Source organism: Aphelocoma coerulescens, unplaced genomic scaffold (genome assembly GCF_041296385.1).
Source record: "Aphelocoma coerulescens isolate FSJ_1873_10779 unplaced genomic scaffold, UR_Acoe_1.0 HiC_scaffold_59, whole genome shotgun sequence".
NCBI classification, from domain to species: Eukaryota; Metazoa; Chordata; class Aves; order Passeriformes; family Corvidae; genus Aphelocoma; species Aphelocoma coerulescens.
The window spans coordinates 730,711-873,442 of NW_027183938.1; positions in this window are offsets into that span (position 1 = coordinate 730,711).

Below are 142,732 nucleotides of genomic sequence, written 5' to 3' on the forward strand. Positions count from 1 at the left end.
CCAAACAGGAAAACTTCTCCTGGGGCTGTGTGCAGGCAGAGCCCTGAGGAGAGCAGGTGGCACATGGTGCGCTGGGCTGGGACAGCCAGCTGCAGAGCTCAAGGGAAGAAGCCCAAAGTGGCACAATGGCTCCTTGCCTTCCCATGCAACACCTGGGTCACAATGGTCTCCTTGATTCCATGAGGCCCCACTGTGTCACAATGGCTCCTTGGTTCCATCAGGTTCCGCAGTGTCACCGTGGTCTCCTTTGATCCGCACTGTCATCATGGACAATTGGTTCCATGAGGCCCCGCAGTGTCACAATGGTCCCTTGCTTCCATAGGTTTGATGTTGTAACAAAGGACTCCTTGCTTCTATGAGCTAGCCTGCTTTTTGCAGAGGTGTCTTTGGTTCCAACAAGGCCCCGCTGTGTCTCAGTGCACCCTGGCTTCCATGCGGATCTGGAGTATCACAAAGGCTCCTTGGTTCCACCAGGTCCTGCTGTGTCACAATGGGTCCTGTGGTCCCTGAGGCCCTCCAAAGTCATTGTGGAGGCTTGCTTCCATGAGGTTCCATTATGTGCCAGTGGTCATCTTGGTTCCAGGAGTTTCCTTAGTGTCACAATGCTCTCCATGCTTCCATTAGGCCCTGCTTTGCCACAATGGTCCCCTTGTTTCCATGAGGCCCCGCTGTGTCACAATGGACCTATGGTTCCATGATGTTGCGTGGTGTCACCGTGCTCTTCTTGAATCCGCAGTGTAACCATGGACCATTGGTTCCATGCAGCCGTGTCACAATGGGCTCCTTGATTCCATGATTCCCCACGGTGTCACAATGGAGCCTTGTTTCTAGGAGGTTCTGTACTGTCACAATTGCCTCCTTGATGCCATCAGCCCCTGCAGTGTCACAATGGCTCCTTGGTTCCATGAGGAACACAATAGCTTGGCATAAGCATTGAGCAACAGCTGCTGAACACACCTGGCAACATCTGCTTGCATCAAAAGAGGGCTTCAAGCTGACAATGGCACCAGCAGCTTCCATCTGCAACAGAGACCCAGGAAAGGACAGGCTGTGCCGGTTTGGACAAATTTGGAGGAAAATATCCTCTGATAGAAGGCAGGTTACACCCAGCCCTCCCCCACCAGGTTTTTGGAAAAAAGAACTTTCCTGGGAAGAAAGTGAAAGAGATAAAAACTATTTTTTTAACAAACACACAGGAAAAGGATAGCAATGCTAAATATTAAAAGCTCTCGCTGTGCAGAGAAAGCTGGGATAATTTGAGAGTCCTTCCGTGTTTCGCTGGGGTCTCCTGAAACATCCATAGACAGCGAGGCCCGTGCAAAGAAACAGGGAGCGATTCTTGAGAGAAGTTTCAGAGCTCTTTCTTCTCCAGCCACATGGGCGGGGCACTGCCAAAGAACTGAGCAATCACAGCACAACCAGGGCCCTCCTCGCACAAGGCAACACAAAATAAGCAGTGCTGAACAGGGTTAGGGCACATGTGAGCAGGGAGCAGGGAGACCCCCGTGCCCAGGCCATGCCTCTACCCCAGGGTCCCCTCTCCCATGACCTCATGGCAGGGGGGAGGAACCCCAACACTTCCGTAGGTGTAGTCTCTCTCCTCCTCCTTGCAGCTGGCTCATGGGCCCACATTCAGGGCCCCCACCTCGGGAGAAAATTCTCCCAATGTGGTCTGATGTTGAAAGAGTCAAGAAGAGAAGAAGGGAAAAAAACCCCCCGAAGTCCCAGGAAAACAAAGTTCAACTCTCCATCTCCCCCCAGAGAAAAGGAGCTGAAAACTGGCTAAAAAGAAACCAAGTTGCTTCCTCTGCTCTTGCTGCAAGCAGGATGCAGAGGAGTGTGTATGTGTGTCCTTGAACAAACGCTCTGAGAAGTTTGTCCGGTTTTTTTTCCTCTCCCCCCTCTCAGGCTCAGTTGAAAGGCACAGAAATGCACAAAGTTCACTTCTGGGCATAGAGCAGCAATAGGGGATACACACAATAAAGTCACCCCAAGACACAGGGACAGAGAATTCAGTGGAAAGACTCCGAGAATTCTGCTCCCAGAGATCATTCATTCCTGCTCACACTGACCCTTGTAGAAAGGGGACATCGTTCCAGGCAGCCTGTACTGAGCATGTGGCTCCTGAGTGGGGTTTGTTGTTTAGGAAACCTGCTCCGGCTTTTCCATTCTTTCCTTGCAAACAGGAAAACTTCTCCTGGGGCTGTGTGCAGGCAGAGCCCTGAGGAGAGCAGGTGGCACATGGTGCGCTGGGCTGGGACAGCCAGCTGCAGAGCTCAAGGGAAGAAGCCCAAAGTGTCACAATGGCTCCTTGCCTTCCCATGCAACACCTGGGTCACAATGGTCTCCTTGATTCCATGAGGCCCCACTGTGTCACAATGGCTCCTTGTTTCCATCAGGTTCCGCAGTGTCACCATGGTCTCCTTTGATCCGCACTGTCATCATGGACAATTGGTTCCATGAGGCCCCGCAGTGTCACAATGGTCCCTTGCTTCCATAGCTTTGATGTTGTAAGAAAGGACTCCTTGCTTCTATGAGCTAGCCTGCTTTTTGCAGAGGTGTCTTTGGTTCCAACAAGGCCCCGCTGTGTCTCAGTGCACCCTGGCTTCCATGTGGATGTGGAGTATCACAAAGGCTCCTTGGTTCCACCAGGTCCTGCTGTGTCACAATGGGTCCTGTGGTCCCTGAGGCCCTCCAAAGTCATTGTGGAGGCTTGCTTCCATGAGGTTCCATTATGTGCCAGTGGTCATCTTGGTTCCAGGAGTTTCCTTAGTGTCACAATGCTCTCCATGCTTCCATTAGGCCCTGCTTTGCCACAATGGTCCCCTTGTTTCCATGAGGCCCCGCTGTGTCACAATGGACCTATGGTTCCATGATGTTGCGTGGTGTCACCGTGCTCTTCTTGAATCCGCAGTGTAACCATGGACCATTGGTTCCATGCAGCCGTGTCACAATGGGCTCCTTGATTCCATGATTCCCCACGGTGTCACAATGGAGCCTTGTTTCTAGGAGGTTCTGTACTGTCACAATTGCCTCCTTGATGCCATCAGCCCCTGCAGTGTCACAATGGCTCCTTGGTTCCATGAGGAACACAATAGCTTGGCATAAGCATTGAGCAACAGCTGCTGAACACACCTGGCAACATCTGCTTGCATCAAAAGAGGGCTTCAAGCTGACAATGGCACCAGCAGCTTCCATCTGCAACAGAGACCCAGGAAAGGACAGGCTGTGCCGGTTTGGACAAATTTGGAGGAAAATATCCTCTGATAGAAGGCAGGTTACACCCAGCCCTCCCCCACCAGGTTTTTGGAAAAAAGAACTTTCCTGGGAAGAAAGTGAAAGAGATAAAAACTATTTTTTTAACAAACACACAGGAAAAGGATAGCAATGCTAAATATTAAAAGCTCTCGCTGTGCAGAGAAAGCTGGGATAATTTGAGAGTCCTTCCGTGTTTCGGTGGGGTCTCCTGAAACATCCATAGACAGCGAGGCCCGTGCAAAGAAACAGGGAGCCATTCTTGAGAGAAGTTTCAGAGCTCTTTCTTCTCCAGCCACATGGGCGGGGCACTGCCAAAGAACTGAGCAATCACAGCACAACCAGGGCCCTCCTCGCACAGGGCAACACAAAATAAGCAGTGCTGAACAGGGTTAGGGCACATTTGGGCAGGGAGCAGGGAGACCCCCGTGCCCAGGCCATGCCTCTACCCCAGGGTCCCCTCTCCCATGACCTCATGGCAGGGGGGAGGAACCCCAACACTTCCGTAGGTGTAGTCTCTCTCCTCCTCCTTGCAGCTGGCTCATGGGCCCACATTCAGGGCCCCCACCTCGGGAGAAAATTCTCCCAATGTGCTCTGATGTTGAAAGAGTCAAGAAGAGAAGAAGGGAAAAAAACCCCCCGAAGTCCCAGGAAAACAAAGTTCAACTCTCCATCTCCCCCCAGAGAAAAGGAGCTGAAAACTGGCTAAAAAGAAACCAAGTTGCTTCCTCTGCTCTTGCTGCAAGCAGGATGCAGAGGAGTGTGTATGTGTGTCCTTGAACAAACGCTCTGAGAAGTTTGTCCGGTTTTTTTTCCTCTCCCCCCTCTCAGGCTCAGTTGAAAGGCACAGAAATGCACAAAGTTCACTTCTGGGCATAGAGCAGCAATAGGGGATACACACAATAAAGTCACCCCAAGACACAGGGACAGAGAATTCAGTGGAAAGACTCCGAGAATTCTGCTCCCAGAGATCATTCCTGCTCACACTGACCCTTGTAGAAAGGGGACATCGTTCCAGGCAGCCTGTACTGAGCATGTGGCTCCTGAGTGGGGTTTGTTGTTTAGGAAACCTGCTCCGGCTTTTCCATTCTTTCCTTGCAAACAGGAAAACTTCTCCTGGGGCTGTGTGCAGGCAGAGCCCTGAGGAGAGCAGGTGGCACATGGTGCGCTGGGCTGGGACAGCCAGCTGCAGAGCTCAAGGGAAGAAGCCCAAAGTGTCACAATGGCTCCTTGCCTTCCCATGCAACACCTGGGTCACAATGGTCTCCTTGATTCCATGAGGCCCCACTGTGTCACAATGGCTCCTTGGTTCCATCAGGTTCCGCAGTGTCACCGTGGTCTCCTTTGATCCGCACTGTCATCATGGACAATTGGTTCCATGAGGCCCCGCAGTGTCACAATGGTCCCTTGCTTCCATAGGTTTGATGTTGTAACAAAGGACTCCTTGCTTCTATGAGCTAGCCTGCTTTTTGCAGAGGTGTCTTTGGTTCCAACAAGGCCCCGCTGTGTCTCAGTGCACCCTGGCTTCCATGCGGATCTGGAGTATCACAAAGGCTCCTTGGTTCCACCAGGTCCTGCTGTGTCACAATGGGTCCTGTGGTCCCTGAGGCCCTCCAAAGTCATTGTGGAGGCTTGCTTCCATGAGGTTCCATTATGTGCCAGTGGTCATCTTGGTTCCAGGAGTTTCCTTAGTGTCACAATGCTCTCCATGCTTCCATTAGGCCCTGCTTTGCCACAATGGTCCCCTTGTTTCCATGAGGCCCCGCTGTGTCACAATGGACCTATGGTTCCATGATGTTGCGTGGTGTCACCGTGCTCTTCTTGAATCCGCAGTGTAACCATGGACCATTGGTTCCATGCAGCCGTGTCACAATGGGCTCCTTGATTCCATGATTCCCCACGGTGTCACAATGGAGCCTTGTTTCTAGGAGGTTCTGTACTGTCACAATTGCCTCCTTGATGCCATCAGCCCCTGCAGTGTCACAATGGCTCCTTGGTTCCATGAGGAACACAATAGCTTGGCATAAGCATTGAGCAACAGCTGCTGAACACACCTGGCAACATCTGCTTGCATCAAAAGAGGGCTTCAAGCTGACAATGGCACCAGCAGCTTCCATCTGCAACAGAGACCCAGGAAAGGACAGGCTGTGCCGGTTTGGACAAATTTGGAGGAAAATATCCTCTGATAGAAGGCAGGTTACACCCAGCCCTCCCCCACCAGGTTTTTGGAAAAAAGAACTTTCCTGGGAAGAAAGTGAAAGAGATAAAAACTATTTTTTTAACAAACACACAGGAAAAGGATAGCAATGCTAAATATTAAAAGCTCTCGCTGTGCAGAGAAAGCTGGGATAATTTGAGAGTCCTTCCGTGTTTCGGTGGGGTCTCCTGAAACATCCATAGACAGCGAGGCCCGTGCAAAGAAACAGGGAGCGATTCTTGAGAGAAGTTTCAGAGCTCTTTCTTCTCCAGCCACATGGGCGGGGCACTGCCAAAGAACTGAGCAATCACAGCACAACCAGGGCCCTCCTCGCACAGGGCAACACAAAATAAGCAGTGCTGAACAGGGTTAGGGCACATTTGGGCAGGGAGCAGGGAGACCCCCGTGCCCAGGCCATGCCTCTACCCCAGGGTCCCCTCTCCCATGACCTCATGGCAGGGGGGAGGAACCCCAACACTTCCGTAGGTGTAGTCTCTCTCCTCCTCCTTGCAGCTGGCTCATGGGCCCACATTCAGGGCCCCCACCTCGGGAGAAAATTCTCCCAATGTGCTCTGATGTTGAAAGAGTCAAGAAGAGAAGAAGGGAAAAAAACCCCCCGAAGTCCCAGGAAAACAAAGTTCAACTCTCCATCTCCCCCCAGAGAAAAGGAGCTGAAAACTGGCTAAAAAGAAACCAAGTTGCTTCCTCTGCTCTTGCTGCAAGCAGGATGCAGAGGAGTGTGTATGTGTGTCCTTGAACAAACGCTCTGAGAAGTTTGTCCGGTTTTTTTTCCTCTCCCCCCTCTCAGGCTCAGTTGAAAGGCACAGAAATGCACAAAGTTCACTTCTGGGCATAGAGCAGCAATAGGGGATACACACAATAAAGTCACCCCAAGACACAGGGACAGAGAATTCAGTGGAAAGACTCCGAGAATTCTGCTCCCAGAGATCATTCCTGCTCACACTGACCCTTGTAGAAAGGGGACATCGTTCCAGGCAGCCTGTACTGAGCATGTGGCTCCTGAGTGGGGTTTGTTGTTTAGGAAACCTGCTCCGGCTTTTCCATTCTTTCCTTGCAAACAGGAAAACTTCTCCTGGGGCTGTGTGCAGGCAGAGCCCTGAGGAGAGCAGGTGGCACATGGTGCGCTGGGCTGGGACAGCCAGCTGCAGAGCTCAAGGGAAGAAGCCCAAAGTGTCACAATGGCTCCTTGCCTTCCCATGCAACACCTGGGTCACAATGGTCTCCTTGATTCCATGAGGCCCCACTGTGTCACAATGGCTCCTTGGTTCCATCAGGTTCCGCAGTGTCACCGTGGTCTCCTTTGATCCGCACTGTCATCATGGACAATTGGTTCCATGAGGCCCCGCAGTGTCACAATGGTCCCTTGCTTCCATAGGTTTGATGTTGTAACAAAGGACTCCTTGCTTCTATGAGCTAGCCTGCTTTTTGCAGAGGTGTCTTTGGTTCCAACAAGGCCCCGCTGTGTCTCAGTGCACCCTGGCTTCCATGCGGATCTGGAGTATCACAAAGGCTCCTTGGTTCCACCAGGTCCTGCTGTGTCACAATGGGTCCTGTGGTCCCTGAGGCCCTCCAAAGTCATTGTGGAGGCTTGCTTCCATGAGGTTCCATTATGTGCCAGTGGTCATCTTGGTTCCAGGAGTTTCCTTAGTGTCACAATGCTCTCCATGCTTCCATTAGGCCCTGCTTTGCCACAATGGTCCCCTTGTTTCCATGAGGCCCCGCTGTGTCACAATGGACCTATGGTTCCGTGATGTTGCGTGGTGTCACCGTGCTCTTCTTGAATCCGCCGTGTAACCATGGACCATTGGTTCCATGCAGCCGTGTCACAATGGGCTCCTTGATTCCATGATTCCCCACGGTGTCACAATGGAGCCTTGTTTCTAGGAGGTTCTGTACTGTCACAATTGCCTCCTTGATGCCATCAGCCCCTGCAGTGTCACAATGGCTCCTTGGTTCCATGAGGAACACAATAGCTTGGCATAAGCATTGAGCAACAGCTGCTGAACACACCTGGCAACATCTGCTTGCATCAAAAGAGGGCTTCAAGCTGACAATGGCACCAGCAGCTTCCATCTGCAACAGAGACCCAGGAAAGGACAGGCTGTGCCGGTTTGGACAAATGTGGAGGAAAATATCCTCTGATAGAAGGCAGGTTACACCCAGCCCTCCCCCACCAGGTTTTTGGAAAAAAGAACTTTCCTGGGAAGAAAGTGAAAGAGATAAAAACTATTTTTTTAACAAACACACAGGAAAAGGATAGCAATGCTAAATATTAAAAGCTCTCGCTGTGCAGAGAAAGCTGGGATAATTTGAGAGTCCTTCCGTGTTTCGGTGGGGTCTCCTGAAACATCCATAGACAGCGAGGCCCGTGCAAAGAAACAGGGAGCGATTCTTGAGAGAAGTTTCAGAGCTCTTTCTTCTCCAGCCACATGGGCGGGGCACTGCCAAAGAACTGAGCAATCACAGCACAACCAGGGCCCTCCTCGCACAGGGCAACACAAAATAAGCAGTGCTGAACAGGGTTAGGGCACATGTGAGCAGGGAGCAGGGAGACCCCCGTGCCCAGGCCATGCCTCTACCCCAGGGTCCCCTCTCCCATGACCTCATGGCAGGGGGGAGGAACCCCAACACTTCCGTAGGTGTAGTCTCTCTCCTCCTCCTTGCAGCTGGCTCATGGGCCCACATTCAGGGCCCCCACCTCGGGAGAAAATTCTCCCAATGTGCTCTGATGTTGAAAGAGTCAAGAAGAGAAGAAGGGAAAAAAACCCCCAAAGTCCCAGGAAAACAAAGTTCAACTCTCCATCTCCCCCCAGAGAAAAGGAGCTGAAAACTGGCTAAAAAGAAACCAAGTTGCTTCCTCTGCTCTTGCTGCAAGCAGGATGCAGAGGAGTGTGTATGTGTGTCCTTGAACAAACGCTCTGAGAAGTTTGTCCGGTTTTTTTTCCTCTCCCCCCTCTCAGGCTCAGTTGAAAGGCACAGAAATGCACAAAGTTCACTTCTGGGCATAGAGCAGCAATAGGGGATACACACAATAAAGTCACCCCAAGACACAGGGACAGAGAATTCAGTGGAAAGACTCCGAGAATTCTGCTCCCAGAGATCATTCATTCCTGCTCACACTGACCCTTGTAGAAAGGGGACATCGTTCCAGGCAGCCTGTACTGAGCATGTGGCTCCTGAGTGGGGTTTGTTGTTTAGGAAACCTGCCCAGGCTTTTCCATTCTTTCCTTGCAAACAGGAAAACTTCTCCTGGGGCTGTGTGCAGGCAGAGCCCTGAGGAGAGCAGGTGGCACATGGTGCGCTGGGCTGGGACAGCCAGCTGCAGAGCTCAAGGGAAGAAGCCCAAAGTGTCACAATGGCTCCTTGCCTTCCCATGCAACACCTGGGTCACAATGGTCTCCTTGATTCCATGAGGCCCCACTGTGTCACAATGGCTCCTTGGTTCCATCAGGTTCCGCAGTGTCACCATGGTCTCCTTTGATCCGCACTGTCATCATGGACAATTGGTTCCATGAGGCCCCGCAGTGTCACAATGGTCCCTTGCTTCCATAGGTTTGATGTTGTAACAAAGGACTCCTTGCTTCTATGAGCTAGCCTGCTTTTTGCAGAGGTGTCTTTGGTTCCAACAAGGCCCCGCTGTGTCTCAGTGCACCCTGGCTTCCATGCGGATCTGGAGTATCACAAAGGCTCCTTGGTTCCACCAGGTCCTGCTGTGTCACAATGGGTCCTGTGGTCCCTGAGGCCCTCCAAAGTCATTGTGGAGGCTTGCTTCCATGAGGTTCCATTATGTGCCAGTGGTCATCTTGGTTCCAGGAGTTTCCTTAGTGTCACAATGCTCTCCATGCTTCCATTAGGCCCTGCTTTGCCACAATGGTCCCCTTGTTTCCATGAGGCTCCGCTGTGTCACAATGGACCTATGGTTCCATGATGTTGCGTGGTGTCACCGTGCTCTTCTTGAATCCGCAGTGTAACCATGGACCATTGGTTCCATGCAGCCGTGTCACAATGGGCTCCTTGATTCCATGATTCCCCACAGTGTCACAATGGAGCCTTGTTTCTAGGAGGTTCTGTACTGTCACAATTGCCTCCTTGATGCCATCAGCCCCTGCAGTGTCACAATGGCTCCTTGGTTCCATGAGGAACACAATAGCTTGGCATAAGCATTGAGCAACAGCTGCTGAACACACCTGGCAACATCTGCTTGCATCAAAAGAGGGCTTCAAGCTGACAATGGCACCAGCAGCTTCCATCTGCAACAGAGACCCAGGAAAGGACAGGCTGTGCCGGTTTGGACAAATTTGGAGGAAAATATCCTCTGATAGAAGGCAGGTTACACCCAGCCCTCCCCCACCAGGTTTTTGGAAAAAAGAACTTTCCTGGGAAGAAAGTGAAAGAGATAAAAACTATTTTTTTAACAAACACACAGGAAAAGGATAGCAATGCTAAATATTAAAAGCTCTCGCTGTGCAGAGAAAGCTGGGATAATTTGAGAGTCCTTCCGTGTTTCGCTGGGGTCTCCTGAAACATCCATAGACAGCGAGGCCCGTGCAAAGAAACAGGGAGCGATTCTTGAGAGAAGTTTCAGAGCTCTTTCTTCTCCAGCCACATGGGCGGGGCACTGCCAAAGAACTGAGCAATCACAGCACAACCAGGGCCCTCCTCGCACAAGGCAACACAAAATAAGCAGTGCTGAACAGGGTTAGGGCACATTTGGGCAGGGAGCAGGGAGACACCCGTGCCCAGGCCATGCCTCTACCCCAGGGTCCCCTCTCCCATGACCTCATGGCAGGGGGGAGGAACCCCAACACTTCCGTAGGTGTAGTCTCTCTCCTCCTCCTTGCAGCTGGCTCATGGGCCCACATTCAGGGCCCCCACCTCGGGAGAAAATTCTCCCAATGTGCTCTGATGTTGAAAGAGTCAAGAAGAGAAGAAGGGAAAAAAACCCCCCGAAGTCCCAGGAAAACAAAGTTCAACTCTCCATCTCCCCCCAGAGAAAAGGAGCTGAAAACTGGCTAAAAAGAAACCAAGTTGCTTCCTCTGCTCTTGCTGCAAGCAGGATGCAGAGGAGTGTGTATGTGTGTCCTTGAACAAACGCTCTGAGAAGTTTGTCCGGTTTTTTTTCCTCTCCCCCCTCTCAGGCTCAGTTGAAAGGCACAGAAATGCACAAAGTTCACTTCTGGGCATAGAGCAGCAATAGGGGATACACACAATAAAGTCACCCCAAGACACAGGGACAGAGAATTCAGTGGAAAGACTCCGAGAATTCTGCTCCCAGAGATCATTCATTCCTGCTCACACTGACCCTTGTAGAAAGGGGACATCGTTCCAGGCAGCCTGTACTGAGCATGTGGCTCCTGAGTGGGGTTTGTTGTTTAGGAAACCTGCTCCGGCTTTTCCATTCTTTCCTTGCAAACAGGAAAACTTCTCCTGGGGCTGTGTGCAGGCAGAGCCCTGAGGAGAGCAGGTGGCACATGGTGCGCTGGGCTGGGACAGCCAGCTGCAGAGCTCAAGGGAAGAAGCCCAAAGTGTCACAATGGCTCCTTGCCTTCCCATGCAACACCTGGGTCACAATGGTCTCCTTGATTCCATGAGGCCCCACTGTGTCACAATGGCTCCTTGTTTCCATCAGGTTCCGCAGTGTCACCATGGTCTCCTTTGATCCGCACTGTCATCATGGACAATTGGTTCCATGAGGCCCCGCAGTGTCACAATGGTCCCTTGCTTCCATAGCTTTGATGTTGTAAGAAAGGACTCCTTGCTTCTATGAGCTAGCCTGCTTTTTGCAGAGGTGTCTTTGGTTCCAACAAGGCCCCGCTGTGTCTCAGTGCACCCTGGCTTCCATGTGGATGTGGAGTATCACAAAGGCTCCTTGGTTCCACCAGGTCCTGCTGTGTCACAATGGGTCCTGTGGTCCCTGAGGCCCTCCAAAGTCATTGTGGAGGCTTGCTTCCATGAGGTTCCATTATGTGCCAGTGGTCATCTTGGTTCCAGGAGTTTCCTTAGTGTCACAATGCTCTCCATGCTTCCATTAGGCCCTGCTTTGCCACAATGGTCCCCTTGTTTCCATGAGGCCCCGCTGTGTCACAATGGACCTATGGTTCCATGATGTTGCGTGGTGTCACCGTGCTCTTCTTGAATCCGCAGTGTAACCATGGACCATTGGTTCCATGCAGCCGTGTCACAATGGGCTCCTTGATTCCATGATTCCCCACGGTGTCACAATGGAGCCTTGTTTCTAGGAGGTTCTGTACTGTCACAATTGCCTCCTTGATGCCATCAGCCCCTGCAGTGTCACAATGGCTCCTTGGTTCCATGAGGAACACAATAGCTTGGCATAAGCATTGAGCAACAGCTGCTGAACACACCTGGCAACATCTGCTTGCATCAAAAGAGGGCTTCAAGCTGACAATGGCACCAGCAGCTTCCATCTGCAACAGAGACCCAGGAAAGGACAGGCTGTGCCGGTTTGGACAAATTTGGAGGAAAATATCCTCTGATAGAAGGCAGGTTACACCCAGCCCTCCCCCACCAGGTTTTTGGAAAAAAGAACTTTCCTGGGAAGAAAGTGAAAGAGATAAAAACTATTTTTTTAACAAACACACAGGAAAAGGATAGCAATGCTAAATATTAAAAGCTCTCGCTGTGCAGAGAAAGCTGGGATAATTTGAGAGTCCTTCCGTGTTTCGGTGGGGTCTCCTGAAACATCCATAGACAGCGAGGCCCGTGCAAAGAAACAGGGAGCCATTCTTGAGAGAAGTTTCAGAGCTCTTTCTTCTCCAGCCACATGGGCGGGGCACTGCCAAAGAACTGAGCAATCACAGCACAACCAGGGCCCTCCTCGCACAGGGCAACACAAAATAAGCAGTGCTGAACAGGGTTAGGGCACATTTGGGCAGGGAGCAGGGAGACCCCCGTGCCCAGGCCATGCCTCTACCCCAGGGTCCCCTCTCCCATGACCTCATGGCAGGGGGGAGGAACCCCAACACTTCCGTAGGTGTAGTCTCTCTCCTCCTCCTTGCAGCTGGCTCATGGGCCCACATTCAGGGCCCCCACCTCGGGAGAAAATTCTCCCAATGTGCTCTGATGTTGAAAGAGTCAAGAAGAGAAGAAGGGAAAAAAACCCCCCGAAGTCCCAGGAAAACAAAGTTCAACTCTCCATCTCCCCCCAGAGAAAAGGAGCTGAAAACTGGCTAAAAAGAAACCAAGTTGCTTCCTCTGCTCTTGCTGCAAGCAGGATGCAGAGGAGTGTGTATGTGTGTCCTTGAACAAACGCTCTGAGAAGTTTGTCCGGTTTTTTTTCCTCTCCCCCCTCTCAGGCTCAGTTGAAAGGCACAGAAATGCACAAAGTTCACTTCTGGGCATAGAGCAGCAATAGGGGATACACACAATAAAGTCACCCCAAGACACAGGGACAGAGAATTCAGTGGAAAGACTCCGAGAATTCTGCTCCCAGAGATCATTCCTGCTCACACTGACCCTTGTAGAAAGGGGACATCGTTCCAGGCAGCCTGTACTGAGCATGTGGCTCCTGAGTGGGGTTTGTTGTTTAGGAAACCTGCTCCGGCTTTTCCATTCTTTCCTTGCAAACAGGAAAACTTCTCCTGGGGCTGTGTGCAGGCAGAGCCCTGAGGAGAGCAGGTGGCACATGGTGCGCTGGGCTGGGACAGCCAGCTGCAGAGCTCAAGGGAAGAAGCCCAAAGTGTCACAATGGCTCCTTGCCTTCCCATGCAACACCTGGGTCACAATGGTCTCCTTGATTCCATGAGGCCCCACTGTGTCACAATGGCTCCTTGGTTCCATCAGGTTCCGCAGTGTCACCGTGGTCTCCTTTGATCCGCACTGTCATCATGGACAATTGGTTCCATGAGGCCCCGCAGTGTCACAATGGTCCCTTGCTTCCATAGGTTTGATGTTGTAACAAAGGACTCCTTGCTTCTATGAGCTAGCCTGCTTTTTGCAGAGGTGTCTTTGGTTCCAACAAGGCCCCGCTGTGTCTCAGTGCACCCTGGCTTCCATGCGGATCTGGAGTATCACAAAGGCTCCTTGGTTCCACCAGGTCCTGCTGTGTCACAATGGGTCCTGTGGTCCCTGAGGCCCTCCAAAGTCATTGTGGAGGCTTGCTTCCATGAGGTTCCATTATGTGCCAGTGGTCATCTTGGTTCCAGGAGTTTCCTTAGTGTCACAATGCTCTCCATGCTTCCATTAGGCCCTGCTTTGCCACAATGGTCCCCTTGTTTCCATGAGGCCCCGCTGTGTCACAATGGACCTATGGTTCCATGATGTTGCGTGGTGTCACCGTGCTCTTCTTGAATCCGCAGTGTAACCATGGACCATTGGTTCCATGCAGCCGTGTCACAATGGGCTCCTTGATTCCATGATTCCCCACGGTGTCACAATGGAGCCTTGTTTCTAGGAGGTTCTGTACTGTCACAATTGCCTCCTTGATGCCATCAGCCCCTGCAGTGTCACAATGGCTCCTTGGTTCCATGAGGAACACAATAGCTTGGCATAAGCATTGAGCAACAGCTGCTGAACACACCTGGCAACATCTGCTTGCATCAAAAGAGGGCTTCAAGCTGACAATGGCACCAGCAGCTTCCATCTGCAACAGAGACCCAGGAAAGGACAGGCTGTGCCGGTTTGGACAAATTTGGAGGAAAATATCCTCTGATAGAAGGCAGGTTACACCCAGCCCTCCCCCACCAGGTTTTTGGAAAAAAGAACTTTCCTGGGAAGAAAGTGAAAGAGATAAAAACTATTTTTTTAACAAACACACAGGAAAAGGATAGCAATGCTAAATATTAAAAGCTCTCGCTGTGCAGAGAAAGCTGGGATAATTTGAGAGTCCTTCCGTGTTTCGGTGGGGTCTCCTGAAACATCCATAGACAGCGAGGCCCGTGCAAAGAAACAGGGAGCGATTCTTGAGAGAAGTTTCAGAGCTCTTTCTTCTCCAGCCACATGGGCGGGGCACTGCCAAAGAACTGAGCAATCACAGCACAACCAGGGCCCTCCTCGCACAGGGCAACACAAAATAAGCAGTGCTGAACAGGGTTAGGGCACATTTGGGCAGGGAGCAGGGAGACCCCCGTGCCCAGGCCATGCCTCTACCCCAGGGTCCCCTCTCCCATGACCTCATGGCAGGGGGGAGGAACCCCAACACTTCCGTAGGTGTAGTCTCTCTCCTCCTCCTTGCAGCTGGCTCATGGGCCCACATTCAGGGCCCCCACCTCGGGAGAAAATTCTCCCAATGTGCTCTGATGTTGAAAGAGTCAAGAAGAGAAGAAGGGAAAAAAACCCCCCGAAGTCCCAGGAAAACAAAGTTCAACTCTCCATCTCCCCCCAGAGAAAAGGAGCTGAAAACTGGCTAAAAAGAAACCAAGTTGCTTCCTCTGCTCTTGCTGCAAGCAGGATGCAGAGGAGTGTGTATGTGTGTCCTTGAACAAACGCTCTGAGAAGTTTGTCCGGTTTTTTTTCCTCTCCCCCCTCTCAGGCTCAGTTGAAAGGCACAGAAATGCACAAAGTTCACTTCTGGGCATAGAGCAGCAATAGGGGATACACACAATAAAGTCACCCCAAGACACAGGGACAGAGAATTCAGTGGAAAGACTCCGAGAATTCTGCTCCCAGAGATCATTCCTGCTCACACTGACCCTTGTAGAAAGGGGACATCGTTCCAGGCAGCCTGTACTGAGCATGTGGCTCCTGAGTGGGGTTTGTTGTTTAGGAAACCTGCTCCGGCTTTTCCATTCTTTCCTTGCAAACAGGAAAACTTCTCCTGGGGCTGTGTGCAGGCAGAGCCCTGAGGAGAGCAGGTGGCACATGGTGCGCTGGGCTGGGACAGCCAGCTGCAGAGCTCAAGGGAAGAAGCCCAAAGTGTCACAATGGCTCCTTGCCTTCCCATGCAACACCTGGGTCACAATGGTCTCCTTGATTCCATGAGGCCCCACTGTGTCACAATGGCTCCTTGGTTCCATCAGGTTCCGCAGTGTCACCGTGGTCTCCTTTGATCCGCACTGTCATCATGGACAATTGGTTCCATGAGGCCCCGCAGTGTCACAATGGTCCCTTGCTTCCATAGGTTTGATGTTGTAACAAAGGACTCCTTGCTTCTATGAGCTAGCCTGCTTTTTGCAGAGGTGTCTTTGGTTCCAACAAGGCCCCGCTGTGTCTCAGTGCACCCTGGCTTCCATGCGGATCTGGAGTATCACAAAGGCTCCTTGGTTCCACCAGGTCCTGCTGTGTCACAATGGGTCCTGTGGTCCCTGAGGCCCTCCAAAGTCATTGTGGAGGCTTGCTTCCATGAGGTTCCATTATGTGCCAGTGGTCATCTTGGTTCCAGGAGTTTCCTTAGTGTCACAATGCTCTCCATGCTTCCATTAGGCCCTGCTTTGCCACAATGGTCCCCTTGTTTCCATGAGGCCCCGCTGTGTCACAATGGACCTATGGTTCCGTGATGTTGCGTGGTGTCACCGTGCTCTTCTTGAATCCGCCGTGTAACCATGGACCATTGGTTCCATGCAGCCGTGTCACAATGGGCTCCTTGATTCCATGATTCCCCACGGTGTCACAATGGAGCCTTGTTTCTAGGAGGTTCTGTACTGTCACAATTGCCTCCTTGATGCCATCAGCCCCTGCAGTGTCACAATGGCTCCTTGGTTCCATGAGGAACACAATAGCTTGGCATAAGCATTGAGCAACAGCTGCTGAACACACCTGGCAACATCTGCTTGCATCAAAAGAGGGCTTCAAGCTGACAATGGCACCAGCAGCTTCCATCTGCAACAGAGACCCAGGAAAGGACAGGCTGTGCCGGTTTGGACAAATGTGGAGGAAAATATCCTCTGATAGAAGGCAGGTTACACCCAGCCCTCCCCCACCAGGTTTTTGGAAAAAAGAACTTTCCTGGGAAGAAAGTGAAAGAGATAAAAACTATTTTTTTAACAAACACACAGGAAAAGGATAGCAATGCTAAATATTAAAAGCTCTCGCTGTGCAGAGAAAGCTGGGATAATTTGAGAGTCCTTCCGTGTTTCGGTGGGGTCTCCTGAAACATCCATAGACAGCGAGGCCCGTGCAAAGAAACAGGGAGCGATTCTTGAGAGAAGTTTCAGAGCTCTTTCTTCTCCAGCCACATGGGCGGGGCACTGCCAAAGAACTGAGCAATCACAGCACAACCAGGGCCCTCCTCGCACAGGGCAACACAAAATAAGCAGTGCTGAACAGGGTTAGGGCACATGTGAGCAGGGAGCAGGGAGACCCCCGTGCCCAGGCCATGCCTCTACCCCAGGGTCCCCTCTCCCATGACCTCATGGCAGGGGGGAGGAACCCCAACACTTCCGTAGGTGTAGTCTCTCTCCTCCTCCTTGCAGCTGGCTCATGGGCCCACATTCAGGGCCCCCACCTCGGGAGAAAATTCTCCCAATGTGCTCTGATGTTGAAAGAGTCAAGAAGAGAAGAAGGGAAAAAAACCCCCAAAGTCCCAGGAAAACAAAGTTCAACTCTCCATCTCCCCCCAGAGAAAAGGAGCTGAAAACTGGCTAAAAAGAAACCAAGTTGCTTCCTCTGCTCTTGCTGCAAGCAGGATGCAGAGGAGTGTGTATGTGTGTCCTTGAACAAACGCTCTGAGAAGTTTGTCCGGTTTTTTTTCCTCTCCCCCCTCTCAGGCTCAGTTGAAAGGCACAGAAATGCACAAAGTTCACTTCTGGGCATAGAGCAGCAATAGGGGATACACACAATAAAGTCACCCCAAGACACAGGGACAGAGAATTCAGTGGAAAGACTCCGAGAATTCTGCTCCCAGAGATCATTCATTCCTGCTCACACTGACCCTTGTAGAAAGGGGACATCGTTCCAGGCAGCCTGTACTGAGCATGTGGCTCCTGAGTGGGGTTTGTTGTTTAGGAAACCTGCCCAGGCTTTTCCATTCTTTCCTTGCAAACAGGAAAACTTCTCCTGGGGCTGTGTGCAGGCAGAGCCCTGAGGAGAGCAGGTGGCACATGGTGCGCTGGGCTGGGACAGCCAGCTGCAGAGCTCAAGGGAAGAAGCCCAAAGTGTCACAATGGCTCCTTGCCTTCCCATGCAACACCTGGGTCACAATGGTCTCCTTGATTCCATGAGGCCCCACTGTGTCACAATGGCTCCTTGGTTCCATCAGGTTCCGCAGTGTCACCATGGTCTCCTTTGATCCGCACTGTCATCATGGACAATTGGTTCCATGAGGCCCCGCAGTGTCACAATGGTCCCTTGCTTCCATAGGTTTGATGTTGTAACAAAGGACTCCTTGCTTCTATGAGCTAGCCTGCTTTTTGCAGAGGTGTCTTTGGTTCCAACAAGGCCCCGCTGTGTCTCAGTGCACCCTGGCTTCCATGCGGATCTGGAGTATCACAAAGGCTCCTTGGTTCCACCAGGTCCTGCTGTGTCACAATGGGTCCTGTGGTCCCTGAGGCCCTCCAAAGTCATTGTGGAGGCTTGCTTCCATGAGGTTCCATTATGTGCCAGTGGTCATCTTGGTTCCAGGAGTTTCCTTAGTGTCACAATGCTCTCCATGCTTCCATTAGGCCCTGCTTTGCCACAATGGTCCCCTTGTTTCCATGAGGCTCCGCTGTGTCACAATGGACCTATGGTTCCATGATGTTGCGTGGTGTCACCGTGCTCTTCTTGAATCCGCAGTGTAACCATGGACCATTGGTTCCATGCAGCCGTGTCACAATGGGCTCCTTGATTCCATGATTCCCCACAGTGTCACAATGGAGCCTTGTTTCTAGGAGGTTCTGTACTGTCACAATTGCCTCCTTGATGCCATCAGCCCCTGCAGTGTCACAATGGCTCCTTGGTTCCATGAGGAACACAATAGCTTGGCATAAGCATTGAGCAACAGCTGCTGAACACACCTGGCAACATCTGCTTGCATCAAAAGAGGGCTTCAAGCTGACAATGGCACCAGCAGCTTCCATCTGCAACAGAGACCCAGGAAAGGACAGGCTGTGCCGGTTTGGACAAATTTGGAGGAAAATATCCTCTGATAGAAGGCAGGTTACACCCAGCCCTCCCCCACCAGGTTTTTGGAAAAAAGAACTTTCCTGGGAAGAAAGTGAAAGAGATAAAAACTATTTTTTTAACAAACACACAGGAAAAGGATAGCAATGCTAAATATTAAAAGCTCTCGCTGTGCAGAGAAAGCTGGGATAATTTGAGAGTCCTTCCGTGTTTCGCTGGGGTCTCCTGAAACATCCATAGACAGCGAGGCCCGTGCAAAGAAACAGGGAGCGATTCTTGAGAGAAGTTTCAGAGCTCTTTCTTCTCCAGCCACATGGGCGGGGCACTGCCAAAGAACTGAGCAATCACAGCACAACCAGGGCCCTCCTCGCACAAGGCAACACAAAATAAGCAGTGCTGAACAGGGTTAGGGCACATTTGGGCAGGGAGCAGGGAGACACCCGTGCCCAGGCCATGCCTCTACCCCAGGGTCCCCTCTCCCATGACCTCATGGCAGGGGGGAGGAACCCCAACACTTCCGTAGGTGTAGTCTCTCTCCTCCTCCTTGCAGCTGGCTCATGGGCCCACATTCAGGGCCCCCACCTCGGGAGAAAATTCTCCCAATGTGCTCTGATGTTGAAAGAGTCAAGAAGAGAAGAAGGGAAAAAAACCCCCCGAAGTCCCAGGGAAACAAAGTTCAACTCTCCATCTCCCCCCAGAGAAAAGGAGCTGAAAACTGGCTAAAAAGAAACCAAGTTGCTTCCTCTGCTCTTGCTGCAAGCAGGATGCAGAGGAGTGTGTATGTGTGTCCTTGAACAAACGCTCTGAGAAGTTTGTCCGGTTTTTTTTCCTCTCCCCTCTCTCAGGCTCAGTTGAAAGGCACAGAAATGCACAAAGTTCACTTCTGGGCATAGAGCAGCAATAGGGGATACACACAATAAAGTCACCCCAAGACACAGGGACAGAGAATTCAGTGGAAAGACTCCGAGAATTCTGCTCCCAGAGATCATTCATTCCTGCTCACACTGACCCTTGTAGAAAGGGGACATCGTTCCAGGCAGCCTGTACTGAGCATGTGGCTCCTGAGTGGGGTTTGTTGTTTAGGAAACCTGCTCCGGCTTTTCCATTCTTTCCTTGCAAACAGGAAAACTTCTCCTGGGGCTGTGTGCAGGCAGAGCCCTGAGGAGAGCAGGTGGCACATGGTGCGCTGGGCTGGGACAGCCAGCTGCAGAGCTCAAGGGAAGAAGCCCAAAGTGTCACAATGGCTCCTTGCCTTCACATGCAACACCTGGGTCACAATGGTCTCCTTGATTCCATGAGGCCCCACTGTGTCACAATGGCTCCTTGGTTCCATCAGGTTCCGCAGTGTCACCATGGTCTCCTTTGATCCGCATTGTCATCATGGACAATTGGTTCCATGAGGCCCTGCAGTGTCACAATGGTCCCTTGGTTCCATAGGTTTTATGTTGGGGAAGATGAAACAGGAAAGCCTTATAAATATGATTGCCTAACAAAAGATTTTGGGAATATGAAAACTGTGAGCGACATCGAAATGAAGGCCATCTTTGAGATATAGAGTCTTAGTTACTGAACAACTAGAAAACAATGGTATAGCCGGCTGAAGGTAATCCCCTCTTGATTGAACAATACCCTCTGCTTGCAGACAGGTCCAAGGGTCAGAGCAGACCCTACTAGCTCAGCAGAAGGGGTCCAAGGAGTAGTTTTTAGAAGTTAAAATGTAACACTCTATGGTAATGTAAGAACTCTTATAGGCTGTATGTAAATGCTATAGGATTTGTACCTTGTATTAGATTGGCTAGTGAGAATTAGAATATTCACTACAGAAGATGATTTATTGTATTGTAACAAGGACCTCGCGGCTCCTCTTAATTCAGCTCTCCTCTTAATTCGTCTCTCTTACCTCTTAGTTCTCTCTCTCTCTCAGTTTACCTCTCTTAGTAACTCTCTTAGCTCTTAGCTCTCTCGCTCACTCTCTCTCCCTCTCTTACACCTTGGGCCTGCTTGGAGCTGCAGCTGGCAGCTCTAAGCAGTGCCTCTGTACCCACGCCCTCTGCAATAAACTGCATGCTCCAAAGACCTGCTTATAGAGATCTCTCGTCGCCGTCCATCTCCGGCCGGGCCCGACCGAACCCACACCCTCATCACGATCAGTTTCGACAAACTGGCGCCCAAACGTGAGTGAAGGCCCGATTCAGCTTCTTCCACCAGTGGGAGACTTCTCCATGGACGGTAGCTAAATGACCAGTTATAGCCACCTGGAACGTGTCGTGAGCACGGCATACCGTTGCTGCGCAGCGTAAAAGCCGGAGCTCTATAACTCTGCCGAGGCAGCCCTCGAGCACGGGGAGCCGTTACTTCGTAGCAATTACCTGGAGCTCTCGGAGGGAGGAAATTGCCTGGCAGTCCTCGAGCACAGACGGCCACTGCTGCGCAGCGGTTACCTGGAGCTCTTTGAGGAAGTTTGCCGCGGTACCCCTCGAGCACGGACACGCTGCTAAGCAGTGCAGACCGGAGCTCTACGGAGGGACCCAGCCGCGCGCCCGAGCACAGACGGGTATTGCTCAGCACCGCCCGCGCTGGAGCTCTGAGTGGAGACACCTGCGAGGTCCCGAGCACGGAAAGCCGTTGCCAAGCGACGCCTGAAACCGGAGCTCTGAGGAGGGACCCGACAGCAGCGTCCTGAGCGCCGTGTGGAGAGCCTGGCCAGCCCCCCACGACGGATCCCTCACTAAGGACCCTGCCCCCTGCGACATCTAGGTGAGTATCATACTGGTCAATAATGGGACAAACTCACTCTGCCCATGACAGACATCTCTATAAGCAACTTAAGTATTTACTAAGCTCCGGTCCAAGTCAATTACCTAAACAGGAGCTAAAAAACCTCTTAGAATGGACTCTGATTAATTTCCCAAATGCTGACCGTTCAGCCGTCTTTACAAGAGACTTCTGGGACACAGTTGGGGTTAAACTCTTTAATAATATCTCCCGCCGGGATATGGCTGCCGCGGAGCTGCTCCCGGCTTGCAGAGCGCTTGTGGAGCTGTTTGCTGCGAAGGCGCCGCCCGCAGCACTCACCTCGCCGGGTCCCGCTCCTGCTGCGAGCCCGCCCCTCACCGCCGCGAGCCTGCAACAGGGCACGGCCCCCGCCCCGCCGCCGGACCTCACGGCTCCGGTACCCGCGGTCCGGCTGTCTCGTGCCGCCCCGCCCCACCCCCCCGCGGTCCCTGCACCGGTCACCCCTGCTCCACCGGACCCCACCGCCCCCCCCACCGCCCCCGTCATCTCCACCCCCACGGTCCCGTTAGTCCCTGCTGTCCCGCCTCTCGCGGCTCCGGTAGCCGCGGTCCGACTGACTCGTGCCGCCCCGCCCCCCGCCCCCGCTGTCCCGGCAGCCGTCACCCCTGTCCCACCGGACCCTACGACCCCCTCCACCGCTCCCCCCATCCCCGCCCCCCCCATCCCGTTCCTCCCTGCTGCCCCGGCTCCCGCGGTCCCCGCCCTCGGCTCCAGCGTCTTCGCGGCCCCGTCCCTCGCTCCTCCCACCCCGTCCGCCAGCGCCTTCGCGGCCCCGCCCCCCGCCGATAGCCCCGCGGGGCCAGCGGCTGCTCCCCTGCCACCTACGGGTCCTACCGATCCCCCAGCCGCGCCTGTTATGGCTGTAGCCGCCATCATAGCCGGCCCCCCGCAAAGCCAGGCGGCGACCCTTCTTCCAGCCCCCCAGGTCCCCCTCGCCGCCACCGACACGGCGCCGGTGGTGGCCAACGTCCCGTCCGCGTCCGTGGGACACGGAGCGCCCCAGCCCCGCCAGCTACCTGGTGCCGGCGCTGCAGCGCCTACACAGATGGCTGCTGCCTCTCCCGTGCCTGCCGCTGCTCCAGCCCCGTCTCCCGGCACCGCCGCGCCGGCAGCCACACCAGCCCAGCCTGCAAACTCCCAGCGGCAGCACGCCGCGGTCCAGCCGCCGACTGGCCCACCGTTCGCCATGGCCCCACCGCAACATACTCCCGCCGCCTCCACGCCGGCCCTCCCGCCTCCCGCAGCCCCGGGATCATCTCCTGCCGACGGGACAGCCCTGCCACCTCCCGCTCTCCCCGACACACAGACAGCGGCCATCACAGTCCGCCACGTTGACCTGATGACGCAACCCAAGTATGCTCACACTTCTCCAACCACAGCACTGCTCACGGAACTAGCTCCGCCACCGCCCCCCACGGCTTTCACCTCGCCTTCAATAGATCCACCCGCACCCCCTCGCCCGCTGCCGCGGAGCCAGTTCCCCGCGGCTCCCCCGCCTCCTCGCCCGCCACCGCGGAGATCGGCAGTGCCATCGCCGCCCCCGCCGGGGCCCTCCGGCACCGTGCAGCTGTATCCCTCGGCTACCGCCGCCCAGCTGTATCCCTCCGCGCAGCTCAGCCTCGCCTCACAGGCCGCAAACAGGGGGGGAACGGAGGGCAATGGTCCAGCTCCGGTGGCAGGGAAGACGGAGAGCCGCTCTGCCGGAGCTGATGCTTTAAATCTAACACCAGGAAACCCTGAAAAGCAGCCAGATTTGTTTGCAATGAGCCCCAGAGTCCCGCCAGCGAGCGGCTGGGATCTTGCAACCCATAAGGAGAAAACGAGTTCTGAGAGTTTGTTAGCGCTACTTTCTGAATCAAAAAATCCTCCAAAGTGCTCAGATTATTCTCAATTAACAGATTGGCATGAAATAAGACGCCAAAGCTGTAAAGATGAAAGTCTATTAGCTAAGCCTGTGATAGCTAGCCAACAGCCTGACAGTCCTAAAACGTGGGTTCCCATCCCCACTCACGAAATTAAAGAACTAAGAAGGGCTGTAAGAGATAGTGGTATTTGCTCACCGTATCTTAAACAACTGCTAAAAAGTACCCTAAAAAGAACACATCAAACCCTAAAACGCATTTTAGATCAACAGAAAGGGGGAGAAGCCCAGGATACACCTCAAAGGAGGTTGAACAAGGCTTTGTATGTGTACAATTTTTTGAATAGCTCTGCAGAAGAGCCTGATCCTCCCATTTATAGACATTTTTTGAACAACAAAAAAGCAAAACTGAAAGAGCGCCCCCCAGTTTTGATTAAAAATCTAGACTCAGGAAAAATAGAAGGACCATACAATCTTATAATGTGGGGGAAGGGGTTTGCGTGTGTTTCCACAGGTGAAGGAATCAAGTGGGTTCCAGCAAAAAACGTGAAGCCATACCTTGCATCAAAGCCTGCCGACGCCTCCACACCAGCCAGTGACCCTGCAAGTGGAAGCCAGGAAGCAAGCACCCAGACCTGAACTGTGCAGAATCACCAGAAGAAAGTGATCTGCCAAAAACAGCTCAAGAAAAGAATGGAGTTTTCTCATTTGCGCGCGTGCATGTTGCTTTTATTCTTTTGTTTTAGTTTTTGTAGTGAAGCTTTACCTGTGAATCAACCAAAGACAAATGTCTGGGTTGCTTTGGCAAATCTGCAGGCTCCGATACCATCTGTCTATATGACACAAGCCCTGACAAACCTTTTTCAACCTGTTTAGTTGGAATACCTCTTCCAGAAGGTTTTGATAATATTACTCTTGATAAATATTGGCCATAAGACGATCATCATGTATCTCCAACTCCCAGCCATAGACACCAAACTTATATTGATAATTCTAAAATTGATAAATCTGACCTAGCTAACCAAATCACAACAGATGACCCGTCTTGGCTAGACAGTTTGTTTGATGATTGGAGCTTTGCACCTTGGCTAAGGGAACTCTGTAAAATAGGCTTGATTATTCTAGTAGTAATAATTATAGTATTAGTAGCAGTACCTTGTATACTTCAGTGTGTGCAAAAAATAACGAGTAGGACTGTATCTAATATCTTAGTTGTTCATCAGAACGGGGGAGATGTTGGGGAAGATGAAACAGGAAAGCCTTATAAATATGATTGCCTAACAAAAGATTTTGGGAATATGAAAACTGTGAGCGACATCAAAATGAAGGCCATCTTTGAGATATAGAGTCTTAGTTACTGAACAACTAGAAAACAATGGTATAGCCGGCTGAAGGTAATCCCCTCTTGATTGAACAATACCCTCTGCTTGCAGACAGGTCCAAGGGTCAGAGCAGACCCTACTAGCTCAGCAGAAGGGGTCCAAGGAGTAGTTTTTAGAAGTTAAAATGTAACACTCTATGGTAATATAAGAACTCTTATAGGCTGTATGTAAATGCTATAGGATTTGTACCTTGTATTAGATTGGCTAGTGAGAATTAGAATATTCACTACAGAAGATGATTTATTGTATTGTAACAAGGACCTCGCGGCTCTTCTTAATTCAGCTCTCCTCTTAATTCGTCTCTCTTACCTCTTAGTTCTCTCTCTCTCTCAGTTTACCTCTCTTAGTAACTCTCTTAGCTCTTAGCTCTCTCGCTCACTCTCTCTCCCTCTCTTACACCTTGGGCCTGCTTGGAGCTGCAGCTGGCAGCTCTAAGCAGTGCCTCTGTACCCACGCCCTCTGCAATAAACTGCATGCTCCAAAGACCTGCTTATAGAGATCTCTCGTCGCCGTCCATCTCCGGCCGGGCCCGACCGAACCCACACCCTCATCACGATCAGTTTCGACAGTTATATGTTGTAACAATGGACTCCTTGCTTCTATGAGCTAGCCTGCTTTTTGCAGAGGTGTCTTTGGTTCCAACAAGGCCCCGCTGTGTCCCAGTGCACCCTGGCTTCCATGTGGATCTGGAGTATCACAAAGGCTCCTTGGTTCCACCAGGTCCTGCTGTGTCACAATGGGTCCTGTGGTCCCTGAGGCCCTCCAAAACCATCGTGGAGGCTTGCTTCCATGAGGTTCCATTATGTGCCAGTGGTCATCTTGGTTCCAGGAGTTTCCTTAGTGTCACAATGCCCTCCATGCTTCCATTAGGCCCTGCTTTGCCACAATGGTCCCCTTGTTTCCATGAGGCCCCGCTGTGTCACAATGGACCTATGGTTCCGTGATGTTGCGTGGTGTCACCGTGCTCTTCTTGAATCCGCAGTGTAACCATGGACCATTGGTTCCATGCAGCCGTGTCACAATGGGCTCCTTGATTCCATGATTCCCCACGGTGTCACAATGGAGCCTTGTTTCTAGGAGGTTCTGTACTGTCACAATTGCCTCAGTGATGCCATCAGCCCCTGCAGTGTCACAATGGCTCCTTGGTTCCATGAGGAACACAATAGCTTGGCATAAGCATTGAGCAACAGCTGCTGAACACACCTGGCAACATCTGCTTGCATCAAAAGAGGGCTTCAAGCTGACAATGGCACCAGCAGCTTCCATCTGCAACAGAGACCCAGGAAAGGACAGGCTGTGCCGGTTTGGACAAATGTGGAGGAAAATATCCTCTGATAGAAGGCAGGTTACACCCAGCCCTCCCCCACCAGGTTTTTGGAAAAAAGAACTTTCCTGGGAAGAAAGTGAAAGAGATAAAAACTATTTTTTTAACAAACACACAGGAAAAGGATAACAATGCTAAATATTAAAAGCTCTCGCTGTGCAGAGAAAGCTGGGATAATTTGAGAGTCCTTCCGTGTTTCGGTGGGGTCTCCTGAAACATCCATAGACAGCGAGGCCCGTGCAAAGAAACAGGGAGCGATTCTTGAGAGAAGTTTCAGAGCTCTTTCTTCTCCAGCCACATGGGCGGGGCACTGCCAAAGAACTGAGCAATCACAGCACAACCAGGGCCCTCCTGGCACAGGGCAACACAAAATAAGCAGTGCTGAACAGGATTAGGGCACATGTGAGCAGGGAGCAGGGAGACCCCGTGCCCAGGCCATGCCTCTACCCCAGGGTCCCCTCTCCCATGACCTCATGGCAGGGGGGAGGAACCCCAACACTTCCGTAGGTGCAGTCTCTCTCCTCCTCCTTGCAGCTGGCTCATGGGCCCACATTCAGGGCCCCCACCTCGGGAGAAAATTCTCCCAATGTGGTCTGATGTTGAAAGAGTCAAGAAGAGAAGAAGGGGAAAAAACCCCCAAAGTCCCAGGAAAACAAAGTTCAACTCTCCATCTCCCTCCAGGGAAAAGGAGCTGAAAACTGGCTAAAAAGAAACAAGGTTGCTTCCTTCGCTCTTGCTGCCAGCAGGATGCAGAGGAGTGTGTATGTGTGTCCTTGAACAAACGCTCTGAGAAGTTTGTCCGGTTTTTTTTCCTCTCCCCCCTCTCAGGCTCAGTGGAAAGGCACAGAAATGCACAAAGTTCACTTCTGGGCATAGAGCAGCAATAGGGGATACACACAATAAAGTCACCCCAAGACACAGGGACAGAGAATTCAGTGGAAAGACTCCGAGAATTCTGCTCCCAGAGATCATTCCTGCTCACACTGACCCTTGTAGAAAGGGGACATCGTTCCAGGCAGCCCGTACTGAGCATGTGGCTCCTGAGTGGGGTTTGTTGTTTAGGAAACCTGCTCCGGCTTTTCCATTCTTTCCTTGCAAACAGGAAAACTTCTCCTGGGGCTGTGTGCAGGCAGAGCCCTGAGGAGAGCAGGTGGCACATGGTGCGCTGGGCTGGGACAGCCAGCTGCAGAGCTCAAGGGAAGAAGCCCAAAGTGTCACAATGGCTCCTTGCCTTCCCATGCAACACCTGGGTCACAATGGTCTCCTTGATTCCATGAGGCCCCACTGTGTCACAATGGCTCCTTGGTTCCATCAGGTTCCGCAGTGTCACCGTGGTCTCCTTTGATCCGCACTGTCATCATGGACAATTGGTTCCATGAGGCCCCGCAGTGTCACAATGGTCCCTTGCTTCCATAGGTTTGATGTTGTAACAAAGGACTCCTTGCTTCTATGAGCTAGCCTGCTTTTTGCAGAGGTGTCTTTGGTTCCAACAAGGCCCCGCTGTGTCTCAGTGCACCCTGGCTTCCATGCGGATCTGGAGTATCACAAAGGCTCCTTGGTTCCACCAGGTCCTGCTGTGTCACAATGGGTCCTGTGGTCCCTGAGGCCCTCCAAAGTCATTGTGGAGGCTTGCTTCCATGAGGTTCCATTATGTGCCAGTGGTCATCTTGGTTCCAGGAGTTTCCTTAGTGTCACAATGCTCTCCATGCTTCCATTAGGCCCTGCTTTGCCACAATGGTCCCCTTGTTTCCATGAGGCCCCGCTGTGTCACAATGGACCTATGGTTCCGTGATGTTGCGTGGTGTCACCGTGCTCTTCTTGAATCCGCCGTGTAACCATGGACCATTGGTTCCATGCAGCCGTGTCACAATGGGCTCCTTGATTCCATGATTCCCCACGGTGTCACAATGGAGCCTTGTTTCTAGGAGGTTCTGTACTGTCACAATTGCCTCCTTGATGCCATCAGCCCCTGCAGTGTCACAATGGCTCCTTGGTTCCATGAGGAACACAATAGCTTGGCATAAGCATTGAGCAACAGCTGCTGAACACACCTGGCAACATCTGCTTGCATCAAAAGAGGGCTTCAAGCTGACAATGGCACCAGCAGCTTCCATCTGCAACAGAGACCCAGGAAAGGACAGGCTGTGCCGGTTTGGACAAATGTGGAGGAAAATATCCTCTGATAGAAGGCAGGTTACACCCAGCCCTCCCCCACCAGGTTTTTGGAAAAAAGAACTTTCCTGGGAAGAAAGTGAAAGAGATAAAAACTATTTTTTTAACAAACACACAGGAAAAGGATAGCAATGCTAAATATTAAAAGCTCTCGCTGTGCAGAGAAAGCTGGGATAATTTGAGAGTCCTTCCGTGTTTCGGTGGGGTCTCCTGAAACATCCATAGACAGCGAGGCCCGTGCAAAGAAACAGGGAGCGATTCTTGAGAGAAGTTTCAGAGCTCTTTCTTCTCCAGCCACATGGGCGGGGCACTGCCAAAGAACTGAGCAATCACAGCACAACCAGGGCCCTCCTCGCACAGGGCAACACAAAATAAGCAGTGCTGAACAGGGTTAGGGCACATGTGAGCAGGGAGCAGGGAGACCCCCGTGCCCAGGCCATGCCTCTACCCCAGGGTCCCCTCTCCCATGACCTCATGGCAGGGGGGAGGAACCCCAACACTTCCGTAGGTGTAGTCTCTCTCCTCCTCCTTGCAGCTGGCTCATGGGCCCACATTCAGGGCCCCCACCTCGGGAGAAAATTCTCCCAATGTGCTCTGATGTTGAAAGAGTCAAGAAGAGAAGAAGGGAAAAAAACCCCCAAAGTCCCAGGAAAACAAAGTTCAACTCTCCATCTCCCCCCAGAGAAAAGGAGCTGAAAACTGGCTAAAAAGAAACCAAGTTGCTTCCTCTGCTCTTGCTGCAAGCAGGATGCAGAGGAGTGTGTATGTGTGTCCTTGAACAAACGCTCTGAGAAGTTTGTCCGGTTTTTTTTCCTCTCCCCCCTCTCAGGCTCAGTTGAAAGGCACAGAAATGCACAAAGTTCACTTCTGGGCATAGAGCAGCAATAGGGGATACACACAATAAAGTCACCCCAAGACACAGGGACAGAGAATTCAGTGGAAAGACTCCGAGAATTCTGCTCCCAGAGATCATTCATTCCTGCTCACACTGACCCTTGTAGAAAGGGGACATCGTTCCAGGCAGCCTGTACTGAGCATGTGGCTCCTGAGTGGGGTTTGTTGTTTAGGAAACCTGCCCAGGCTTTTCCATTCTTTCCTTGCAAACAGGAAAACTTCTCCTGGGGCTGTGTGCAGGCAGAGCCCTGAGGAGAGCAGGTGGCACATGGTGCGCTGGGCTGGGACAGCCAGCTGCAGAGCTCAAGGGAAGAAGCCCAAAGTGTCACAATGGCTCCTTGCCTTCCCATGCAACACCTGGGTCACAATGGTCTCCTTGATTCCATGAGGCCCCACTGTGTCACAATGGCTCCTTGGTTCCATCAGGTTCCGCAGTGTCACCATGGTCTCCTTTGATCCGCACTGTCATCATGGACAATTGGTTCCATGAGGCCCCGCAGTGTCACAATGGTCCCTTGCTTCCATAGGTTTGATGTTGTAACAAAGGACTCCTTGCTTCTATGAGCTAGCCTGCTTTTTGCAGAGGTGTCTTTGGTTCCAACAAGGCCCCGCTGTGTCTCAGTGCACCCTGGCTTCCATGCGGATCTGGAGTATCACAAAGGCTCCTTGGTTCCACCAGGTCCTGCTGTGTCACAATGGGTCCTGTGGTCCCTGAGGCCCTCCAAAGTCATTGTGGAGGCTTGCTTCCATGAGGTTCCATTATGTGCCAGTGGTCATCTTGGTTCCAGGAGTTTCCTTAGTGTCACAATGCTCTCCATGCTTCCATTAGGCCCTGCTTTGCCACAATGGTCCCCTTGTTTCCATGAGGCTCCGCTGTGTCACAATGGACCTATGGTTCCATGATGTTGCGTGGTGTCACCGTGCTCTTCTTGAATCCGCAGTGTAACCATGGACCATTGGTTCCATGCAGCCGTGTCACAATGGGCTCCTTGATTCCATGATTCCCCACAGTGTCACAATGGAGCCTTGTTTCTAGGAGGTTCTGTACTGTCACAATTGCCTCCTTGATGCCATCAGCCCCTGCAGTGTCACAATGGCTCCTTGGTTCCATGAGGAACACAATAGCTTGGCATAAGCATTGAGCAACAGCTGCTGAACACACCTGGCAACATCTGCTTGCATCAAAAGAGGGCTTCAAGCTGACAATGGCACCAGCAGCTTCCATCTGCAACAGAGACCCAGGAAAGGACAGGCTGTGCCGGTTTGGACAAATTTGGAGGAAAATATCCTCTGATAGAAGGCAGGTTACACCCAGCCCTCCCCCACCAGGTTTTTGGAAAAAAGAACTTTCCTGGGAAGAAAGTGAAAGAGATAAAAACTATTTTTTTAACAAACACACAGGAAAAGGATAGCAATGCTAAATATTAAAAGCTCTCGCTGTGCAGAGAAAGCTGGGATAATTTGAGAGTCCTTCCGTGTTTCGCTGGGGTCTCCTGAAACATCCATAGACAGCGAGGCCCGTGCAAAGAAACAGGGAGCGATTCTTGAGAGAAGTTTCAGAGCTCTTTCTTCTCCAGCCACATGGGCGGGGCACTGCCAAAGAACTGAGCAATCACAGCACAACCAGGGCCCTCCTCGCACAAGGCAACACAAAATAAGCAGTGCTGAACAGGGTTAGGGCACATTTGGGCAGGGAGCAGGGAGACACCCGTGCCCAGGCCATGCCTCTACCCCAGGGTCCCCTCTCCCATGACCTCATGGCAGGGGGGAGGAACCCCAACACTTCCGTAGGTGTAGTCTCTCTCCTCCTCCTTGCAGCTGGCTCATGGGCCCACATTCAGGGCCCCCACCTCGGGAGAAAATTCTCCCAATGTGCTCTGATGTTGAAAGAGTCAAGAAGAGAAGAAGGGAAAAAAACCCCCCGAAGTCCCAGGGAAACAAAGTTCAACTCTCCATCTCCCCCCAGAGAAAAGGAGCTGAAAACTGGCTAAAAAGAAACCAAGTTGCTTCCTCTGCTCTTGCTGCAAGCAGGATGCAGAGGAGTGTGTATGTGTGTCCTTGAACAAACGCTCTGAGAAGTTTGTCCGGTTTTTTTTCCTCTCCCCTCTCTCAGGCTCAGTTGAAAGGCACAGAAATGCACAAAGTTCACTTCTGGGCATAGAGCAGCAATAGGGGATACACACAATAAAGTCACCCCAAGACACAGGGACAGAGAATTCAGTGGAAAGACTCCGAGAATTCTGCTCCCAGAGATCATTCATTCCTGCTCACACTGACCCTTGTAGAAAGGGGACATCGTTCCAGGCAGCCTGTACTGAGCATGTGGCTCCTGAGTGGGGTTTGTTGTTTAGGAAACCTGCTCCGGCTTTTCCATTCTTTCCTTGCAAACAGGAAAACTTCTCCTGGGGCTGTGTGCAGGCAGAGCCCTGAGGAGAGCAGGTGGCACATGGTGCGCTGGGCTGGGACAGCCAGCTGCAGAGCTCAAGGGAAGAAGCCCAAAGTGTCACAATGGCTCCTTGCCTTCCCATGCAACACCTGGGTCACAATGGTCTCCTTGATTCCATGAGGCCCCACTGTGTCACAATGGCTCCTTGGTTCCATCAGGTTCCGCAGTGTCACCATGGTCTCCTTTGATCCGCATTGTCATCATGGACAATTGGTTCCATGAGGCCCTGCAGTGTCACAATGGTCCCTTGGTTCCATAGGTTTTATGTTGGGGAAGATGAAACAGGAAAGCCTTATAAATATGATTGCCTAACAAAAGATTTTGGGAATATGAAAACTGTGAGCGACATCGAAATGAAGGCCATCTTTGAGATATAGAGTCTTAGTTACTGAACAACTAGAAAACAATGGTATAGCCGGCTGAAGGTAATCCCCTCTTGATTGAACAATACCCTCTGCTTGCAGACAGGTCCAAGGGTCAGAGCAGACCCTACTAGCTCAGCAGAAGGGGTCCAAGGAGTAGTTTTTAGAAGTTAAAATGTAACACTCTATGGTAATGTAACAACTCTTATAGGCTGTATGTAAATGCTATAGGATTTGTACCTTGTATTAGATTGGCTAGTGAGAATTAGAATATTCACTACAGAAGATGATTTATTGTATTGTAACAAGGACCTCGCGGCTCCTCTTAATTCAGCTCTCCTCTTAATTCGTCTCTCTTACCTCTTAGTTCTCTCTCTCTCTCAGTTTACCTCTCTTAGTAACTCTCTTAGCTCTTAGCTCTCTCGCTCACTCTCTCTCCCTCTCTTACACCTTGGGCCTGCTTGGAGCTGCAGCTGGCAGCTCTAAGCAGTGCCTCTGTACCCACGCCCTCTGCAATAAACTGCATGCTCCAAAGACCTGCTTATAGAGATCTCTCGTCGCCGTCCATCTCCGGCCGGGCCCGACCGAACCCACACCCTCATCACGATCAGTTTCGACAAACTGGCGCCCAAACGTGAGTGAAGGCCCGATTCAGCTTCTTCCACCAGTGGGAGACTTCTCCATGGACGGTAGCTAAATGACCAGTTATAGCCACCTGGAACGTGTCGTGAGCACGGCATACCGTTGCTGCGCAGCGTAAAAGCCGGAGCTCTATAACTCTGCCGAGGCAGCCCTCGAGCACGGGGAGCCGTTACTTCGTAGCAATTACCTGGAGCTCTCGGAGGGAGGAAATTGCCTGGCAGTCCTCGAGCACAGACGGCCACTGCTGCGCAGCGGTTACCTGGAGCTCTTTGAGGAAGTTTGCCGCGGTACCCCTCGAGCACGGACACGCTGCTAAGCAGTGCAGACCGGAGCTCTACGGAGGGACCCAGCCGCGCGCCCGAGCACAGACGGGTATTGCTCAGCACCGCCCGCGCTGGAGCTCTGAGTGGAGACACCTGCGAGGTCCCGAGCACGGAAAGCCGTTGCCAAGCGACGCCTGAAACCGGAGCTCTGAGGAGGGACCCGACAGCAGCGTCCTGAGCGCCGTGTGGAGAGCCTGGCCAGCCCCCCACGACGGATCCCTCACTAAGGACCCTGCCCCCTGCGACATCTAGGTGAGTATCATACTGGTCAATAATGGGACAAACTCACTCTGCCCATGACAGACATCTCTATAAGCAACTTAAGTATTTACTAAGCTCCGGTCCAAGTCAATTACCTAAACAGGAGCTAAAAAACCTCTTAGAATGGACTCTGATTAATTTCCCAAATGCTGACCGTTCAGCCGTCTTTACAAGAGACTTCTGGGACACAGTTGGGGTTAAACTCTTTAATAATATCTCCCGCCGGGATATGGCTGCCGCGGAGCTGCTCCCGGCTTGCAGAGCGCTTGTGGAGCTGTTTGCTGCGAAGGCGCCGCCCGCAGCACTCACCTCGCCGGGTCCCGCTCCTGCTGCGAGCCCGCCCCTCACCGCCGCGAGCCTGCAACAGGGCACGGCCCCCGCCCCGCCGCCGGACCTCACGGCTCCGGTACCCGCGGTCCGGCTGTCTCGTGCCGCCCCGCCCCACCCCCCCGCGGTCCCTGCACCGGTCACCCCTGCTCCACCGGACCCCACCGCCCCCCCCACCGCCCCCGTCATCTCCACCCCCACGGTCCCGTTAGTCCCTGCTGTCCCGCCTCTCGCGGCTCCGGTAGCCGCGGTCCGACTGACTCGTGCCGCCCCGCCCCCCGCCCCCGCTGTCCCGGCAGCCGTCACCCCTGTCCCACCGGACCCTACGACCCCCTCCACCGCTCCCCCCATCCCCGCCCCCCCCATCCCGTTCCTCCCTGCTGCCCCGGCTCCCGCGGTCCCCGCCCTCGGCTCCAGCGTCTTCGCGGCCCCGTCCCTCGCTCCTCCCACCCCGTCCGCCAGCGCCTTCGCGGCCCCGCCCCCCGCCGATAGCCCCGCGGGGCCAGCGGCTGCTCCCCTGCCACCTACGGGTCCTACCGATCCCCCAGCCGCGCCTGTTATGGCTGTAGCCGCCATCATAGCCGGCCCCCCGCAAAGCCAGGCGGCGACCCTTCTTCCAGCCCCCCAGGTCCCCCTCGCCGCCACCGACACGGCGCCGGTGGTGGCCAACGTCCCGTCCGCGTCCGTGGGACACGGAGCGCCCCAGCCCCGCCAGCTACCTGGTGCCGGCGCTGCAGCGCCTACACAGATGGCTGCTGCCTCTCCCGTGCCTGCCGCTGCTCCAGCCCCGTCTCCCGGCACCGCCGCGCCGGCAGCCACACCAGCCCAGCCTGCAAACTCCCAGCGGCAGCACGCCGCGGTCCAGCCGCCGACTGGCCCACCGTTCGCCATGGCCCCACCGCAACATACTCCCGCCGCCTCCACGCCGGCCCTCCCGCCTCCCGCAGCCCCGGGATCATCTCCTGCCGACGGGACAGCCCTGCCACCTCCCGCTCTCCCCGACACACAGACAGCGGCCATCACAGTCCGCCACGTTGACCTGATGACGCAACCCAAGTATGCTCACACTTCTCCAACCACAGCACTGCTCACGGAACTAGCTCCGCCACCGCCCCCCACGGCTTTCACCTCGCCTTCAATAGATCCACCCGCACCCCCTCGCCCGCTGCCGCGGAGCCAGTTCCCCGCGGCTCCCCCGCCTCCTCGCCCGCCACCGCGGAGATCGGCAGTGCCATCGCCGCCCCCGCCGGGGCCCTCCGGCACCGTGCAGCTGTATCCCTCGGCTACCGCCGCCCAGCTGTATCCCTCCGCGCAGCTCAGCCTCGCCTCACAGGCCGCAAACAGGGGGGGAACGGAGGGCAATGGTCCAGCTCCGGTGGCAGGGAAGACGGAGAGCCGCTCTGCCGGAGCTGATGCTTTAAATCTAACACCAGGAAACCCTGAAAAGCAGCCAGATTTGTTTGCAATGAGCCCCAGAGTCCCGCCAGCGAGCGGCTGGGATCTTGCAACCCATAAGGAGAAAACGAGTTCTGAGAGTTTGTTAGCGCTACTTTCTGAATCAAAAAATCCTCCAAAGTGCTCAGATTATTCTCAATTAACAGATTGGCATGAAATAAGACGCCAAAGCTGTAAAGATGAAAGTCTATTAGCTAAGCCTGTGATAGCTAGCCAACAGCCTGACAGTCCTAAAACGTGGGTTCCCATCCCCACTCACGAAATTAAAGAACTAAGAAGGGCTGTAAGAGATAGTGGTATTTGCTCACCGTATCTTAAACAACTGCTAAAAAGTACCCTAAAAAGAACACATCAAACCCTAAAACGCATTTTAGATCAACAGAAAGGGGGAGAAGCCCAGGATACACCTCAAAGGAGGTTGAACAAGGCTTTGTATGTGTACAATTTTTTGAATAGCTCTGCAGAAGAGCCTGATCCTCCCATTTATAGACATTTTTTGAACAACAAAAAAGCAAAACTGAAAGAGCGCCCCCCAGTTTTGATTAAAAATCTAGACTCAGGAAAAATAGAAGGACCATACAATCTTATAATGTGGGGGAAGGGGTTTGCGTGTGTTTCCACAGGTGAAGGAATCAAGTGGGTTCCAGCAAAAAACGTGAAGCCATACCTTGCATCAAAGCCTGCCGACGCCTCCACACCAGCCAGTGACCCTGCAAGTGGAAGCCAGGAAGCAAGCACCCAGACCTGAACTGTGCAGAATCACCAGAAGAAAGTGATCTGCCAAAAACAGCTCAAGAAAAGAATGGAGTTTTCTCATTTGCGCGCGTGCATGTTGCTTTTATTCTTTTGTTTTAGTTTTTGTAGTGAAGCTTTACCTGTGAATCAACCAAAGACAAATGTCTGGGTTGCTTTGGCAAATCTGCAGGCTCCGATACCATCTGTCTATATGACACAAGCCCTGACAAACCTTTTTCAACCTGTTTAGTTGGAATACCTCTTCCAGAAGGTTTTGATAATATTACTCTTGATAAATATTGGCCATAAGACGATCATCATGTATCTCCAACTCCCAGCCATAGACACCAAACTTATATTGATAATTCTAAAATTGATAAATCTGACCTAGCTAACCAAATCACAACAGATGACCCGTCTTGGCTAGACAGTTTGTTTGATGATTGGAGCTTTGCACCTTGGCTAAGGGAACTCTGTAAAATAGGCTTGATTATTCTAGTAGTAATAATTATAGTATTAGTAGCAGTACCTTGTATACTTCAGTGTGTGCAAAAAATAACGAGTAGGACTGTATCTAATATCTTAGTTGTTCATCAGAACGGGGGAGATGTTGGGGAAGATGAAACAGGAAAGCCTTATAAATATGATTGCCTAACAAAAGATTTTGGGAATATGAAAACTGTGAGCGACATCAAAATGAAGGCCATCTTTGAGATATAGAGTCTTAGTTACTGAACAACTAGAAAACAATGGTATAGCCGGCTGAAGGTAATCCCCTCTTGATTGAACAATACCCTCTGCTTGCAGACAGGTCCAAGGGTCAGAGCAGACCCTACTAGCTCAGCAGAAGGGGTCCAAGGAGTAGTTTTTAGAAGTTAAAATGTAACACTCTATGGTAATATAAGAACTCTTATAGGCTGTATGTAAATGCTATAGGATTTGTACCTTGTATTAGATTGGCTAGTGAGAATTAGAATATTCACTACAGAAGATGATTTATTGTATTGTAACAAGGACCTCGCGGCTCTTCTTAATTCAGCTCTCCTCTTAATTCGTCTCTCTTACCTCTTAGTTCTCTCTCTCTCTCAGTTTACCTCTCTTAGTAACTCTCTTAGCTCTTAGCTCTCTCGCTCACTCTCTCTCCCTCTCTTACACCTTGGGCCTGCTTGGAGCTGCAGCTGGCAGCTCTAAGCAGTGCCTCTGTACCCACGCCCTCTGCAATAAACTGCATGCTCCAAAGACCTGCTTATAGAGATCTCTCGTCGCCGTCCATCTCCGGCCGGGCCCGACCGAACCCACACCCTCATCACGATCAGTTTCGACAGTTATATGTTGTAACAATGGACTCCTTGCTTCTATGAGCTAGCCTGCTTTTTGCAGAGGTGTCTTTGGTTCCAACAAGGCCCCGCTGTGTCCCAGTGCACCCTGGCTTCCATGTGGATCTGGAGTATCACAAAGGCTCCTTGGTTCCACCAGGTCCTGCTGTGTCACAATGGGTCCTGTGGTCCCTGAGGCCCTCCAAAACCATCGTGGAGGCTTGCTTCCATGAGGTTCCATTATGTGCCAGTGGTCATCTTGGTTCCAGGAGTTTCCTTAGTGTCACAATGCCCTCCATGCTTCCATTAGGCCCTGCTTTGCCACAATGGTCCCCTTGTTTCCATGAGGCCCCGCTGTGTCACAATGGACCTATGGTTCCGTGATGTTGCGTGGTGTCACCGTGCTCTTCTTGAATCCGCAGTGTAACCATGGACCATTGGTTCCATGCAGCCGTGTCACAATGGGCTCCTTGATTCCATGATTCCCCACGGTGTCACAATGGAGCCTTGTTTCTAGGAGGTTCTGTACTGTCACAATTGCCTCAGTGATGCCATCAGCCCCTGCAGTGTCACAATGGCTCCTTGGTTCCATGAGGAACACAATAGCTTGGCATAAGCATTGAGCAACAGCTGCTGAACACACCTGGCAACATCTGCTTGCATCAAAAGAGGGCTTCAAGCTGACAATGGCACCAGCAGCTTCCATCTGCAACAGAGACCCAGGAAAGGACAGGCTGTGCCGGTTTGGACAAATGTGGAGGAAAATATCCTCTGATAGAAGGCAGGTTACACCCAGCCCTCCCCCACCAGGTTTTTGGAAAAAAGAACTTTCCTGGGAAGAAAGTGAAAGAGATAAAAACTATTTTTTTAACAAACACACAGGAAAAGGATAACAATGCTAAATATTAAAAGCTCTCGCTGTGCAGAGAAAGCTGGGATAATTTGAGAGTCCTTCCGTGTTTCGGTGGGGTCTCCTGAAACATCCATAGACAGCGAGGCCCGTGCAAAGAAACAGGGAGCGATTCTTGAGAGAAGTTTCAGAGCTCTTTCTTCTCCAGCCACATGGGCGGGGCACTGCCAAAGAACTGAGCAATCACAGCACAACCAGGGCCCTCCTGGCACAGGGCAACACAAAATAAGCAGTGCTGAACAGGATTAGGGCACATGTGAGCAGGGAGCAGGGAGACCCCGTGCCCAGGCCATGCCTCTACCCCAGGGTCCCCTCTCCCATGACCTCATGGCAGGGGGGAGGAACCCCAACACTTCCGTAGGTGCAGTCTCTCTCCTCCTCCTTGCAGCTGGCTCATGGGCCCACATTCAGGGCCCCCACCTCGGGAGAAAATTCTCCCAATGTGGTCTGATGTTGAAAGAGTCAAGAAGAGAAGAAGGGGAAAAAACCCCCAAAGTCCCAGGAAAACAAAGTTCAACTCTCCATCTCCCTCCAGGGAAAAGGAGCTGAAAACTGGCTAAAAAGAAACAAGGTTGCTTCCTTCGCTCTTGCTGCCAGCAGGATGCAGAGGAGTGTGTATGTGTGTCCTTGAACAAACGCTCTGAGAAGTTTGTCCGGTTTTTTTTCCTCTCCCCCCTCTCAGGCTCAGTGGAAAGGCACAGAAATGCACAAAGTTCACTTCTGGGCATAGAGCAGCAATAGGGGATACACACAATAAAGTCACCCCAAGACACAGGGACAGAGAATTCAGTGGAAAGACTCCGAGAATTCTGCTCCCAGAGATCATTCCTGCTCACACTGACCCTTGTAGAAAGGGGACATCGTTCCAGGCAGCCCGTACTGAGCATGTGGCTCCTGAGTGGGGTTTGTTGTTTAGGAAACCTGCTCCGGCTTTTCCATTCTTTCCTTGCAAACAGGAAAACTTCTCCTGGGGCTGTGTGCAGGCAGAGCCCTGAGGAGAGCAGGTGGCACATGGTGCGCTGGGCTGGGACAGCCAGCTGCAGAGCTCAAGGGAAGAAGCCCAAAGTGTCACAATGGCTCCTTGCCTTCACATGCAACACCTGGGTCACAATGGTCTCCTTGATTCCATGAGGCCCCACTGTGTCACAATGGCTCCTTGGTTCCATCAGGTTCCGCAGTGTCACCATGGTCTCCTTTGATCCGCATTGTCATCATGGACAATTGGTTCCATGAGGCCCCGCAGTGTGACAATGGTCCCTTGCTTCCATAGGTTTGATGTTGTAACAATGGACTCCTTGCTTCTATGAGCTAGCCTGCTTTTTGCAGAGGTGTCTTTGGTTCCAACAAGGCCCCGCTGTGTCCCAGTGCACCCTGGCTTCCATGTGGATCTGGAGTATCACAAAGGCTCCTTGGTTCCACCAGGTCCTGCTGTCTCACAATGGGTCCTGTGGTCCCTGAGGCCCTCCAAAGTCATCATGGAGGCTTGCTTCCATGAGGTTCCATTATGTGCCAGTGGTCATCTTGGTTCCAGGAGTTTCCTTAGTGTCACAATGCTCTCCAGGCTTCCATTAGGCCCTGCTTTGCCACAATGGTCCCCTTGTTTCCATGAGGCCCCGCTGTGTCACAATGGACCTATGGTTCCATGATGTTGCGTGGTGTCACCGTGCTCTTCTTGAATCCGCAGTGTAACCATGGACCATTGGTTCCATGCAGCCGTGTCACAATGGGCTCCTTGATTCCATGATTCCCCACGGTGTCACAATGGAGCCTTGTTTCTAGGAGGTTCTGTACTGTCACAATTGCCTCCTTGATGCCATCAGCCCCTGCAGTGTCACAATGGCTCCTTGGTTCCATGAGGAACACAATAGCTTGGCATAAGCATTGAGCAACAGCTGCTGAACACACCTGGCAACATCTGCTTGCATCAAAAGAGGGCTTCAAGCTGACAATGGCACCAGCAGCTTCCATCTGCAACAGAGACCCAGGAAAGGACAGGCTGTGCCGGTTTGGACAAATTTGGAGGAAAATATCCTCTGATAGAAGGCAGGTTACACCCAGCCCTCCCCCACCAGGTTTTTGGAAAAAAAGAACTTTCCTGGGAAGAAAGTGAAAGAGATAAAAACTGTTTTTTTAACAAACACACAGGAAAAGGATAACAATGCTAAATATTAAAACCTCTCGCTGTGCAGAGAAAGCTGGGATAATTTGAGAGTCCTTCTGTGTTTCGGTGGGGTCTCCTGAAACATCCATAGACAGCGAGGCCCGTGCAAAGAAACAGGGAGCGATTCTTGAGAGAAGTTTCAGAGCTCTTTCTTCTCCAGCCGCACGGGCGGGGCACTGCCAAAGAACTGAGCAATCACAGCACAACCAGGGCCCTCCTGGCACAGGGCAACACAAAATAAGCAGTGCTGAACAGGATTAGGGCACATGTGAGCAGGGAGCAGGGAGACCCCGTGCCCAGGCCATGCCTCTACCCCAGGGTCCCCTCTCCCATGACCTCATGGCAGGGGGGAGGAACCCCAACACTTCCGGAGGTGTAGTCTCTCTCCTCCTCCTTGCAGCTGGCTCATGGGCCCACATTCAGGGCCCCCACCTCGGGAGAAAATTCTCCCAATGTGGTCTGATGTTGAAAGAGTCAAGAAGAGAAGAAGGGGAAAAAACCCCCAAAGTCCCAGGAAAACAAAGTTCAACTCTCCATCTCCCCCCAGAGAAAAGGAGCTGAAAACTGGCTAAAAAGAAACCAAGTTGCTTCCTCTGCTCTTGCTGCAAGCAGGATGCAGAGGAGTGTGTATGTGTGTCCTTGAACAAACGCTCTGAGAAGTTTGTCCGGTTTTTTTTCCTCTCCCCCCTCTCAGGCTCAGTTGAAAGGCACAGAAATGCACAAAGTTCACTTCTGGGCATAGAGCAGCAATAGGGGATACACACAATAAAGTCACCCCAAGACACAGGGACAGAGAATTCAGTGGAAAGACTCCGAGAATTCTGCTCCCAGAGATCATTCATTCCTGCTCACACTGACCCTTGTAGAAAGGGGACATCGTTCCAGGCAGCCTGTACTGAGCATGTGGCTCCTGAGTGGGGTTTGTTGTTTAGGAAACCTGCTCCGGCTTTTCCATTCTTTCCTTGCAAACAGGAAAACTTCTCCTGGGGCTGTGTGCAGGCAGAGCCCTGAGGAGAGCAGGTGGCACATGGTGCGCTGGGCTGGGACAGCCAGCTGCAGAGCTCAAGGGAAGAAGCCCAAAGTGTCACAATGGCTCCTTGCCTTCACATGCAACACCTGGGTCACAATGGTCTCCTTGATTCCATGAGGCCCCACTGTGTCACAATGGCTCCTTGGTTCCATCAGGTTCCGCAGTGTCACCATGGTCTCCTTTGATCCACACTGTCATCATGGACAATTGGTTCCATGAGGCCCCGCAGTGTCACAATGGTCCCTTGCTTCCATAGGTTTGATGTTGTAACAAAGGACTCCTTGCTTCTATGAGCTAGCCTGCTTTTTGCAGAGGTGTCTTTGGTTCCAACAAGGCCCCGCTGTGTCTCAGTGCACCCTGGCTTCCATGTGGATCTGGAGTATCACAAAGGCTCCTTGGTTCCACCAGGTCCTGCTGTGTCACAATGGGTCCTGTGGTCCCTGAGGCCCTCCAAAACCATCGTGGAGGCTTGCTTCCATGAGGTTCCATTATGTGCCAGTGGTCATCTTGGTTCCAGGAGTTTCCTTAGTGTCACAATGCTCTCCAGGCTTCCATTAGGCCCTGCTTTGCCACAATGGTCCCCTTGTTTCCATGAGGCCCCGCTGTGTCACAATGGACCTATGGTTCCGTGATGTTGCGTGGTGTCACCGTGCTCTTCTTGAATCCGCAGTGTAACCATGGACCATTGGTTCCATGCAGCCGTGTCACAATGGGCTCCTTGATTCCATGATTCCCCACGGTGTCACAATGGAGCCTTGTTTCTAGGAGGTTCTGTACTGTCACAATTGCCTCAGTGATGCCATCAGCCCCTGCAGTGTCACAATGGCTCCTTGGTTCCATGAGGAACACAATAGCTTGGCATAAGCATTGAGCAACAGCTGCTGAACACACCTGGCAACATCTGCTTGCATCAAAAGAGGGCTTCAAGCTGACAATGGCACCAGCAGCTTCCATCTGCAACAGAGACCCAGGAAAGGACAGGCTGTGCCGGTTTGAACAAATGTGGAGGAAAATATCCTCTGATAGAAGGCAGGTTACACCCAGCCCTCCCCCACCAGGTTTTTGGAAAAAAGAACTTTCCTGGGAAGAAAGTGAAAGAGATAAAAACTATTTTTTTAACAAACACACAGGAAAAGGATAACAATGCTAAATATTAAAAGCTCTCGCTGTGCAGAGAAAGCTGGGATAATTTGAGAGTCCTTCCGTGTTTCGGTGGGGTCTCCTGAAACATCCATAGACAGCGAGGCCCGTGCAAAGAAACAGGGAGCGATTCTTGAGAGAAGTTTCAGAGCTCTTTCTTCTCCAGCCACATGGGCGGGGCACTGCCAAAGAACTGAGCAATCACAGCACAACCAGGGCCCTCCTGGCACAGGGCAACACAAAATAAGCAGTGCTGAACAGGATTAGGGCACATGTGAGCAGGGAGCAGGGAGACCCCGTGCCCAGGCCATGCCTCTACCCCAGGGTCCCCTCTCCCATGACCTCATGGCAGGGGGGAGGAACCCCAACACTTCCGTAGGTGCAGTCTCTCTCCTCCTCCTTGCAGCTGGCTCATGGGCCCACATTCAGGGCCCCCACCTCGGGAGAAAATTCTCCCAATGTGGTCTGATGTTGAAAGAGTCAAGAAGAGAAGAAGGGGAAAAAACCCCCAAAGTCCCAGGAAAACAAAGTTCAACTCTCCATCTCCCTCCAGGGAAAAGGAGCTGAAAACTGGCTAAAAAGAAACAAGGTTGCTTCCTTCGCTCTTGCTGCCAGCAGGATGCAGAGGAGTGTGTATGTGTGTCCTTGAACAAACGCTCTGAGAAGTTTGTCCGGTTTTTTTTCCTCTCCCCCCTCTCAGGCTCAGTGGAAAGGCACAGAAATGCACAAAGTTCACTTCTGGGCATAGAGCAGCAATAGGGGATACACACAATAAAGTCACCCCAAGACACAGGGACAGAGAATTCAGTGGAAAGACTCCGAGAATTCTGCTCCCAGAGATCATTCATTCCTGCTCACACTGACCCTTGTAGAAAGGGGACATCGTTCCAGGCAGCCCGTACTGAGCATGTGGCTCCTGAGTGGGGTTTGTTGTTTAGGAAACCTGCTCCGGCTTTTCCATTCTTTCCTTGCAAACAGGAAAACTTCTCCTGGGGCTGTGTGCAGGCAGAGCCCTGAGGAGAGCAGGTGGCACATGGTGCGCTGGGCTGGGACAGCCAGCTGCAGAGCTCAAGGGAAGAAGCCCAAAGTGTCACAATGGCTCCTTGCCTTCCCATGCAACACCTGGGTCACAATGGTCTCCTTGATTCCATGAGGCCCCACTGTGTCACAATGGCTCCTTGGTTCCATCAGGTTCCGCAGTGTCACCATGGTCTCCTTTGATCCGCATTGTCATCATGGACAATTGGTTCCATGAGGCCCCGCAGTGTCACAATGGTCCCTTGCTTCCATAGGTTTGATGTTGTAACAATGGACTCCTTGCTTCTATGAGCTAGCCTGCTTTTTGCAGAGGTGTCTTTGGTTCCAACAAGGCCCCGCTGTGTCCCAGTGCACCCTGGCTTCCATGTGGATCTGGAGTATCACAAAGGCTCCTTGGTTCCACCAGGTCCTGCTGTGTCACAATGGGTCCTGTGGTCCCTGAGGCCCTCCAAAGTCATCATGGAGGCTTGCTTCCATGAGGTTCCATTATGTGCCAGTGGTCATCTTGGTTCCAGGAGTTTCCTTAGTGTCACAATGCTCTCCAGGCTTCCATTAGGCCCTGCTTTGCCACAATGGTCCCCTTGTTTCCATGAGGCCCCGCTGTGTCACAATGGACCTATGGTTCCATGATGTTGCGTGGTGTCACCGTGCTCTTCTTGAATCCGCAGTGTAACCATGGACCATTGGTTCCATGCAGCCGTGTCACAATGGGCTCCTTGATTCCATGATTCCCCACGGTGTCACAATGGAGCCTTGTTTCTAGGAGGTTCTGTACTGTCACAATTGCCTCCTTGGTGCCATCAGCCCCTGCAGTGTCACAATGGCTCCTTGGTTCCATGAGGAACACAATAGCTTGGCATAAGCATTGAGCAACAGCTGCTGAACACACCTGGCAACATCTGCTTGCATCAAAAGAGGGCTTCAAGCTGACAATGGCACCAGCAGCTTCCATCTGCAACAGAGACCCAGGAAAGGACAGGCTGTGCCGGTTTGGACAAATTTGGAGGAAAATATCCTCTGATAGAAGGCAGGTTACACCCAGCCCTCCCCCACCAGGTTTTTGGAAAAAAAGAACTTTCCTGGGAAGAAAGTGAAAGAGATAAAAACTGTTTTTTTAACAAACACACAGGAAAAGGATAACAATGCTAAATATTAAAACCTCTCGCTGTGCAGAGAAAGCTGGGATAATTTGAGAGTCCTTCTGTGTTTCGGTGGGGTCTCCTGAAACATCCATAGACAGCGAGGCCCGTGCAAAGAAACAGGGAGCGATTCTTGAGAGAAGTTTCAGAGCTCTTTCTTCTCCAGCCGCACGGGCGGGGCACTGCCAAAGAACTGAGCAATCACAGCACAACCAGGGCCCTCCTGGCACAGGGCAACACAAAATAAGCAGTGCTGAACAGGATTAGGGCACATGTGAGCAGGGAGCAGGGAGACCCCGTGCCCAGGCCATGCCTCTACCCCAGGGTCCCCTCTCCCATGACCTCATGGCAGGGGGGAGGAACCCCAACACTTCCGGAGGTGTAGTCTCTCTCCTCCTCCTTGCAGCTGGCTCATGGGCCCACATTCAGGGCCCCCACCTCGGGAGAAAATTCTCCCAATGTGGTCTGATGTTGAAAGAGTCAAGAAGAGAAGAAGGGGAAAAAACCCCCAAAGTCCCAGGAAAACAAAGTTCAACTCTCCATCTCCCCCCAGAGAAAAGGAGCTGAAAACTGGCTAAAAAGAAACCAAGTTGCTTCCTCTGCTCTTGCTGCAAGCAGGATGCAGAGGAGTGTGTATGTGTGTCCTTGAACAAACGCTCTGAGAAGTTTGTCCGGTTTTTTTTCCTCTCCCCCCTCTCAGGCTCAGTTGAAAGGCACAGAAATGCACAAAGTTCACTTCTGGGCATAGAGCAGCAATAGGGGATACACACAATAAAGTCACCCCAAGACACAGGGACAGAGAATTCAGTGGAAAGACTCCGAGAATTCTGCTCCCAGAGATCATTCATTCCTGCTCACACTGACCCTTGTAGAAAGGGGACATCGTTCCAGGCAGCCTGTACTGAGCATGTGGCTCCTGAGTGGGGTTTGTTGTTTAGGAAACCTGCTCCGGCTTTTCCATTCTTTCCTTGCAAACAGGAAAACTTCTCCTGGGGCTGTGTGCAGGCAGAGCCCTGAGGAGAGCAGGTGGCACATGGTGCGCTGGGCTGGGACAGCCAGCTGCAGAGCTCAAGGGAAGAAGCCCAAAGTGGCACAATGGCTCCTTGCCTTCCCATGCAACACCTGGGTCACAATGGTCTCCTTGATTCCATGAGGCCCCACTGTGTCACAATGGCTCCTTGGTTCCATCAGGTTCCGCAGTGTCACCGTGGTCTCCTTTGATCCGCACTGTCATCATGGACAATTGGTTCCATGAGGCCCCGCAGTGTCACAATGGTCCCTTGCTTCCATAGGTTTGATGTTGTAACAAAGGACTCCTTGCTTCTATGAGCTAGCCTGCTTTTTGCAGAGGTGTCTTTGGTTCCAACAAGGCCCCGCTGTGTCTCAGTGCACCCTGGCTTCCATGCGGATCTGGAGTATCACAAAGGCTCCTTGGTTCCACCAGGTCCTGCTGTGTCACAATGGGTCCTGTGGTCCCTGAGGCCCTCCAAAGTCATTGTGGAGGCTTGCTTCCATGAGGTTCCATTATGTGCCAGTGGTCATCTTGGTTCCAGGAGTTTCCTTAGTGTCACAATGCTCTCCATGCTTCCATTAGGCCCTGCTTTGCCACAATGGTCCCCTTGTTTCCATGAGGCCCCGCTGTGTCACAATGGACCTATGGTTCCATGATGTTGCGTGGTGTCACCGTGCTCTTCTTGAATCCGCAGTGTAACCATGGACCATTGGTTCCATGCAGCCGTGTCACAATGGGCTCCTTGATTCCATGATTCCCCACGGTGTCACAATGGAGCCTTGTTTCTAGGAGGTTCTGTACTGTCACAATTGCCTCCTTGATGCCATCAGCCCCTGCAGTGTCACAATGGCTCCTTGGTTCCATGAGGAACACAATAGCTTGGCATAAGCATTGAGCAACAGCTGCTGAACACACCTGGCAACATCTGCTTGCATCAAAAGAGGGCTTCAAGCTGACAATGGCACCAGCAGCTTCCATCTGCAACAGAGACCCAGGAAAGGACAGGCTGTGCCGGTTTGGACAAATTTGGAGGAAAATATCCTCTGATAGAAGGCAGGTTACACCCAGCCCTCCCCCACCAGGTTTTTGGAAAAAAAGAACTTTCCTGGGAAGAAAGTGAAAGAGATAAAAACTATTTTTTTAACAAACACACAGGAAAAGGATAGCAATGCTAAATATTAAAAGCTCTCGCTGTGCAGAGAAAGCTGGGATAATTTGAGAGTCCTTCCGTGTTTCGGTGGGGTCTCCTGAAACATCCATAGACAGCGAGGCCCGTGCAAAGAAACAGGGAGCGATTCTTGAGAGAAGTTTCAGAGCTCTTTCTTCTCCAGCCACATGGGCGGGGCACTGCCAAAGAACTGAGCAATCACAGCACAACCAGGGCCCTCCTCGCACAAGGCAACACAAAATAAGCAGTGCTGAACAGGGTTAGGGCACATGTGAGCAGGGAGCAGGGAGACCCCCGTGCCCAGGCCATGCCTCTACCCCAGGGTCCCCTCTCCCATGACCTCATGGCAGGGGGGAGGAACCCCAACACTTCCGTAGGTGTAGTCTCTCTCCTCCTCCTTGCAGCTGGCTCATGGGCCCACATTCAGGGCCCCCACCTCGGGAGAAAATTCTCCCAATGTGGTCTGATGTTGAAAGAGTCAAGAAGAGAAGAAGGGAAAAAAACCCCCCGAAGTCCCAGGAAAACAAAGTTCAACTCTCCATCTCCCCCCAGAGAAAAGGAGCTGAAAACTGGCTAAAAAGAAACCAAGTTGCTTCCTCTGCTCTTGCTGCAAGCAGGATGCAGAGGAGTGTGTATGTGTGTCCTTGAACAAACGCTCTGAGAAGTTTGTCCGGTTTTTTTTCCTCTCCCCCCTCTCAGGCTCAGTTGAAAGGCACAGAAATGCACAAAGTTCACTTCTGGGCATAGAGCAGCAATAGGGGATACACACAATAAAGTCACCCCAAGACACAGGGACAGAGAATTCAGTGGAAAGACTCCGAGAATTCTGCTCCCAGAGATCATTCATTCCTGCTCACACTGACCCTTGTAGAAAGGGGACATCGTTCCAGGCAGCCTGTACTGAGCATGTGGCTCCTGAGTGGGGTTTGTTGTTTAGGAAACCTGCTCCGGCTTTTCCATTCTTTCCTTGCAAACAGGAAAACTTCTCCTGGGGCTGTGTGCAGGCAGAGCCCTGAGGAGAGCAGGTGGCACATGGTGCGCTGGGCTGGGACAGCCAGCTGCAGAGCTCAAGGGAAGAAGCCCAAAGTGTCACAATGGCTCCTTGCCTTCCCATGCAACACCTGGGTCACAATGGTCTCCTTGATTCCATGAGGCCCCACTGTGTCACAATGGCTCCTTGTTTCCATCAGGTTCCGCAGTGTCACCATGGTCTCCTTTGATCCGCACTGTCATCATGGACAATTGGTTCCATGAGGCCCCGCAGTGTCACAATGGTCCCTTGCTTCCATAGCTTTGATGTTGTAAGAAAGGACTCCTTGCTTCTATGAGCTAGCCTGCTTTTTGCAGAGGTGTCTTTGGTTCCAACAAGGCCCCGCTGTGTCTCAGTGCACCCTGGCTTCCATGTGGATCTGGAGTATCACAAAGGCTCCTTGGTTCCACCAGGTCCTGCTGTGTCACAATGGGTCCTGTGGTCCCTGAGGCCCTCCAAAGTCATTGTGGAGGCTTGCTTCCATGAGGTTCCATTATGTGCCAGTGGTCATCTTGGTTCCAGGAGTTTCCTTAGTGTCACAATGCTCTCCATGCTTCCATTAGGCCCTGCTTTGCCACAATGGTCCCCTTGTTTCCATGAGGCCCCGCTGTGTCACAATGGACCTATGGTTCCATGATGTTGCGTGGTGTCACCGTGCTCTTCTTGAATCCGCAGTGTAACCATGGACCATTGGTTCCATGCAGCCGTGTCACAATGGGCTCCTTGATTCCATGATTCCCCACGGTGTCACAATGGAGCCTTGTTTCTAGGAGGTTCTGTACTGTCACAATTGCCTCCTTGATGCCATCAGCCCCTGCAGTGTCACAATGGCTCCTTGGTTCCATGAGGAACACAATAGCTTGGCATAAGCATTGAGCAACAGCTGCTGAACACACCTGGCAACATCTGCTTGCATCAAAAGAGGGCTTCAAGCTGACAATGGCACCAGCAGCTTCCATCTGCAACAGAGACCCAGGAAAGGACAGGCTGTGCCGGTTTGGACAAATTTGGAGGAAAATATCCTCTGATAGAAGGCAGGTTACACCCAGCCCTCCCCCACCAGGTTTTTGGAAAAAAGAACTTTCCTGGGAAGAAAGTGAAAGAGATAAAAACTATTTTTTTAACAAACACACAGGAAAAGGATAGCAATGCTAAATATTAAAAGCTCTCGCTGTGCAGAGAAAGCTGGGATAATTTGAGAGTCCTTCCGTGTTTCGGTGGGGTCTCCTGAAACATCCATAGACAGCGAGGCCCGTGCAAAGAAACAGGGAGCGATTCTTGAGAGAAGTTTCAGAGCTCTTTCTTCTCCAGCCACATGGGCGGGGCACTGCCAAAGAACTGAGCAATCACAGCACAACCAGGGCCCTCCTCGCACAGGGCAACACAAAATAAGCAGTGCTGAACAGGGTTAGGGCACATTTGGGCAGGGAGCAGGGAGACCCCCGTGCCCAGGCCATGCCTCTACCCCAGGGTCCCCTCTCCCATGACCTCATGGCAGGGGGGAGGAACCCCAACACTTCCGTAGGTGTAGTCTCTCTCCTCCTCCTTGCAGCTGGCTCATGGGCCCACATTCAGGGCCCCCACCTCGGGAGAAAATTCTCCCAATGTGCTCTGATGTTGAAAGAGTCAAGAAGAGAAGAAGGGAAAAAAACCCCCCGAAGTCCCAGGAAAACAAAGTTCAACTCTCCATCTCCCCCCAGAGAAAAGGAGCTGAAAACTGGCTAAAAAGAAACCAAGTTGCTTCCTCTGCTCTTGCTGCAAGCAGGATGCAGAGGAGTGTGTATGTGTGTCCTTGAACAAACGCTCTGAGAAGTTTGTCCGGTTTTTTTTCCTCTCCCCCCTCTCAGGCTCAGTTGAAAGGCACAGAAATGCACAAAGTTCACTTCTGGGCATAGAGCAGCAATAGGGGATACACACAATAAAGTCACCCCAAGACACAGGGACAGAGAATTCAGTGGAAAGACTCCGAGAATTCTGCTCCCAGAGATCATTCCTGCTCACACTGACCCTTGTAGAAAGGGGACATCGTTCCAGGCAGCCTGTACTGAGCATGTGGCTCCTGAGTGGGGTTTGTTGTTTAGGAAACCTGCTCCGGCTTTTCCATTCTTTCCTTGCAAACAGGAAAACTTCTCCTGGGGCTGTGTGCAGGCAGAGCCCTGAGGAGAGCAGGTGGCACATGGTGCGCTGGGCTGGGACAGCCAGCTGCAGAGCTCAAGGGAAGAAGCCCAAAGTGTCACAATGGCTCCTTGCCTTCCCATGCAACACCTGGGTCACAATGGTCTCCTTGATTCCATGAGGCCCCACTGTGTCACAATGGCTCCTTGGTTCCATCAGGTTCCGCAGTGTCACCGTGGTCTCCTTTGATCCGCACTGTCATCATGGACAATTGGTTCCATGAGGCCCCGCAGTGTCACAATGGTCCCTTGCTTCCATAGGTTTGATGTTGTAACAAAGGACTCCTTGCTTCTATGAGCTAGCCTGCTTTTTGCAGAGGTGTCTTTGGTTCCAACAAGGCCCCGCTGTGTCTCAGTGCACCCTGGCTTCCATGCGGATCTGGAGTATCACAAAGGCTCCTTGGTTCCACCAGGTCCTGCTGTGTCACAATGGGTCCTGTGGTCCCTGAGGCCCTCCAAAGTCATTGTGGAGGCTTGCTTCCATGAGGTTCCATTATGTGCCAGTGGTCATCTTGGTTCCAGGAGTTTCCTTAGTGTCACAATGCTCTCCATGCTTCCATTAGGCCCTGCTTTGCCACAATGGTCCCCTTGTTTCCATGAGGCCCCGCTGTGTCACAATGGACCTATGGTTCCGTGATGTTGCGTGGTGTCACCGTGCTCTTCTTGAATCCGCCGTGTAACCATGGACCATTGGTTCCATGCAGCCGTGTCACAATGGGCTCCTTGATTCCATGATTCCCCACGGTGTCACAATGGAGCCTTGTTTCTAGGAGGTTCTGTACTGTCACAATTGCCTCCTTGATGCCATCAGCCCCTGCAGTGTCACAATGGCTCCTTGGTTCCATGAGGAACACAATAGCTTGGCATAAGCATTGAGCAACAGCTGCTGAACACACCTGGCAACATCTGCTTGCATCAAAAGAGGGCTTCAAGCTGACAATGGCACCAGCAGCTTCCATCTGCAACAGAGACCCAGGAAAGGACAGGCTGTGCCGGTTTGGACAAATGTGGAGGAAAATATCCTCTGATAGAAGGCAGGTTACACCCAGCCCTCCCCCACCAGGTTTTTGGAAAAAAGAACTTTCCTGGGAAGAAAGTGAAAGAGATAAAAACTATTTTTTTAACAAACACACAGGAAAAGGATAGCAATGCTAAATATTAAAAGCTCTCGCTGTGCAGAGAAAGCTGGGATAATTTGAGAGTCCTTCCGTGTTTCGGTGGGGTCTCCTGAAACATCCATAGACAGCGAGGCCCGTGCAAAGAAACAGGGAGCGATTCTTGAGAGAAGTTTCAGAGCTCTTTCTTCTCCAGCCACATGGGCGGGGCACTGCCAAAGAACTGAGCAATCACAGCACAACCAGGGCCCTCCTCGCACAGGGCAACACAAAATAAGCAGTGCTGAACAGGGTTAGGGCACATGTGAGCAGGGAGCAGGGAGACCCCCGTGCCCAGGCCATGCCTCTACCCCAGGGTCCCCTCTCCCATGACCTCATGGCAGGGGGGAGGAACCCCAACACTTCCGTAGGTGTAGTCTCTCTCCTCCTCCTTGCAGCTGGCTCATGGGCCCACATTCAGGGCCCCCACCTCGGGAGAAAATTCTCCCAATGTGCTCTGATGTTGAAAGAGTCAAGAAGAGAAGAAGGGAAAAAAACCCCCAAAGTCCCAGGAAAACAAAGTTCAACTCTCCATCTCCCCCCAGAGAAAAGGAGCTGAAAACTGGCTAAAAAGAAACCAAGTTGCTTCCTCTGCTCTTGCTGCAAGCAGGATGCAGAGGAGTGTGTATGTGTGTCCTTGAACAAACGCTCTGAGAAGTTTGTCCGGTTTTTTTTCCTCTCCCCCCTCTCAGGCTCAGTTGAAAGGCACAGAAATGCACAAAGTTCACTTCTGGGCATAGAGCAGCAATAGGGGATACACACAATAAAGTCACCCCAAGACACAGGGACAGAGAATTCAGTGGAAAGACTCCGAGAATTCTGCTCCCAGAGATCATTCATTCCTGCTCACACTGACCCTTGTAGAAAGGGGACATCGTTCCAGGCAGCCTGTACTGAGCATGTGGCTCCTGAGTGGGGTTTGTTGTTTAGGAAACCTGCCCAGGCTTTTCCATTCTTTCCTTGCAAACAGGAAAACTTCTCCTGGGGCTGTGTGCAGGCAGAGCCCTGAGGAGAGCAGGTGGCACATGGTGCGCTGGGCTGGGACAGCCAGCTGCAGAGCTCAAGGGAAGAAGCCCAAAGTGTCACAATGGCTCCTTGCCTTCCCATGCAACACCTGGGTCACAATGGTCTCCTTGATTCCATGAGGCCCCACTGTGTCACAATGGCTCCTTGGTTCCATCAGGTTCCGCAGTGTCACCATGGTCTCCTTTGATCCGCACTGTCATCATGGACAATTGGTTCCATGAGGCCCCGCAGTGTCACAATGGTCCCTTGCTTCCATAGGTTTGATGTTGTAACAAAGGACTCCTTGCTTCTATGAGCTAGCCTGCTTTTTGCAGAGGTGTCTTTGGTTCCAACAAGGCCCCGCTGTGTCTCAGTGCACCCTGGCTTCCATGCGGATCTGGAGTATCACAAAGGCTCCTTGGTTCCACCAGGTCCTGCTGTGTCACAATGGGTCCTGTGGTCCCTGAGGCCCTCCAAAGTCATTGTGGAGGCTTGCTTCCATGAGGTTCCATTATGTGCCAGTGGTCATCTTGGTTCCAGGAGTTTCCTTAGTGTCACAATGCTCTCCATGCTTCCATTAGGCCCTGCTTTGCCACAATGGTCCCCTTGTTTCCATGAGGCTCCGCTGTGTCACAATGGACCTATGGTTCCATGATGTTGCGTGGTGTCACCGTGCTCTTCTTGAATCCGCAGTGTAACCATGGACCATTGGTTCCATGCAGCCGTGTCACAATGGGCTCCTTGATTCCATGATTCCCCACAGTGTCACAATGGAGCCTTGTTTCTAGGAGGTTCTGTACTGTCACAATTGCCTCCTTGATGCCATCAGCCCCTGCAGTGTCACAATGGCTCCTTGGTTCCATGAGGAACACAATAGCTTGGCATAAGCATTGAGCAACAGCTGCTGAACACACCTGGCAACATCTGCTTGCATCAAAAGAGGGCTTCAAGCTGACAATGGCACCAGCAGCTTCCATCTGCAACAGAGACCCAGGAAAGGACAGGCTGTGCCGGTTTGGACAAATTTGGAGGAAAATATCCTCTGATAGAAGGCAGGTTACACCCAGCCCTCCCCCACCAGGTTTTTGGAAAAAAGAACTTTCCTGGGAAGAAAGTGAAAGAGATAAAAACTATTTTTTTAACAAACACACAGGAAAAGGATAGCAATGCTAAATATTAAAAGCTCTCGCTGTGCAGAGAAAGCTGGGATAATTTGAGAGTCCTTCCGTGTTTCGCTGGGGTCTCCTGAAACATCCATAGACAGCGAGGCCCGTGCAAAGAAACAGGGAGCGATTCTTGAGAGAAGTTTCAGAGCTCTTTCTTCTCCAGCCACATGGGCGGGGCACTGCCAAAGAACTGAGCAATCACAGCACAACCAGGGCCCTCCTCGCACAAGGCAACACAAAATAAGCAGTGCTGAACAGGGTTAGGGCACATTTGGGCAGGGAGCAGGGAGACACCCGTGCCCAGGCCATGCCTCTACCCCAGGGTCCCCTCTCCCATGACCTCATGGCAGGGGGGAGGAACCCCAACACTTCCGTAGGTGTAGTCTCTCTCCTCCTCCTTGCAGCTGGCTCATGGGCCCACATTCAGGGCCCCCACCTCGGGAGAAAATTCTCCCAATGTGCTCTGATGTTGAAAGAGTCAAGAAGAGAAGAAGGGAAAAAAACCCCCCGAAGTCCCAGGGAAACAAAGTTCAACTCTCCATCTCCCCCCAGAGAAAAGGAGCTGAAAACTGGCTAAAAAGAAACCAAGTTGCTTCCTCTGCTCTTGCTGCAAGCAGGATGCAGAGGAGTGTGTATGTGTGTCCTTGAACAAACGCTCTGAGAAGTTTGTCCGGTTTTTTTTCCTCTCCCCCCTCTCAGGCTCAGTTGAAAGGCACAGAAATGCACAAAGTTCACTTCTGGGCATAGAGCAGCAATAGGGGATACACACAATAAAGTCACCCCAAGACACAGGGACAGAGAATTCAGTGGAAAGACTCCGAGAATTCTGCTCCCAGAGATCATTCATTCCTGCTCACACTGACCCTTGTAGAAAGGGGACATCGTTCCAGGCAGCCTGTACTGAGCATGTGGCTCCTGAGTGGGGTTTGTTGTTTAGGAAACCTGCTCCGGCTTTTCCATTCTTTCCTTGCAAACAGGAAAACTTCTCCTGGGGCTGTGTGCAGGCAGAGCCCTGAGGAGAGCAGGTGGCACATGGTGCGCTGGGCTGGGACAGCCAGCTGCAGAGCTCAAGGGAAGAAGCCCAAAGTGTCACAATGGCTCCTTGCCTTCACATGCAACACCTGGGTCACAATGGTCTCCTTGATTCCATGAGGCCCCACTGTGTCACAATGGCTCCTTGGTTCCATCAGGTTCCGCAGTGTCACCATGGTCTCCTTTGATCCGCATTGTCATCATGGACAATTGGTTCCATGAGGCCCTGCAGTGTCACAATGGTCCCTTGGTTCCATAGGTTTTATGTTGGGGAAGATGAAACAGGAAAGCCTTATAAATATGATTGCCTAACAAAAGATTTTGGGAATATGAAAACTGTGAGCGACATCGAAATGAAGGCCATCTTTGAGATATAGAGTCTTAGTTACTGAACAACTAGAAAACAATGGTATAGCCGGCTGAAGGTAATCCCCTCTTGATTGAACAATACCCTCTGCTTGCAGACAGGTCCAAGGGTCAGAGCAGACCCTACTAGCTCAGCAGAAGGGGTCCAAGGAGTAGTTTTTAGAAGTTAAAATGTAACACTCTATGGTAATGTAAGAACTCTTATAGGCTGTATGTAAATGCTATAGGATTTGTACCTTGTATTAGATTGGCTAGTGAGAATTAGAATATTCACTACAGAAGATGATTTATTGTATTGTAACAAGGACCTCGCGGCTCCTCTTAATTCAGCTCTCCTCTTAATTCGTCTCTCTTACCTCTTAGTTCTCTCTCTCTCTCAGTTTACCTCTCTTAGTAACTCTCTTAGCTCTTAGCTCTCTCGCTCACTCTCTCTCCCTCTCTTACACCTTGGGCCTGCTTGGAGCTGCAGCTGGCAGCTCTAAGCAGTGCCTCTGTACCCACGCCCTCTGCAATAAACTGCATGCTCCAAAGACCTGCTTATAGAGATCTCTCGTCGCCGTCCATCTCCGGCCGGGCCCGACCGAACCCACACCCTCATCACGATCAGTTTCGACAAACTGGCGCCCAAACGTGAGTGAAGGCCCGATTCAGCTTCTTCCACCAGTGGGAGACTTCTCCATGGACGGTAGCTAAATGACCAGTTATAGCCACCTGGAACGTGTCGTGAGCACGGCATACCGTTGCTGCGCAGCGTAAAAGCCGGAGCTCTATAACTCTGCCGAGGCAGCCCTCGAGCACGGGGAGCCGTTACTTCGTAGCAATTACCTGGAGCTCTCGGAGGGAGGAAATTGCCTGGCAGTCCTCGAGCACAGACGGCCACTGCTGCGCAGCGGTTACCTGGAGCTCTTTGAGGAAGTTTGCCGCGGTACCCCTCGAGCACGGACACGCTGCTAAGCAGTGCAGACCGGAGCTCTACGGAGGGACCCAGCCGCGCGCCCGAGCACAGACGGGTATTGCTCAGCACCGCCCGCGCTGGAGCTCTGAGTGGAGACACCTGCGAGGTCCCGAGCACGGAAAGCCGTTGCCAAGCGACGCCTGAAACCGGAGCTCTGAGGAGGGACCCGACAGCAGCGTCCTGAGCGCCGTGTGGAGAGCCTGGCCAGCCCCCCACGACGGATCCCTCACTAAGGACCCTGCCCCCTGCGACATCTAGGTGAGTATCATACTGGTCAATAATGGGACAAACTCACTCTGCCCATGACAGACATCTCTATAAGCAACTTAAGTATTTACTAAGCTCCGGTCCAAGTCAATTACCTAAACAGGAGCTAAAAAACCTCTTAGAATGGACTCTGATTAATTTCCCAAATGCTGACCGTTCAGCCGTCTTTACAAGAGACTTCTGGGACACAGTTGGGGTTAAACTCTTTAATAATATCTCCCGCCGGGATATGGCTGCCGCGGAGCTGCTCCCGGCTTGCAGAGCGCTTGTGGAGCTGTTTGCTGCGAAGGCGCCGCCCGCAGCACTCACCTCGCCGGGTCCCGCTCCTGCTGCGAGCCCGCCCCTCACCGCCGCGAGCCTGCAACAGGGCACGGCCCCCGCCCCGCCGCCGGACCTCACGGCTCCGGTACCCGCGGTCCGGCTGTCTCGTGCCGCCCCGCCCCACCCCCCCGCGGTCCCTGCACCGGTCACCCCTGCTCCACCGGACCCCACCGCCCCCCCCACCGCCCCCGTCATCTCCACCCCCACGGTCCCGTTAGTCCCTGCTGTCCCGCCTCTCGCGGCTCCGGTAGCCGCGGTCCGACTGACTCGTGCCGCCCCGCCCCCCGCCCCCGCTGTCCCGGCAGCCGTCACCCCTGTCCCACCGGACCCTACGACCCCCTCCACCGCTCCCCCCATCCCCGCCCCCCCCATCCCGTTCCTCCCTGCTGCCCCGGCTCCCGCGGTCCCCGCCCTCGGCTCCAGCGTCTTCGCGGCCCCGTCCCTCGCTCCTCCCACCCCGTCCGCCAGCGCCTTCGCGGCCCCGCCCCCCGCCGATAGCCCCGCGGGGCCAGCGGCTGCTCCCCTGCCACCTACGGGTCCTACCGATCCCCCAGCCGCGCCTGTTATGGCTGTAGCCGCCATCATAGCCGGCCCCCCGCAAAGCCAGGCGGCGACCCTTCTTCCAGCCCCCCAGGTCCCCCTCGCCGCCACCGACACGGCGCCGGTGGTGGCCAACGTCCCGTCCGCGTCCGTGGGACACGGAGCGCCCCAGCCCCGCCAGCTACCTGGTGCCGGCGCTGCAGCGCCTACACAGATGGCTGCTGCCTCTCCCGTGCCTGCCGCTGCTCCAGCCCCGTCTCCCGGCACCGCCGCGCCGGCAGCCACACCAGCCCAGCCTGCAAACTCCCAGCGGCAGCACGCCGCGGTCCAGCCGCCGACTGGCCCACCGTTCGCCATGGCCCCACCGCAACATACTCCCGCCGCCTCCACGCCGGCCCTCCCGCCTCCCGCAGCCCCGGGATCATCTCCTGCCGACGGGACAGCCCTGCCACCTCCCGCTCTCCCCGACACACAGACAGCGGCCATCACAGTCCGCCACGTTGACCTGATGACGCAACCCAAGTATGCTCACACTTCTCCAACCACAGCACTGCTCACGGAACTAGCTCCGCCACCGCCCCCCACGGCTTTCACCTCGCCTTCAATAGATCCACCCGCACCCCCTCGCCCGCTGCCGCGGAGCCAGTTCCCCGCGGCTCCCCCGCCTCCTCGCCCGCCACCGCGGAGATCGGCAGTGCCATCGCCGCCCCCGCCGGGGCCCTCCGGCACCGTGCAGCTGTATCCCTCGGCTACCGCCGCCCAGCTGTATCCCTCCGCGCAGCTCAGCCTCGCCTCACAGGCCGCAAACAGGGGGGGAACGGAGGGCAATGGTCCAGCTCCGGTGGCAGGGAAGACGGAGAGCCGCTCTGCCGGAGCTGATGCTTTAAATCTAACACCAGGAAACCCTGAAAAGCAGCCAGATTTGTTTGCAATGAGCCCCAGAGTCCCGCCAGCGAGCGGCTGGGATCTTGCAACCCATAAGGAGAAAACGAGTTCTGAGAGTTTGTTAGCGCTACTTTCTGAATCAAAAAATCCTCCAAAGTGCTCAGATTATTCTCAATTAACAGATTGGCATGAAATAAGACGCCAAAGCTGTAAAGATGAAAGTCTATTAGCTAAGCCTGTGATAGCTAGCCAACAGCCTGACAGTCCTAAAACGTGGGTTCCCATCCCCACTCACGAAATTAAAGAACTAAGAAGGGCTGTAAGAGATAGTGGTATTTGCTCACCGTATCTTAAACAACTGCTAAAAAGTACCCTAAAAAGAACACATCAAACCCTAAAACGCATTTTAGATCAACAGAAAGGGGGAGAAGCCCAGGATACACCTCAAAGGAGGTTGAACAAGGCTTTGTATGTGTACAATTTTTTGAATAGCTCTGCAGAAGAGCCTGATCCTCCCATTTATAGACATTTTTTGAACAACAAAAAAGCAAAACTGAAAGAGCGCCCCCCAGTTTTGATTAAAAATCTAGACTCAGGAAAAATAGAAGGACCATACAATCTTATAATGTGGGGGAAGGGGGTTGCGTGTGTTTCCACAGGTGAAGGAATCAAGTGGGTTCCAGCAAAAAACGTGAAGCCATACCTCGCATCAAAGCCTGCCGACGCCTCCACACCAGCCAGTGACCCTGCAAGTGGAAGCCAGGAAGCAAGCACCCAGACCTGAACTGTGCAGAATCACCAGAAGAAAGTGATCTGCCAAAAACAGCTCAAGAAAAGAATGGAGTTTTCTCATTTGCGCGCGTGCATGTTGCTTTTATTCTTTTGTTTTAGTTTTTGTAGTGAAGCTTTACCTGTGAATCAACCAAAGACAAATGTCTGGGTTGCTTTGGCAAATCTGCAGGCTCCGATACCATCTGTCTATATGACACAAGCCCTGACAAACCTTTTTCAACCTGTTTAGTTGGAATACCTCTTCCAGAAGGTTTTGATAATATTACTCTTGATAAATATTGGCCATAAGACGATCATCATGTATCTCCAACTCCCAGCCATAGACACCAAACTTATATTGATAATTCTAAAATTGATAAATCTGACCTAGCTAACCAAATCACAACAGATGACCCGTCTTGGCTAGACAGTTTGTTTGATGATTGGAGCTTTGCACCTTGGCTAAGGGAACTCTGTAAAATAGGCTTGATTATTCTAGTAGTAATAATTATAGTATTAGTAGCAGTACCTTGTATACTTCAGTGTGTGCAAAAAATAACGAGTAGGACTGTATCTAATATCTTAGTTGTTCATCAGAACGGGGGAGATGTTGGGGAAGATGAAACAGGAAAGCCTTATAAATATGATTGCCTAACAAAAGATTTTGGGAATATGAAAACTGTGAGCGACATCAAAATGAAGGCCATCTTTGAGATATAGAGTCTTAGTTACTGAACAACTAGAAAACAATGGTATAGCCGGCTGAAGGTAATCCCCTCTTGATTGAACAATACCCTCTGCTTGCAGACAGGTCCAAGGGTCAGAGCAGACCCTACTAGCTCAGCAGAAGGGGTCCAAGGAGTAGTTTTTAGAAGTTAAAATGTAACACTCTATGGTAATATAAGAACTCTTATAGGCTGTATGTAAATGCTATAGGATTTGTACCTTGTATTAGATTGGCTAGTGAGAATTAGAATATTCACTACAGAAGATGATTTATTGTATTGTAACAAGGACCTCGCGGCTCTTCTTAATTCAGCTCTCCTCTTAATTCGTCTCTCTTACCTCTTAGTTCTCTCTCTCTCTCAGTTTACCTCTCTTAGTAACTCTCTTAGCTCTTAGCTCTCTCGCTCACTCTCTCTCCCTCTCTTACACCTTGGGCCTGCTTGGAGCTGCAGCTGGCAGCTCTAAGCAGTGCCTCTGTACCCACGCCCTCTGCAATAAACTGCATGCTCCAAAGACCTGCTTATAGAGATCTCTCGTCGCCGTCCATCTCCGGCCGGGCCCGACCGAACCCACACCCTCATCACGATCAGTTTCGACAGTTATATGTTGTAACAATGGACTCCTTGCTTCTATGAGCTAGCCTGCTTTTTGCAGAGGTGTCTTTGGTTCCAACAAGGCCCCGCTGTGTCCCAGTGCACCCTGGCTTCCATGTGGATCTGGAGTATCACAAAGGCTCCTTGGTTCCACCAGGTCCTGCTGTGTCACAATGGGTCCTGTGGTCCCTGAGGCCCTCCAAAACCATCGTGGAGGCTTGCTTCCATGAGGTTCCATTATGTGCCAGTGGTCATCTTGGTTCCAGGAGTTTCCTTAGTGTCACAATGCCCTCCATGCTTCCATTAGGCCCTGCTTTGCCACAATGGTCCCCTTGTTTCCATGAGGCCCCGCTGTGTCACAATGGACCTATGGTTCCGTGATGTTGCGTGGTGTCACCGTGCTCTTCTTGAATCCGCAGTGTAACCATGGACCATTGGTTCCATGCAGCCGTGTCACAATGGGCTCCTTGATTCCATGATTCCCCACGGTGTCACAATGGAGCCTTGTTTCTAGGAGGTTCTGTACTGTCACAATTGCCTCAGTGATGCCATCAGCCCCTGCAGTGTCACAATGGCTCCTTGGTTCCATGAGGAACACAATAGCTTGGCATAAGCATTGAGCAACAGCTGCTGAACACACCTGGCAACATCTGCTTGCATCAAAAGAGGGCTTCAAGCTGACAATGGCACCAGCAGCTTCCATCTGCAACAGAGACCCAGGAAAGGACAGGCTGTGCCGGTTTGGACAAATGTGGAGGAAAATATCCTCTGATAGAAGGCAGGTTACACCCAGCCCTCCCCCACCAGGTTTTTGGAAAAAAGAACTTTCCTGGGAAGAAAGTGAAAGAGATAAAAACTATTTTTTTAACAAACACACAGGAAAAGGATAACAATGCTAAATATTAAAAGCTCTCGCTGTGCAGAGAAAGCTGGGATAATTTGAGAGTCCTTCCGTGTTTCGGTGGGGTCTCCTGAAACATCCATAGACAGCGAGGCCCGTGCAAAGAAACAGGGAGCGATTCTTGAGAGAAGTTTCAGAGCTCTTTCTTCTCCAGCCACATGGGCGGGGCACTGCCAAAGAACTGAGCAATCACAGCACAACCAGGGCCCTCCTGGCACAGGGCAACACAAAATAAGCAGTGCTGAACAGGATTAGGGCACATGTGAGCAGGGAGCAGGGAGACCCCGTGCCCAGGCCATGCCTCTACCCCAGGGTCCCCTCTCCCATGACCTCATGGCAGGGGGGAGGAACCCCAACACTTCCGTAGGTGCAGTCTCTCTCCTCCTCCTTGCAGCTGGCTCATGGGCCCACATTCAGGGCCCCCACCTCGGGAGAAAATTCTCCCAATGTGGTCTGATGTTGAAAGAGTCAAGAAGAGAAGAAGGGGAAAAAACCCCCAAAGTCCCAGGAAAACAAAGTTCAACTCTCCATCTCCCTCCAGGGAAAAGGAGCTGAAAACTGGCTAAAAAGAAACAAGGTTGCTTCCTTCGCTCTTGCTGCCAGCAGGATGCAGAGGAGTGTGTATGTGTGTCCTTGAACAAACGCTCTGAGAAGTTTGTCCGGTTTTTTTTCCTCTCCCCCCTCTCAGGCTCAGTGGAAAGGCACAGAAATGCACAAAGTTCACTTCTGGGCATAGAGCAGCAATAGGGGATACACACAATAAAGTCACCCCAAGACACAGGGACAGAGAATTCAGTGGAAAGACTCCGAGAATTCTGCTCCCAGAGATCATTCCTGCTCACACTGACCCTTGTAGAAAGGGGACATCGTTCCAGGCAGCCCGTACTGAGCATGTGGCTCCTGAGTGGGGTTTGTTGTTTAGGAAACCTGCTCCGGCTTTTCCATTCTTTCCTTGCAAACAGGAAAACTTCTCCTGGGGCTGTGTGCAGGCAGAGCCCTGAGGAGAGCAGGTGGCACATGGTGCGCTGGGCTGGGACAGCCAGCTGCAGAGCTCAAGGGAAGAAGCCCAAAGTGTCACAATGGCTCCTTGCCTTCCCATGCAACACCTGGGTCACAATGGTCTCCTTGATTCCATGAGGCCCCACTGTGTCACAATGGCTCCTTGGTTCCATCAGGTTCCGCAGTGTCACCATGGTCTCCTTTGATCCGCATTGTCATCATGGACAATTGGTTCCATGAGGCCCCGCAGTGTGACAATGGTCCCTTGCTTCCATAGGTTTGATGTTGTAACAATGGACTCCTTGCTTCTATGAGCTAGCCTGCTTTTTGCAGAGGTGTCTTTGGTTCCAACAAGGCCCCGCTGTGTCCCAGTGCACCCTGGCTTCCATGTGGATCTGGAGTATCACAAAGGCTCCTTGGTTCCACCAGGTCCTGCTGTCTCACAATGGGTCCTGTGGTCCCTGAGGCCCTCCAAAGTCATCATGGAGGCTTGCTTCCATGAGGTTCCATTATGTGCCAGTGGTCATCTTGGTTCCAGGAGTTTCCTTAGTGTCACAATGCTCTCCATGCTTCCATTAGGCCCTGCTTTGCCACAATGGTCCCCTTGTTTCCATGAGGCCCCGCTGTGTCACAATGGACCTATGGTTCCATGATGTTGCGTGGTGTCACCGTGCTCTTCTTGAATCCGCAGTGTAACCATGGACCATTGGTTCCATGCAGCCGTGTCACAATGGGCTCCTTGATTCCATGATTCCCCACGGTGTCACAATGGAGCCTTGTTTCTAGGAGGTTCTGTACTGTCACAATTGCCTCCTTGATGCCATCAGCCCCTGCAGTGTCACAATGGCTCCTTGGTTCCATGAGGAACACAATAGCTTGGCATAAGCATTGAGCAACAGCTGCTGAACACACCTGGCAACATCTGCTTGCATCAAAAGAGGGCTTCAAGCTGACAATGGCACCAGCAGCTTCCATCTGCAACAGAGACCCAGGAAAGGACAGGCTGTGCCGGTTTGGACAAATTTGGAGGAAAATATCCTCTGATAGAAGGCAGGTTACACCCAGCCCTCCCCCACCAGGTTTTTGGAAAAAAAGAACTTTCCTGGGAAGAAAGTGAAAGAGATAAAAACTGTTTTTTTAACAAACACACAGGAAAAGGATAACAATGCTAAATATTAAAACCTCTCGCTGTGCAGAGAAAGCTGGGATAATTTGAGAGTCCTTCTGTGTTTCGGTGGGGTCTCCTGAAACATCCATAGACAGCGAGGCCCGTGCAAAGAAACAGGGAGCGATTCTTGAGAGAAGTTTCAGAGCTCTTTCTTCTCCAGCCGCACGGGCGGGGCACTGCCAAAGAACTGAGCAATCACAGCACAACCAGGGCCCTCCTGGCACAGGGCAACACAAAATAAGCAGTGCTGAACAGGATTAGGGCACATGTGAGCAGGGAGCAGGGAGACCCCGTGCCCAGGCCATGCCTCTACCCCAGGGTCCCCTCTCCCATGACCTCATGGCAGGGGGGAGGAACCCCAACACTTCCGGAGGTGTAGTCTCTCTCCTCCTCCTTGCAGCTGGCTCATGGGCCCACATTCAGGGCCCCCACCTCGGGAGAAAATTCTCCCAATGTGGTCTGATGTTGAAAGAGTCAAGAAGAGAAGAAGGGGAAAAAACCCCCAAAGTCCCAGGAAAACAAAGTTCAACTCTCCATCTCCCCCCAAGAGAAAAGGAGCTGAAAACTGGCTAAAAAGAAACCAAGTTGCTTCCTCTGCTCTTGCTGCAAGCAGGATGCAGAGGAGTGTGTATGTGTGTCCTTGAACAAACGCTCTGAGAAGTTTGTCCGGTTTTTTTTCCTCTCCCCCCTCTCAGGCTCAGTTGAAAGGCACAGAAATGCACAAAGTTCACTTCTGGGCATAGAGCAGCAATAGGGGATACACACAATAAAGTCACCCCAAGACACAGGGACAGAGAATTCAGTGGAAAGACTCCGAGAATTCTGCTCCCAGAGATCATTCATTCCTGCTCACACTGACCCTTGTAGAAAGGGGACATCGTTCCAGGCAGCCTGTACTGAGCATGTGGCTCCTGAGTGGGGTTTGTTGTTTAGGAAACCTGCTCCGGCTTTTCCATTCTTTCCTTGCAAACAGGAAAACTTCTCCTGGGGCTGTGTGCAGGCAGAGCCCTGAGGAGAGCAGGTGGCACATGGTGCGCTGGGCTGGGACAGCCAGCTGCAGAGCTCAAGGGAAGAAGCCCAAAGTGTCACAATGGCTCCTTGCCTTCACATGCAAGACCTGGGTCACAATGGTCTCCTTGATTCCATGAGGCCCCACTGTGTCACAATGGCTCCTTGGTTCCATCAGGTTCCGCAGTGTCACCATGGTCTCCTTTGATCCACACTGTCATCATGGACAATTGGTTCCATGAGGCCCCGCAGTGTCACAATGGTCCCTTGCTTCCATAGGTTTGATGTTGTAACAAAGGACTCCTTGCTTCTATGAGCTAGCCTGCTTTTTGCAGAGGTGTCTTTGGTTCCAACAAGGCCCCGCTGTGTCTCAGTGCACCCTGGCTTCCATGTGGATCTGGAGTATCACAAAGGCTCCTTGGTTCCACCAGGTCCTGCTGTGTCACAATGGGTCCTGTGGTCCCTGAGGCCCTCCAAAACCATCGTGGAGGCTTGCTTCCATGAGGTTCCATTATGTGCCAGTGGTCATCTTGGTTCCAGGAGTTTCCTTAGTGTCACAATGCTCTCCAGGCTTCCATTAGGCCCTGCTTTGCCACAATGGTCCCCTTGTTTCCATGAGGCCCCGCTGTGTCACAATGGACCTATGGTTCCGTGATGTTGCGTGGTGTCACCGTGCTCTTCTTGAATCCGCAGTGTAACCATGGACCATTGGTTCCATGCAGCCGTGTCACAATGGGCTCCTTGATTCCATGATTCCCCACGGTGTCACAATGGAGCCTTGTTTCTAGGAGGTTCTGTACTGTCACAATTGCCTCAGTGATGCCATCAGCCCCTGCAGTGTCACAATGGCTCCTTGGTTCCATGAGGAACACAATAGCTTGGCATAAGCATTGAGCAACAGCTGCTGAACACACCTGGCAACATCTGCTTGCATCAAAAGAGGGCTTCAAGCTGACAATGGCACCAGCAGCTTCCATCTGCAACAGAGACCCAGGAAAGGACAGGCTGTGCCGGTTTGAACAAATGTGGAGGAAAATATCCTCTGATAGAAGGCAGGTTACACCCAGCCCTCCCCCACCAGGTTTTTGGAAAAAAGAACTTTCCTGGGAAGAAAGTGAAAGAGATAAAAACTATTTTTTTAACAAACACACAGGAAAAGGATAACAATGCTAAATATTAAAAGCTCTCGCTGTGCAGAGAAAGCTGGGATAATTTGAGAGTCCTTCCGTGTTTCGGTGGGGTCTCCTGAAACATCCATAGACAGCGAGGCCCGTGCAAAGAAACAGGGAGCGATTCTTGAGAGAAGTTTCAGAGCTCTTTCTTCTCCAGCCACATGGGCGGGGCACTGCCAAAGAACTGAGCAATCACAGCACAACCAGGGCCCTCCTGGCACAGGGCAACACAAAATAAGCAGTGCTGAACAGGATTAGGGCACATGTGAGCAGGGAGCAGGGAGACCCCGTGCCCAGGCCATGCCTCTACCCCAGGGTCCCCTCTCCCATGACCTCATGGCAGGGGGGAGGAACCCCAACACTTCCGTAGGTGCAGTCTCTCTCCTCCTCCTTGCAGCTGGCTCATGGGCCCACATTCAGGGCCCCCACCTCGGGAGAAAATTCTCCCAATGTGGTCTGATGTTGAAAGAGTCAAGAAGAGAAGAAGGGGAAAAAACCCCCAAAGTCCCAGGAAAACAAAGTTCAACTCTCCATCTCCCTCCAGGGAAAAGGAGCTGAAAACTGGCTAAAAAGAAACAAGGTTGCTTCCTTCGCTCTTGCTGCCAGCAGGATGCAGAGGAGTGTGTATGTGTGTCCTTGAACAAACGCTCTGAGAAGTTTGTCCGGTTTTTTTTCCTCTCCCCCCTCTCAGGCTCAGTGGAAAGGCACAGAAATGCACAAAGTTCACTTCTGGGCATAGAGCAGCAATAGGGGATACACACAATAAAGTCACCCCAAGACACAGGGACAGAGAATTCAGTGGAAAGACTCCGAGAATTCTGCTCCCAGAGATCATTCCTGCTCACACTGACCCTTGTAGAAAGGGGACATCGTTCCAGGCAGCCCGTACTGAGCATGTGGCTCCTGAGTGGGGTTTGTTGTTTAGGAAACCTGCTCCGGCTTTTCCATTCTTTCCTTGCAAACAGGAAAACTTCTCCTGGGGCTGTGTGCAGGCAGAGCCCTGAGGAGAGCAGGTGGCACATGGTGCGCTGGGCTGGGACAGCCAGCTGCAGAGCTCAAGGGAAGAAGCCCAAAGTGTCACAATGGCTCCTTGCCTTCCCATGCAACACCTGGGTCACAATGGTCTCCTTGATTCCATGAGGCCCCACTGTGTCACAATGGCTCCTTGGTTCCATCAGGTTCCGCAGTGTCACCATGGTCTCCTTTGATCCGCATTGTCATCATGGACAATTGGTTCCATGAGGCCCCGCAGTGTGACAATGGTCCCTTGCTTCCATAGGTTTGATGTTGTAACAATGGACTCCTTGCTTCTATGAGCTAGCCTGCTTTTTGCAGAGGTGTCTTTGGTTCCAACAAGGCCCCGCTGTGTCCCAGTGCACCCTGGCTTCCATGTGGATCTGGAGTATCACAAAGGCTCCTTGGTTCCACCAGGTCCTGCTGTGTCACAATGGGTCCTGTGGTCCCTGAGGCCCTCCAAAGTCATCATGGAGGCTTGCTTCCATGAGGTTCCATTATGTGCCAGTGGTCATCTTGGTTCCAGGAGTTTCCTTAGTGTCACAATGCTCTCCAGGCTTCCATTAGGCCCTGCTTTGCCACAATGGTCCCCTTGTTTCCATGAGGCCCCGCTGTGTCACAATGGACCTATGGTTCCATGATGTTGCGTGGTGTCACCGTGCTCTTCTTGAATCCGCAGTGTAACCATGGACCATTGGTTCCATGCAGCCGTGTCACAATGGGCTCCTTGATTCCATGATTCCCCACGGTGTCACAATGGAGCCTTGTTTCTAGGAGGTTCTGTACTGTCACAATTGCCTCCTTGGTGCCATCAGCCCCTGCAGTGTCACAATGGCTCCTTGGTTCCATGAGGAACACAATAGCTTGGCATAAGCATTGAGCAACAGCTGCTGAACACACCTGGCAACATCTGCTTGCATCAAAAGAGGGCTTCAAGCTGACAATGGCACCAGCAGCTTCCATCTGCAACAGAGACCCAGGAAAGGACAGGCTGTGCCGGTTTGGACAAATTTGGAGGAAAATATCCTCTGATAGAAGGCAGGTTACACCCAGCCCTCCCCCACCAGGTTTTTGGAAAAAAAGAACTTTCCTGGGAAGAAAGTGAAAGAGATAAAAACTGTTTTTTTAACAAACACACAGGAAAAGGATAACAATGCTAAATATTAAAACCTCTCGCTGTGCAGAGAAAGCTGGGATAATTTGAGAGTCCTTCTGTGTTTCGGTGGGGTCTCCTGAAACATCCATAGACAGCGAGGCCCGTGCAAAGAAACAGGGAGCGATTCTTGAGAGAAGTTTCAGAGCTCTTTCTTCTCCAGCCGCACGGGCGGGGCACTGCCAAAGAACTGAGCAATCACAGCACAACCAGGGCCCTCCTGGCACAGGGCAACACAAAATAAGCAGTGCTGAACAGGATTAGGGCACATGTGAGCAGGGAGCAGGGAGACCCCGTGCCCAGGCCATGCCTCTACCCCAGGGTCCCCTCTCCCATGACCTCATGGCAGGGGGGAGGAACCCCAACACTTCCGGAGGTGTAGTCTCTCTCCTCCTCCTTGCAGCTGGCTCATGGGCCCACATTCAGGGCCCCCACCTCGGGAGAAAATTCTCCCAATGTGGTCTGATGTTGAAAGAGTCAAGAAGAGAAGAAGGGGAAAAAACCCCCAAAGTCCCAGGAAAACAAAGTTCAACTCTCCATCTCCCCCCAGAGAAAAGGAGCTGAAAACTGGCTAAAAAGAAACCAAGTTGCTTCCTCTGCTCTTGCTGCAAGCAGGATGCAGAGGAGTGTGTATGTGTGTCCTTGAACAAACGCTCTGAGAAGTTTGTCCGGTTTTTTTTCCTCTCCCCCCTCTCAGGCTCAGTTGAAAGGCACAGAAATGCACAAAGTTCACTTCTGGGCATAGAGCAGCAATAGGGGATACACACAATAAAGTCACCCCAAGACACAGGGACAGAGAATTCAGTGGAAAGACTCCGAGAATTCTGCTCCCAGAGATCATTCATTCCTGCTCACACTGACCCTTGTAGAAAGGGGACATCGTTCCAGGCAGCCTGTACTGAGCATGTGGCTCCTGAGTGGGGTTTGTTGTTTAGGAAACCTGCTCCGGCTTTTCCATTCTTTCCTTGCAAACAGGAAAACTTCTCCTGGGGCTGTGTGCAGGCAGAGCCCTGAGGAGAGCAGGTGGCACATGGTGCGCTGGGCTGGGACAGCCAGCTGCAGAGCTCAAGGGAAGAAGCCCAAAGTGTCACAATGGCTCCTTGCCTTCACATGCAACACCTGGGTCACAATGGTCTCCTTGATTCCATGAGGCCCCACTGTGTCACAATGGCTCCTTGGTTCCATCAGGTTCCGCAGTGTCACCGTGGTCTCCTTTGATCCGCATTGTCATCAAGGACAATTGGTTCCATGAGGCCCCGCAGTGTCACAATGGTCCCTTGCTTCCATAGCTTTTACGTTGTAACAAAGGACTCCTTGCTTCTATGAGCTAGCCTGCTTTTTGCAGAGGTGTCTTTGGTTCCAACAAGGCCCCGCTGTGTCTCAGTGCACCCTGGCTTCCATGTGGATCTGGAGTATCACAAAGGCTCCTTGGTTCCACCAGGTCCTGCTGTGTCACAATGGGTCCTGTGGTCCCTGAGGCCCTCCAAAACCATCGTGGAGGCTTGCTTCCATGAGGTTCCATTATGTGCCAGTGGTCATCTTGGTTCCAGGAGTTTCCTTAGTGTCACAATGCTCTCCATGCTTCCATTAGGCCCTGCTTTGCCACAATGGTCCCTTGTTTCCATGAGGCCCCGCTGTGTCACAATGGACCTATGGTTCCGTGATGTTGCGTGGTGTCACCGTGCTCTTCTTGAATCCGCCGTGTAACCATGGACCATTGGTTCCATGCAGCCGTGTCACAATGGGCTCCTTGATTCCATGATTCCCCACGGTGTCACAATGGAGCCTTGTTTCTAGGAGGTTCTGTACTGTCACAATTGCCTCCTTGATGCCATCAGCCCCTGCAGTGTCACAATGGCTCCTTGGTTCCATGAGGAACACAATAGCTTGGCATAAGCATTGAGCAACAGCTGCTGAACACACCTGGCAACATCTGCTTGCATCAAAAGAGGGCTTCAAGCTGACAATGGCACCAGCAGCTTCCATCTGCAACAGAGACCCAGGAAAGGACAGGCTGTGCCGGTTTGGACAAATGTGGAGGAAAATATCCTCTGATAGAAGGCAGGTTACACCCAGCCCTCCCCCACCAGGTTTTTGGAAAAAAGAACTTTCCTGGGAAGAAAGTGAAAGAGATAAAAACTATTTTTTTAACAAACACACAGGAAAAGGATAGCAATGCTAAATATTAAAAGCTCTCGCTGTGCAGAGAAAGCTGGGATAATTTGAGAGTCCTTCTGTGTTTCGGTGGGGTCTCCTGAAACATCCATAGACAGCGAGGCCCGTGCAAAGAAACAGGGAGCGATTCTTGAGAGAAGTTTCAGAGCTCTTTCTTCTCCAGCCACACGGGCGGGGCACTGCCAAAGAACTGAGCAATCACAGCACAACCAGGGCCCTCCTGGCACAGGGCAACACAAAATAAGCAGTGCTGAACAGGATTAGGGCACATGTGAGCAGGGAGCAGGGAGACCCCGTGCCCAGGCCATGCCTCTACCCCAGGGTCCCCTCTCCCATGACCTCATGGCAGGGGGGAGGAACCCCAACACTTCCGGAGGTGTAGTCTCTCTCCTCCTCCTTGCAGCTGGCTCATGGGCCCACATTCAGGGCCCCCACCTCGGGAGAAAATTCTCCCAATGTGGTCTGATGTTGAAAGAGTCAAGAAGAGAAGAAGGGGAAAAAACCCCCAAAGTCCCAGGAAAACAAAGTTCAACTCTCCATCTCCCCCCAGAGAAAAGGAGCTGAAAACTGGCTAAAAAGAAACAAAGTTGCTTCCTCTGCTCTTGCTGCAAGCAGGATGCAGAGGAGTGTGTATGTGTGTCCTTGAACAAACGCTCTGAGAAGTTTGTCTGGCTTTTTTTTCCTCTCCCCCCTCTCAGGCTCAGTTGAAAGGCACAGAAATGCACAAAGTTCACTTCTGGGCATAGAGCAGCAATAGGGGGATACACATGATAAAGTCACCCCAAGACACAGGGACAGAGAATTCAGTGGAAAGACTCCGAGAATTCTGCTCCCAGAGATCATTCATTCCTGCTCACACTGACCCTTGTAGAAAGGGGACATCGTTCCAGGCAGCCTGTACTGAGCATGTGGCTCCTGAGTGGGGTTTGTTGTTTAGGAAACCTGCTCCAGCTTTTCCATTCTTTCCTTGCAAACAGGAAAACTTCTCCTGGGGCTGTGTGCAGGCAGAGCCCTGAGGAGAGCAGGTGGCACATGGTGCGCTGGGCTGGGACAGCCAGCTGCAGAGCTCAAGGGAAGAAGCCCAAAGTGTCACAATGGCTCCTTGCCTTCACATGCAACACCTGGGTCACAATGGTCTCCTTGATTCCATGAGGCCCCACTGTGTCACAATGGCTCCTTGGTTCCATCAGGTTCCGCAGTGTCACCGTGGTCTCCTTTGATCCGCATTGTCATCAAGGACAATTGGTTCCATGAGGCCCCGCAGTGTCACAATGGTCCCTTGCTTCCATAGCTTTTACGTTGTAACAAAGGACTCCTTGCTTCTATGAGCTAGCCTGCTTTTTGCAGAGGTGTCTTTGGTTCCAACAAGGCCCCGCTGTGTCTCAGTGCACCCTGGCTTCCATGTGGATCTGGAGTATCACAAAGGCTCCTTGGTTCCACCAGGTCCTGCTGTGTCACAATGGGTCCTGTGGTCCCTGAGGCCCTCCAAAACCATCGTGGAGGCTTGCTTCCATGAGGTTCCATTATGTGCCAGTGGTCATCTTGGTTCCAGGAGTTTCCTTAGTGTCACAATGCTCTCCATGCTTCCATTAGGCCCTGCTTTGCCACAATGGTCCCTTGTTTCCATGAGGCCCCGCTGTGTCACAATGGACCTATGGTTCCGTGATGTTGCGTGGTGTCACCGTGCTCTTCTTGAATCCGCCGTGTAACCATGGACCATTGGTTCCATGCAGCCGTGTCACAATGGGCTCCTTGATTCCATGATTCCCCACGGTGTCACAATGGAGCCTTGTTTCTAGGAGGTTCTGTACTGTCACAATTGCCTCCTTGATGCCATCAGCCCCTGCAGTGTCACAATGGCTCCTTGGTTCCATGAGGAACACAATAGCTTGGCATAAGCATTGAGCAACAGCTGCTGAACACACCTGGCAACATCTGCTTGCATCAAAAGAGGGCTTCAAGCTGACAATGGCACCAGCAGCTTCCATCTGCAACAGAGACCCAGGAAAGGACAGGCTGTGCCGGTTTGGACAAATGTGGAGGAAAATATCCTCTGATAGAAGGCAGGTTACACCCAGCCCTCCCCCACCAGGTTTTTGGAAAAAAGAACTTTCCTGGGAAGAAAGTGAAAGAGATAAAAACTATTTTTTTAACAAACACACAGGAAAAGGATAGCAATGCTAAATATTAAAAGCTCTCGCTGTGCAGAGAAAGCTGGGATAATTTGAGAGTCCTTCTGTGTTTCGGTGGGGTCTCCTGAAACATCCATAGACAGCGAGGCCCGTGCAAAGAAACAGGGAGCGATTCTTGAGAGAAGTTTCAGAGCTCTTTCTTCTCCAGCCACACGGGCGGGGCACTGCCAAAGAACTGAGCAATCACAGCACAACCAGGGCCCTCCTGGCACAGGGCAACACAAAATAAGCAGTGCTGAACAGGATTAGGGCACATGTGAGCAGGGAGCAGGGAGACCCCGTGCCCAGGCCATGCCTCTACCCCAGGGTCCCCTCTCCCATGACCTCATGGCAGGGGGGAGGAACCCCAACACTTCCGGAGGTGTAGTCTCTCTCCTCCTCCTTGCAGCTGGCTCATGGGCCCACATTCAGGGCCCCCACCTCGGGAGAAAATTCTCCCAATGTGGTCTGATGTTGAAAGAGTCAAGAAGAGAAGAAGGGGAAAAAACCCCCAAAGTCCCAGGAAAACAAAGTTCAACTCTCCATCTCCCCCCAGAGAAAAGGAGCTGAAAACTGGCTAAAAAGAAACAAAGTTGCTTCCTCTGCTCTTGCTGCAAGCAGGATGCAGAGGAGTGTGTATGTGTGTCCTTGAACAAACGCTCTGAGAAGTTTGTCCGGTTTTTTTCCTCTCCCCCCTCTCAGGCTCAGTTGAAAGGCACAGAAACGCACAAAGTTCACTTCTGGGCATAGAGCAGCAATAGGGGATACACACAATAAAGTCACCCCAAGACACAGGGACAGAGAATTCAGTGGAAAGACTCCGAGAATTCTGCTCCCAGAGATCATTCATTCCTGCTCACACTGACCCTTGTAGAAAGGGGACATCGTTCCAGGCAGCCTGTACTGAGCATGTGGCTCCTGAGTGGGGTTTGTTGTTTAGGAAACCTGCTCCGGCTTTTCCATTCTTCCCTTGCAAACAGGAAAACTTCTCCTGGGGCTGTGTGCAGGCAGAGCCCTGAGGAGAGCAGGTGGCACATGGTGCGCTGGGCTGGGACAGCCAGCTGCAGAGCTCAAGGGAAGAAGCCCAAAGTGTCACAATGGCTCCTTGCCTTCCCATGCAACACCTGGGTCACAATGGTCTCCTTGATTCCATGAGGCCCCACTGTGTCACAATGGCTCCTTGGTTCCATCAGGTTCCGCAGTGTCACCATGGTCTCCTTTGATCCGCATTGTCATCATGGACAATTGGTTCCATGAGGCCCCGCAGTGTCACAATGGTCCCTTGGTTGCATAGCTTTTACGTTGTAACAATGGACTCCTTGCTTCTATGAGCTAGCCTGCTTTTTGCAGAGGTGTCTTTGGTTCCAACAAGGCCCCGCTGTGTCTCAGTGCACCCTGGCTTCCATGTGGATCTGGAGTATCACAAAGGCTCCTTGGTTCCACCAGGTCCTGCTGTGTCACAATGGGTCCTGTGGTCCCTGAGGCCCTCCAAAACCATCGTGGAGGCTTGCTTCCATGAGGTTCCATTATGTGCCAGTGGTCATCTTGGTTCCAGGAGTTTCCTTAGTGTCACAATGCTCTCCATGCTTCCATTAGGCCCTGCTTTGCCACAATGGTCCCCTTGTTTCCATGAGGCCCCGCTGTGTCACAATGGACCTATGGTTCCGTGATGTTGCGTGGTGTCACCGTGCTCTTCTTGAATCCGCCGTGTAACCATGGACCATTGGTTCCATGCAGCCGTGTACCAATGGGCTCCTTGATTCCATGATTCCCCACGGTGTCACAATGGAGCCTTGTTTCTAGGAGGTTCTGTACTGTCACAATTGCCTCCTTGATGCCATCAGCCCCTGCAGTGTCACAATGGCTCCTTGGTTCCATGAGGAACACAATAGCTTGGCATAAGCATTGAGCAACAGCTGCTGAACACACCTGGCAACATCTGCTTGCATCAAAAGAGGGCTTCAAGCTGACAATGGCACCAGCAGCTTCCATCTGCAACAGAGACCCAGGAAAGGACAGGCTGTGCCGGTTTGGACAAATGTGGAGGAAAATATCCTCTGATAGAAGGCAGGTTACACCCAGCCCTCCCCCACCAGGTTTTTGGAAAAAAGAACTTTCCTGGGAAGAAAGTGAAAGAGATAAAAACTATTTTTTTAACAAACACACAGGAAAAGGATAACAATGCTAAATATTAAAAGCTCTCGCTGTGCAGAGAAAGCTGGGATAATTTGAGAGTCCTTCTGTGTTTCGGTGGGGTCTCCTGAAACATCCATAGACAGCGAGGCCCGTGCAAAGAAATAGGGAGCCATTCTTGAGAGAAGTTTCAGAGCTCTTTCTTCTCCAGCCACATGGGCGGGGCACTGCCAAAGAACTGAGCAATCACAGCACAACCAGGGCCCTCCTGGCACAGGGCAACACAAAATAAGCAGTGCTGAACAGGATTAGGGCACATGTGAGCAGGGAGCAGGGAGACCCCCGTGCCCAGGCCATGCCTCTACCCCAGGGTCCCCTCTCCCATGACCTCATGGCAGGGGGGAGGAACCCCAACACTTCCGTAGGTGTAGTCTCTCTCCTCCTCCTTGCAGCTGGCTCATGGGCCCACATTCAGGGCCCCCACCTCGGGAGAAAATTCTCCCAATGTGGTCTGATGTTGAAAGAGTCAAGAAGAGAAGAAGGGGAAAAAACCCCCAAAGTCCCAGGAAAACAAAGTTCAACTCTCCATCTCCCCCCAGAGAAAAGGAGCTGAAAACTGGCTAAAAAGAAACAAAGTTGCTTCCTCTGCTCTTGCTGCAAGCAGGATGCAGAGGAGTGTGTATGTGTGTCCTTGAACAAACGCTCTGAGAAGTTTGTCCGGTTTTTTTTCCTCTCCCCCCTCTCAGGCTCAGTTGAAAGGCACAGAAATGCACAAAGTTCACTTCTGGGCATAGAGCAGCAATAGGGGATACACATGATAAAGTCACCCCAAGACACAGGGACAGAGAATTCAGTGGAAAGACTCCGAGAATTCTGCTCCCAGAGATCATTCATTCCTGCTCACACTGACCCTTGTAGAAAGGGGACATCGTTCCAGGCAGCCTGTACTGAGCATGTGGCTCCTGAGTGGGGTTTGTTGTTTAGGAAACCTGCTCCGGCTTTTCCATTCTTTCCTTGCAAACAGGAAAACTTCTCCTGGGGCTGTGTGCAGGCAGAGCCCTGAGGAGAGCAGGTGGCACATGGTGCGCTGGGCTGGGACAGCCAGCTGCAGAGCTCAAGGGAAGAAGCCCAAAGTGTCACAATGGCTCCTTGCCTTCACATGCAACACCTGGGTCACAATGGTCTCCTTGATTCCATGAGGCCCCACTGTGTCACAATGGCTCCTTGGTTCCATCAGGTTCCGCAGTGTCACCATGGTCTCCTTTGATCCGCACTGACATCATGGACAATTGGTTCCATGAGGCCCCGCAGTGTCACAATGGTCCCTTGCTTCCATAGCTTTTACGTTGTAACAATGGACTCCTTGCTTCTATGAGCTAGCCTGCTTTTTGCAGAGGTGTCTTTGGTTCCAACAAGGCCCCGCTGTGTCTCAGTGCACCCTGGCTTCCATGTGGATGTGGAGTATCACAAAGGCTCCTTGGTTCCACCAGGTCCTGCTGTGTCACAATGGGTCCTGTGGTCCCTGAGGCCCTCCAAAACCATCGTGGAGGCTTGCTTCCATGAGGTTCCATTATGTGCCAGTGGTCATCTTGGTTCCAGGAGTTTCCTTAGTGTCACAATGCCCTCCATGCTTCCATTAGGCCCTGCTTTGCCACAATGGTCCCCTTGTTTCCATGAGGCCCCGCTGTGTCACAATGGACCTATGGTTCCGTGATGTTGCGTGGTGTCACCGTGCTCTTCTTGAATCCGCCGTGTAACCATGGACCATTGGTTCCATGCAGCCGTGTCACAATGGGCTCCTTGATTCCATGATTCCCCACGGTGTCACAATGGAGCCTTGTTTCTAGGAGGTTCTGTACTGTCACAATTGCCTCCTTGATGCCATCAGCCCCTGCAGTGTCACAATGGCTCCTTGGTTCCATGAGGAACACAATAGCTTGGCATAAGCATTGAGCAACAGCTGCTGAACACACCTGGCAACATCTGCTTGCATCAAAAGAGGGCTTCAAGCTGACAATGGCACCAGCAGCTTCCATCTGCAACAGAGACCCAGGAAAGGACAGGCTGTGCCGGTTTGGACAAATGTGGAGGAAAATATCCTCTGATAGAAGGCAGGTTACACCCAGCCCTCCCCCACCAGGTTTTTGGAAAAAAGAACTTTCCTGGGAAGAAAGTGAAAGAGATAAAAACTATTTTTTTAACAAACACACAGGAAAAGGATAGCAATGCTAAATATTAAAAGCTCTCGCTGTGCAGAGAAAGCTGGGATAATTTGAGAGTCCTTCTGTGTTTCGGTGGGGTCTCCTGAAACATCCATAGACAGCGAGGCCCGTGCAAAGAAACAGGGAGCGATTCTTGAGAGAAGTTTCAGAGCTCTTTCTTCTCCAGCCACACGGGCGGGGCACTGCCAAAGAACTGAGCAATCACAGCACAACCAGGGCCCTCCTGGCACAGGGCAACACAAAATAAGCAGTGCTGAACAGGATTAGGGCACATGTGAGCAGGGAGCAGGGAGACCCCGTGCCCAGGCCATGCCTCTACCCCAGGGTCCCCTCTCCCATGACCTCATGGCAGGGGGGAGGAACCCCAACACTTCCGGAGGTGTAGTCTCTCTCCTCCTCCTTGCAGCTGGCTCATGGGCCCACATTCAGGGCCCCTACCTCGGGAGAAAATTCTCCCAATGTGGTCTGATGTTGAAAGAGTCAAGAAGAGAAGAAGGGGAAAAAACCCCCAAAGTCCCAGGAAAACAAAGTTCAACTCTCCATCTCCCCCCAGAGAAAAGGAGCTGAAAACTGGCTAAAAAGAAACAAAGTTGCTTCCTCTGCTCTTGCTGCAAGCAGGATGCAGAGGAGTGTGTATGTGTGTCCTTGAACAAACGCTCTGAGAAGTTTGTCTGGCTTTTTTTTCCTCTCCCCCCTCTCAGGCTCAGTTGAAAGGCACAGAAATGCACAAAGTTCACTTCTGGGCATAGAGCAGCAATAGGGGGATACACATGATAAAGTCACCCCAAGACACAGGGACAGAGAATTCAGTGGAAAGACTCCGAGAATTCTGCTCCCAGAGATCATTCATTCCTGCTCACACTGACCCTTGTAGAAAGGGGACATCGTTCCAGGCAGCCTGTACTGAGCATGTGGCTCCTGAGTGGGGTTTGTTGTTTAGGAAACCTGCTCCAGCTTTTCCATTCTTTCCTTGCAAACAGGAAAACTTCTCCTGGGGCTGTGTGCAGGCAGAGCCCTGAGGAGAGCAGGTGGCACATGGTGCGCTGGGCTGGGACAGCCAGCTGCAGAGCTCAAGGGAAGAAGCCCAAAGTGTCACAATGGCTCCTTGCCTTCACATGCAACACCTGGGTCACAATGGTCTCCTTGATTCCATGAGGCCCCACTGTGTCACAATGGCTCCTTGGTTCCATCAGGTTCCGCAGTGTCACCGTGGTCTCCTTTGATCCGCATTGTCATCAAGGACAATTGGTTCCATGAGGCCCCGCAGTGTCACAATGGTCCCTTGCTTCCATAGCTTTTACGTTGTAACAAAGGACTCCTTGCTTCTATGAGCTAGCCTGCTTTTTGCAGAGGTGTCTTTGGTTCCAACAAGGCCCCGCTGTGTCTCAGTGCACCCTGGCTTCCATGTGGATGTGGAGTATCACAAAGGCTCCTTGGTTCCACCAGGTCCTGCTGTGTCACAATGGGTCCTGTGGTCCCTGAGGCCCTCCAAAACCATCGTGGAGGCTTGCTTCCATGAGGTTCCATTATGTGCCAGTGGTCATCTTGGTTCCAGGAGTTTCCTTAGTGTCACAATGCTCTCCATGCTTCCATTAGGCCCTGCTTTGCCACAATGGTCCCTTGTTTCCATGAGGCCCCGCTGTGTCACAATGGACCTATGGTTCCGTGATGTTGCGTGGTGTCACCGTGCTCTTCTTGAATCCGCCGTGTAACCATGGACCATTGGTTCCATGCAGCCGTGTCACAATGGGCTCCTTGATTCCATGATTCCCCACGGTGTCACAATGGAGCCTTGTTTCTAGGAGGTTCTGTACTGTCACAATTGCCTCCTTGATGCCATCAGCCCCTGCAGTGTCACAATGGCTCCTTGGTTCCATGAGGAACACAATAGCTTGGCATAAGCATTGAGCAACAGCTGCTGAACACACCTGGCAACATCTGCTTGCATCAAAAGAGGGCTTCAAGCTGACAATGGCACCAGCAGCTTCCATCTGCAACAGAGACCCAGGAAAGGACAGGCTGTGCCGGTTTGGACAAATGTGGAGGAAAATATCCTCTGATAGAAGGCAGGTTACACCCAGCCCTCCCCCACCAGGTTTTTGGAAAAAAGAACTTTCCTGGGAAGAAAGTGAAAGAGATAAAAACTATTTTTTTAACAAACACACAGGAAAAGGATAGCAATGCTAAATATTAAAAGCTCTCGCTGTGCAGAGAAAGCTGGGATAATTTGAGAGTCCTTCTGTGTTTCGGTGGGGTCTCCTGAAACATCCATAGACAGCGAGGCCCGTGCAAAGAAACAGGGAGCGATTCTTGAGAGAAGTTTCAGAGCTCTTTCTTCTCCAGCCACACGGGCGGGGCACTGCCAAAGAACTGAGCAATCACAGCACAACCAGGGCCCTCCTGGCACAGGGCAACACAAAATAAGCAGTGCTGAACAGGATTAGGGCACATGTGAGCAGGGAGCAGGGAGACCCCCGTGCCCAGGCCATGCCTCTACCCCAGGGTCCCCTCTCCCATGACCTCATGGCAGGGGGGAGGAACCCCAACACTTCCGGAGGTGTAGTCTCTCTCCTCCTCCTTGCAGCTGGCTCATGGGCCCACATTCAGGGCCCCCACCTCGGGAGAAAATTCTCCCAATGTGGTCTGATGTTGAAAGAGTCAAGAAGAGAAGAAGGGGAAAAAACCCCCAAAGTCCCAGGAAAACAAAGTTCAACTCTCCATCTCCCCCCAGAGAAAAGGAGCTGAAAACTGGCTAAAAAGAAACAAAGTTGCTTCCTCTGCTCTTGCTGCAAGCAGGATGCAGAGGAGTGTGTATGTGTGTCCTTGAACAAACGCTCTGAGAAGTTTGTCCGGTTTTTTTCCTCTCCCCCCTCTCAGGCTCAGTTGAAAGGCACAGAAACGCACAAAGTTCACTTCTGGGCATAGAGCAGCAATAGGGGATACACACAATAAAGTCACCCCAAGACACAGGGACAGAGAATTCAGTGGAAAGACTCCGAGAATTCTGCTCCCAGAGATCATTCATTCCTGCTCACACTGACCCTTGTAGAAAGGGGACATCGTTCCAGGCAGCCTGTACTGAGCATGTGGCTCCTGAGTGGGGTTTGTTGTTTAGGAAACCTGCTCCGGCTTTTCCATTCTTTCCTTCCAAACAGGAAAACTTCTCCTGGGGCTGTGTGCAGGCAGAGCCCTGAGGAGAGCAGGTGGCACATGGTGCGCTGGGCTGGGACAGCCAGCTGCAGAGCTCAAGGGAAGAAGCCCAAAGTGTCACAATGGCTCCTTGCCTTCCCATGCAACACCTGGGTCACAATGGTCTCCTTGATTCCATGAGGCCCCACTGTGTCACAATGGCTCCTTGGTTCCATCAGGTTCCGCAGTGTCACCATGGTCTCCTTTGATCCGCATTGTCATCATGGACAATTGGTTCCATGAGGCCCCGCAGTGTCACAATGGTCCCTTGGTTGCATAGCTTTTACGTTGTAACAATGGACTCCTTGCTTCTATGAGCTAGCCTGCTTTTTGCAGAGGTGTCTTTGGTTCCAACAAGGCCCCGCTGTGTCTCAGTGCACCCTGGCTTCCATGTGGATCTGGAGTATCACAAAGGCTCCTTGGTTCCACCAGGTCCTGCTGTGTCACAATGGGTCCTGTGGTCCCTGAGGCCCTCCAAAACCATCGTGGAGGCTTGCTTCCATGAGGTTCCATTATGTGCCAGTGGTCATCTTGGTTCCAGGAGTTTCCTTAGTGTCACAATGCTCTCCATGCTTCCATTAGGCCCTGCTTTGCCACAATGGTCCCCTTGTTTCCATGAGGCCCCGCTGTGTCACAATGGACCTATGGTTCCGTGATGTTGCGTGGTGTCACCGTGCTCTTCTTGAATCCGCCGTGTAACCATGGACCATTGGTTCCATGCAGCCGTGTACCAATGGGCTCCTTGATTCCATGATTCCCCACGGTGTCACAATGGAGCCTTGTTTCTAGGAGGTTCTGTACTGTCACAATTGCCTCCTTGATGCCATCAGCCCCTGCAGTGTCACAATGGCTCCTTGGTTCCATGAGGAACACAATAGCTTGGCATAAGCATTGAGCAACAGCTGCTGAACACACCTGGCAACATCTGCTTGCATCAAAAGAGGGCTTCAAGCTGACAATGGCACCAGCAGCTTCCATCTGCAACAGAGACCCAGGAAAGGACAGGCTGTGCCGGTTTGGACAAATGTGGAGGAAAATATCCTCTGATAGAAGGCAGGTTACACCCAGCCCTCCCCCACCAGGTTTTTGGAAAAAAGAACTTTCCTGGGAAGAAAGTGAAAGAGATAAAAACTATTTTTTTAACAAACACACAGGAAAAGGATAACAATGCTAAATATTAAAAGCTCTCGCTGTGCAGAGAAAGCTGGGATAATTTGAGAGTCCTTCTGTGTTTCGGTGGGGTCTCCTGAAACATCCATAGACAGCGAGGCCCGTGCAAAGAAATAGGGAGCCATTCTTGAGAGAAGTTTCAGAGCCCTTTCTTCTCCAGCCACATGGGCGGGGCACTGCCAAAGAACTGAGCAATCACAGCACAACCAGGGCCCTCCTGGCACAGGGCAACACAAAATAAGCAGTGCTGAACAGGATTAGGGCACATGTGAGCAGGGAGCAGGGAGACCCCCGTGCCCAGGCCATGCCTCTACCCCAGGGTCCCCTCTCCCATGACCTCATGGCAGGGGGGAGGAACCCCAACACTTCCGTAGGTGTAGTCTCTCTCCTCCTCCTTGCAGCTGGCTCATGGGCCCACATTCAGGGCCCCCACCTCGGGAGAAAATTCTCCCAATGTGGTCTGATGTTGAAAGAGTCAAGAAGAGAAGAAGGGGAAAAAACCCCCAAAGTCCCAGGAAAACAAAGTTCAACTCTCCATCTCCCCCCAGAGAAAAGGAGCTGAAAACTGGCTAAAAAGAAACAAAGTTGCTTCCTCTGCTCTTGCTGCAAGCAGGATGCAGAGGAGTGTGTATGTGTGTCCTTGAACAAACGCTCTGAGAAGTTTGTCCGGTTTTTTTTCCTCTCCCCCCTCTCAGGCTCAGTTGAAAGGCACAGAAATGCACAAAGTTCACTTCTGGGCATAGAGCAGCAATAGGGGATACACATGATAAAGTCACCCCAAGACACAGGGACAGAGAATTCAGTGGAAAGACTCCGAGAATTCTGCTCCCAGAGATCATTCATTCCTGCTCACCCTGACCCTTGTAGAAAGGGGACATCGTTCCAGGCAGCCTGTACTGAGCATGTGGCTCCTGAGTGGGGTTTGTTGTTTAGGAAACCTGCTCCGGCTTTTCCATTCTTTCCTTGCAAACAGGAAAACTTCTCCTGGGGCTGTGTGCAGGCAGAGCCCTGAGGAGAGCAGGTGGCACATGGTGCGCTGGGCTGGGACAGCCAGCTGCAGAGCTCAAGGGAAGAAGCCCAAAGTGTCACAATGGCTCCTTGCCTTCCCATGCAACACCTGGGTCACAATGGTCTCCTTGATTCCATGAGGCCCCACTGTGTCACAATGGCTCCTTGGTTCCATCAGGTTCCGCAGTGTCACCATGGTCTCCTTTGATCCGCACTGACATCATGGACAATTGGTTCCATGAGGCCCCGCAGTGTCACAATGGTCCCTTGCTTCCATAGCTTTTACGTTGTAACAAAGGACTCCTTGCTTCTATGAGCTAGCCTGTTTTTTCAGAGGTGTCTTTGGTTCCAACAAGGCCCCGCTGTGTCTCAGTGCGCCCTGGCTTCCATGTGGATCTGGAGTATCACAAAGGCTCCTTGGTTCCACCAGGTCCTGCTGTGTCACAATGGGTCCTGTGGTCCCTGAGGCCCTCCAAAACCATCGTGGAGGCTTGCTTCCATGAGGTTCCATTATGTGCCAGTGGTCATCTTGGTTCCAGGAGTTTCCTTAGTGTCACAATGCCCTCCATGCTTCCATTAGGCCCTACTTTGCCACAATGGTCCCCTTGTTTCCATGAGGCCCCGCTGTGTCACAATGGACCTATGGTTCCATGATGTTGCGTGGTGTCACCGTGCTCTTCTTGAATCCGCCGTGTAACCATGGACCATTGGTTCCATGCAGCCGTGTCACAATGGGCTCCTTGATTCCATGATTCCCCACGGTGTCACAATGGAGCCTTGTTTCTAGGAGGTTCTGTACTGTCACAATTGCCTCCTTGATGCCATCAGCCCCTGCAGTGTCACAATGGCTCCTTGGTTCCATGAGGAACACAATAGCTTGGCATAAGCATTGAGCAACAGCTGCTGAACACACCTGGCAACATCTGCTTGCATCAAAAGAGGGCTTCAAGCTGACAATGGCACCAGCAGCTTCCATCTGCAACAGAGACCCAGGAAAGGACAGGCTGTGCCGGTTTGGACAAATGTGGAGGAAAATATCCTCTGATAGAAGGCAGGTTACACCCAGCCCTCCCCCACCAGGTTTTTGGAAAAAAGAACTTTCCTGGGAAGAAAGTGAAAGAGATAAAAACTATTTTTTTTAACAAACACACAGGAAAAGGATAACAATGCTAAATATTAAAAGCTCTCGCTGTGCAGAGAAAGCTGGGATAATTTGAGAGTCCTTCTGTGTTTCGGTGGGGTCTCCTGAAACATCCATAGACAGCGAGGCCCGTGCAAAGAAACAGGGAGCGATTCTTGAGAGAAGTTTCAGAGCTCTTTCTTCTCCAGCCACATGGGCGGGGCACTGCCAAAGAACTGAGCAATCACAGCACAACCAGGGCCCTCCTCGCACAGGGCAACACAAAATAAGCAGTGCTGAACAGGATTAGGGCACATGTGAGCAGGGAGCAGGGAGACCCCCGTGCCCAGGCCATGCCTCTACCCCAGGGTCCCCTCTCCCATGACCTCATGGCAGGGGGGAGGAACCCCAACACTTCCGTAGGTGTAGTCTCTCTCCTCCTCCTTGCAGCTGGCTCATGGGCCCACATTCAGGGCCCCCACCTCGGGAGAAAATTCTCCCAATGTGCTCTGATGTTGAAAGAGTCAAGAAGAGAAGAAGGGGAAAAAACCCCCAAAGTCCCAGGAAAACAAAGTTCAACTCTCCATCTCCCCCCAGAGAAAAGGAGCTGAAAACTGGCTAAAAAGAAACAAAGTTGCTTCCTCTGCTCTTGCTGCAAGCAGGATGCAGAGGAGTGTGTATGTGTGTCCTTGAACAAACGCTCTGAGAAGTTTGTCCGGTTTTTTTTCCTCTCCCCCCTCTCAGGCTCAGTTGAAAGGCACAGAAATGCACAAAGTTCACTTCTGGGCATAGAGCAGCAATAGGGGATACACACAATAAAGTCACCCCAAGACACAGGGACAGAGAATTCAGTGGAAAGACTCCGAGAATTCTGCTCCCAGAGATCATTCATTCCTGCTCACCCTGACCCTTGTAGAAAGGGGACATCGTTCCAGGCAGCCTGTACTGAGCATGTGGCTCCTGAGTGGGGTTTGTTGTTTAGGAAACCTGCTCCGGCTTTTCCATTCTTTCCTTGCAAACAGGAAAACTTCTCCTGGGGCTGTGTGCAGGCAGAGCCCTGAGGAGAGCAGGTGGCACATGGTGCGCTGGGCTGGGACAGCCAGCTGCAGAGCTCAAGGGAAGAAGCCCAAAGTGTCACAATGGCTCCTTGCCTTCACATGCAACACCTGGGTCACAATGGTCTCCTTGATTCCATGAGGCCCCACTGTGTCACAATGGCTCCTTGGTTCCATCAGGTTCCGCAGTGTCACCATGGTCTCCTTTGATCCGCACTGACATCATGGACAATTGGTTCCATGAGGCCCCGCAGTGTCACAATGGTCCCTTGCTTCCATAGCTTTTACGTTGTAACAATGGACTCCTTGCTTCTATGAGCTAGCCTGTTTTTTCAGAGGTGTCTTTGGTTCCAACAAGGCCCCGCTGTGTCTCAGTGCGCCCTGGCTTCCATGTGGATCTGGAGTATCACAAAGGCTCCTTGGTTCCACCAGGTCCTGCTGTGTCACAATGGGTCCTGTGGTCCCTGAGGCCCTCCAAAACCATCGTGGAGGCTTGCTTCCATGAGGTTCCATTATGTGCCAGTGGTCATCTTGGTTCCAGGAGTTTCCTTAGTGTCACAATGCCCTCCATGCTTCCATTAGGCCCTGCTTTGCCACAATGGTCCCCTTGTTTCCATGAGGCCCCGCTGTGTCACAATGGACCTATGGTTCCATGATGTTGCGTGGTGTCACCGTGCTCTTCTTGAATCCGCCGTGTAACCATGGACCATTGGTTCCATGCAGCCGTGTCACAATGGGCTCCTTGATTCCATGATTCCCCACGGTGTCACAATGGAGCCTTGTTTCTAGGAGGTTCTGTACTGTCACAATTGCCTCCTTGATGCCATCAGCCCCTGCAGTGTCACAATGGCTCCTTGGTTCCATGAGGAACACAATAGCTTGGCATAAGCATTGAGCAACAGCTGCTGAACACACCTGGCAACATCTGCTTGCATCAAAAGAGGGCTTCAAGCTGACAATGGCACCAGCAGCTTCCATCTGCAACAGAGACCCAGGAAAGGACAGGCTGTGCCGGTTTGAACAAATGTGGAGGAAAATATCCTCTGATAGAAGGCAGGTTACACCCAGCCCTCCCCCACCAGGTTTTTGGAAAAAAGAACTTTCCTGGGAAGAAAGTGAAAGAGATAAAAACTATTTTTTTAACAAACACACAGGAAAAGGATAACAATGCTAAATATTAAAAGCTCTCGCTGTGCAGAGAAAGCTGGGATAATTTGAGAGTCCTTCTGTGTTTCGGTGGGGTCTCCTGAAACATCCATAGACAGCGAGGCCCGTGCAAAGAAACAGGGAGCGATTCTTGAGAGAAGTTTCAGAGCTCTTTCTTCTCCAGCCACATGGGCGGGGCACTGCCAAAGAACTGAGCAATCACAGCACAACCAGGGCCCTCCTCGCACAGGGCAACACAAAATAAGCAGTGCTGAACAGGATTAGGGCACATGTGAGCAGGGAGCAGGGAGACCCCCGTGCCCAGGCCATGCCTCTACCCCAGGGTCCCCTCTCCCATGACCTCATGGCAGGGGGGAGGAACCCCAACACTTCCGTAGGTGTAGTCTCTCTCCTCCTCCTTGCAGCTGGCTCATGGGCCCACATTCAGGGCCCCCACCTCGGGAGAAAATTCTCCCAATGTGGTCTGATGTTGAAAGAGTCAAGAAGAGAAGAAGGGGAAAAAACCCCCAAAGTCCCAGGAAAACAAAGTTCAACTCTCCATCTCCCCCCAGAGAAAAGGAGCTGAAAACTGGCTAAAAAGAAACAAAGTTGCTTCCTCTGCTCTTGCTGCAAGCAGGATGCAGAGGAGTGTGTATGTGTGTCCTTGAACAAACGCTCTGAGAAGTTTGTCTGGCTTTTTTTTCCTCTCCCCCCTCTCAGGCTCAGTTGAAAGGCACAGAAATGCACAAAGTTCACTTCTGGGCATAGAGCAGCAATAGGGGGATACACATGATAAAGTCACCCCAAGACACAGGGACAGAGAATTCAGTGGAAAGACTCCGAGAATTCTGCTCCCAGAGATCATTCATTCCTGCTCACACTGACCCTTGTAGAAAGGGGACATCGTTCCAGGCAGCCTGTACTGAGCATGTGGCTCCTGAGTGGGGTTTGTTGTTTAGGAAACCTGCTCCAGCTTTTCCATTCTTTCCTTGCAAACAGGAAAACTTCTCCTGGGGCTGTGTGCAGGCAGAGCCCTGAAGAGAGCAGGTGGCACATGGTGCGCTGGGCTGGGACAGCCAGCTGCAGAGCTCAAGGGAAGAAGCCCAAAGTGTCACAATGGCTCCTTGCCTTCACATGCAACACCTGGGTCACAATGGTCTCCTTGATTCCATGAGGCCCCACTGTGTCACAATGGCTCCTTGGTTCCATCAGGTTCCGCAGTGTCACCGTGGTCTCCTTTGATCCGCATTGTCATCAAGGACAATTGGTTCCATGAGGCCCCGCAGTGTCACAATGGTCCCTTGCTTCCATAGCTTTTACGTTGTAACAAAGGACTCCTTGCTTCTATGAGCTAGCCTGCTTTTTGCAGAGGTGTCTTTGGTTCCAACAAGGCCCCGCTGTGTCTCAGTGCACCCTGGCTTCCATGTGGATGTGGAGTATCACAAAGGCTCCTTGGTTCCACCAGGTCCTGCTGTGTCACAATGGGTCCTGTGGTCCCTGAGGCCCTCCAAAACCATCGTGGAGGCTTGCTTCCATGAGGTTCCATTATGTGCCAGTGGTCATCTTGGTTCCAGGAGTTTCCTTAGTGTCACAATGCTCTCCATGCTTCCATTAGGCCCTGCTTTGCCACAATGGTCCCTTGTTTCCATGAGGCCCCGCTGTGTCACAATGGACCTATGGTTCCGTGATGTTGCGTGGTGTCACCGTGCTCTTCTTGAATCCGCCGTGTAACCATGGACCATTGGTTCCATGCAGCCGTGTCACAATGGGCTCCTTGATTCCATGATTCCCCACGGTGTCACAATGGAGCCTTGTTTCTAGGAGGTTCTGTACTGTCACAATTGCCTCCTTGATGCCATCAGCCCCTGCAGTGTCACAATGGCTCCTTGGTTCCATGAGGAACACAATAGCTTGGCATAAGCATTGAGCAACAGCTGCTGAACACACCTGGCAACATCTGCTTGCATCAAAAGAGGGCTTCAAGCTGACAATGGCACCAGCAGCTTCCATCTGCAACAGAGACCCAGGAAAGGACAGGCTGTGCCGGTTTGGACAAATGTGGAGGAAAATATCCTCTGATAGAAGGCAGGTTACACCCAGCCCTCCCCCACCAGGTTTTTGGAAAAAAGAACTTTCCTGGGAAGAAAGTGAAAGAGATAAAAACTATTTTTTTAACAAACACACAGGAAAAGGATAGCAATGCTAAATATTAAAAGCTCTCGCTGTGCAGAGAAAGCTGGGATAATTTGAGAGTCCTTCTGTGTTTCGGTGGGGTCTCCTGAAACATCCATAGACAGCGAGGCCCGTGCAAAGAAACAGGGAGCGATTCTTGAGAGAAGTTTCAGAGCTCTTTCTTCTCCAGCCACACGGGCGGGGCACTGCCAAAGAACTGAGCAATCACAGCACAACCAGGGCCCTCCTGGCACAGGGCAACACAAAATAAGCAGTGCTGAACAGGATTAGGGCACATGTGAGCAGGGAGCAGGGAGACCCCGTGCCCAGGCCATGCCTCTACCCCAGGGTCCCCTCTCCCATGACCTCATGGCAGGGGGGAGGAACCCCAACACTTCCGGAGGTGTAGTCTCTCTCCTCCTCCTTGCAGCTGGCTCATGGGCCCACATTCAGGGCCCCCACCTCGGGAGAAAATTCTCCCAATGTGCTCTGATGTTGAAAGAGTCAAGAAGAGAAGAAGGGGAAAAAACCCCCAAAGTCCCAGGAAAACAAAGTTCAACTCTCCATCTCCCCCCAGAGAAAAGGAGCTGAAAACTGGCTAAAAAGAAACAAAGTTGCTTCCTCTGCTCTTGCTGCAAGCAGGATGCAGAGGAGTGTGTATGTGTGTCCTTGAACAAACGCTCTGAGAAGTTTGTCCGGTTTTTTTCCTCTCCCCCCTCTCAGGCTCAGTTGAAAGGCACAGAAACGCACAAAGTTCACTTCTGGGCATAGAGCAGCAATAGGGGATACACACAATAAAGTCACCCCAAGACACAGGGACAGAGAATTCAGTGGAAAGACTCCGAGAATTCTGCTCCCAGAGATCATTCATTCCTGCTCACACTGACCCTTGTAGAAAGGGGACATCGTTCCAGGCAGCCTGTACTGAGCATGTGGCTCCTGAGTGGGGTTTGTTGTTTAGGAAACCTGCTCCGGCTTTTCCATTCTTTCCTTCCAAACAGGAAAACTTCTCCTGGGGCTGTGTGCAGGCAGAGCCCTGAGGAGAGCAGGTGGCACATGGTGCGCTGGGCTGGGACAGCCAGCTGCAGAGCTCAAGGGAAGAAGCCCAAAGTGTCACAATGGCTCCTTGCCTTCCCATGCAACACCTGGGTCACAATGGTCTCCTTGATTCCATGAGGCCCCACTGTGTCACAATGGCTCCTTGGTTCCATCAGGTTCCGCAGTGTCACCATGGTCTCCTTTGATCCGCATTGTCATCATGGACAATTGGTTCCATGAGGCCCCGCAGTGTCACAATGGTCCCTTGGTTGCATAGCTTTTACGTTGTAACAATGGACTCCTTGCTTCTATGAGCTAGCCTGCTTTTTGCAGAGGTGTCTTTGGTTCCAACAAGGCCCCGCTGTGTCTCAGTGCACCCTGGCTTCCATGTGGATCTGGAGTATCACAAAGGCTCCTTGGTTCCACCAGGTCCTGCTGTGTCACAATGGGTCCTGTGGTCCCTGAGGCCCTCCAAAACCATCGTGGAGGCTTGCTTCCATGAGGTTCCATTATGTGCCAGTGGTCATCTTGGTTCCAGGAGTTTCCTTAGTGTCACAATGCTCTCCATGCTTCCATTAGGCCCTGCTTTGCCACAATGGTCCCCTTGTTTCCATGAGGCCCCGCTGTGTCACAATGGACCTATGGTTCCGTGATGTTGCGTGGTGTCACCGTGCTCTTCTTGAATCCGCCGTGTAACCATGGACCATTGGTTCCATGCAGCCGTGTACCAATGGGCTCCTTGATTCCATGATTCCCCACGGTGTCACAATGGAGCCTTGTTTCTAGGAGGTTCTGTACTGTCACAATTGCCTCCTTGATGCCATCAGCCCCTGCAGTGTCACAATGGCTCCTTGGTTCCATGAGGAACACAATAGCTTGGCATAAGCATTGAGCAACAGCTGCTGAACACACCTGGCAACATCTGCTTGCATCAAAAGAGGGCTTCAAGCTGACAATGGCACCAGCAGCTTCCATCTGCAACAGAGACCCAGGAAAGGACAGGCTGTGCCGGTTTGGACAAATGTGGAGGAAAATATCCTCTGATAGAAGGCAGGTTACACCCAGCCCTCCCCCACCAGGTTTTTGGAAAAAAGAACTTTCCTGGGAAGAAAGTGAAAGAGATAAAAACTATTTTTTTAACAAACACACAGGAAAAGGATAACAATGCTAAATATTAAAAGCTCTCGCTGTGCAGAGAAAGCTGGGATAATTTGAGAGTCCTTCTGTGTTTCGGTGGGGTCTCCTGAAACATCCATAGACAGCGAGGCCCGTGCAAAGAAATAGGGAGCCATTCTTGAGAGAAGTTTCAGAGCTCTTTCTTCTCCAGCCACATGGGCGGGGCACTGCCAAAGAACTGAGCAATCACAGCACAACCAGGGCCCTCCTGGCACAGGGCAACACAAAATAAGCAGTGCTGAACAGGATTAGGGCACATGTGAGCAGGGAGCAGGGAGACCCCCGTGCCCAGGCCATGCCTCTACCCCAGGGTCCCCTCTCCCATGACCTCATGGCAGGGGGGAGGAACCCCAACACTTCCGTAGGTGTAGTCTCTCTCCTCCTCCTTGCAGCTGGCTCATGGGCCCACATTCAGGGCCCCCACCTCGGGAGAAAATTCTCCCAATGTGGTCTGATGTTGAAAGAGTCAAGAAGAGAAGAAGGGGAAAAAACCCCCAAAGTCCCAGGAAAACAAAGTTCAACTCTCCATCTCCCCCCAGAGAAAAGGAGCTGAAAACTGGCTAAAAAGAAACAAAGTTGCTTCCTCTGCTCTTGCTGCAAGCAGGATGCAGAGGAGTGTGTATGTGTGTCCTTGAACAAACGCTCTGAGAAGTTTGTCCGGTTTTTTTTCCTCTCCCCCCTCTCAGGCTCAGTTGAAAGGCACAGAAATGCACAAAGTTCACTTCTGGGCATAGAGCAGCAATAGGGGATACACATGATAAAGTCACCCCAAGACACAGGGACAGAGAATTCAGTGGAAAGACTCCGAGAATTCTGCTCCCAGAGATCATTCATTCCTGCTCACACTGACCCTTGTAGAAAGGGGACATCGTTCCAGGCAGCCTGTACTGAGCATGTGGCTCCTGAGTGGGGTTTGTTGTTTAGGAAACCTGCTCCGGCTTTTCCATTCTTTCCTTGCAAACAGGAAAACTTCTCCTGGGGCTGTGTGCAGGCAGAGCCCTGAGGAGAGCAGGTGGCACATGGTGCGCTGGGCTGGGACAGCCAGCTGCAGAGCTCAAGGGAAGAAGCCCAAAGTGTCACAATGGCTCCTTGCCTTCACATGCAACACCTGGGTCACAATGGTCTCCTTGATTCCATGAGGCCCCACTGTGTCACAATGGCTCCTTGGTTCCATCAGGTTCCGCAGTGTCACCATGGTCTCCTTTGATCCGCACTGACATCATGGACAATTGGTTCCATGAGGCCCCGCAGTGTCACAATGGTCCCTTGCTTCCATAGCTTTTACGTTGTAACAATGGACTCCTTGCTTCTATGAGCTAGCCTGCTTTTTGCAGAGGTGTCTTTGGTTCCAACAAGGCCCCGCTGTGTCTCAGTGCACCCTGGCTTCCATGTGGATGTGGAGTATCACAAAGGCTCCTTGGTTCCACCAGGTCCTGCTGTGTCACAATGGGTCCTGTGGTCCCTGAGGCCCTCCAAAACCATCGTGGAGGCTTGCTTCCATGAGGTTCCATTATGTGCCAGTGGTCATCTTGGTTCCAGGAGTTTCCTTAGTGTCACAATGCCCTCCATGCTTCCATTAGGCCCTGCTTTGCCACAATGGTCCCCTTGTTTCCATGAGGCCCCGCTGTGTCACAATGGACCTATGGTTCCGTGATGTTGCGTGGTGTCACCGTGCTCTTCTTGAATCCGCCGTGTAACCATGGACCATTGGTTCCATGCAGCCGTGTCACAATGGGCTCCTTGATTCCATGATTCCCCACGGTGTCACAATGGAGCCTTGTTTCTAGGAGGTTCTGTACTGTCACAATTGCCTCCTTGATGCCATCAGCCCCTGCAGTGTCACAATGGCTCCTTGGTTCCATGAGGAACACAATAGCTTGGCATAAGCATTGAGCAACAGCTGCTGAACACACCTGGCAACATCTGCTTGCATCAAAAGAGGGCTTCAAGCTGACAATGGCACCAGCAGCTTCCATCTGCAACAGAGACCCAGGAAAGGACAGGCTGTGCCGGTTTGGACAAATGTGGAGGAAAATATCCTCTGATAGAAGGCAGGTTACACCCAGCCCTCCCCCACCAGGTTTTTGGAAAAAAGAACTTTCCTGGGAAGAAAGTGAAAGAGATAAAAACTATTTTTTTAACAAACACACAGGAAAAGGATAGCAATGCTAAATATTAAAAGCTCTCGCTGTGCAGAGAAAGCTGGGATAATTTGAGAGTCCTTCTGTGTTTCGGTGGGGTCTCCTGAAACATCCATAGACAGCGAGGCCCGTGCAAAGAAACAGGGAGCGATTCTTGAGAGAAGTTTCAGAGCTCTTTCTTCTCCAGCCACACGGGCGGGGCACTGCCAAAGAACTGAGCAATCACAGCACAACCAGGGCCCTCCTGGCACAGGGCAACACAAAATAAGCAGTGCTGAACAGGATTAGGGCACATGTGAGCAGGGAGCAGGGAGACCCCGTGCCCAGGCCATGCCTCTACCCCAGGGTCCCCTCTCCCATGACCTCATGGCAGGGGGGAGGAACCCCAACACTTCCGTAGGTGCAGTCTCTCTCCTCCTCTTTGCAGCTGGCTCATGGGCCCACATTCAGGGCCCCTACCTCGGGAGAAAATTCTCCCAATGTGGTCTGATGTTGAAAGAGTCAAGAAGAGAAGAAGGGGAAAAAACCCCCAAAGTCCCAGGAAAACAAAGTTCAACTCTCCATCTCCCCCCAGAGAAAAGGAGCTGAAAACTGGCTAAAAAGAAACAAAGTTGCTTCCTCTGCTCTTGCTGCAAGCAGGATGCAGAGGAGTGTGTATGTGTGTCCTTGAACAAACGCTCTGAGAAGTTTGTCTGGCTTTTTTTTCCTCTCCCCCCTCTCAGGCTCAGTTGAAAGGCACAGAAATGCACAAAGTTCACTTCTGGGCATAGAGCAGCAATAGGGGGATACACATGATAAAGTCACCCCAAGACACAGGGACAGAGAATTCAGTGGAAAGACTCCGAGAATTCTGCTCCCAGAGATCATTCATTCCTGCTCACACTGACCCTTGTAGAAAGGGGACATCGTTCCAGGCAGCCTGTACTGAGCATGTGGCTCCTGAGTGGGGTTTGTTGTTTAGGAAACCTGCTCCAGCTTTTCCATTCTTTCCTTGCAAACAGGAAAACTTCTCCTGGGGCTGTGTGCAGGCAGAGCCCTGAGGAGAGCAGGTGGCACATGGTGCGCTGGGCTGGGACAGCCAGCTGCAGAGCTCAAGGGAAGAAGCCCAAAGTGTCACAATGGCTCCTTGCCTTCACATGCAACACCTGGGTCACAATGGTCTCCTTGATTCCATGAGGCCCCACTGTGTCACAATGGCTCCTTGGTTCCATCAGGTTCCGCAGTGTCACCGTGGTCTCCTTTGATCCGCATTGTCATCAAGGACAATTGGTTCCATGAGGCCCCGCAGTGTCACAATGGTCCCTTGCTTCCATAGCTTTTACGTTGTAACAAAGGACTCCTTGCTTCTATGAGCTAGCCTGCTTTTTGCAGAGGTGTCTTTGGTTCCAACAAGGCCCCGCTGTGTCTCAGTGCACCCTGGCTTCCATGTGGATGTGGAGTATCACAAAGGCTCCTTGGTTCCACCAGGTCCTGCTGTGTCACAATGGGTCCTGTGGTCCCTGAGGCCCTCCAAAACCATCGTGGAGGCTTGCTTCCATGAGGTTCCATTATGTGCCAGTGGTCATCTTGGTTCCAGGAGTTTCCTTAGTGTCACAATGCTCTCCATGCTTCCATTAGGCCCTGCTTTGCCACAATGGTCCCTTGTTTCCATGAGGCCCCGCTGTGTCACAATGGACCTATGGTTCCATGATGTTGCGTGGTGTCACCGTGCTCTTCTTGAATCCGCCGTGTAACCATGGACCATTGGTTCCATGCAGCCGTGTCACAATGGGCTCCTTGATTCCATGATTCCCCACGGTGTCACAATGGAGCCTTGTTTCTAGGAGGTTCTGTACTGTCACAATTGCCTCCTTGATGCCATCAGCCCCTGCAGTGTCACAATGGCTCCTTGGTTCCATGAGGAACACAATAGCTTGGCATAAGCATTGAGCAACAGCTGCTGAACACACCTGGCAACATCTGCTTGCATCAAAAGAGGGCTTCAAGCTGACAATGGCACCAGCAGCTTCCATCTGCAACAGAGACCCAGGAAAGGACAGGCTGTGCCGGTTTGGACAAATGTGGAGGAAAATATCCTCTGATAGAAGGCAGGTTACACCCAGCCCTCCCCCACCAGGTTTTTGGAAAAAAGAACTTTCCTGGGAAGAAAGTGAAAGAGATAAAAACTATTTTTTTAACAAACACACAGGAAAAGGATAGCAATGCTAAATATTAAAAGCTCTCGCTGTGCAGAGAAAGCTGGGATAATTTGAGAGTCCTTCTGTGTTTCGGTGGGGTCTCCTGAAACATCCATAGACAGCGAGGCCCGTGCAAAGAAACAGGGAGCGATTCTTGAGAGAAGTTTCAGAGCTCTTTCTTCTCCAGCCACACGGGCGGGGCACTGCCAAAGAACTGAGCAATCACAGCACAACCAGGGCCCTCCTGGCACAGGGCAACACAAAATAAGCAGTGCTGAACAGGATTAGGGCACATGTGAGCAGGGAGCAGGGAGACCCCCGTGCCCAGGCCATGCCTCTACCCCAGGGTCCCCTCTCCCATGACCTCATGGCAGGGGGGAGGAACCCCAACACTTCCGTAGGTGCAGTCTCTCTCCTCCTCCTTGCAGCTGGCTCATGGGCCCACATTCAGGGCCCCCACCTCGGGAGAAAATTCTCCCAGTGTGGTCTGATGTTGAAAGAGTCAAGAAGAGAAGAAGGGGAAAAAACCCCCAAAGTCCCAGGAAAACAAAGTTCAACTCTCCATCTCCCCCCAGAGAAAAGGAGCTGAAAACTGGCTAAAAAGAAACAAAGTTGCTTCCTCTGCTCTTGCTGCAAGCAGGATGCAGAGGAGTGTGTATGTGTGTCCTTGAACAAACGCTCTGAGAAGTTTGTCCGGTTTTTTTCCTCTCCCCCCTCTCAGGCTCAGTTGAAAGGCACAGAAACGCACAAAGTTCACTTCTGGGCATAGAGCAGCAATAGGGGATACACACAATAAAGTCACCCCAAGACACAGGGACAGAGAATTCAGTGGAAAGACTCCGAGAATTCTGCTCCCAGAGATCATTCATTCCTGCTCACCCTGACCCTTGTAGAAAGGGGACATCGTTCCAGGCAGCCTGTACTGAGCATGTGGCTCCTGAGTGGGGTTTGTTGTTTAGGAAACCTGCTCCGGCTTTTCCATTCTTTCCTTGCAAACAGGAAAACTTCTCCTGGGGCTGTGTGCAGGCAGAGCCCTGAGGAGAGCAGGTGGCACATGGTGCGCTGGGCTGGGACAGCCAGCTGCAGAGCTCAAGGGAAGAAGCCCAAAGTGTCACAATGGCTCCTTGCCTTCCCATGCAACACCTGGGTCACAATGGTCTCCTTGATTCCATGAGGCCCCACTGTGTCACAATGGCTCCTTGGTTCCATCAGGTTCCGCAGTGTCACCATGGTCTCCTTTGATCCGCATTGTCATCATGGACAATTGGTTCCATGAGGCCCCGCAGTGTCACAATGGTCCCTTGGTTGCATAGCTTTTACGTTGTAACAATGGACTCCTTGCTTCTATGAGCTAGCCTGCTTTTTGCAGAGGTGTCTTTGGTTCCAACAAGGCCCCGCTGTGTCTCAGTGCACCCTGGCTTCCATGTGGATCTGGAGTATCACAAAGGCTCCTTGGTTCCACCAGGTCCTGCTGTGTCACAATGGGTCCTGTGGTCCCTGAGGCCCTCCAAAACCATCGTGGAGGCTTGCTTCCATGAGGTTCCATTATGTGCCAGTGGTCATCTTGGTTCCAGGAGTTTCCTTAGTGTCACAATGCTCTCCATGCTTCCATTAGGCCCTGCTTTGCCACAATGGTCCCCTTGTTTCCATGAGGCCCCGCTGTGTCACAATGGACCTATGGTTCCGTGATGTTGCGTGGTGTCACCGTGCTCTTCTTGAATCCGCCGTGTAACCATGGACCATTGGTTCCATGCAGCCGTGTACCAATGGGCTCCTTGATTCCATGATTCCCCACGGTGTCACAATGGAGCCTTGTTTCTAGGAGGTTCTGTACTGTCACAATTGCCTCCTTGATGCCATCAGCCCCTGCAGTGTCACAATGGCTCCTTGGTTCCATGAGGAACACAATAGCTTGGCATAAGCATTGAGCAACAGCTGCTGAACACACCTGGCAACATCTGCTTGCATCAAAAGAGGGCTTCAAGCTGACAATGGCACCAGCAGCTTCCATCTGCAACAGAGACCCAGGAAAGGACAGGCTGTGCCGGTTTGGACAAATGTGGAGGAAAATATCCTCTGATAGAAGGCAGGTTACACCCAGCCCTCCCCCACCAGGTTTTTGGAAAAAAGAACTTTCCTGGGAAGAAAGTGAAAGAGATAAAAACTATTTTTTTAACAAACACACAGGAAAAGGATAACAATGCTAAATATTAAAAGCTCTCGCTGTGCAGAGAAAGCTGGGATAATTTGAGAGTCCTTCTGTGTTTCGGTGGGGTCTCCTGAAACATCCATAGACAGCGAGGCCCGTGCAAAGAAATAGGGAGCCATTCTTGAGAGAAGTTTCAGAGCTCTTTCTTCTCCAGCCACATGGGCGGGGCACTGCCAAAGAACTGAGCAATCACAGCACAACCAGGGCCCTCCTGGCACAGGGCAACACAAAATAAGCAGTGCTGAACAGGATTAGGGCACATGTGAGCAGGGAGCAGGGAGACCCCCGTGCCCAGGCCATGCCTCTACCCCAGGGTCCCCTCTCCCATGACCTCATGGCAGGGGGGAGGAACCCCAACACTTCCGTAGGTGTAGTCTCTCTCCTCCTCCTTGCAGCTGGCTCATGGGCCCACATTCAGGGCCCCCACCTCGGGAGAAAATTCTCCCAATGTGGTCTGATGTTGAAAGAGTCAAGAAGAGAAGAAGGGGAAAAAACCCCCAAAGTCCCAGGAAAACAAAGTTCAACTCTCCATCTCCCCCCAGAGAAAAGGAGCTGAAAACTGGCTAAAAAGAAACAAAGTTGCTTCCTCTGCTCTTGCTGCAAGCAGGATGCAGAGGAGTGTGTATGTGTGTCCTTGAACAAACGCTCTGAGAAGTTTGTCCGGTTTTTTTTCCTCTCCCCCCTCTCAGGCTCAGTTGAAAGGCACAGAAATGCACAAAGTTCACTTCTGGGCATAGAGCAGCAATAGGGGATACACATGATAAAGTCACCCCAAGACACAGGGACAGAGAATTCAGTGGAAAGACTCCGAGAATTCTGCTCCCAGAGATCATTCATTCCTGCTCACACTGACCCTTGTAGAAAGGGGACATCGTTCCAGGCAGCCTGTACTGAGCATGTGGCTCCTGAGTGGGGTTTGTTGTTTAGGAAACCTGCTCCGGCTTTTCCATTCTTTCCTTGCAAACAGGAAAACTTCTCCTGGGGCTGTGTGCAGGCAGAGCCCTGAGGAGAGCAGGTGGCACATGGTGCGCTGGGCTGGGACAGCCAGCTGCAGAGCTCAAGGGAAGAAGCCCAAAGTGTCACAATGGCTCCTTGCCTTCACATGCAACACCTGGGTCACAATGGTCTCCTTGATTCCATGAGGCCCCACTGTGTCACAATGGCTCCTTGGTTCCATCAGGTTCCGCAGTGTCACCATGGTCTCCTTTGATCCGCACTGACATCATGGACAATTGGTTCCATGAGGCCCCGCAGTGTCACAATGGTCCCTTGCTTCCATAGCTTTTACGTTGTAACAAAGGACTCCTTGCTTCTATGAGCTAGCCTGTTTTTTCAGAGGTGTCTTTGGTTCCAACAAGGCCCCGCTGTGTCTCAGTGCGCCCTGGCTTCCATGTGGATCTGGAGTATCACAAAGGCTCCTTGGTTCCACCAGGTCCTGCTGTGTCACAATGGGTCCTGTGGTCCCTGAGGCCCTCCAAAACCATCGTGGAGGCTTGCTTCCATGAGGTTCCATTATGTGCCAGTGGTCATCTTGGTTCCAGGAGTTTCCTTAGTGTCACAATGCCCTCCATGCTTCCATTAGGCCCTACTTTGCCACAATGGTCCCCTTGTTTCCATGAGGCCCCGCTGTGTCACAATGGACCTATGGTTCCATGATGTTGCGTGGTGTCACCGTGCTCTTCTTGAATCCGCCGTGTAACCATGGACCATTGGTTCCATGCAGCCGTGTCACAATGGGCTCCTTGATTCCATGATTCCCCACGGTGTCACAATGGAGCCTTGTTTCTAGGAGGTTCTGTACTGTCACAATTGCCTCCTTGATGCCATCAGCCCCTGCAGTGTCACAATGGCTCCTTGGTTCCATGAGGAACACAATAGCTTGGCATAAGCATTGAGCAACAGCTGCTGAACACACCTGGCAACATCTGCTTGCATCAAAAGAGGGCTTCAAGCTGACAATGGCACCAGCAGCTTCCATCTGCAACAGAGACCCAGGAAAGGACAGGCTGTGCCGGTTTGGACAAATGTGGAGGAAAATATCCTCTGATAGAAGGCAGGTTACACCCAGCCCTCCCCCACCAGGTTTTTGGAAAAAAGAACTTTCCTGGGAAGAAAGTGAAAGAGATAAAAACTATTTTTTTAACAAACACACAGGAAAAGGATAACAATGCTAAATATTAAAAGCTCTCGCTGTGCAGAGAAAGCTGGGATAATTTGAGAGTCCTTCTGTGTTTCGGTGGGGTCTCCTGAAACATCCATAGACAGCGAGGCCCGTGCAAAGAAACAGGGAGCGATTCTTGAGAGAAGTTTCAGAGCTCTTTCTTCTCCAGCCACATGGGCGGGGCACTGCCAAAGAACTGAGCAATCACAGCACAACCAGGGCCCTCCTCGCACAGGGCAACACAAAATAAGCAGTGCTGAACAGGATTAGGGCACATGTGAGCAGGGAGCAGGGAGACCCCCGTGCCCAGGCCATGCCTCTACCCCAGGGTCCCCTCTCCCATGACCTCATGGCAGGGGGGAGGAACCCCAACACTTCCGTAGGTGTAGTCTCTCTCCTCCTCCTTGCAGCTGGCTCATGGGCCCACATTCAGGGCCCCCACCTCGGGAGAAAATTCTCCCAATGTGCTCTGATGTTGAAAGAGTCAAGAAGAGAAGAAGGGGAAAAAACCCCCAAAGTCCCAGGAAAACAAAGTTCAACTCTCCATCTCCCCCCAGAGAAAAGGAGCTGAAAACTGGCTAAAAAGAAACAAAGTTGCTTCCTCTGCTCTTGCTGCAAGCAGGATGCAGAGGAGTGTGTATGTGTGTCCTTGAACAAACGCTCGGAGAAGTTTGTCCGGTTTTTTTTCCTCTCCCCCCTCTCAGGCTCAGTTGAAAGGCACAGAAATGCACAAAGTTCACTTCTGGGCATAGAGCAGCAATAGGGGATACACACAATAAAGTCACCCCAAGACACAGGGACAGAGAATTCAGTGGAAAGACTCCGAGAATTCTGCTCCCAGAGATCATTCATTCCTGCTCACCCTGACCCTTGTAGAAAGGGGACATCGTTCCAGGCAGCCTGTACTGAGCATGTGGCTCCTGAGTGGGGTTTGTTGTTTAGGAAACCTGCTCCGGCTTTTCCATTCTTTCCTTCCAAACAGGAAAACTTCTCCTGGGGCTGTGTGCAGGCAGAGCCCTGAGGAGAGCAGGTGGCACATGGTGCGCTGGGCTGGGACAGCCAGCTGCAGAGCTCAAGGGAAGAAGCCCAAAGTGTCACAATGGCTCCTTGCCTTCCCATGCAACACCTGGGTCACAATGGTCTCCTTGATTCCATGAGGCCCCACTGTGTCACAATGGCTCCTTGGTTCCATCAGGTTCCGCAGTGTCACCATGGTCTCCTTTGATCCGCACTGACATCATGGACAATTGGTTCCATGAGGCCCCGCAGTGTCACAATGGTCCCTTGCTTCCATAGCTTTTACGTTGTAACAAAGGACTCCTTGCTTCTATGAGCTAGCCTGTTTTTTCAGAGGTGTCTTTGGTTCCAACAAGGCCCCGCTGTGTCTCAGTGCGCCCTGGCTTCCATGTGGATGTGGAGTATCACAAAGGCTCCTTGGTTCCACCAGGTCCTGCTGTGTCACAATGGGTCCTGTGGTCCCTGAGGCCCTCCAAAACCATCGTGGAGGCTTGCTTCCATGAGGTTCCATTATGTGCCAGTGGTCATCTTGGTTCCAGGAGTTTCCTTAGTGTCACAATGCCCTCCATGCTTCCATTAGGCCCTGCTTTGCCACAATGGTCCCCTTGTTTCCATGAGGCCCCGCTGTGTCACAATGGACCTATGGTTCCATGATGTTGCGTGGTGTCACCGTGCTCTTCTTGAATCCGCCGTGTAACCATGGACCATTGGTTCCATGCAGCCGTGTCACAATGGGCTCCTTGATTCCATGATTCCCCACGGTGTCACAATGGAGCCTTGTTTCTAGGAGGTTCTGTACTGTCACAATTGCCTCCTTGATGCCATCAGCCCCTGCAGTGTCACAATGGCTCCTTGGTTCCATGAGGAACACAATAGCTTGGCATAAGCATTGAGCAACAGCTGCTGAACACACCTGGCAACATCTGCTTGCATCAAAAGAGGGCTTCAAGCTGACAATGGCACCAGCAGCTTCCATCTGCAACAGAGACCCAGGAAAGGACAGGCTGTGCCGGTTTGAACAAATGTGGAGGAAAATATCCTCTGATAGAAGGCAGGTTACACCCAGCCCTCCCCCACCAGGTTTTTGGAAAAAAGAACTTTCCTGGGAAGAAAGTGAAAGAGATAAAAACTATTTTTTTAACAAACACACAGGAAAAGGATAACAATGCTAAATATTAAAAGCTCTCGCTGTGCAGAGAAAGCTGGGATAATTTGAGAGTCCTTCTGTGTTTCGGTGGGGTCTCCTGAAACATCCATAGACAGCGAGGCCCGTGCAAAGAAACAGGGAGCGATTCTTGAGAGAAGTTTCAGAGCTCTTTCTTCTCCAGCCACATGGGCGGGGCACTGCCAAAGAACTGAGCAATCACAGCACAACCAGGGCCCTCCTCGCACAGGGCAACACAAAATAAGCAGTGCTGAACAGGATTAGGGCACATGTGAGCAGGGAGCAGGGAGACCCCCGTGCCCAGGCCATGCCTCTACCCCAGGGTCCCCTCTCCCATGACCTCATGGCAGGGGGGAGGAACCCCAACACTTCCGTAGGTGTAGTCTCTCTCCTCCTCCTTGCAGCTGGCTCATGGGCCCACATTCAGGGCCCCCACCTCGGGAGAAAATTCTCCCAATGTGGTCTGATGTTGAAAGAGTCAAGAAGAGAAGAAGGGGAAAAAACCCCCAAAGTCCCAGGAAAACAAAGTTCAACTCTCCATCTCCCCCCAGAGAAAAGGAGCTGAAAACTGGCTAAAAAGAAACAAAGTTGCTTCCTCTGCTCTTGCTGCAAGCAGGATGCAGAGGAGTGTGTATGTGTGTCCTTGAACAAACGCTCTGAGAAGTTTGTCCGGTTTTTTTTCCTCTCCCCCCTCTCAGGCTCAGTTGAAAGGCACAGAAATGCACAAAGTTCACTTCTGGGCATAGAGCAGCAATAGGGGATACACATGATAAAGTCACCCCAAGACACAGGGACAGAGAATTCAGTGGAAAGACTCCGAGAATTCTGCTCCCAGAGATCATTCATTCCTGCTCACACTGACCCTTGTAGAAAGGGGACATCGTTCCAGGCAGCCTGTACTGAGCATGTGGCTCCTGAGTGGGGTTTGTTGTTTAGGAAACCTGCTCCGGCTTTTCCATTCTTTCCTTGCAAACAGGAAAACTTCTCCTGGGGCTGTGTGCAGGCAGAGCCCTGAGGAGAGCAGGTGGCACATGGTGCGCTGGGCTGGGACAGCCAGCTGCAGAGCTCAAGGGAAGAAGCCCAAAGTGTCACAATGGCTCCTTGCCTTCACATGCAACACCTGGGTCACAATGGTCTCCTTGATTCCATGAGGCCCCACTGTGTCACAATGGCTCCTTGGTTCCATCAGGTTCCGCAGTGTCACCATGGTCTCCTTTGATCCGCACTGACATCATGGACAATTGGTTCCATGAGGCCCCGCAGTGTCACAATGGTCCCTTGCTTCCATAGCTTTTACGTTGTAACAAAGGACTCCTTGCTTCTATGAGCTAGCCTGTTTTTTCAGAGGTGTCTTTGGTTCCAACAAGGCCCCGCTGTGTCTCAGTGCGCCCTGGCTTCCATGTGGATCTGGAGTATCACAAAGGCTCCTTGGTTCCACCAGGTCCTGCTGTGTCACAATGGGTCCTGTGGTCCCTGAGGCCCTCCAAAACCATCGTGGAGGCTTGCTTCCATGAGGTTCCATTATGTGCCAGTGGTCATCTTGGTTCCAGGAGTTTCCTTAGTGTCACAATGCCCTCCATGCTTCCATTAGGCCCTACTTTGCCACAATGGTCCCCTTGTTTCCATGAGGCCCCGCTGTGTCACAATGGACCTATGGTTCCATGATGTTGCGTGGTGTCACCGTGCTCTTCTTGAATCCGCCGTGTAACCATGGACCATTGGTTCCATGCAGCCGTGTCACAATGGGCTCCTTGATTCCATGATTCCCCACGGTGTCACAATGGAGCCTTGTTTCTAGGAGGTTCTGTACTGTCACAATTGCCTCCTTGATGCCATCAGCCCCTGCAGTGTCACAATGGCTCCTTGGTTCCATGAGGAACACAATAGCTTGGCATAAGCATTGAGCAACAGCTGCTGAACACACCTGGCAACATCTGCTTGCATCAAAAGAGGGCTTCAAGCTGACAATGGCACCAGCAGCTTCCATCTGCAACAGAGACCCAGGAAAGGACAGGCTGTGCCGGTTTGGACAAATGTGGAGGAAAATATCCTCTGATAGAAGGCAGGTTACACCCAGCCCTCCCCCACCAGGTTTTTGGAAAAAAGAACTTTCCTGGGAAGAAAGTGAAAGAGATAAAAACTATTTTTTTAACAAACACACAGGAAAAGGATAACAATGCTAAATATTAAAAGCTCTCGCTGTGCAGAGAAAGCTGGGATAATTTGAGAGTCCTTCTGTGTTTCGGTGGGGTCTCCTGAAACATCCATAGACAGCGAGGCCCGTGCAAAGAAACAGGGAGCGATTCTTGAGAGAAGTTTCAGAGCTCTTTCTTCTCCAGCCACATGGGCGGGGCACTGCCAAAGAACTGAGCAATCACAGCACAACCAGGGCCCTCCTCGCACAGGGCAACACAAAATAAGCAGTGCTGAACAGGATTAGGGCACATGTGAGCAGGGAGCAGGGAGACCCCCGTGCCCAGGCCATGCCTCTACCCCAGGGTCCCCTCTCCCATGACCTCATGGCAGGGGGGAGGAACCCCAACACTTCCGTAGGTGTAGTCTCTCTCCTCCTCCTTGCAGCTGGCTCATGGGCCCACATTCAGGGCCCCCACCTCGGGAGAAAATTCTCCCAATGTGCTCTGATGTTGAAAGAGTCAAGAAGAGAAGAAGGGGAAAAAACCCCCAAAGTCCCAGGAAAACAAAGTTCAACTCTCCATCTCCCCCCAGAGAAAAGGAGCTGAAAACTGGCTAAAAAGAAACAAAGTTGCTTCCTCTGCTCTTGCTGCAAGCAGGATGCAGAGGAGTGTGTATGTGTGTCCTTGAACAAACGCTCGGAGAAGTTTGTCCGGTTTTTTTTCCTCTCCCCCCTCTCAGGCTCAGTTGAAAGGCACAGAAATGCACAAAGTTCACTTCTGGGCATAGAGCAGCAATAGGGGATACACACAATAAAGTCACCCCAAGACACAGGGACAGAGAATTCAGTGGAAAGACTCCGAGAATTCTGCTCCCAGAGATCATTCATTCCTGCTCACCCTGACCCTTGTAGAAAGGGGACATCGTTCCAGGCAGCCTGTACTGAGCATGTGGCTCCTGAGTGGGGTTTGTTGTTTAGGAAACCTGCTCCGGCTTTTCCATTCTTTCCTTCCAAACAGGAAAACTTCTCCTGGGGCTGTGTGCAGGCAGAGCCCTGAGGAGAGCAGGTGGCACATGGTGCGCTGGGCTGGGACAGCCAGCTGCAGAGCTCAAGGGAAGAAGCCCAAAGTGTCACAATGGCTCCTTGCCTTCCCATGCAACACCTGGGTCACAATGGTCTCCTTGATTCCATGAGGCCCCACTGTGTCACAATGGCTCCTTGGTTCCATCAGGTTCCGCAGTGTCACCATGGTCTCCTTTGATCCGCACTGACATCATGGACAATTGGTTCCATGAGGCCCCGCAGTGTCACAATGGTCCCTTGCTTCCATAGCTTTTACGTTGTAACAAAGGACTCCTTGCTTCTATGAGCTAGCCTGTTTTTTCAGAGGTGTCTTTGGTTCCAACAAGGCCCCGCTGTGTCTCAGTGCGCCCTGGCTTCCATGTGGATGTGGAGTATCACAAAGGCTCCTTGGTTCCACCAGGTCCTGCTGTGTCACAATGGGTCCTGTGGTCCCTGAGGCCCTCCAAAACCATCGTGGAGGCTTGCTTCCATGAGGTTCCATTATGTGCCAGTGGTCATCTTGGTTCCAGGAGTTTCCTTAGTGTCACAATGCCCTCCATGCTTCCATTAGGCCCTGCTTTGCCACAATGGTCCCCTTGTTTCCATGAGGCCCCGCTGTGTCACAATGGACCTATGGTTCCATGATGTTGCGTGGTGTCACCGTGCTCTTCTTGAATCCGCCGTGTAACCATGGACCATTGGTTCCATGCAGCCGTGTCACAATGGGCTCCTTGATTCCATGATTCCCCACGGTGTCACAATGGAGCCTTGTTTCTAGGAGGTTCTGTACTGTCACAATTGCCTCCTTGATGCCATCAGCCCCTGCAGTGTCACAATGGCTCCTTGGTTCCATGAGGAACACAATAGCTTGGCATAAGCATTGAGCAACAGCTGCTGAACACACCTGGCAACATCTGCTTGCATCAAAAGAGGGCTTCAAGCTGACAATGGCACCAGCAGCTTCCATCTGCAACAGAGACCCAGGAAAGGACAGGCTGTGCCGGTTTGAACAAATGTGGAGGAAAATATCCTCTGATAGAAGGCAGGTTACACCCAGCCCTCCCCCACCAGGTTTTTGGAAAAAAGAACTTTCCTGGGAAGAAAGTGAAAGAGATAAAAACTATTTTTTTAACAAACACACAGGAAAAGGATAACAATGCTAAATATTAAAAGCTCTCGCTGTGCAGAGAAAGCTGGGATAATTTGAGAGTCCTTCTGTGTTTCGGTGGGGTCTCCTGAAACATCCATAGACAGCGAGGCCCGTGCAAAGAAACAGGGAGCGATTCTTGAGAGAAGTTTCAGAGCTCTTTCTTCTCCAGCCACATGGGCGGGGCACTGCCAAAGAACTGAGCAATCACAGCACAACCAGGGCCCTCCTCGCACAGGGCAACACAAAATAAGCAGTGCTGAACAGGATTAGGGCACATGTGAGCAGGGAGCAGGGAGACCCCCGTGCCCAGGCCATGCCTCTACCCCAGGGTCCCCTCTCCCATGACCTCATGGCAGGGGGGAGGAACCCCAACACTTCCGTAGGTGTAGTCTCTCTCCTCCTCCTTGCAGCTGGCTCATGGGCCCACATTCAGGGCCCCCACCTCGGGAGAAAATTCTCCCAATGTGGTCTGATGTTGAAAGAGTCAAGAAGAGAAGAAGGGGAAAAAACCCCCAAAGTCCCAGGAAAACAAAGTTCAACTCTCCATCTCCCCCCAGAGAAAAGGAGCTGAAAACTGGCTAAAAAGAAACAAAGTTGCTTCCTCTGCTCTTGCTGCAAGCAGGATGCAGAGGAGTGTGTATGTGTGTCCTTGAACAAACGCTCTGAGAAGTTTGTCCGGTTTTTTTCCTCTCCCCCCTCTCAGGCTCAGTTGAAAGGCACAGAAACGCACAAAGTTCACTTCTGGGCATAGAGCAGCAATAGGGGATACACACAATAAAGTCACCCCAAGACACAGGGACAGAGAATTCAGTGGAAAGACTCCGAGAATTCTGCTCCCAGAGATCATTCATTCCTGCTCACACTGACCCTTGTAGAAAGGGGACATCGTTCCAGGCAGCCTGTACTGAGCATGTGGCTCCTGAGTGGGGTTTGTTGTTTAGGAAACCTGCTCCGGCTTTTCCATTCTTTCCTTGCAAACAGGAAAACTTCTCCTGGGGCTGTGTGCAGGCAGAGCCCTGAGGAGAGCAGGTGGCACATGGTGCGCTGGGCTGGGACAGCCAGCTGCAGAGCTCAAGGGAAGAAGCCCAAAGTGTCACAATGGCTCCTTGCCTTCACATGCAACACCTGGGTCACAATGGTCTCCTTGATTCCATGAGGCCCCACTGTGTCACAATGGCTCCTTGGTTCCATCAGGTTCCGCAGTGTCACCATGGTCTCCTTTGATCCGCATTGTCATCAAGGAAAATTGGTTCCATGAGGCCCCGCAGTGTCACAATGGTCCCTTGGTTCCATAGCTTTTACGTTGTAACAAAGGACTCCTTGCTTCTATGAGCTAGCCTGCTTTTTGCAGAGGTGTCTTTGGTTCCAACAAGGCCCCGCTGTGTCTCAGTGCACCCTGGCTTCCATGTGGATGTGGAGTATCACAAAGGCTCCTTGGTTCCACCAGGTCCTGCTGTGTCACAATGGGTCCTGTGGTCCCTGAGGCCCTCCAAAACCATCGTGGAGGCTTGCTTCCATGAGGTTCCATTATGTGCCAGTGGTCATCTTGGTTCCAGGAGTTTCCTTAGTGTCACAATGCTCTCCATGCTTCCATTAGGCCCTGCTTTGCCACAATGGTCCCCTTGTTTCCATGAGGCCCCGCTGTGTCACAATGGACCTATGGTTCCGTGATGTTGCGTGGTGTCACCGTGCTCTTCTTGAATCCGCCGTGTAACCATGGACCATTGGTTCCATGCAGCCGTGTCACAATGGGCTCCTTGATTCCATGATTCCCCACGGTGTCACAATGGAGCCTTGTTTCTAGGAGGTTCTGTACTGTCACAATTGCCTCCTTGATGCCATCAGCCCCTGCAGTGTCACAATGGCTCCTTGGTTCCATGAGGAACACAATAGCTTGGCATAAGCATTGAGCAACAGCTGCTGAACACACCTGGCAACATCTGCTTGCATCAAAAGAGGGCTTCAAGCTGACAATGGCACCAGCAGCTTCCATCTGCAACAGAGACCCAGGAAAGGACAGGCTGTGCCGGTTTGGACAAATGTGGAGGAAAATATCCTCTGATAGAAGGCAGGTTACACCCAGCCCTCCCCCACCAGGTTTTTGGAAAAAAGAACTTTCCTGGGAAGAAAGTGAAAGAGATAAAAACTATTTTTTTAACAAACACACAGGAAAAGGATAGCAATGCTAAATATTAAAAGCTCTCGCTGTGCAGAGAAAGCTGGGATAATTTGAGAGTCCTTCTGTGTTTCGGTGGGGTCTCCTGAAACATCCATAGACAGCGAGGCCCGTGCAAAGAAACAGGGAGCGATTCTTGAGAGAAGTTTCAGAGCTCTTTCTTCTCCAGCCACATGGGCGGGGCACTGCCAAAGAACTGAGCAATCACAGCACAACCAGGGCCCTCCTCGCACAGGGCAACACAAAATAAGCAGTGCTGAACAGGATTAGGGCACATGTGAGCAGGGAGCAGGGAGACCCCCGTGCCCAGGCCATGCCTCTACCCCAGGGTCCCCTCTCCCATGACCTCATGGCAGGGGGGAGGAACCCCAACACTTCCGTAGGTGTAGTCTCTCTCCTCCTCCTTGCAGCTGGCTCATGGGCCCACATTCAGGGCCCCCACCTCGGGAGAAAATTCTCCCAATGTGCTCTGATGTTGAAAGAGTCAAGAAGAGAAGAAGGGGAAAAAACCCCCAAAGTCCCAGGAAAACAAAGTTCAACTCTCCATCTCCCCCCAGAGAAAAGGAGCTGAAAACTGGCTAAAAAGAAACAAAGTTGCTTCCTCTGCTCTTGCTGCAAGCAGGATGCAGAGGAGTGTGTATGTGTGTCCTTGAAAAAACGCTCTGAGAAGTTTGTCCGGTTTTTTTCCTCTCCCCCCTCTCAGGCTCAGTTGAAAGGCACAGAAACGCACAAAGTTCACTTCTGGGCATAGAGCAGCAATAGGGGATACACACAATAAAGTCACCCCAAGACACAGGGACAGAGAATTCAGTGGAAAGACTCCGAGAATTCTGCTCCCAGAGATCATTCATTCCTGCTCACACTGACCCTTGTAGAAAGGGGACATCGTTCCAGGCAGCCTGTACTGAGCATGTGGCTCCTGAGTGGGGTTTGTTGTTTAGGAAACCTGCTCCGGCTTTTCCATTCTTTCCTTCCAAACAGGAAAACTTCTCCTGGGGCTGTGTGCAGGCAGAGCCCTGAGGAGAGCAGGTGGCACATGGTGCGCTGGGCTGGGACAGCCAGCTGCAGAGCTCAAGGGAAGAAGCCCAAAGTGTCACAATGGCTCCTTGCCTTCACATGCAACACCTGGGTCACAATGGTCTCCTTGATTCCATGAGGCCCCACTGTGTCACAATGGCTCCTTGGTTCCATCAGGTTCCGCAGTGTCACCATGGTCTCCTTTGATCCGCACTGACATCATGGACAATTGGTTCCATGAGGCCCCGCAGTGTCACAATGGTCCCTTGCTTCCATAGCTTTTACGTTGTAACAAAGGACTCCTTGCTTCTATGAGCTAGCCTGCTTTTTGCAGAGGTGTCTTTGGTTCCAACAAGGCCCCGCTGTGTCTCAGTGCGCCCTGGCTTCCATGTGGATCTGGAGTATCACAAAGGCTCCTTGGTTCCACCAGGTCCTGCTGTGTCACAATGGGTCCTGTGGTCCCTGAGGCCCTCCAAAACCATCGTGGAGGCTTGCTTCCATGAGGTTCCATTATGTGCCAGTGGTCATCTTGGTTCCAGGAGTTTCCTTAGTGTCACAATGCCCTCCATGCTTCCATTAGGCCCTGCTTTGCCACAATGGTCCCCTTGTTTCCATGAGGCCCCGCTGTGTCACAATGGACCTATGGTTCCGTGATGTTGCGTGGTGTCACCGTGCTCTTCTTGAATCCGCCGTGTAACCATGGACCATTGGTTCCATGCAGCCGTGTCACAATGGGCTCCTTGATTCCATGATTCCCCACGGTGTCACAATGGAGCCTTGTTTCTAGGAGGTTCTGTACTGTCACAATTGCCTCCTTGATGCCATCAGCCCCTGCAGTGTCACAATGGCTCCTTGCTTCCATGAGGAACACAATAGCTTGGCATAAGCATTGAGCAACAGCTGCTGAACACACCTGGCAACATCTGCTTGCATCAAAAGAGGGCTTCAAGCTGACAATGGCACCAGCAGCTCCCATCTGCAACAGAGACCCAGGAAAGGACAGGCTGTGCCGGTTTGGACAAATGTGGAGGAAAATATCCTCTGATAGAAGGCAGGTTACACCCAGCCCTCCCCCACCAGGTTTTTGGAAAAAAGAACTTTCCTGGGAAGAAAGTGAAAGAGATAAAACCTATTTTTTTAACAAACACACAGGAAAAGGATAACAATGCTAAATATTAAAAGCTCTCGCTGTGCAGAGAAAGCTGGGATAATTTGAGAGTCCTTCTGTGTTTCGGTGGGGTCTCCTGAAACATCCATAGACAGCGAGGCCCGTGCAAAGAAACAGGGAGCGATTCTTGAGAGAAGTTTCAGAGCTCTTTCTTCTCCAGCCACATGGGCGGGGCACTGCCAAAGAACTGAGCAATCACAGCACAACCAGGGCCCTCCTCGCACAGGGCAACACAAAATAAGCAGTGCTGAACAGGATTAGGGCACATGTGAGCAGGGAGCAGGGAGACCCCCGTGCCCAGGCCATGCCTCTACCCCAGGGTCCCCTCTCCCATGACCTCATGGCAGGGGGGAGGAACCCCAACACTTCCGTAGGTGTAGTCTCTCTCCTCCTCCTTGCAGCTGGCTCATGGGCCCACATTCAGGGCCCCCACCTCGGGAGAAAATTCTCCCAATGTGGTCTGATGTTGAAAGAGTCAAGAAGAGAAGAAGGGGAAAAAACCCCCAAAGTCCCAGGAAAACAAAGTTCAACTCTCCATCTCCCCCCAGAGAAAAGGAGCTGAAAACTGGCTAAAAAGAAACAAAGTTGCTTCCTCTGCTCTTGCTGCAAGCAGGATGCAGAGGAGTGTGTATGTGTGTCCTTGAACAAACGCTCTGAGAAGTTTGTCCAGTTTTTTTCCTCTCCCCCCTCTCAGGCTCAGTTGAAAGGCACAGAAATGCACAAAGTTCACTTCTGGGCATAGAGCAGCAATAGGGGATACACACAATAAAGTCACCCCAAGACACAGGGACAGAGAATTCAGTGGAAAGACTCCGAGAATTCTGCTCCCAGAGATCATTCATTCCTGCTCACACTGACCCTTGTAGAAAGGGGACATCGTTCCAGGCAGCCTGTACTGAGCATGTGGCTCCTGAGTGGGGTTTGTTGTTTAGGAAACCTGCTCCGGCTTTTCCATTCTTTCCTTCCAAACAGGAAAACTTCTCCTGGGGCTGTGTGCAGGCAGAGCCCTGAGGAGAGCAGGTGGCACATGGTGCGCTGGGCTGGGACAGCCAGCTGCAGAGCTCAAGGGAAGAAGCCCAAAGTGTCACAATGGCTCCTTGCCTTCACATGCAACACCTGGGTCACAATGGTCTCCTTGATTCCATGAGGCCCCACTGTGTCACAATGGCTCCTTGGTTCCATCAGGTTCCGCAGTGTCACCATGGTCTCCTTTGATCCGCACTGACATCATGGACAATTGGTTCCATGAGGCCCCGCAGTGTCACAATGGTCCCTTGCTTCCATAGCTTTTACGTTGTAACAAAGGACTCCTTGCTTCTATGAGCTAGCCTGCTTTTTGCAGAGGTGTCTTTGGTTCCAACAAGGCCCCGCTGTGTCTCAGTGCACCCTGGCTTCCATGTGGATCTGGAGTATCACAAAGGCTCCTTGGTTCCACCAGGTCCTGCTGTGTCACAATGGGTCCTGTGGTCCCTGAGGCCCTCCAAAACCATCGTGGAGGCTTGCTTCCATGAGGTTCCATTATGTGCCAGTGGTCATCTTGGTTCCAGGAGTTTCCTTAGTGTCACAATGCCCTCCATGCTTCCATTAGGCCCTGCTTTGCCACAATGGTCCCCTTGTTTCCATGAGGCCCCGCTGTGTCACAATGGACCTATGGTTCCGTGATGTTGCGTGGTGTCACCGTGCTCTTCTTGAATCCGCCGTGTAACCATGGACCATTGGTTCCATGCAGCCGTGTCACAATGGGCTCCTTGATTCCATGATTCCCCACGGTGTCACAATGGAGCCTTGTTTCTAGGAGGTTCTGTACTGTCACAATTGCCTCCTTGATGCCATCAGCCCCTGCAGTGTCACAATGGCTCCTTGGTTCCATGAGGAACACAATAGCTTGGCATAAGCATTGAGCAACAGCTGCTGAACACACCTGGCAACATCTGCTTGCATCAAAAGAGGGCTTCAAGCTGACAATGGCACCAGCAGCTTCCATCTGCAACAGAGACCCAGGAAAGGACAGGCTGTGCCGGTTTGAACAAATGTGGAGGAAAATATCCTCTGATAGAAGGCAGGTTACACCCAGCCCTCCCCCACCAGGTTTTTGGAAAAAAGAACTTTCCTGGGAAGAAAGTGAAAGAGATAAAAACTATTTTTTTAACAAACACACAGGAAAAGGATAACAATGCTAAATATTAAAAGCTCTCGCTGTGCAGAGAAAGCTGGGATAATTTGAGAGTCCTTCTGTGTTTCGGTGGGGTCTCCTGAAACATCCATAGACAGCGAGGCCCGTGCAAAGAAACAGGGAGCGATTCTTGAGAGAAGTTTCAGAGCTCTTTCTTCTCCAGCCACATGGGCGGGGCACTGCCAAAGAACTGAGCAATCACAGCACAACCAGGGCCCTCCTGGCACAGGGCAACACAAAATAAGCAGTGCTGAACAGGGTTAGGGCACATGTGAGCAGGGAGCAGGGAGACCCCCGTGCCCAGGCCATGCCTCTACCCCAGGGTCCCCTCTCCCATGACCTCATGGCAGGGGGGAGGAACCCCAACACTTCCGTAGGTGTAGTCTCTCTCCTCCTCCTTGCAGCTGGCTCATGGGCCCACATTCAGGGCCCCCACCTCGGGAGAAAATTCTCCCAATGTGGTCTGATGTTGAAAGAGTCAAGAAGAGAAGAAGGGGAAAAAACCCCCAAAGTCCCAGGAAAACAAAGTTCAACTCTCCATCTCCCCCCAGAGAAAAGGAGCTGAAAACTGGCTAAAAAGAAACAAAGTTGCTTCCTCTGCTCTTGCTGCAAGCAGGATGCAGAGGAGTGTGTATGTGTGTCCTTGAAAAAACGCTCTGAGAAGTTTGTCAGGTTTTTTTCCTCTCCCCCCTCTCAGGCTCAGTTGAAAGGCACAGAAACGCACAAAGTTCACTTCTGGGCATAGAGCAGCAATAGGGGATACACACAATAAAGTCACCCCAAGACACAGGGACAGAGAATTCAGTGGAAAGACTCCGAGAATTCTGCTCCCAGAGATCATTCATTCCTGCTCACACTGACCCTTGTAGAAAGGGGACATCGTTCCAGGCAGCCTGTACTGAGCATGTGGCTCCTGAGTGGGGTTTGTTGTTTAGGAAACCTGCTCCGGCTTTTCCATTCTTTCCTTGCAAACAGGAAAACTTCTCCTGGGGCTGTGTGCAGGCAGAGCCCTGAGGAGAGCAGGTGGCACATGGTGCGCTGGGCTGGGACAGCCAGCTGCAGAGCTCAAGGGAAGAAGCCCAAAGTGTCACAATGGCTCCTTGCCTTCACATGCAACACCTGGGTCACAATGGTCTCCTTGATTCCATGAGGCCCCACTGTGTCACAATGGCTCCTTGGTTCCATCAGGTTCCGCAGTGTCACCATGGTCTCCTTTGATCCGCATTGTCATCAAGGAAAATTGGTTCCATGAGGCCCCGCAGTGTCACAATGGTCCCTTGGTTCCATAGCTTTTACGTTGTAACAAAGGACTCCTTGCTTCTATGAGCTAGCCTGCTTTTTGCAGAGGTGTCTTTGGTTCCAACAAGGCCCCGCTGTGTCTCAGTGCACCCTGGCTTCCATGTGGATGTGGAGTATCACAAAGGCTCCTTGGTTCCACCAGGTCCTGCTGTGTCACAATGGGTCCTGTGGTCCCTGAGGCCCTCCAAAACCATCGTGGAGGCTTGCTTCCATGAGGTTCCATTATGTGCCAGTGGTCATCTTGGTTCCAGGAGTTTCCTTAGTGTCACAATGCCCTCCATGCTTCCATTAGGCCCTGCTTTGCCACAATGGTCCCCTTGTTTCCATGAGGCCCCGCTGTGTCACAATGGACCTATGGTTCCGTGATGTTGCGTGGTGTCACCGTGCTCTTCTTGAATCCGCCGTGTAACCATGGACCATTGGTTCCATGCAGCCGTGTCACAATGGGCTCCTTGATTCCATGATTCCCCACGGTGTCACAATGGAGCCTTGTTTCTAGGAGGTTCTGTACTGTCACAATTGCCTCCTTGATGCCATCAGCCCCTGCAGTGTCACAATGGCTCCTTGGTTCCATGAGGAACACAATAGCTTGGCATAAGCATTGAGCAACAGCTGCTGAACACACCTGGCAACATCTGCTTGCATCAAAAGAGGGCTTCAAGCTGACAATGGCACCAGCAGCTTCCATCTGCAACAGAGACCCAGGAAAGGACAGGCTGTGCCGGTTTGGACAAATGTGGAGGAAAATATCCTCTGATAGAAGGCAGGTTACACCCAGCCCTCCCCCACCAGGTTTTTGGAAAAAAGAACTTTCCTGGGAAGAAAGTGAAAGAGATAAAAACTATTTTTTTAACAAACACACAGGAAAAGGATAGCAATGCTAAATATTAAAAGCTCTCGCTGTGCAGAGAAAGCTGGGATAATTTGAGAGTCCTTCTGTGTTTCGGTGGGGTCTCCTGAAACATCCATAGACAGCGAGGCCCGTGCAAAGAAACAGGGAGCGATTCTTGAGAGAAGTTTCAGAGCTCTTTCTTCTCCAGCCACATGGGCGGGGCACTGCCAAAGAACTGAGCAATCACAGCACAACCAGGGCCCTCCTCGCACAGGGCAACACAAAATAAGCAGTGCTGAACAGGATTAGGGCACATGTGAGCAGGGAGCAGGGAGACCCCCGTGCCCAGGCCATGCCTCTACCCCAGGGTCCCCTCTCCCATGACCTCATGGCAGGGGGGAGGAACCCCAACACTTCCGTAGGTGTAGTCTCTCTCCTCCTCCTTGCAGCTGGCTCATGGGCCCACATTCAGGGCCCCCACCTCGGGAGAAAATTCTCCCAATGTGGTCTGATGTTGAAAGAGTCAAGAAGAGAAGAAGGGGAAAAAACCCCCAAAGTCCCAGGAAAACAAAGTTCAACTCTCCATCTCCCCCCAGAGAAAAGGAGCTGAAAACTGGCTAAAAAGAAACAAAGTTGCTTCCTCTGCTCTTGCTGCAAGCAGGATGCAGAGGAGTGTGTATGTGTGTCCTTGAAAAAACGCTCTGAGAAGTTTGTCAGGTTTTTTTCCTCTCCCCCCTCTCAGGCTCAGTTGAAAGGCACAGAAACGCACAAAGTTCACTTCTGGGCATAGAGCAGCAATAGGGGATACACACAATAAAGTCACCCCAAGACACAGGGACAGAGAATTCAGTGGAAAGACTCCGAGAATTCTGCTCCCAGAGATCATTCATTCCTGCTCACACTGACCCTTGTAGAAAGGGGACATCGTTCCAGGCAGCCTGTACTGAGCATGTGGCTCCTGAGTGGGGTTTGTTGTTTAGGAAACCTGCTCCGGCTTTTCCATTCTTTCCTTCCAAACAGGAAAACTTCTCCTGGGGCTGTGTGCAGGCAGAGCCCTGAGGAGAGCAGGTGGCACATGGTGCGCTGGGCTGGGACAGCCAGCTGCAGAGCTCAAGGGAAGAAGCCCAAAGTGTCACAATGGCTCCTTGCCTTCACATGCAACACCTGGGTCACAATGGTCTCCTTGATTCCATGAGGCCCCACTGTGTCACAATGGCTCCTTGGTTCCATCAGGTTCCGCAGTGTCACCATGGTCTCCTTTGATCCGCACTGACATCATGGACAATTGGTTCCATGAGGCCCCGCAGTGTCACAATGGTCCCTTGCTTCCATAGCTTTTACGTTGTAACAAAGGACTCCTTGCTTCTATGAGCTAGCCTGCTTTTTGCAGAGGTGTCTTTGGTTCCAACAAGGCCCCGCTGTGTCTCAGTGCGCCCTGGCTTCCATGTGGATCTGGAGTATCACAAAGGCTCCTTGGTTCCACCAGGTCCTGCTGTGTCACAATGGGTCCTGTGGTCCCTGAGGCCCTCCAAAACCATCGTGGAGGCTTGCTTCCATGAGGTTCCATTATGTGCCAGTGGTCATCTTGGTTCCAGGAGTTTCCTTAGTGTCACAATGCCCTCCATGCTTCCATTAGGCCCTGCTTTGCCACAATGGTCCCCTTGTTTCCATGAGGCCCCGCTGTGTCACAATGGACCTATGGTTCCATGATGTTGCGTGGTGTCACCGTGCTCTTCTTGAATCCGCCGTGTAACCATGGACCATTGGTTCCATGCAGCCGTGTCACAATGGGCTCCTTGATTCCATGATTCCCCACGGTGTCACAATGGAGCCTTGTTTCTAGGAGGTTCTGTACTGTCACAATTGCCTCCTTGATGCCATCAGCCCCTGCAGTGTCACAATGGCTCCTTGCTTCCATGAGGAACACAATAGCTTGGCATAAGCATTGAGCAACAGCTGCTGAACACACCTGGCAACATCTGCTTGCATCAAAAGAGGGCTTCAAGCTGACAATGGCACCAGCAGCTCCCATCTGCAACAGAGACCCAGGAAAGGACAGGCTGTGCCGGTTTGGACAAATGTGGAGGAAAATATCCTCTGATAGAAGGCAGGTTACACCCAGCCCTCCCCCACCAGGTTTTTGGAAAAAAGAACTTTCCTGGGAAGAAAGTGAAAGAGATAAAACCTATTTTTTTAACAAACACACAGGAAAAGGATAACAATGCTAAATATTAAAAGCTCTCGCTGTGCAGAGAAAGCTGGGATAATTTGAGAGTCCTTCTGTGTTTCGGTGGGGTCTCCTGAAACATCCATAGACAGCGAGGCCCGTGCAAAGAAACAGGGAGCGATTCTTGAGAGAAGTTTCAGAGCTCTTTCTTCTCCAGCCACATGGGCGGGGCACTGCCAAAGAACTGAGCAATCACAGCACAACCAGGGCCCTCCTCGCACAGGGCAACACAAAATAAGCAGTGCTGAACAGGATTAGGGCACATGTGAGCAGGGAGCAGGGAGACCCCCGTGCCCAGGCCATGCCTCTACCCCAGGGTCCCCTCTCCCATGACCTCATGGCAGGGGGGAGGAACCCCAACACTTCCGTAGGTGTAGTCTCTCTCCTCCTCCTTGCAGCTGGCTCATGGGCCCACATTCAGGGCCCCCACCTCGGGAGAAAATTCTCCCAATGTGGTCTGATGTTGAAAGAGTCAAGAAGAGAAGAAGGGGAAAAAACCCCCAAAGTCCCAGGAAAACAAAGTTCAACTCTCCATCTCCCCCCAGAGAAAAGGAGCTGAAAACTGGCTAAAAAGAAACAAAGTTGCTTCCTCTGCTCTTGCTGCAAGCAGGATGCAGAGGAGTGTGTATGTGTGTCCTTGAACAAACGCTCTGAGAAGTTTGTCCAGTTTTTTTCCTCTCCCCCCTCTCAGGCTCAGTTGAAAGGCACAGAAATGCACAAAGTTCACTTCTGGGCATAGAGCAGCAATAGGGGATACACACAATAAAGTCACCCCAAGACACAGGGACAGAGAATTCAGTGGAAAGACTCCGAGAATTCTGCTCCCAGAGATCATTCATTCCTGCTCACACTGACCCTTGTAGAAAGGGGACATCGTTCCAGGCAGCCTGTACTGAGCATGTGGCTCCTGAGTGGGGTTTGTTGTTTAGGAAACCTGCTCCGGCTTTTCCATTCTTTCCTTCCAAACAGGAAAACTTCTCCTGGGGCTGTGTGCAGGCAGAGCCCTGAGGAGAGCAGGTGGCACATGGTGCGCTGGGCTGGGACAGCCAGCTGCAGAGCTCAAGGGAAGAAGCCCAAAGTGTCACAATGGCTCCTTGCCTTCACATGCAACACCTGGGTCACAATGGTCTCCTTGATTCCATGAGGCCCCACTGTGTCACAATGGCTCCTTGGTTCCATCAGGTTCCGCAGTGTCACCATGGTCTCCTTTGATCCGCACTGACATCATGGACAATTGGTTCCATGAGGCCCCGCAGTGTCACAATGGTCCCTTGCTTCCATAGCTTTTACGTTGTAACAAAGGACTCCTTGCTTCTATGAGCTAGCCTGCTTTTTGCAGAGGTGTCTTTGGTTCCAACAAGGCCCCGCTGTGTCTCAGTGCGCCCTGGCTTCCATGTGGATCTGGAGTATCACAAAGGCTCCTTGGTTCCACCAGGTCCTGCTGTGTCACAATGGGTCCTGTGGTCCCTGAGGCCCTCCAAAACCATCGTGGAGGCTTGCTTCCATGAGGTTCCATTATGTGCCAGTGGTCATCTTGGTTCCAGGAGTTTCCTTAGTGTCACAATGCCCTCCATGCTTCCATTAGGCCCTGCTTTGCCACAATGGTCCCCTTGTTTCCATGAGGCCCCACTGTGTCACAATGGACCTATGGTTCCGTGATGTTGCGTGGTGTCACCGTGCTCTTCTTGAATCCGCCGTGTAACCATGGACCATTGGTTCCATGCAGCCGTGTCACAATGGGCTCCTTGATTCCATGATTCCCCACGGTGTCACAATGGAGCCTTGTTTCTAGGAGGTTCTGTACTGTCACAATTGCCTCCTTGATGCCATCAGCCCCTGCAGTGTCACAATGGCTCCTTGCTTCCATGAGGAACACAATAGCTTGGCATAAGCATTGAGCAACAGCTGCTGAACACACCTGGCAACATCTGCTTGCATCAAAAGAGGGCTTCAAGCTGACAATGGCACCAGCAGCTCCCATCTGCAACAGAGACCCAGGAAAGGACAGGCTGTGCCGGTTTGGACAAATGTGGAGGAAAATATCCTCTGATAGAAGGCAGGTTACACCCAGCCCTCCCCCACCAGGTTTTTGGAAAAAAGAACTTTCCTGGGAAGAAAGTGAAAGAGATAAAACCTATTTTTTTAACAAACACACAGGAAAAGGATAACAATGCTAAATATTAAAAGCTCTCGCTGTGCAGAGAAAGCTGGGATAATTTGAGAGTCCTTCTGTGTTTCGGTGGGGTCTCCTGAAACATGCATAGACAGCGAGGCCCGTGCAAAGAAACAGGGAGCGATTCTTGAGAGAAGTTTCAGAGCTCTTTCTTCTCCAGCCACATGGGCGGGGCACTGCCAAAGAACTGAGCAATCACAGCACAACCAGGGCCCTCCTCGCACAGGGCAACACAAAATAAGCAGTGCTGAACAGGATTAGGGCACATGTGAGCAGGGAGCAGGGAGACCCCCGTGCCCAGGCCATGCCTCTACCCCAGGGTCCCCTCTCCCATGACCTCATGGCAGGGGGGAGGAACCCCAACACTTCCGTAGGTGTAGTCTCTCTCCTCCTCCTTGCAGCTGGCTCATGGGCCCACATTCAGGGCCCCCACCTCGGGAGAAAATTCTCCCAATGTGCTCTGATGTTGAAAGAGTCAAGAAGAGAAGAAGGGGAAAAAACCCCCAAAGTCCCAGGAAAACAAAGTTCAACTCTCCATCTCCCCCCAGAGAAAAGGAGCTGAAAACTGGCTAAAAAGAAACAAAGTTGCTTCCTCTGCTCTTGCTGCAAGCAGGATGCAGAGGAGTGTGTATGTGTGTCCTTGAACAAACGCTCTGAGAAGTTTGTCCAGTTTTTTTCCTCTCCCCCCTCTCAGGCTCAGTTGAAAGGCACAGAAATGCACAAAGTTCACTTCTGGGCATAGAGCAGCAATAGGGGATACACACAATAAAGTCACCCCAAGACACAGGGACAGAGAATTCAGTGGAAAGACTCCGAGAATTCTGCTCCCAGAGATCATTCATTCCTGCTCACACTGACCCTTGTAGAAAGGGGACATCGTTCCAGGCAGCCCGTACTGAGCATGTGGCTCCTGAGTGGGGTTTGTTGTTTAGGAAACCTGCTCCGGCTTTTCCATTCTTTCCTTCCAAACAGGAAAACTTCTCCTGGGGCACAGGCAGTGCCCTGAGGAGAGCAGGTGGCACATGGTGCGCTGGGCTGGGACAGCCAGCTGCAGAGCTCAAGGGAAGAAGCCCAAAGTGTCACAATGGCTCCTTGCCTTCACATGCAACACCTGGGTCACAATGGTCTCCTTGATTCCATGAGGCCCCACTGTGTCACAATGGCTCCTTGGTTCCATCAGGTTCCGCAGTGTCACCATGGTCTCCTTTGATCCGCATTGTCATCATGGACAATTGGTTCCATGAGGCCCCGCAGTGTCACAATGGTCCCTTGCTTCCATAGCTTTTACGTTGTAACAATGGACTCCTTGCTTCTATGAGCTAGCCTGCTTTTTGCAGAGGTGTCTTTGGTTCCAACAAGGCCCCGCTGTGTCTCAGTGCACCCTGGCTTCCATGTGGATGTGGAGTATCACAAAGGCTCCTTGGTTCCACCAGGTCCTGCTGTGTCACAATGGGTCCTGTGGTCCCTGAGGCCCTCCAAAACCATCGTGGAGGCTTGCTTCCATGAGGTTCCATTATGTGCCAGTGGTCATCTTGGTTCCAGGAGTTTCCTTAGTGTCACAATGCCCTCCATGCTTCCATTAGGCCCTGCTTTGCCACAATGGTCCCCTTGTTTCCATGAGGCCCCGCTGTGTCACAATGGACCTATGGTTCCGTGATGTTGCGTGGTGTCACCGTGCTCTTCTTGAATCCGCCGTGTAACCATGGACCATTGGTTCCATGCAGCCGTGTCACAATGGGCTCCTTGATTCCATGATTCCCCACGGTGTCACAATGGAGCCTTGTTTCTAGGAGGTTCTGTACTGTCACAATTGCCTCCTTGATGCCATCAGCCCCTGCAGTGTCACAATGGCTCCTTGGTTCCATGAGGAACACAATAGCTTGGCATAAGCATTGAGCAACAGCTGCTGAACACACCTGGCAACATCTGCTTGCATCAAAAGAGGGCTTCAAGCTGACAATGGCACCAGCAGCTTCCATCTGCAACAGAGACCCAGGAAAGGACAGGCTGTGCCGGTTTGGACAAATGTGGAGGAAAATATCCTCGGATAGAAGGCAGGTTACACCCAGCCCTCCCTCACCAGGTTTTTGGAAAAAAGAACTTTCCTGGGAAGAAAGTGAAAGAGATAAAAACTATTTTTTTAACAAACACACAGGAAAAGGATAACAATGCTAAATATTAAAAGCTCTCGCTGTGCAGAGAAAGCTGGGATAATTTGAGAGTCCTTCTGTGTTTCGGTGGGGTCTCCTGAAACATCCATAGACAGCGAGGCCCGTGCAAAGAAACAGGGAGCGATTCTTGAGAGAAGTTTCAGAGCTCTTTCTTCTCCAGCCACATGGGCGGGGCACTGCCAAAGAACTGAGCAATCACAGCACAACCAGGGCCCTCCTCGCACAGGGCAACACAAAATAAGCAGTGCTGAACAGGATTAGGGCACATGTGAGCAGGGAGCAGGGAGACCCCCGTGCCCAGGCCATGCCTCTACCCCAGGGTCCCCTCTCCCATGACCGCATGGCAGGAGGGAGGAACCCCAACACTTCCGTAGGTGTAGTCTCTCTCCTCCTCCTTGCAGCTGCCTCATGGGCCCACATTCAGGGCCCCCACCTCGGGAGAAAATTCTCCCAATGTGCTCTGATGTTGAAAGTGTCAAGAAGAGAAGAAGGGAAAAAAACCCCCGAAGTCCCAGGAAAACAAAGTTCAACTCTCCATCTCCCCCCAGAGAAAAGGAGCTGAAAACTGGCTAAAAAGAAACAAAGTTGCTTCCTCTGCTCTTGCTGCAAGCAGGATGCAGAGGAGTGTGTATGTGTGTCCTTGAACAAACGCTCTGAGAAGTTTGTCCGGTTTTTTTTCCTCTCCCCCCTCTCAGGCTCAGTTGAAAGGCACAGAAATGCACAAAGTTCACTTCTGGGCATAGAGCAGCAATAGGGGATACACACAATAAAGTCACCCCAAGACACAGGGACAGAGAATTCAGTGGAAAGACTCCGAGAATTCTGCTCCCAGAGATCATTCATTCCTGCTCACACTGACCCTTGTAGAAAGGGGACATCATTCCAGGCAGCCTGTACTGAGCATGTGGCTCCTGAGTGGGGTTTGTTGTTTAGGAAACCTGCTCCGGCTTTTCCATTCTTTCCTTCCAAACAGGAAAACTTCTCCTGGGGCTGTGTGCAGGCAGAGCCCTGAGGAGAGCAGGTGGCACATGGTGCGCTGGGCTGGGACAGCCAGCTGCAGAGCTCAAGGGAAGAAGCCCAAAGTGTCACAATGGCTCCTTGCCTTCACATGCAACACCTGGGTCACAATGGTCTCCTTGATTCCATGAGGCCCCACTGTGTCACAATGGCTCCTTGGTTCCATCAGGTTCCGCAGTGTCACCATGGTCTCCTTTGATCCGCATTGTCATCATGGACAATTGGTTCCATGAGGCCCCGCAGTGTCACAATGGTCCCTTGCTTCCATAGCTTTTACGTTGTAACAATGGACTCCTTGCTTCTATGAGCTAGCCTGCTTTTTGCAGAGGTGTCTTTGGTTCCAACAAGGCCCCGCTGTGTCTCAGTGCACCCTGGCTTCCATGTGGATGTGGAGTATCACAAAGGCTCCTTGGTTCCACCAGGTCCTGCTGTGTCACAATGGGTCCTGTGGTCCCTGAGGCCCTCCAAAACCATCGTGGAGGCTTGCTTCCATGAGGTTCCATTATGTGCCAGTGGTCATCTTGGTTCCAGGAGTTTCCTTAGTGTCACAATGCTCTCCATGCTTCCATTAGGCCCTGCTTTGCCACAATGGTCCCCTTGTTTCCATGAGGCCCCGCTGTGTCACAATGGACCTATGGTTCCGTGATGTTGCGTGGTGTCACCGTGCTCTTCTTGAATCCGCCGTGTAACCATGGACCATTGGTTCCATGCAGCCGTGTACCAATGGGCTCCTTGATTCCATGATTCCCCACGGTGTCACAATGGAGCCTTGTTTCTAGGAGGTTCTGTACTGTCACAATTGCCTCCTTGATGCCATCAGCCCCTGCAGTGTCACAATGGCTCCTTGGTTCCATGAGGAACACAATAGCTTGGCATAAGCATTGAGCAACAGCTGCTGAACACACCTGGCAACATCTGCTTGCATCAAAAGAGGGCTTCAAGCTGACAATGGCACCAGCAGCTTCCATCTGCAACAGAGACCCAGGAAAGGACAGGCTGTGCCGGTTTGGACAAATGTGGAGGAAAATATCCTCTGATAGAAGGCAGGTTACACCCAGCCCTCCCCCACCAGGTTTTTGGAAAAAAGAACTTTCCTGGGAAGAAAGTGAAAGAGATAAAAACTATTTTTTTAACAAACACACAGGAAAAGGATAACAATGCTAAATATTAAAAGCTCTCGCTGTGCAGAGAAAGCTGGGATAATTTGAGAGTCCTTCTGTGTTTCGGTGGGGTCTCCTGAAACATCCATAGACAGCGAGGCCCGTGCAAAGAAATAGGGAGCGATTCTTGAGAGAAGTTTCAGAGCTCTTTCTTCTCCAGCCACATGGGCGGGGCACTGCCAAAGAACTGAGCAATCACAGCACAACCAGGGCCCTCCTCGCACAGGGCAACACAAAATAAGCAGTGCTGAACAGGATTAGGGCACATGTGAGCAGGGAGCAGGGAGACCCCCGTGCCCAGGCCATGCCTCTACCCCAGGGTCCCCTCTCCCATGACCTCATGGCAGGGGGGAGGAACCCCAACACTTCCGTAGGTGTAGTCTCTCTCCTCCTCCTTGCAGCTGGCTCATGGGCCCACATTCAGGGCCCCCACCTCGGGAGAAAATTCTCCCAATGTGGTCTGATGTTGAAAGAGTCAAGAAGAGAAGAAGGGGAAAAAACCCCCAAAGTCCCAGGAAAACAAAGTTCAACTCTCCATCTCCCCCCAGAGAAAAGGAGCTGAAAACTGGCTAAAAAGAAACAAAGTTGCTTCCTCTGCTCTTGCTGCAAGCAGGATGCAGAGGAGTGTGTATGTGTGTCCTTGAACAAACGCTCTGAGAAGTTTGTCCGGTTTTTTTTCCTCTCCCCCCTCTCAGGCTCAGTTGAAAGGCACAGAAATGCACAAAGTTCACTTCTGGGCATAGAGCAGCAATAGGGGATACACACAATAAAGTCACCCCAAGACACAGGGACAGAGAATTCAGTGGAAAGACTCCGAGAATTCTGCTCCCAGAGATCATTCATTCCTGCTCACCCTGACCCTTGTAGAAAGGGGACATCGTTCCAGGCAGCCTGTACTGAGCATGTGGCTCCTGAGTGGGGTTTGTTGTTTAGGAAACCTGCTCCGGCTTTTCCATTCTTTCCTTGCAAACAGGAAAACTTCTCCTGGGGCTGTGTGCAGGCAGAGCCCTGAGGAGAGCAGGTGGCACATGGTGCGCTGGGCTGGGACAGCCAGCTGCAGAGCTCAAGGGAAGAAGCCCAAAGTGTCACAATGGCTCCTTGCCTTCACATGCAACACCTGGGTCACAATGGTCTCCTTGATTCCATGAGGCCCCACTGTGTCACAATGGCTCCTTGGTTCCATCGGGTTCCGCAGTGTCACCATGGTCTCCTTTGATCCGCACTGACATCATGGACAATTGGTTCCATGAGGACCCGCAGTGTCACAATGGTCCCTTGCTTCCATAGCTTTTACGTTGTAACAAAGGACTCCTTGCTTCTATGAGCTAGCCTGTTTTTTCAGAGGTGTCTTTGGTTCCAACAAGGCCCCGCTGTGTCTCAGTGCGCCCTGGCTTCCATGTGGATCTGGAGTATCACAAAGGCTCCTTGGTTCCACCAGGTCCTGCTGTGTCACAATGGGTCCTGTGGTCCCTGAGGCCCTCCAAAACCATCGTGGAGGCTTGCTTCCATGAGGTTCCATTATGTGCCAGTGGTCATCTTGGTTCCAGGAGTTTCCTTAGTGTCACAATGCCCTCCATGCTTCCATTAGGCCCTGCTTTGCCACAATGGTCCCCTTGTTTCCATGAGGCCCCGCTGTGTCACAATGGACCTATGGTTCCATGATGTTGCGTGGTGTCACCGTGCTCTTCTTGAATCCGCCGTGTAACCATGGACCATTGGTTCCATGCGGCCGTGTCACAATGGGCTCCTTGATTCCATGATTCCCCACGGTGTCACAATGGAGCCTTGTTTCTAGGAGGTTCTGTACTGTCACAATTGCCTCCTTGATGCCATCAGCCCCTGCAGTGTCACAATGGCTCCTTGGTTCCATGAGGAACACAATAGCTTGGCATAAGCATTGAGCAACAGCTGCTGAACACACCTGGCAACATCTGCTTGCATCAAAAGAGGGCTTCAAGCTGACAATGGCACCAGCAGCTTCCATCTGCAACAGAGACCCAGGAAAGGACAGGCTGTGCCGGTTTGGACAAATGTGGAGGAAAATATCCTCTGATAGAAGGCAGGTTACACCCAGCCCTCCCCCACCAGGTTTTTGGAAAAAAGAACTTTCCTGGGAAGAAAGTGAAAGAGATAAAAACTATTTTTTTAACAAACACACAGGAAAAGGATAACAATGCTAAATATTAAAAGCTCTCGCTGTGCAGAGAAAGCTGGGATAATTTGAGAGTCCTTCTGTGTTTCGGTGGGGTCTCCTGAAACATCCATAGACAGCGAGGCCCGTGCAAAGAAACAGGGAGCGATTCTTGAGAGAAGTTTCAGAGCTCTTTCTTCTCCAGCCACATGGGCGGGGCACTGCCAAAGAACTGAGCAATCACAGCACAACCAGGGCCCTCCTCGCACAGGGCAACACAAAATAAGCAGTGCTGAACAGGATTAGGGCACATGTGAGCAGGGAGCAGGGAGACCCCCGTGCCCAGGCCATGCCTCTACCCCAGGGTCCCCTCTCCCATGACCTCATGGCAGGGGGGAGGAACCCCAACACTTCCGTAGGTGTAGTCTCTCTCCTCCTCCTTGCAGCTGGCTCATGGGCCCACATTCAGGGCCCCCACCTCGGGAGAAAATTCTCCCAATGTGCTCTGATGTTGAAAGAGTCAAGAAGAGAAGAAGGGGAAAAAACCCCCAAAGTCCCAGGAAAACAAAGTTCAACTCTCCATCTCCCCCCAGAGAAAAGGAGCTGAAAACTGGCTAAAAAGAAACAAAGTTGCTTCCTCTGCTCTTGCTGCAAGCAGGATGCAGAGGAGTGTGTATGTGTGTCCTTGAACAAACGCTCTGAGAAGTTTGTCCGGTTTTTTTTCCTCTCCCCCCTCTCAGGCTCAGTTGAAAGGCACAGAAACGCACAAAGTTCACTTCTGGGCATAGAGCAGCAATAGGGGATACACACAATAAAGTCACCCCAAGACACAGGGACAGAGAATTCAGTGGAAAGACTCCGAGAATTCTGCTCCCAGAGATCATTCATTCCTGCTCACCCTGACCCTTGTAGAAAGGGGACATCGTTCCAGGCAGCCTGTACTGAGCATGTGGCTCCTGAGTGGGGTTTGTTGTTTAGGAAACCTGCTCCGGCTTTTCCATTCTTTCCTTGCAAACAGGAAAACTTCTCCTGGGGCTGTGTGCAGGCAGAGCCCTGAGGAGAGCAGGTGGCACATGGTGCGCTGGGCTGGGACAGCCAGCTGCAGAGCTCAAGGGAAGAAGCCCAAAGTGTCACAATGGCTCCTTGCCTTCACATGCAACACCTGGGTCACAATGGTCTCCTTGATTCCATGAGGCCCCACTGTGTCACAATGGCTCCTTGGTTCCATCAGGTTCCGCAGTGTCACCATGGTCTCCTTTGATCCGCACTGACATCATGGACAATTGGTTCCATGAGGCCCCGCAGTGTCACAATGGTCCCTTGCTTCCATAGCTTTTACGTTGTAACAAAGGACTCCTTGCTTCTATGAGCTAGCCTGTTTTTTCAGAGGTGTCTTTGGTTCCAACAAGGCCCCGCTGTGTCTCAGTGCGCCCTGGCTTCCAGGTGGATCTGGAGTATCACAAAGGCTCCTTGGTTCCACCAGGTCCTGCTGTGTCACAATGGGTCCTGTGGTCCCTGAGGCCCTCCAAAACCATCGTGGAGGCTTGCTTCCATGAGGTTCCATTATGTGCCAGTGGTCATCTTGGTTCCAGGAGTTTCCTTAGTCTCACAATGCCCTCCATGCTTCCATTAGGCCCTGCTTTGCCACAATGGTCCCCTTGTTTCCATGAGGCCCCGCTGTGTCACAATGGACCTATGGTTCCATGATGTTGCGTGGTGTCACCGTGCTCTTCTTGAATCCACCGTGTAACCATGGACCATTGGTTCCATGCAGCCGTGTCACAATGGGCTCCTTGATTCCATGATTCCCCACGGTGTCACAATGGAGCCTTGTTTCTAGGAGGTTCTGTACTGTCACAATTGCCTCCTTGATGCCATCAGCCCCTGCAGTGTCACAATGGCTCCTTGGTTCCATGAGGAACACAATAGCTTGGCATAAGCATTGAGCAACAGCTGCTGAACACACCTGGCAACATCTGCTTGCATCAAAAGAGGGCTTCAAGCTGACAATGGCACCAGCAGCTTCCATCTGCAACAGAGACCCAGGAAAGGACAGGCTGTGCCGGTTTGGACAAATGTGGAGGAAAATATCCTCTGATAGAAGGCAGGTTACACCCAGCCCTCCCCCACCAGGTTTTTGGAAAAAAGAACTTTCCTGGGAAGAAAGTGAAAGAGATAAAACCTATTTTTTTAACAAACACACAGGAAAAGGATAACAATGCTAAATATTAAAAGCTCTCGCTGTGCAGAGAAAGCTGGGATAATTTGAGAGTCCTTCTGTGTTTCGGTGGGGTCTCCTGAAACATCCATAGACAGCGAGGCCCGTGCAAAGAAACAGGGAGCGATTCTTGAGAGAAGTTTCAGAGCTCTTTCTTCTCCAGCCACATGGGCGGGGCACTGCCAAAGAACTGAGCAATCACAGCACAACCAGGGCCCTCCTGGCACAGGGCAACACAAAATAAGCAGTGCTGAACAGGATTAGGGCACATGTGAGCAGGGAGCAGGGAGACCCCCGTGCCCAGGCCATGCCTCCACCCCAGGGTCCCCTCTCCCATGACCTCATGGCAGGGGGGAGGAACCCCAACACTTCCGTAGGTGTAGTCTCTCTCCTCCTCCTTGCAGCTAGCTCATGGGCCCACATTCAGGGCCCCCACCTCGGGAGAAAATTCTCCCAATGTGGTCTGATGTTGAAAGAGTCAAGAAGAGAAGAAGGGGAAAAAACCCCCAAAGTCCCAGGAAAACAAAGTTCAACTCTCCATCTCCCCCCAGAGAAAAGGAGCTGAAAACTGGCTAAAAAGAAACAAAGTTGCTTCCTCTGCTCTTGCTGCAAGCAGGATGCAGAGGAGTGTGTATGTGTGTCCTTGAACAAACGCTCTGAGAAGTTTGTCCGGTTTTTTTTCCTCTCCCCCCTCTCAGGCTCAGTTGAAAGGCACAGAAATGCACAAAGTTCACTTCTGGGCATAGAGCAGCAATAGGGGATACACACAATAAAGTCACCCCAAGACACAGGGACAGAGAATTCAGTGGAAAGACTCCGAGAATTCTGCTCCCAGAGATCATTCATTCCTGCTCACCCTGACCCTTGTAGAAAGGGGACATCGTTCCAGGCAGCCTGTACTGAGCATGTGGCTCCTGAGTGGGGTTTGTTGTTTAGGAAACCTGCTCCGGCTTTTCCATTCTTTCCTTGCAAACAGGAAAACTTCTCCTGGGGCTGTGTGCAGGCAGAGCCCTGAGGAGAGCAGGTGGCACATGGTGCGCTGGGCTGGGACAGCCAGCTGCAGAGCTCAAGGGAAGAAGCCCAAAGTGTCACAATGGCTCCTTGCCTTCACATGCAACACCTGGGTCACAATGGTCTCCTTGATTCCATGAGGCCCCACTGTGTCACAATGGCTCCTTGGTTCCATCAGGTTCCGCAGTGTCACCATGGTCTCCTTTGATCCGCACTGACATCATGGACAATTGGTTCCATGAGGCCCCGCAGTGTCACAATGGTCCCTTGCTTCCATAGCTTTTACGTTGTAACAAAGGACTCCTTGCTTCTATGAGCTAGCCTGTTTTTTCAGAGGTGTCTTTGGTTCCAACAAGGCCCCGCTGTGTCTCAGTGCGCCCTGGCTTCCATGTGGATGTGGAGTATCACAAAGGCTCCTTGGTTCCACCAGGTCCTGCTGTGTCACAATGGGTCCTGTGGTCCCTGAGGCCCTCCAAAACCATCGTGGAGGCTTGCTTCCATGAGGTTCCATTATGTGCCAGTGGTCATCTTGGTTCCAGGAGTTTCCTTAGTCTCACAATGCCCTCCATGCTTCCATTAGGCCCTGCTTTGCCACAATGGTCCCCTTGTTTCCATGAGGCCCCGCTGTGTCACAATGGACCTATGGTTCCATGATGTTGCGTGGTGTCACCGTGCTCTTCTTGAATCCGCCGTGTAACCATGGACCATTGGTTCCATGCAGCCGTGTCACAATGGGCTCCTTGATTCCATGATTCCCCACGGTGTCACAATGGAGCCTTGTTTCTAGGAGGTTCTGTACTGTCACAATTGCCTCCTTGATGCCATCAGCCCCTGCAGTGTCACAATGGCTCCTTGGTTCCATGAGGAACACAATAGCTTGGCATAAGCATTGAGCAACAGCTGCTGAACACACCTGGCAACATCTGCTTGCATCAAAAGAGGGCTTCAAGCTGACAATGGCACCAGCAGCTTCCATCTGCAACAGAGACCCAGGAAAGGACAGGCTGTGCCGGTTTGGACAAATGTGGAGGAAAATATCCTCTGATAGAAGGCAGGTTACACCCAGCCCTCCCCCACCAGGTTTTTGGAAAAAAGAACTTTCCTGGGAAGAAAGTGAAAGAGATAAAAACTATTTTTTTAACAAACACACAGGAAAAGGATAACAATGCTAAATATTAAAAGCTCTCGCTGTGCAGAGAAAGCTGGGATAATTTGAGAGTCCTTCTGTGTTTCGGTGGGGTCTCCTGAAACATCCATAGACAGCGAGGCCCGTGCAAAGAAACAGGGAGCGATTCTTGAGAGAAGTTTCAGAGCTCTTTCTTCTCCAGCCACATGGGCGGGGCACTGCCAAAGAACTGAGCAATCACAGCACAACCAGGGCCCTCCTCGCACAGGGCAACACAAAATAAGCAGTGCTGAACAGGATTAGGGCACATGTGAGCAGGGAGCAGGGAGACCCCCGTGCCCAGGCCATGCCTCTACCCCAGGGTCCCCTCTCCCATGACCTCATGGCAGGGGGGAGGAACCCCAACACTTCCGTAGGTGTAGTCTCTCTCCTCCTCCTTGCAGCTGGCTCATGGGCCCACATTCAGGGCCCCCACCTCGGGAGAAAATTCTCCCAATGTGCTCTGATGTTGAAAGAGTCAAGAAGAGAAGAAGGGGAAAAAACCCCCAAAGTCCCAGGAAAACAAAGTTCAACTCTCCATCTCCCCCCAGAGAAAAGGAGCTGAAAACTGGCTAAAAAGAAACAAAGTTGCTTCCTCTGCTCTTGCTGCAAGCAGGATGCAGAGGAGTGTGTATGTGTGTCCTTGAACAAACGCTCTGAGAAGTTTGTCCGGTTTTTTTTCCTCTCCCCCCTCTCAGGCTCAGTTGAAAGGCACAGAAACGCACAAAGTTCACTTCTGGGCATAGAGCAGCAATAGGGGATACACACAATAAAGTCACCCCAAGACACAGGGACAGAGAATTCAGTGGAAAGACTCCGAGAATTCTGCTCCCAGAGATCATTCATTCCTGCTCACCCTGACCCTTGTAGAAAGGGGACATCGTTCCAGGCAGCCTGTACTGAGCATGTGGCTCCTGAGTGGGGTTTGTTGTTTAGGAAACCTGCTCCGGCTTTTCCATTCTTTCCTTCCAAACAGGAAAACTTCTCCTGGGGCTGTGTGCAGGCAGAGCCCTGAGGAGAGCAGGTGGCACATGGTGCGCTGGGCTGGGACAGCCAGCTGCAGAGCTCAAGGGAAGAAGCCCAAAGTGTCACAATGGCTCCTTGCCTTCACATGCAACACCTGGGTCACAATGGTCTCCTTGATTCCATGAGGCCCCACTGTGTCACAATGGCTCCTTGGTTCCATCAGGTTCCGCAGTGTCACCATGGTCTCCTTTGATCCGCACTGACATCATGGACAATTGGTTCCATGAGGCCCCGCAGTGTCACAATGGTCCCTTGCTTCCATAGCTTTTACGTTGTAACAAAGGACTCCTTGCTTCTATGAGCTAGCCTGTTTTTTCAGAGGTGTCTTTGGTTCCAACAAGGCCCCGCTGTGTCTCAGTGCGCCCTGGCTTCCAGGTGGATCTGGAGTATCACAAAGGCTCCTTGGTTCCACCAGGTCCTGCTGTGTCACAATGGGTCCTGTGGTCCCTGAGGCCCTCCAAAACCATCGTGGAGGCTTGCTTCCATGAGGTTCCATTATGTGCCAGTGGTCATCTTGGTTCCAGGAGTTTCCTTAGTGTCACAATGCCCTCCATGCTTCCATTAGGCCCTGCTTTGCCACAATGGTCCCCTTGTTTCCATGAGGCCCCGCTGTGTCACAATGGACCTATGGTTCCATGATGTTGCGTGGTGTCACCGTGCTCTTCTTGAATCCACCGTGTAACCATGGACCATTGGTTCCATGCAGCCATGTCACAATGGGCTCCTTGATTCCATGATTCCCCACGGTGTCACAATGGAGCCTTGTTTCTAGGAGGTTCTGTACTGTCACAATTGCCTCCTTGATGCCATCAGCCCCTGCAGTGTCACAATGGCTCCTTGGTTCCATGAGGAACACAATAGCTTGGCATAAGCATTGAGCAACAGCTGCTGAACACACCTGGCAACATCTGCTTGCATCAAAAGAGGGCTTCAAGCTGACAATGGCACCAGCAGCTCCCATCTGCAACAGAGACCCAGGAAAGGACAGGCTGTGCCGGTTTGGACAAATGTGGAGGAAAATATCCTCTGATAGAAGGCAGGTTACACCCAGCCCTCCCCCACCAGGTTTTTGGAAAAAAGAACTTTCCTGGGAAGAAAGTGAAAGAGATAAAACCTATTTTTTTAACAAACACACATGAAAAGGATAACAATGCTAAATATTAAAAGCTCTCGCTGTGCAGAGAAAGCTGGGATAATTTGAGAGTCCTTCTGTGTTTCGGTGGGGTCTCCTGAAACATCCATAGACAGCGAGGCCCGTGCAAAGAAACAGGAAGCGATTCTTGAGAGAAGTTTCAGAGCTCTTTCTTCTCCAGCCACATGGGCGGGGCACTGCCAAAGAACTGAGCAATCACAGCACAACCAGGGCCCTCCTGGCACAGGGCAACACAAAATAAGCAGTGCTGAACAGGATTAGGGCACATGTGAGCAGGGAGCAGGGAGACCCCCGTGCCCAGGCCATGCCTCCACCCCAGGGTCCCCTCTCCCATGACCTCATGGCAGGGGGGAGGAACCCCAACACTTCCGTAGGTGTAGTCTCTCTCCTCCTCCTTGCAGCTAGCTCATGGGCCCACATTCAGGGCCCCCACCTCGGGAGAAAATTCTCCCAATGTGGTCTGATGTTGAAAGAGTCAAGAAGAGAAGAAGGGGAAAAAACCCCCAAAGTCCCAGGAAAACAAAGTTCAACTCTCCATCTCCCCCCAGAGAAAAGGAGCTGAAAACTGGCTAAAAAGAAACAAAGTTGCTTCCTCTGCTCTTGCTGCAAGCAGGATGCAGAGGAGTGTGTATGTGTGTCCTTGAACAAACGCTCTGAGAAGTTTGTCCAGTTTTTTTCCTCTCCCCCCTCTCAGGCTCAGTTGAAAGGCACAGAAATGCACAAAGTTCACTTCTGGGCATAGAGCAGCAATAGGGGATACACACAATAAAGTCACCCCAAGACACAGGGACAGAGAATTCAGTGGAAAGACTTCGAGAATTCTGCTCCCAGAGATCATTCATTCCTGCTCACACTGACCCTTGTAGAAAGGGGACATCGTTCCAGGCAGCCCGTACTGAGCATGTGGCTCCTGAGTGGGGTTTGTTGTTTAGGAAACCTGCTCCGGCTTTTCCATTCTTCCCTTGCAAACAGGAAAACTTCTCCTGGGGCTGTGTGCAGGCAGAGCCCTGAGGAGAGCAGGTGGCACATGGTGCGCTGGGCTGGGACAGCCAGCTGCAGAGCTCAAGGGAAGAAGCCCAAAGTGTCACAATGGCTCCTTGCCTTCACATGCAACACCTGGGTCACAATGGTCTCCTTGATTCCATGAGGCCCCACTGTGTCACAATGGCTCCTTGGTTCCATCAGGTTCCGCAGTGTCACCATGGTCTCCTTTGATCCGCACTGACATCATGGACAATTGGTTCCATGAGGCCCCGCAGTGTCACAATGGTCCCTTGCTTCCATAGCTTTTACGTTGTAACAAAGGACTCCTTGCTTCTATGAGCTAGCCTGTTTTTTCAGAGGTGTCTTTGGTTCCAACAAGGCCCCGCTGTGTCTCAGTGCGCCCTGGCTTCCAGGTGGATCTGGAGTATCACAAAGGCTCCTTGGTTCCACCAGGTCCTGCTGTGTCACAATGGGTCCTGTGGTCCCTGAGGCCCTCCAAAACCATCGTGGAGGCTTGCTTCCATGAGGTTCCATTATGTGCCAGTGGTCATCTTGGTTCCAGGAGTTTCCTTAGTGTCACAATGCCCTCCATGCTTCCATTAGGCCCTGCTTTGCCACAATGGTCCCCTTGTTTCCATGAGGCCCCGCTGTGTCACAATGGACCTATGGTTCCATGATGTTGCGTGGTGTCACCGTGCTCTTCTTGAATCCGCCGTGTAACCATGGACCATTGGTTCCATGCAGCCGTGTCACAATGGGCTCCTTGATTCCATGATTCCCCACGGTGTCACAATGGAGCCTTGTTTCTAGGAGGTTCTGTACTGTCACAATTGCCTCCTTGATGCCATCAGCCCCTGCAGTGTCACAATGGCTCCTTGGTTCCATGAGGAACACAATAGCTTGGCATAAGCATTGAGCAACAGCTGCTGAACACACCTGGCAACATCTGCTTGCATCAAAAGAGGGCTTCAAGCTGACAATGGCACCAGCAGCTCCCATCTGCAACAGAGACCCAGGAAAGGACAGGCTGTGCCGGTTTGGACAAATGTGGAGGAAAATATCCTCTGATAGAAGGCAGGTTACACCCAGCCCTCCCCCACCAGGTTTTTGGAAAAAAGAACTTTCCTGGGAAGAAAGTGAAAGAGATAAAAACTATTTTTTTAACAAACACACAGGAAAAGGATAACAATGCTAAATATTAAAAGCTCTCGCTGTGCAGAGAAAGCTGGGATAATTTGAGAGTCCTTCTGTGTTTCGGTGGGGTCTCCTGAAACATCCATAGACAGCGAGGCCCGTGCAAAGAAACAGGGAGCGATTCTTGAGAGAAGTTTCAGAGCTCTTTCTTCTCCAGCCACATGGGCGGGGCACTGCCAAAGAACTGAGCAATCACAGCACAACCAGGGCCCTCCTGGCACAGGGCAACACAAAATAAGCAGTGCTGAACAGGATTAGGGCACATGTGAGCAGGGAGCAGGGAGACCCCCGTGCCCAGGCCATGCCTCTACCCCAGGGTCCCCTCTCCCATGACCTCATGGCAGGGGGGAGGAACCCCAACACTTCCGTAGGTGTAGTCTCTCTCCTCCTCCTTGCAGCTGGCTCATGGGCCCACATTCAGGGCCCCCACCTCGGGAGAAAATTCTCCCAATGTGGTCTGATGTTGAAAGAGTCAAGAAGAGAAGAAGGGGAAAAAACCCCCAAAGTCCCAGGAAAACAAAGTTCAACTCTCCATCTCCCCCCAGAGAAAAGGAGCTGAAAACTGGCTAAAAAGAAACAAAGTTGCTTCCTCTGCTCTTGCTGCAAGCAGGATGCAGAGGAGTGTGTATGTGTGTCCTTGAACAAACGCTCTGAGAAGTTTGTCCAGTTTTTTTCCTCTCCCCCCTCTCAGGCTCAGTTGAAAGGCACAGAAATGCACAAAGTTCACTTCTGGGCATAGAGCAGCAATAGGGGATACACACAATAAAGTCACCCCAAGACACAGGGACAGAGAATTCAGTGGAAAGACTCCGAGAATTCTGCTCCCAGAGATCATTCATTCCTGCTCACACTGACCCTTGTAGAAAGGGGACATCGTTCCAGGCAGCCCGTACTGAGCATGTGGCTCCTGAGTGGGGTTTGTTGTTTAGGAAACCTGCTCCGGCTTTTCCATTCTTCCCTTGCAAACAGGAAAACTTCTCCTGGGGCTGTGTGCAGGCAGAGCCCTGAGGAGAGCAGGTGGCACATGGTGCGCTGGGCTGGGACAGCCAGCTGCAGAGCTCAAGGGAAGAAGCCCAAAGTGTCACAATGGCTCCTTGCCTTCACATGCAACACCTGGGTCACAATGGTCTCCTTGATTCCATGAGGCCCCACTGTGTCACAATGGCTCCTTGGTTCCATCAGGTTCCGCAGTGTCACCATGGTCTCCTTTGATCCGCACTGACATCATGGACAATTGGTTCCATGAGGCCCCGCAGTGTCACAATGGTCCCTTGCTTCCATAGCTTTTACGTTGTAACAAAGGACTCCTTGCTTCTATGAGCTAGCCTGCTTTTTGCAGAGGTGTCTTTGGTTCCAACAAGGCCCCGCTGTGTCTCAGTGCGCCCTGGCTTCCATGTGGATCTGGAGTATCACAAAGGCTCCTTGGTTCCACCAGGTCCTGCTGTGTCACAATGGGTCCTGTGGTCCCTGAGGCCCTCCAAAACCATCGTGGAGGCTTGCTTCCATGAGGTTCCATTATGTGCCAGTGGTCATCTTGGTTCCAGGAGTTTCCTTAGTGTCACAATGCCCTCCATGCTTCCATTAGGCCCTGCTTTGCCACAATGGTCCCCTTGTTTCCATGAGGCCCCGCTGTGTCACAATGGACCTATGGTTCCGTGATGTTGCGTGGTGTCACCGTGCTCTTCTTGAATCCGCCGTGTAACCATGGACCATTGGTTCCATGCAGCCGTGTCACAATGGGCTCCTTGATTCCATGATTCCCCACGGTGTCACAATGGAGCCTTGTTTCTAGGAGGTTCTGTACTGTCACAATTGCCTCCTTGATGCCATCAGCCCCTGCAGTGTCACAATGGCTCCTTGCTTCCATGAGGAACACAATAGCTTGGCATAAGCATTGAGCAACAGCTGCTGAACACACCTGGCAACATCTGCTTGCATCAAAAGAGGGCTTCAAGCTGACAATGGCACCAGCAGCTCCCATCTGCAACAGAGACCCAGGAAAGGACAGGCTGTGCCGGTTTGGACAAATGTGGAGGAAAATATCCTCTGATAGAAGGCAGGTTACACCCAGCCCTCCCCCACCAGGTTTTTGGAAAAAAGAACTTTCCTGGGAAGAAAGTGAAAGAGATAAAACCTATTTTTTTAACAAACACACAGGAAAAGAATAACAATGCTAAATATTAAAAGCTCTCGCTGTGCAGAGAAAGCTGGGATAATTTGAGAGTCCTTCTGTGTTTCGGTGGGGTCTCCTGAAACATCCATAGACAGCGAGGCCCGTGCAAAGAAACAGGGAGCGATTCTTGAGAGAAGTTTCAGAGCTCTTTCTTCTCCAGCCACATGGGCGGGGCACTGCCAAAGAACTGAGCAATCACAGCACAACCAGGGCCCTCCTGGCACAGGGCAACACAAAATAAGCAGTGCTGAACAGGATTAGGGCACATGTGAGCAGGGAGCAGGGAGACCCCCGTGCCCAGGCCATGCCTCTACCCCAGGGTCCCCTCTCCCATGACCTCATGGCAGGGGGGAGGAACCCCAACACTTCCGTAGGTGTAGTCTCTCTCCTCCTCCTTGCAGCTGGCTCATGGGCCCACATTCAGGGCCCCCACCTCGGGAGAAAATTCTCCCAATGTGGTCTGATGTTGAAAGAGTCAAGAAGAGAAGAAGGGGAAAAAACCCCCAAAGTCCCAGGAAAACAAAGTTCAACTCTCCATCTCCCCCCAGAGAAAAGGAGCTGAAAACTGGCTAAAAAGAAACAAAGTTGCTTCCTCTGCTCTTGCTGCAAGCAGGATGCAGAGGAGTGTGTATGTGTGTCCTTGAACAAACGCTCTGAGAAGTTTGTCCAGTTTTTTTCCTCTCCCCCCTCTCAGGCTCAGTTGAAAGGCACAGAAATGCACAAAGTTCACTTCTGGGCATAGAGCAGCAATAGGGGATACACACAATAAAGTCACCCCAAGACACAGGGACAGAGAATTCAGTGGAAAGACTCCGAGAATTCTGCTCCCAGAGATCATTCATTCCTGCTCACCCTGACCCTTGTAGAAAGGGGACATCGTTCCAGGCAGCCTGTACTGAGCATGTGGCTCCTGAGTGGGGTTTGTTGTTTAGGAAACCTGCTCCGGCTTTTCCATTCTTTCCTTCCAAACAGGAAAACTTCTCCTGGGGCTGTGTGCAGGCAGAGCCCTGAGGAGAGCAGGTGGCACATGGTGCGCTGGGCTGGGACAGCCAGCTGCAGAGCTCAAGGGAAGAAGCCCAAAGTGTCACAATGGCTCCTTGCCTTCACATGCAACACCTGGGTCACAATGGTCTCCTTGATTCCATGAGGCCCCACTGTGTCACAATGGCTCCTTGGTTCCATCAGGTTCCGCAGTGTCACCATGGTCTCCTTTGATCCGCACTGACATCATGGACAATTGGTTCCATGAGGCCCCGCAGTGTCACAATGGTCCCTTGCTTCCATAGCTTTTACGTTGTAACAAAGGACTCCTTGCTTCTATGAGCTAGCCTGCTTTTTGCAGAGGTGTCTTTGGTTCCAACAAGGCCCCGCTGTGTCTCAGTGCGCCCTGGCTTCCATGTGGATCTGGAGTATCACAAAGGCTCCTTGGTTCCACCAGGTCCTGCTGTGTCACAATGGGTCCTGTGGTCCCTGAGGCCCTCCAAAACCATCGTGGAGGCTTGCTTCCATGAGGTTCCATTATGTGCCAGTGGTCATCTTGGTTCCAGGAGTTTCCTTAGTGTCACAATGCCCTCCATGCTTCCATTAGGCCCTGCTTTGCCACAATGGTCCCCTTGTTTCCATGAGGCCCCGCTGTGTCACAATGGACCTATGGTTCCGTGATGTTGCGTGGTGTCACCGTGCTCTTCTTGAATCCGCCGTGTAACCATGGACCATTGGTTCCATGCAGCCGTGTCACAATGGGCTCCTTGATTCCATGATTCCCCACGGTGTCACAATGGAGCCTTGTTTCTAGGAGGTTCTGTACTGTCACAATTGCCTCCTTGATGCCATCAGCCCCTGCAGTGTCACAATGGCTCCTTGCTTCCATGAGGAACACAATAGCTTGGCATAAGCATTGAGCAACAGCTGCTGAACACACCTGGCAACATCTGCTTGCATCAAAAGAGGGCTTCAAGCTGACAATGGCACCAGCAGCTCCCATCTGCAACAGAGACCCAGGAAAGGACAGGCTGTGCCGGTTTGGACAAATGTGGAGGAAAATATCCTCTGATAGAAGGCAGGTTACACCCAGCCCTCCCCCACCAGGTTTTTGGAAAAAAGAACTTTCCTGGGAAGAAAGTGAAAGAGATAAAACCTATTTTTTTAACAAACACACAGGAAAAGGATAACAATGCTAAATATTAAAAGCTCTCGCTGTGCAGAGAAAGCTGGGATAATTTGAGAGTCCTTCTGTGTTTCGGTGGGGTCTCCTGAAACATGCATAGACAGCGAGGCCCGTGCAAAGAAACAGGGAGCGATTCTTGAGAGAAGTTTCAGAGCTCTTTCTTCTCCAGCCACATGGGCGGGGCACTGCCAAAGAACTGAGCAATCACAGCACAACCAGGGCCCTCCTCGCACAGGGCAACACAAAATAAGCAGTGCTGAACAGGATTAGGGCACATGTGAGCAGGGAGCAGGGAGACCCCCGTGCCCAGGCCATGCCTCTACCCCAGGGTCCCCTCTCCCATGACCTCATGGCAGGGGGGAGGAACCCCAACACTTCCGTAGGTGTAGTCTCTCTCCTCCTCCTTGCAGCTGCCTCATGGGCCCACATTCAGGGCCCCCACCTCGGGAGAAAATTCTCCCAATGTGCTCTGATGTTGAAAGAGTCAAGAAGAGAAGAAGGGGAAAAAACCCCCAAAGTCCCAGGAAAACAAAGTTCAACTCTCCATCTCCCCCCAGAGAAAAGGAGCTGAAAACTGGCTAAAAAGAAACAAAGTTGCTTCCTCTGCTCTTGCTGCAAGCAGGATGCAGAGGAGTGTGTATGTGTGTCCTTGAACAAACGCTCTGAGAAGTTTGTCCAGTTTTTTTCCTCTCCCCCCTCTCAGGCTCAGTTGAAAGGCACAGAAATGCACAAAGTTCACTTCTGGGCATAGAGCAGCAATAGGGGATACACACAATAAAGTCACCCCAAGACACAGGGACAGAGAATTCAGTGGAAAGACTCCGAGAATTCTGCTCCCAGAGATCATTCATTCCTGCTCACACTGACCCTTGTAGAAAGGGGACATCGTTCCAGGCAGCCCGTACTGAGCATGTGGCTCCTGAGTGGGGTTTGTTGTTTAGGAAACCTGCTCCGGCTTTTCCATTCTTTCCTTCCAAACAGGAAAACTTCTCCTGGGGCACAGGCAGTGCCCTGAGGAGAGCAGGTGGCACATGGTGCGCTGGGCTGGGACAGCCAGCTGCAGAGCTCAAGGGAAGAAGCCCAAAGTGTCACAATGGCTCCTTGCCTTCACATGCAACACCTGGGTCACAATGGTCTCCTTGATTCCATGAGGCCCCACTGTGTCACAATGGCTCCTTGGTTCCATCAGGTTCCGCAGTGTCACCATGGTCTCCTTTGATCCGCATTGTCATCATGGACAATTGGTTCCATGAGGCCCCGCAGTGTCACAATGGTCCCTTGCTTCCATAGCTTTTACGTTGTAACAATGGACTCCTTGCTTCTATGAGCTAGCCTGCTTTTTGCAGAGGTGTCTTTGGTTCCAACAAGGCCCCGCTGTGTCTCAGTGCACCCTGGCTTCCATGTGGATGTGGAGTATCACAAAGGCTCCTTGGTTCCACCAGGTCCTGCTGTGTCACAATGGGTCCTGTGGTCCCTGAGGCCCTCCAAAACCATCGTGGAGGCTTGCTTCCATGAGGTTCCATTATGTGCCAGTGGTCATCTTGGTTCCAGGAGTTTCCTTAGTGTCACAATGCCCTCCATGCTTCCATTAGGCCCTGCTTTGCCACAATGGTCCCCTTGTTTCCATGAGGCCCCGCTGTGTCACAATGGACCTATGGTTCCGTGATGTTGCGTGGTGTCACCGTGCTCTTCTTGAATCCGCCGTGTAACCATGGACCATTGGTTCCATGCAGCCGTGTCACAATGGGCTCCTTGATTCCATGATTCCCCACGGTGTCACAATGGAGCCTTGTTTCTAGGAGGTTCTGTACTGTCACAATTGCCTCCTTGATGCCATCAGCCCCTGCAGTGTCACAATGGCTCCTTGGTTCCATGAGGAACACAATAGCTTGGCATAAGCATTGAGCAACAGCTGCTGAACACACCTGGCAACATCTGCTTGCATCAAAAGAGGGCTTCAAGCTGACAATGGCACCAGCAGCTTCCATCTGCAACAGAGACCCAGGAAAGGACAGGCTGTGCCGGTTTGGACAAATGTGGAGGAAAATATCCTCGGATAGAAGGCAGGTTACACCCAGCCCTCCCTCACCAGGTTTTTGGAAAAAAGAACTTTCCTGGGAAGAAAGTGAAAGAGATAAAAACTATTTTTTTAACAAACACACAGGAAAAGGATAACAATGCTAAATATTAAAAGCTCTCGCTGTGCAGAGAAAGCTGGGATAATTTGAGAGTCCTTCTGTGTTTCGGTGGGGTCTCCTGAAACATCCATAGACAGCGAGGCCTGTGCAAAGAAACAGGGAGCGATTCTTGAGAGAAGTTTCAGAGCTCTTTCTTCTCCAGCCACATGGGCGGGGCACTGCCAAAGAACTGAGCAATCACAGCACAACCAGGGCCCTCCTGGCACAGGGCAACACAAAATAAGCAGTGCTGAACAGGATTAGGGCACATGTGAGCAGGGAGCAGGGAGACCCCCGTGCCCAGGCCATGCCTCTACCCCAGGGTCCCCTCTCCCATGACCGCATGGCAGGAGGGAGGAACCCCAACACTTCCGTAGGTGTAGTCTCTCTCCTCCTCCTTGCAGCTGCCTCATGGGCCCACATTCAGGGCCCCCACCTCGGGAGAAAATTCTCCCAATGTGCTCTGATGTTGAAAGAGTCAAGAAGAGAAGAAGGGAAAAAAACCCCCGAAGTCCCAGGAAAACAAAGTTCAACTCTCCATCTCCCCCCAGAGAAAAGGAGCTGAAAACTGGCTAAAAAGAAACAAAGTTGCTTCCTCTGCTCTTGCTGCAAGCAGGATGCAGAGGAGTGTGTATGTGTGTCCTTGAACAAACGCTCTGAGAAGTTTGTCCGGTTTTTTTTCCTCTCTCCCCTCTCAGGCTCAGTTGAAAGGCACAGAAATGCACAAAGTTCACTTCTGGGCATAGAGCAGCAATAGGGGATACACACAATAAAGTCACCCCAAGACACAGGGACAGAGAATTCAGTGGAAAGACTCCGAGAATTCTGCTCCCAGAGATCATTCATTCCTGCTCACACTGACCCTTGTAGAAAGGGGACATCGTTCCAGGCAGCCTGTACTGAGCATGTGGCTCCTGAGTGGGGTTTGTTGTTTAGGAAACCTGCTCCGGCTTTTCCATTCTTTCCTTCCAAACAGGAAAACTTCTCCTGGGGCTGTGTGCAGGCAGAGCCCTGAGGAGAGCAGGTGGCACATGGTGCGCTGGGCTGGGACAGCCAGCTGCAGAGCTCAAGGGAAGAAGCCCAAAGTGTCACAATGGCTCCTTGCCTTCACATGCAACACCTGGGTCACAATGGTCTCCTTGATTCCATGAGGCCCCACTGTGTCACAATGGCTCCTTGGTTCCATCAGGTTCCGCAGTGTCACCATGGTCTCCTTTGATCCGCATTGTCATCATGGACAATTGGTTCCATGAGGCCCCGCAGTGTCACAATGGTCCCTTGCTTCCATAGCTTTTACGTTGTAACAATGGACTCCTTGCTTCTATGAGCTAGCCTGCTTTTTGCAGAGGTGTCTTTGGTTCCAACAAGGCCCCGCTGTGTCTCAGTGCACCCTGGCTTCCATGTGGATGTGGAGTATCACAAAGGCTCCTTGGTTCCACCAGGTCCTGCTGTGTCACAATGGGTCCTGTGGTCCCTGAGGCCCTCCAAAACCATCGTGGAGGCTTGCTTCCATGAGGTTCCATTATGTGCCAGTGGTCATCTTGGTTCCAGGAGTTTCCTTAGTGTCACAATGCTCTCCATGCTTCCATTAGGCCCTGCTTTGCCACAATGGTCCCCTTGTTTCCATGAGGCCCCGCTGTGTCACAATGGACCTATGGTTCCGTGATGTTGCGTGGTGTCACCGTGCTCTTCTTGAATCCGCCGTGTAACCATGGACCATTGGTTCCATGCAGCCGTGTACCAATGGGCTCCTTGATTCCATGATTCCCCACGGTGTCACAATGGAGCCTTGTTTCTAGGAGGTTCTGTACTGTCACAATTGCCTCCTTGATGCCATCAGCCCCTGCAGTGTCACAATGGCTCCTTGGTTCCATGAGGAACACAATAGCTTGGCATAAGCATTGAGCAACAGCTGCTGAACACACCTGGCAACATCTGCTTGCATCAAAAGAGGGCTTCAAGCTGACAATGGCACCAGCAGCTTCCATCTGCAACAGAGACCCAGGAAAGGACAGGCTGTGCCGGTTTGGACAAATGTGGAGGAAAATATCCTCTGATAGAAGGCAGGTTACACCCAGCCCTCCCCCACCAGGTTTTTGGAAAAAAGAACTTTCCTGGGAAGAAAGTGAAAGAGATAAAAACTATTTTTTTAACAAACACACAGGAAAAGGATAACAATGCTAAATATTAAAAGCTCTCGCTGTGCAGAGAAAGCTGGGATAATTTGAGAGTCCTTCTGTGTTTCGGTGGGGTCTCCTGAAACATCCATAGACAGCGAGGCCCGTGCAAAGAAACAGGGAGCGATTCTTGAGAGAAGTTTCAGAGCTCTTTCTTCTCCAGCCACATGGGCGGGGCACTGCCAAAGAACTGAGCAATCACAGCACAACCAGGGCCCTCCTGGCACAGGGCAACACAAAATAAGCAGTGCTGAACAGGATTAGGGCACATGTGAGCAGGGAGCAGGGAGACCCCCGTGCCCAGGCCATGCCTCTACCCCAGGGTCCCCTCTCCCATGACCTCATGGCAGGGGGGAGGAACCCCAACACTTCCGTAGGTGTAGTCTCTCTCCTCCTCCTTGCAGCTGGCTCATGGGCCCACATTCAGGGCCCCCACCTCGGGAGAAAATTCTCCCAATGTGGTCTGATGTTGAAAGAGTCAAGAAGAGAAGAAGGGGAAAAAACCCCCAAAGTCCCAGGAAAACAAAGTTCAACTCTCCATCTCCCCCCAGAGAAAAGGAGCTGAAAACTGGCTAAAAAGAAACAAAGTTGCTTCCTCTGCTCTTGCTGCAAGCAGGATGCAGAGGAGTGTGTATGTGTGTCCTTGAACAAACGCTCTGAGAAGTTTGTCCAGTTTTTTTCCTCTCCCCCCTCTCAGGCTCAGTTGAAAGGCACAGAAATGCACAAAGTTCACTTCTGGGCATAGAGCAGCAATAGGGGATACACACAATAAAGTCACCCCAAGACACAGGGACAGAGAATTCAGTGGAAAGACTCCGAGAATTCTGCTCCCAGAGATCATTCATTCCTGCTCACACTGACCCTTGTAGAAAGGGGACATCGTTCCAGGCAGCCCGTACTGAGCATGTGGCTCCTGAGTGGGGTTTGTTGTTTAGGAAACCTGCTCCGGCTTTTCCATTCTTCCCTTGCAAACAGGAAAACTTCTCCTGGGGCTGTGTGCAGGCAGAGCCCTGAGGAGAGCAGGTGGCACATGGTGCGCTGGGCTGGGACAGCCAGCTGCAGAGCTCAAGGGAAGAAGCCCAAAGTGTCACAATGGCTCCTTGCCTTCACATGCAACACCTGGGTCACAATGGTCTCCTTGATTCCATGAGGCCCCACTGTGTCACAATGGCTCCTTGGTTCCATCAGGTTCCGCAGTGTCACCATGGTCTCCTTTGATCCGCACTGACATCATGGACAATTGGTTCCATGAGGCCCCGCAGTGTCACAATGGTCCCTTGCTTCCATAGCTTTTACGTTGTAACAAAGGACTCCTTGCTTCTATGAGCTAGCCTGCTTTTTGCAGAGGTGTCTTTGGTTCCAACAAGGCCCCGCTGTGTCTCAGTGCGCCCTGGCTTCCATGTGGATCTGGAGTATCACAAAGGCTCCTTGGTTCCACCAGGTCCTGCTGTGTCACAATGGGTCCTGTGGTCCCTGAGGCCCTCCAAAACCATCGTGGAGGCTTGCTTCCATGAGGTTCCATTATGTGCCAGTGGTCATCTTGGTTCCAGGAGTTTCCTTAGTGTCACAATGCCCTCCATGCTTCCATTAGGCCCTGCTTTGCCACAATGGTCCCCTTGTTTCCATGAGGCCCCGCTGTGTCACAATGGACCTATGGTTCCGTGATGTTGCGTGGTGTCACCGTGCTCTTCTTGAATCCGCCGTGTAACCATGGACCATTGGTTCCATGCAGCCGTGTACCAATGGGCTCCTTGATTCCATGATTCCCCACGGTGTCACAATGGAGCCTTGTTTCTAGGAGGTTCTGTACTGTCACAATTGCCTCCTTGATGCCATCAGCCCCTGCAGTGTCACAATGGCTCCTTGCTTCCATGAGGAACACAATAGCTTGGCATAAGCATTGAGCAACAGCTGCTGAACACACCTGGCAACATCTGCTTGCATCAAAAGAGGGCTTCAAGCTGACAATGGCACCAGCAGCTCCCATCT